This window comes from Marmota flaviventris, chromosome 7 (assembly GCF_047511675.1).
Source record: "Marmota flaviventris isolate mMarFla1 chromosome 7, mMarFla1.hap1, whole genome shotgun sequence".
In the NCBI taxonomy this organism is placed as follows: Eukaryota; Metazoa; Chordata; class Mammalia; order Rodentia; family Sciuridae; genus Marmota; species Marmota flaviventris.
The window spans coordinates 1,854,395-1,976,290 of NC_092504.1; the positions used below are offsets into that span (position 1 = coordinate 1,854,395).

Here is a 121,896-nt window from a genome sequence, read left to right on the forward strand (position 1 = left end):
TGGCCCTGAGACACCAGTACCAGGGGGAACCACCTCTGGAAGCCTGGGAAGGCGTCAGGAAGGATCTGGAGAAAGTAACATCTCAGATAACATCTACCACAGGGAGGAGAGAGAAACTCAGCTTGGTCCAAGGGAAAACACCCTGTGGAGAGTTGGCTTCCCAAATCTGGGATTCTGCTAGCTTGGGCAGCTTCTTCAAGTAGAAGTCTTGGGGGGAGGTTGTCGTGGCACGCGCCTGTAATCCCAGCAGCTCAGGAGGCTGAGGCAGGAGGATCCCAAGTTCAAAGCCAGTCTCAGCAAAAAGCAAGGTGCTAAGCAACTTAGTGAGACCCTGTGCCTAAATAAAAAATACAAGATAGGGTTGGGGATGTGGCTCAGGGGTTGAGTGCCCCTGAGTTCAATCTCCAGTACCAAATAAATAAATAGAAGCAGCCCTGGGGCCTGGGGTTATGGCTCAGTGGTAGAGTGCTTGCCTAGCATGTGTGAGGTACTGGGTTTGATTCTCAGTACTGCATATAAATGAAAAATAAATAAAGGCCCATTAACAATATATATATATATATATATATATATAATATATATATATATATATATATATATATATATATATTAAGCAGCAGCTTTGTAGGAGAGATGGGTGCAGCCCCACCCTAGTACTAAACCTTGGTGACAGGTACCTCAGGTCTCTCAGCTGGGACTTGGGTGGGGTGGAGAGAGGACTTCTCAGCCAATTTCAGTCTCAAGTTTCCTCTCTTCTGCCCAGTGGGATCCCTGGCCCAGGAGGGCCTTGCAGAGCTACTCACTGGCTGCTGCAGCTGCCGCACCTGAGGGTGGTTCCAGGAGACCCAGTGGTCTCAGCCCTGGGGAGAGGCATGCTTACAACCTGCAGAATGGAGTGGTCAGGGTTGGGAAGGGGCTGGTAAGAAGGTGGGGCTGGGAGGCCCCTCCAGCCCTTTCTCCTGCAGCTTTCCTGGGTTCTGGGCTTCCCCTCCCCTCTTTGGAGGCAGGGCCACCTGGGGCACTGGAGGAGGGGCAGCCTGAGCTGCTGGTTTCCACTTGGAAGCCCTCTTTATTTGGCCTGGGATGGAGAAAGGCTGGGGTCAGAGTGCATATATCCCCATGGAAACAGCAATGAGCCTGGCCCCTGGGGGACCCCAGCCCTGGAGGATGGAGAGGCCAAGTGGGGGCTCAGGGACTCTTTTAGTTAAGGGGCCTGAGCCTTGCCTTTGGCAGCAGCTCTCACAGGGAGGTGCAGAGAGATGCTAGCCATGAGACTTTGAGGAGCCTGGAGGTCGAGGTGGCTTTCAGTCTGGGCCACATGGAGCAGTAGGAAAGCAGACTGTCCCTCCTGGATTATAGGCACTGGGTAGAAGGGTGCTGAGAGCAGGCAGCTGGAGTTCAGTCTTCAAAGAATAGTCTTGAAGAGACCAAAACTGGGGTCAGCCCAGCTGCTGCTGTCCCTGAGTGCCTTGCCCCACGCAGGGCCTGCCCAGGACTTTAGCTTCTCATTAAGAGCCCTGGCAGGGGCTGGGGATGTGGCTCAAGTGGCAAGTGGTAGCGCGCTCGCCTGGCATGCGTGCGGCCCGGGTTCGATCCTCAGCACCACATACAAAGATGTTGTGTCTGCCAAAAACTAAAAAATAAATATTAAAAAATTCAAAAAAAAAAAAAAAAAAAAAAAAGAGCCCTGGCAGCCTGCCTGGGCCTTGCCCTCCAAGAACAGTTTTCCAGTCAGCCTGCAGGGTTCCCCAGTCCTGGTGCCCAGCCTGCTGCCTACACTCTCAGAACTTCCAGCCTACATGAGTGCCCAAATAGGTGACCTGTGGGACAGAATGATTGTCCCAAAATGGAGGGATCCACCTAGGAGTCTATAGTGTGGGCTCTGCAAGCCCTGAAGATGAGGGCCTCCTTTTCCTAGGACCTCACCCTGGAGTCCTGTGTAGGCCTTTTTCTTCCTGCCCTCCAGTGCTACAATACCCAGACCAGAGGTGGGTGGATTCGGCCTGTCAGATTCACTGAAGGGGGCTCAGGGAGGCTAATGTTTGGCGGGAAAAGACCAGTCTACCCCAAATAACTTTCTTTGAGAAAATCAAACATATACTTGCATGTTTTGAATAAATTTGTATATTGATTGCAGTATAATAAATGCAGACTTTTTTTTTTTTTTTTGAAAAGTGGCCCACATTCCAAATCTGTGGAATCCAAAGAGCTCTGGTGGCATGTGCTATAGGAATGTAAGAGATGCTGGAGAGGTAGGCAGTTTTGGGGCTTGTGTCCCAGTGAGACAGGTGGATCCAGGGCTAGAGAAGTCACCATTCTCCTCCCCACAGCCAGAGGGGTTTGGCCACTGCCCAATTGGGTGCTTCCCAAGGGTTCCTGGTGGTCTGGCAGTGAACATCATGGAGCAGGGCATCTCTTCTGGGCCCTGCGGGATTCTACACCTTCCTTGCACAGGACCCAGTAGGCCTCACATGTGGTGTTTGGATGAAAGGTAATCTATTTGGAAGCCCTGGATCAGTCACTGCTGCTGTGGGAAGCATGATGCTTGTGGCTGATCACAGTGGGGAGTCTGTACCTGCAGACCTTGCTGTCTTGCCTTAGAGGTCCTTCCTGGACCTAGGGCTTTATCCCCTTGCCCATCCTTCATGCTTTTTATTGAGGATGCCTGAACTTGGTAGCCTTTTTCTCACCGGATTCAGACCAGGTGCAATTGACTATGAGTATCCCTGATGTTCTGTGGAGACCTGGAGGCTGTGGAAACAGGACCAGAGCTGGAGCAAGGGGGTCAGCCTGCAGGTGAGTCCTGTGCCACAACACCTTATCTCAACACCAGGGCATGGCTGAGTGCCCGTTTGTATCTGTGTGATGCAGTGGCTCATGTCTAAGGCTTCATGGGAGTTGAGTACTGCAGCCTGCACTTTGGACGTGTGTGTATGGGTTGGGGCTGCACAACCTTGTCCATAGGCCCTGCAAATGGCAGACCAAAGAGCCCACGTCTGTTCTCAGACCCTACAGCTACCCACAGCGGCACCAGGAGTCAGGGCCTGGGCACTAGTGGGCCTGCCAGGAAGAGAACTCAGGCTGAACGCTAGCTGCCACAGGCTCCTTCGGACAGTCCAGTCGGCAGGCAGCAGGACCGGGTAAGGGGGACTTTCTCGGTTCCTTTGCTCTTCAGTGCCAGAAGATGCGCCCTTGTTCCTCTGGAGGGGAGGGTGACCCTCTGGAGCCTTGCAAGAGCGCAGGACTTGCTCCAGCAGCTCCTGGAGATAGGGCCCCATCTTTTTGCAGGAGTGTAGGGACCTAACTTCCAAAGAGCCACGGGTCTCTCTTGGGCCTGCCGCCCTTCCAGTGTCTGTAACTTTTTTCACTTCGACCCCGAAAGCACGCGAGTCGCTCCACACCGCTGGGGTTGCATCCAATGCCCACTGGACGCTCCTGTCGCTGCCCGAGCGTCTGGCTTCGTGGTCTCTCCACTCTCCTTGCTCGCCACACCCCGAAGCGCGGGAGCCCTCGCCAGCACCCTTCCTCGGCTCCTGGCCTGAAACCGGCCCGCACCCCGCGGACGCTCAGGGTCGCCCCGTGACCCGCTCCATGTTGTCGCTCCAAGGGGCCCCCGCGCAGGACCGGCTAGCAGGACTCTGCCCAGGTCCATGACTCGCTCGGAGACCGCTGGGCCAAGTCCCCCCACGCCCGGACGTCCCCCCACGCCCGCGGGCTAGCGCCGCGCGCCCGCCGTCCGCGCCCACGCAGGGCGCCGTGGCCGCGCGCGCGAGGGGCGGCGTGACGTCAGCGCGCCGGACTCGCCGTGGCCGCGGAACAGGCGCCGCCCGCGCGCCGGAGGAGCAGGAGCGGCAGCGGGAGCGGGGCGGGGGCGGGCGCGCGCCCGGCGCCCCACCCGCTCGCGGCCCGTCGTCGGCCCCACCGCGCGCCCCGCCCGCCGCCGCCCGCCGCGCGCGGCCCCGGCGCGGATTTGAAAAGCCCGGTCCGCGGGCGCCGCGAAGCGGCAGCCAATCAGCGGCGCGCACTTTTCCCGCGGCTTCTGGGGGCGGCGGCGGCCCGGCGGCGGCGGCGGCGGGCGGGAGGCGCGGGGGCGGGGTCGGCGCCGCGCGCGAGAGCCTCGGCCTGGCCGCGCTGCGCCCGCCGCCGCCCCCTCGGCCGCCGCTGCCCTCAGCGGCCTTGCCCGCCGGACCGCGCCGCCGGACGCCGCCGAGGATGCGACGCAGCCAGGTCACTGGGCGGCCGCCAACCGCCAGGCGGGCCGGGCGGCGGGTGGGGAGCGAGGCTGGAGGCCTGGGCGGCGGGCGGGCGGGCGGGCGGCCGGGGCCGGCCCGGGCATAGGCCGAGGCCCGGGCGGGCGCAGGCCGCGGGCGCGGCGGCTAACGGGGCGGCGGGCGCGCGGCCATGTTGGGCCCGGCGGCCGTGCACCTGTGCCGGCCGGCGGCCGCCTTTGTTCCGCGGCGCTGCGGGCCCGCCGGCCTTTGTGCGGCGCGGGGCGCCGGCCCGGCGACCGCGGTGGGAGGGGCGCGGCGGCGGGGTCGCGCCGGGCGCTTTGTGCGCGGGAGGTCCGGCGGCGGCCGTTGGTCAGCGCGGCGCGCCCGGGCCGCGGCCGCCGGCCCGGCAGGTGGAGGCGCGGTGCCCGGACCCGCCCGTTCGGCCGGCGACCGCGCCCCGGCCCCGGAGAGCGGCAGCCCCGCGGGCGCAGGCGGCGCGCCGGGCCTCGCGCGGCCGGCGGTTCAGAATCCGGTTCGTGGCGAACGCCACTCAGATTGGGCTGCTGGGGACTGGGCGAGGCGCTGCGCGGACCGGCCACGGCGTCCAGCCTTCTGACATCCCGCCAGAAACAGCCCCGAAAGTGCGTCTGCCGCGACGCCCTGGCCGCTCCGAACGTGCGTCGCCGCGGCCAGCCGGGGCGGTCAGCCGGGGCGCAGCGCGGCCCGAGTGCCGCAGTCGGCCAGCCGCTCCGAGGCCTTGGCTTTTAAAGGAGTTAAATCCCGGGATCGCGCTGCATCGCGTTAGCAGCTCTAAGCTTCTCCGAAGGTTGTCAGCGCTGAGAGCGAGGAGCCATCCCGGTGTGGCGCTGGGACTGGAGCCTCCTGCTTTCCCCCCGGGGCTTCAAGTGTTCTGGTTCCATAGGTAACGCGAGGAGGGCACCGGTACTCAAAACGCAGCCTCCAGGCGAAAGAAGCCAGTCCTGTGGGCGCAGAAGCCCCCATTCCCCAGGACCTGAGAGTTCAAATCTAAACCGCCGACTGGCGATGCGGAGGACTTATGCCTGATGGTGACTTTGAGTCATTTCCTTTTCTCTCCTTCCATTTTCTCGCTGCCCAACAGCCTTCAGTTTGGTGTGATGGTTGGTGGAGTGAGGACCTAATGCTTGCTTGGGAGTTTCTGTGAAGAGCTCCCATCTGTCTATTCAGTGTGAAAATCCTTCCCTCTTGACTTCCAAATAGGCTGGTCTCTGATTGCAGTGGTAAACGTTCCATTTTAACAGCGCCAGATAAAACTTGGTGAATTTCAAAGGATCATGACAATTCTTGTGTGTGAATATGAATATCTGGTGTGTTCCTATGTAACATGCAAACTAACAGACAGCAAAAAATAAGGTAAATGTGACCACTGGGTTTATTTTTATGCAACCAATATATGTAGAGCTATTAAACCAATGCCGGCTGAAATGTGAGGAACCAGATGAATTTTAAGTCAGAATTGCAGAATGAGTCAGGAATTGGAGACCCTGTGGGTTAGTTAGGAGTGAGCTCAGCCCTCCATCATTTGATGTCCTCTCTTTCTAGCAGTAGTCAGACTTGAAAAGATGTACTTACATGGCAGAATGTGAACTAATTAGTTACTTCCCTTTTTTTTTTTTTTAAAAGCAGTTTTGGCGATTCAGTGTAAAACGTGAAAGTAGGTGGAATTAGACTGACTTAGTAAGAAGTGCTGGTGAGAGGACAGAAAACAGTAATAAATGTGTGCCGTGTGAGCTGTGTGGTTCTTTTTACCAAGTAAGAGCACATATAGACTGATGTGCTGAGATGGGGTTCAAGTTCATAATTCAAGCTTATTTTGCCCTGGCCTTTCCAATCCAGTAAAATAACCTAAGTAGTAAATGCATTAAATACTGAGAATTGAAGATGTGAGTCTTCCCTTCTCCCTTTCTCTGTGGTGCTGGTGAAGGAGACGGGGGCCTGGAGCGTCCCTAGCCCTGGAGATAGATGTGTTCATCTGGTGGTTTTTTTTTTTTTTTTTTTTTGAGAACTGGTCAGTCTATAAAAGGTGTACAACTTTGGATAATCATTTTGGTGTCCTCACCTCACTTTCCTCTTTTGCCCCAGATGTGTGGTGTCCTGACTCTAGGCTTTTGTGTGGGCTCTTGCTGGGCATGGACCACTGCTTATCTTCCTTTCTGAGCACAGTACACAGCCTATTAAGAGCCACATGTGACCCTTCTCCCCTTTTGGATGAGCTTTTGGAGGTAGGACTCTGTCATCATCTTGGGCAGCCTGCCTCTGCTGATACCTTCCCATGGCATGCATTCCATAAAAGCTGAGTATTTAAATGGGCATATGACATAGGGTAAAAAAAAAAAATCAATACCAGCATTGGACCTGTTTCTTGCTGTCTTTTGTAAGTCATGTTGGAGCAGAAAAGGAAGAAGCTGAATGTGGAGAGGACAGGGCCGGGCTAAGGTCACTTTGCTTTAACTGGGGAGCAAGATGCATTTGCCAGGCAGGGTGGCTTCCTTTGCTCTTTGTGGCTTACTCAGATGTAAATGGAAATTAGCTATGAAATGTTGCAAGCAGTACCTGCACCAACTTGGAGCAAGCTTTGCTGCTGAACCTCATGCTGTGTTCTCTGTAGCACTGGACAAGGTAAAAAAGAAAGTATAGAAAGTAAAAAATCAAGAGATGATATGGAAGCCCTGGAGGAGGAGGCTCTGAACTTACAAACTGACTTGTTAGTTTTTCTCTTGGGGAATATTTTTTACATTGAGTATAATTGGGGGAGACTTGTCATTGGCCACCCAGAGACACTCAAGCACTTTATATCTGCTGGTTTCAGTATAGCTTTTGAGGCCAATTTATTTATTTTATTTTGGTACCAAAGATTGAACCCAGGGGCACTCAACCCTTAAGCCATATCCCCAGCCCTTTTTACTTTGAGACAGGGTCTTGCAGATTGCTTAGTGCCTTGCTTTTGCTGAGGCTGGCTTTGAACTCATGATCCTCCTGCCTCAGCCTCCTGAGCCACTGGGATTACATGCAAGGCTCACACTCTACCACTGAGCCACAACCCCAGCCCCCACTGATGAGTTTTCAAAGTATCTTAATTGCTGCAATGGTTTCATCAAAAAACATAAGGATAGGAATTATACTAGTGGATATGTTTTAAAAACAAGTGATTTCCCCCTGCTTTCTGGTGAGAGCTGGAACCTCACTTTTTAAGTTGACTTAAGTTGAAAGAGTTGATACAAATAAAGTCTGTCATGCTGTTAGGAGGTCTGTATACTTCAATAAGGATTTCGTGTTTTACACCAGGAAGCATGGTCCTGACCCCTTTTTACTGTCTCAGTCAGTTCCTGACATCCTTCCTTGTCTTCCTAAGACATAGATGTGGTCCTGTGAGTCCCACTTTTCAAGGATCTCTTTGCTCTTTGAGGTCAAGACCTGTCTCTTGCTGGGCTTTTTGGCTTCTGCTGCATTTATTCCACCTTGGCCTGCCTGACCTTTTGCAATGCTTTTCCCCAGGCCTTGCATGATTAGTTTTAGTGTTTTTATCCTATATGCGTACCCCTCCCCACAGTGTATACATGGGCTGGGCTTGCTTTTCCTATTAATCCCTTCAGCCAGGTTTCAGCTTGGGACCCACACTAGAAGGCTGCCCCTGCTTTCCTGCCTCTTTGGCAGGCCTTTGTATGCTGTAGCATTTGGGGCTGCCCCCATCTTTGCCCAGACCCTATTCTTGTCTGTCCCAGGCAGACGTACTGGCCCCAAGCCCTGTCCTGTTCTGTCTCAGACTACTACAATATGCTGGTCTTTCTGCCTGATGCTCCCCAGATGCTTTTGTGACTTGCTTCTCTTCCTCTTGAGGTCTTTGCCCCAAATCCTCTTCAGGCACCATCCTTGACCAGTAGTGTGAATACTTTGCTGCTGCCTGACACTCTGCTCTGCTGGAGTGTCATCTGCAGAGCACTTCTCTTCTGACATTTCACAAATTTCCTGTCTTTCCTGACTACACGGAGATGTCTGTGAGGGTGGGGATGTTCTCCTTTGGCTTTGGCTGTTTTGTACCCCCAGTGCCTAGACTGGTACCTGAATGACTGGCAAGCATTCAGCAACTCTTTGAATGAAGGATCTCTGTCTTCTGTGTGATACTGGGGATGTGAGATGTCTTAGATGTGATAGGAATGAAGCGGTTGGTGTGAGCATGTTTGTCTTGTAGTAAGACTAGAAATGGGAGGGCCATGTGCTGGTGATAAAGTTCAGTGAGGAGGCCTGTGGACCAGTACTAGAATAGAGGACCGTGATTTACCAAGGTACAGGAGGCAGGAATGGGAAGAGGGAGCTGATGCAGCTTTAATGGGACTGGGTCTTGGCAGTATGGAGGGATGAAGAGGAAGAGAGGTGGTCTAGGAAGTCCAATATTTACAGTTTCAAAATTGGGTAGTGTTGGCCTGATTTTTGCCTCAGAGTAAACCAGTGAAAGGGAAGGTGGCCTTAGTTTCTGATCTACTTCTGTTCTTTCCAAAAGGAGGCTCTGATCTCACCTGTCTGCCTAAGATGCATCCTGGTGCTCCACTGTGCCTAGAAGAGGAAGCCCTGGATCTGGAACATGCTGTGTGGTCTCTGCCTGTCTTTCTGGGGTCTTCTCCGGCCAACCCCTGTGGTTGCCCCAAGATCTCACTGTCAGGCTGCCAGGTGCTCTTGGATGAGCTATGCTCTGTCCTGTGAATCTTTGCAAATGTTGTCACTTCTTCCTGAGTGGTCTTGTTTTGTGCTGTGTGTTTTTCTGATGGCTTATCCCTTGTCTCTGGGAAGCCTTTCCGCTAGCGTTGCAGACCCTGGGCCCTTGGCACTGTATGCATTTGTCTTGTGCCCAATTTGTCATGTCATTTTTTAAAATAAATTTATTTTATTTATATATTTATTTGGTGCTGAGGATCGAACCCAGGGCCTTGCACATGCAAAGTGAGCGCTCTACCGCTGAGCCACAACCCCAGCCCCTTGTCATGCCTTTTTGAATGCCCTCTTATATAGGCAGCATGCTACCTAGGGTCCTACCCTACCTTCTTCTCTAGGTCATGAGTTTTTCAGGGGAGGACTTTCTGAATTACCTTCAGTGCTTGGATGTAGAAGGCACACAGTGGACAAGTGGAGACAGCTTTTGGGCATTATTTGTTTTTCTAAGGATTTTTATTTCATAAGATTAGGAATTCTTGGGGCTGTGGCTGTGGCTGGCTCAGTGGTAGCGTACTTGCCTGGCATATGTGAAGCACTAGGTTCAATTCTCAGCACCACATATAAATATATAAATAAAATAAAGGCCTATCAACAACTAAAAAAATAAAAAAAAAAAGAATGGGAATTCTTACATTTAAAAAAAATCAAGATGTTAGAAATATTGTATTGCTTTTCTGTATTACTTTCCCCCAAAGATTATGATGATGGTGACGATTTGGGGATTGAACCCAGGGGTGCTTTACCACTGAGCTATAGCCCCAGCCTTTTTTATTTTGAGATAGGGTCTCACTAAGTTGCTGAGGCTGGCTTTGAACTTGTGACCCTCCTGTCTCAGCCTGCCCAGTTGCTAGGATTATAGGAGTGCGCCGTGGTGCCTGGCTATCCCCCAAAGATTAGAAGTTGGTGCCATCTGTGTAGAACTTTGCTGTATGCAGCTTTGAGCAGTGAATATTCTTTACTCCCTGTCCCTGGATCCTCACAGCAAGAAACTAAATCTCAGAGGTGTTAAGAAACTGACCCAAAGTCACCAGGCACCATGCGATGGAGAGAGGATTTCTGCAGAGCTGACTGCTGGTTCTGTACTCTGGGACTTATCATTTCAACATTGTTGTCTGTCCACAGGTGGAAGGGTGGGTCATTATAGTTTTGTACTTCTTTTATTTATTTATAATTTGTAGGTGCTTTTTTTCTTCCCACATTTTTTATGGGTTCATTACAGTTGTTCATACTGACAGGATTAGTTGTTACTCATTCACACATGCATACAGTGTAACAATATAATTTAGCCAATAGCACTCCTCAACACTTAAGGTTTTGTACTTCCCTGACATTGTTTTACTCACTGAACAGATGGGTGAACATCAACTGTGCAGTGATATAGGACCTGTGTCCTTGGTCCCCCAGAGTTTAGAGACCTGTGAAGGGGGAAACGGGAGAGAGTGGACAAAAATCTTTTAAAAACCTATAAAATAGCCTTGCCAAAACGAAATAACAAAAACAAATCAAGCCTGCATCTGACCACGCTTCCGCATGTAACTAGTGGGACAAAGGAGCATGCTAACCTACACCACTGGGCTGCCCATCAGCAGAACTGTGACCAGCAACCTGTTCGCTTACACAAGGAGGCCGGGCTTGATGAGGGCACCAGCTGATTCAGCATGTCTGGATTAGGTGCATTAGGCCAGTTAGTTAGAGACATGCTGATGATGCTGAGGGTATGTGGGTTCTACCTATTCTGTTCACCTCCATGTGCATTCAGAATTCCCCTTAATATGTCATGAAAGATCTAGGTGCATGTGGTAGGGAGGTTATGCCTGATGGGGTATCAGGAAAGACTTCCTGTAATATTGGCGCTGGGGCAGAGAGGGGACTTGGGTGTTGGCTCAGTAGAGGTTGGGGTGGGTGTTCAGGTGGAGGGAAGAGCCTGTGCAAAAGCTCTGTGATAGGAGAAGAACCAAGTGGGTGTAGCTGGAGCAGAGGGTGAGGCTGCAGAGGTGCCAGATGTTGTGTGGGGGAGGGTGAGGTAAGTTCTTTTAGACTCTGTTTTTCATTCAAAGAGCAATGTGAGGCCTTTGAAAGGGTGACACAAATCCATGTGCTTAGGAGAGCATATTCCTCGCGTTCTCTAGGTGTAGGATTTAGACAGACAGCAGTGGGTTTTATCAGGTTAGGGTCTTTCCATTGTTCTTGCTTTGGGTATACCTGACAGGGCTGAACAGCCCCTGTCCCTTTGAAATCTGGTGTAGCCATATGGTGTAGTTTTGGTTGGTGGAAAGTGATATCATGTCAGAGGGGAAAGTCCAAGAGATGTGCCTCCCCATTCCCTGTTTTCCTGTTTCTAACTGTGGGAACGTGGTGGGTGCCATGAGTAAGAATCGAGTTCTCGGAGATGAGCCAGGCAGCACATAGTTCTGGGCTTGGTACTGTGTCATAGCCTCGTCCTGGGTTTCTCAAGGTCTGGTCTTCAGACTGGCAGTGTGGATCACCTGGAACTTGTTAGAAATGCAGATTCTCTGGTCCTGCCCTAGACTCACTGAGTCACATGCTCTGGAGTGGGTCCAGCAATCTGGGTTCTAGCAAAAGCCCTTGTGGTTCTGACACCCTCAAGTTGAGAGCACTGGTGGAGGACCTCAGTGGTCAGCTAGCATTGGGACTGTGGTATGGCGAGAAGTGGACACGCTTAGCTGAAGTGGATTCTGCAGTGAAATTAATAGTGTGTTGTTTTGGGGGCCTGAGAGATATAGGGGAAGTTGTCAGTGGTGACTTCTGAGCTTCTGTCTGACAGAACCAGAGAGATGGAGATGTCGTTCCCTGTCCAGATAAAGTATCTTTTTTTTTGTAAACGTTTACATCTATTTCAGTTTCTGAGCTCAGAAACAAGAAAGAGCCATTATGAAATGAAAACAATTTGTTAACTTGATTTACTCAAATATAAGTTTCTCAGTAAAGACCACACTGACCCCTTTAAAATTGTACCCCTCTGATTGCCCAGTCTTCTTTGGCTAATTAGACTTTATTGGTGTGGTGATGACCCCATTTGTTTTCCCCCACCGGCCCTTGAGGGAAACTTGCAGGTGGGGCACTTGTCTCTTCAATTCATGTTTGCATCCCCAGGACTGTGCCCTACCTGCAGTCCCATCCCCCACCCCACCCCAAGATGCGTGTGAGCTCAGGAGTTTTGTGACGGATGGATGGTGGCTGGGAGAACCCTCAGGTTCTGGTCTAGGTATGCCCTGGACGTGGCTGAGTGCTGGCTGGTGCCTGGGTGGCATTCCTTCCCCGCTTAGCCCTTGCTTTGTGTATTCAAGTTTACACACATGGTATCCTGGCATGGAGGATGAGCTGGCCTGGTGGCGTGGGAAAGCCTGTTCAGCTCCAGGCAGCTCAGTCTTCCTCATGTGGGGGAGCGAGGGGCATTTCAGAATGGTAGCAGCACCACCCAAAGTGAACACTCAAAAGATGAGGTTTCTGAGAACGGTACAATTGGGTAAATTTGGTTTGCCTCCCTTTTGTTTTATCTGAAATAAATTGTGAATAATTTGTAGAAGATGAGCTGGGATTCTGTGTCACATTCATAGTTTATTGGGTTCTTTTTGGTTGAGTTCTGAAATCTGAAAAGAAAAATTCTCCAAGATGTAGCTTCTTACAGTTCCTTTGAAACAGGAGTGATTCCTGTTCATTCATTGTTTACCTGGGAAGACAATGAAGCTAAACTTGAATGTATTTCTCAAGATATTAGGATGTTCTTGGTTGTTGTGAGAACCTCAGTTAATTAATGTGGAAGGCCATCCTTGCATGTGATTTGAGTTACCTCCCTGGCTGGGTGAGAGGCGCTTAGACACATCTTTGTGTCCAGAGCTTTCCCCACCCTTCTCAGGTCCGAGGGCTTGTCCATGTGGAGGTGTGTCTGGCCACTACTCTGAAGACCCAATCGTTGCACCTGACCTTGGGACACTGCCCCCCCCCCCCCTTAATCTTCATTGGATGGGATTTTCCCCAGAATTTTTTGTTCCCCAATAAAAGTCCACTCCCTGGCGTGTTCTCTCTCTCTCTCTCTCTCTCTCTCTCTCTCTCGCTAGCCTCTTCAGTAAACCTCGCTACCATTAGTAGGTGGCTGGAGGCTGGAGCTAGGAGAAGCCGTCCTGGAGCTGGTTTAAAGGTAATTAGAGCCTGTCTCTTTAATTCAAACTCCCTGAGGGTTTCTCACGTATCTGAACCTTCATTTATGAAGCCTGTGCTGGCCGCGGGCTAAAAATTAGTGGATTGAATCAGTGAGGGGCCAGGTGTCCAGTGCCCTTCTCTCAGGCCTCTGCTGTGGGTCCGTGGAGGGGGGCTGTCTGCTGGTTCAGAAGACATAGCAACAAACAAATTATGGGTCATTATCTTCTCCACTTCCTTTAGGGGCCTGTTCAGAACTTCTGAGGTAGGGAAATCTGTGTCTTGATGGCCCATTACAAGTGAAAATGTATTTTAACAGGGTTTTGTCCTTGCTCTACATTTTGCTTCAGGAGGAGTCCCAGGTGGCTCTGAAGGCAGAGAAGGATGCTGGAGCGTGGAGGCCTGCCCTGCAGTTCAAGTGAGCTGCTGGCTTCTTGAGGCTGGCCCTGTTCTTGCGATTCCTTCCTTATGGGTTGTCCTTGTCTCGCAGTAGTGGCCATTGATATTTCCTCTGGTATCTTGGGAAAGCAGCCTTGTCTTGTGTGCTTCTCTTCCCTCCTATTGCCCAGAGATCTCGGAGGTGCCTCCTCACCTGTGAGCCCTCAGCATAGGATCTAAATTGTGAGTTCTCACCTGGAGCCCATAGAAGTCTTATTTTTAAGAATGTGCAATTTCCAGACATACCATTATGGCAAAATAGAAAGTATAATTATTATTTTTAATATATATAATCAGAAAATAAGTTTTAGGAAAAATTTTTTTTTATGTAGAAAATTAGAGGGGAACTTGGAACTAACCAACCAAAAATCTTTACTCATGTTTCTAATTTATCTTTTTCTTTCTTTCTTTCTTTTTTTTTTTATACCAGGGATTGAACTTGGGGGCACTTAAGTACTGAGCAACATCCCCAGCCCTATTTTGTATTTTATTTAGAGACAGGGTCTTGCTGAGTTGCTTAGAGGTCTCAGTAAGTTGCTGAGTCTGGCTTTGAACCCACAATCCTCCTGTCTCAGCCTCCTGAGCCGCTGGGTTTACAGATGTGTGCCATTGTGCCTGGCTTCTAATTTATCTTTTTCTTTTTTTTTAATATTTATTTTTTAGTTGTAGTTGGACACAATACATTTATTTTATTTATTTTTATGTGGTGCTGAGGATCAAACCCAGGTCCTTGAACGTGCTAGGTGAGCGCTCTACCGCTGAACCACAATCCCAGCCCCTATCTTTTTCTTTATTAAACCAAGACACATACTGAAGAGAAGCTGCTCTGGGAGGTGTATGGTTGAAGGTATGTTCTCTGCCACCTTGATTCACTGCTCTTTTAACTGCTGCTTCTGGTATTTATTTACCAGAAAACCCAAACACACACACACATGAATTTGCTAATTTTGGAACTTTCAAATTGATATATTAAGTTCTTTCTGTAGAAATGAGGCTTTAGCTTTCTTACTCCCCACCCACTTCATTCCATTATTCCCAATATTATGTTATGAACTTAGTGCTAAAAATACAATGAATTTTTTTTTTTTTTTTTTCAGTTTTGTAGTTTGGACGTGGTTTACCAGGATTAATATGTCCTCTGTTCTGTCTGGGTATCAGCTCGCTTCCTTTGTGTGTCTGGCTTCTTGATGCTGGTGGTTGGTTAGGATTGTCTCTTGGCCCTGACTTTGTGCTCTCCAGTATGGGCCATTCTGTGAACCTGCTTGGGCTTCTCATAGCATGGTTACTGGCTCTAGGTAGGAGGAAGTGAAATTTCAATTTATTTTGTTTTTTGCAGTGCTAAGAATGGAACCCAGGGCCTTAAGCATGTAGATAAGCACTCTTCCAGGGACCTAAATACCAGGCCTGCAGTTCTTTTAAGGCAAGGATGAGAACTGTCATGGCTTTACTCTTGCCATACATATTTTATTGGTGAAGGCAGGGACTCAAGGGGGCCTTGCCATACTCAGGGTTTATGTGTAATTCAGCTTTTATTTTTTTTTGTTATGTCCAAAATACCTGACAAGAACAATGTAGAGGAAGAAAAGTTTATTTTTGCTCACAGTTTTAGAGGTTCAGTCCATGGTCAGTCTACTCCATACCTCTGGGCCCAAGATGAGGCAGAACCTCATGGTGCAAGGGTGTGACAGAGGAAAACAGCTCAGGACATGGCAACTGGGAAGCAGAAAGAGCTCAGTTCACCAAGGACAAACTATAAATCTCAAAGGCATAGCTCTAATGGCTTACTTTCTCCATTCACACCTTTTGCCTATAGCTACCACCCAGTTAGTCCATCAGTGAATTTATCCACAGATTAGTTCACACCTCTCATAATCTAATCATTCTGTTCTGAAAATTCTTGAATTGCCTCATGCATGAGCTTTTGGGGGGATACCTCATATCTAAACCATTACATTTCACCCCTGACCCTTAAAGCTCACCCCCATCTCATACTGTGAAATACATTTAGTCTGTCTCCAGTAATCTTAACAGTTCTGGCATTGCCCCAGATCTTAAGTCCAAAAGCTCATCTGAGACTCAAGGCAAAGTCTTTTAACTGTGAGAGTAAAAATCAAAAGCAAGTTATATATATCCAATATAGAAAGGCACAGAGTAAATATTTCTATCCCAGAGGGGAGAAACGGGGGCATAGAAAGAAGGGATGGGATCAAAGCAAGACTGAAATTCAGATAGGTAAATAAGTCCTGTAGCTCTGTGTTCAGCTTCCAGAGCACATGGCATCTAGCACATGGTGGCCCCGCCCCTGTGGTCTTAGTGGTTGCAGCCCACCTGGCCTCTTGGCTTTTTCTCTGCCTGATTCCTGAAGCTTTCCTCAGCAGATGTCTCACAGTATTGGCTTTTTTTTTTTTGTGGTGCTGGGGATTGAACCCAGAGCCTATTCATGTGGGGCAAGTACTCTATCAACTGAGTTATATCCCATCCCACTGGCATTTCTTAATCTTGGGGTTCTCTGTTGTAGCTTTAGCTCCCTTGTCATATTTTCATGCATCACCCTCTCAGAGCAGCCTGCAGGGACTCTTTGAACCTACTACATTTTGCTTGGCCCCTCAGTCCTTCTTTTGAAATCTTTTTTTTTTTTTTTTAAGAGAGAGAGAGAGAGAGAATTTTTTAATATTTATTTTTCAGTTTTCGACGGACACAACATCTTTGTATGTGGTGCTGAGGATTGAACCCGGGCCACACGCATGCCAGGGCGAGCGCGCCACTGCTTGAGCCACATCCCCAGCCCTTCTTTTGAAATCTTGATGGAAGCCTCCATGATTCCCTAACTCCAGGATCCTACATTCTTGCAGAACCAGCACCTTGTGGTTGATACCAAAATTCTGCCACTATCTTAAGCAGTAGCCAAGCTTCTTGGGACCACAGCTGTATCAGCCTCTGAGTGCTAGGGCAGCTGAGCCTAGCAGGGTAAAACAACTTCCTAGGCCACCCTATGCAAGCAGAGTGCCCCCATGGTCTCTTCTCAAAGGAATTTTTACTTTTATACCTTTGAGCCTTGGATGAGTGAGGTCTTGCCACACCTGAGGTGCCCTCAAGCCGTCTTTCCTATTGTTTCTGGGTAAAGTCTTTGGCATCTCGTTAGTGGCTATAACACTAGTCCTCCCTAACAACCACACATTCCTTAGCTCAGTTTTACTTGCCCTTTTCTGGGCAGATGGTCAAGTTTTTCAACTCTTTCAGCCTTGCTTTCTGCTCCTAGTTATCACAGTAAACTTGGCTAAAAGTTGCCAGCATTGTTCATGCCACCACCTGTATGCTGTGCTGCCTTGAAATTTCCTCTGCTAGATTAATTAGTCCATTGCCTTTAAATTCAGCCTCACAGAAAGTCTCAGGACATGGGAAAAATGTAGATAACTTCTTTGCCAAACATAACATGAGTGACCTCTAGTCAATTTCCAGTACAGTCCTCGTGAACCCAGTCTTCACTGTCCATAGTCCTATTGTCATTCCGGTGTTCTGCACTTCCATCAGAATCACCCATGAAGCTCCACTTAAAACACTCTATAAAGTTTTTCCTTTCAATCAAAGTGTGAAATATGATATATCAAGAACTATGTAATGTTTTGAACAACCAACAATAAAAAATAAAATAAAAAATAAAGTTTTTCCAGTTTGCATCACTAAACGTTTCAGAATTCCTCCCCTAGCAACCAGCTCTAAAGGTTTCTGAACCAAATAGTTTGGTCACTCACAGCATTGACCCCACTCTTGTGTACCAACTTCTATTTTAGTCATCTTTGTGTCACTGTGACCAAATGACCTAACAAGAACAATCGGAGGAGGAAAGATTTATTTGCCTCACAGTTTCAGAGGTTCAGTCCATGGTTGGCCAATTCCATTGCTCTGGGCCAGAGTTGAGGCAGAAAGAGTATCATGGAAGGGCATAGTGAAGGCAGCTCAGAACATGGCAACCAGGAAGCAGAGGGACAAAATAGAAACCCCAAGGGTACACCCTGGTGATCTGCCTCCTCCAGCCAACCCTACGTGCCTGCAGTTACCACCCAGTTAATCCATATCAGTGGGTCAATCTGCCTGTTAGGTCATAACTCTCATGATCTAATCATTTACCTCTGAATGTTCTGCATTTGTCTCACACTTGGGCTTTTGGGGGCACATCATATCCAAACTGAAATGGTAAGAAATGGGTTTCCTCTTGTACTGGGTAGAGTGGCAAAGACTTCCAGCCACCTATAATTCACTGCACTTTATTGTGATTTTTGGTTTAAGTGAATGTTTATAAATTGTTGTACAGCCAAACCATATGTTGTGATGTGTAATATTTAGTTATATGACTTTTTGTTTTCCTGGTGGCAATAATTTTGCTGTTTGCTTAGTTTCCATGCATCTATTACTAATACAGCCCCCAATTTTCAAACTCTAATGGTATGGTCAGCTACACTAGGTCTGTCAGTTCCATCCTTTCTCAGCGACTTTTCTCCAGGCCTGAACTGGCCTGTGCACAGCTGTCTGGGTCACCTTCTAGGGCAGAGCCTCTGTTCTTCTGGTGTCTCGTGCCTGGTGTGGTTCACCTTTACATCTTGGTGACATACTATCTGGTAGTTATCTTCAAGTGTGTAGCAGGTGACATTATTAAGACCACATGTGGGGGCTGGGGATGTGGCTCAAGTGGTAGCACGCTTGCCTGGCATGCGTGTGGCCTGGGTTCGATCCTCAGCACCACATACAAATAAAGATGTTGTGTCCGCCAAAAACTAAAAAATAAATATTAAAAAATTAAAAAAAAAGACCTTATGTGCCCCCAAATTAGCTGTTCTGTGCTTATGCTTGATGGATAGCTTGGCTGGGTATGTGATTCCGGTTGGAAGTAATTTTTTTTCTCAAAAACTTGAAGGCATTTTTTCATCATCTTTTAACTCCCCATGTGCATTTCCTCTTTGAATTGACTGCTCTTCGGGTTTCTGGTTTTGCTTGTAGCCTGTTTGAAGCCCCCTGGAAGGCTTGTGGGCTCTTTTACATCCATCTGTTGCCACTCACTGACTCTTTCTGACCTTTTGATTATAGGACCTTTGAATTTATTGCTCTTTTAAATTTTCTGTCTTTTTTTCCTGGAACTACTATGATGTGGCTGGTCCACTGGGATGATCTTTAACATTCTCTTTTCCTCCTGTCTTTCCTTCCTACCTCTTGCCTTCATTTTTCTCCTGGTTCCTCCCAACACTCATTCCTCCTTTCCTTTCTCCCCTCCCTCCTCTCTCTCCTTCCTTTCCGCTTTCTTTGCCTGCTCCTTTCCTATCTCCCTTCTTCCTGCCTTTCTCCTCCTCTTTGGCCAGGATTATAGGAAGCATATATCTGGCTGCCTTTTGTTCCCTTAGCGTTTATGAATGTTACTATATAGAGAGTGTTGTTATTTTTAATTATTTTGGAAATATGTTTATATTTTCACCGTATTTTTTAAAAAATAGAAATAAAAACTTTAATATGTTCATGTGTTGGTGTAAAGTGTGATGTAAAATTCCCTCTGCTGGGCAGGGTATAGCTCAGTGCTAGAGTGTGGGCTTTGCATGTGCTAGCCCTGGGTTCCCCAGTACTGCAAAACAAAAACACAACTCCCCACTGCACTGTTCCTCAGCACCCATTTCACCTCCTGGGAGGCACTGGGATCCAGAGAAGAACTGAAAGAAAGGTTGTCTTAATGACAATGGGAGTGTACTTGCCAGCTCTCTCCCTTTCCCTGTATTGGGTGTTTTCCTACGATCCTAGTTTGCTTTTGCTTTAAAGCTCTTGTCTCTCGTGGTAAGTTCCCCTTAGATGCCTGGCAGCCCTCTGCTGAGGGCCCTTGTGAAGTGGAGGCTGAGCCAGGTGCAGTCTGCGCACCTGTATTCCCAGCTAAGGCTGTGGCAGTTTGAGGCCAGCCTGGGCAACTTAAACCCTGTGGTGGTAGAGCACTTGCCTAGCACATGTGAGGCACTGGGTTCTATCCTCCACACCACTAAAAATAAATAAAATAAAGGTATTAAAAAAATAAGCAAACAAGGTCTGGGGTTGTAGCTTGGTCGAAGAGTGCCTCTGGGTTCAGTCCCCAGCATTGCAAACAAAATGAGATGGAGGTCAGGAGCTCATGGGGGATCTCTGCTGGGCAGGACTCCTCTGTCAGTACCAAAAGACTTTTTGCCTGGTCCTAACAGTGTGTTTTGGCTGCTGCCTGGAAGGAGCTGAGGCAAGGCTCTGTACTTTCTGGTGTTCTTGCTATTTCCAGGGCCCCTCCCTCATGAGTTGTAGGCTCTTCCCTGTGTCCCCTGTCCCTGTACTGAACTGGTCTTGTCTTGGGACAGGATAGGCTGCCAGGCAGTGAGCAGCAGGGAAGTATGTGGTTGACCAGTTCCTAGAATTCTGTTTGTGCAGCAGGTATCCTGCTGTGTTCAGTATGCATTAGAGAGAAAATACCAGTTTTTACAGAAACACGAGTGATGAGATTTAATGTCTTAATACCATTCTTGTTCAACTGCAGGTTTAACTTTTTTGATTGATATAAAATTCACAAAACATATTCACAAACTATTTTATGGTGTGCAGTTTAATGGTTTTCAGTATATTCAGTGAGCATCTGTTACCACTGCCTAATCTTAAATTTTTTTTTTTTTAATATTTATTTTTTAGTTATCGGCGGATACAACATCTTTGTTTTGTATGTGGTGCTGAGGATCGAACCCGGGCCGCAGGCATGCCAGGCGAGTGCGCTACCACTTGAGCCACATCCCCAGCCCCTCTTAAATGTTTTCATCATCCCAGAAAAAGACTTATGCCTTTGAGCAGCCTCAGCCCCTCCTCCTGGACCCTCAGCTCTTGGCTACCATTCTACTTCTGTGGATTTGCCCCTCTCAGGCATTTTAGATGCATGGAATCCCTTCTTGTGCCTTTTGTGTCTGGCCTTTTTCACTTAGCTGAATGCTTTCAAGTAATTTATTCTCTTTATGCTGAATACTGTCCATTGTATGGATGGGTAGATCCCACTTTATCCATTTATTAGGTGAGAACTTTGGGGTTGTTTTTTGCTGTTAGGAATAATGCTGCTGTGAACCTTCCTGTGCAACTTTGTTTATGAAAGTGTTTTTGGCATCTCAAATAGATACTTAGGAGTAGAATTTCTGGGTCACATGGAAATTCTATTTAACTTTTCAAATTTTAAATCAAAAATAAAATTTTTATTATACTACTGAAGTTTGAATCCATAACCTGACACATGCTAGACAAGTTCCCTATTACTGAGCTACAACCTCAATCCTTTTTAAAAATTTTATTTGGAAACACTCTAAGGGTCTTGCTAATTTGCTGAGGCTGACCTTGAACTTTTATCTTCTTGCTTCAGCCTCCTGAGTCTTTGGGATCACAGGTATGCACCACTTCAACCCAGGTGGGTTTAGCTCTTTTGAGGAACCAGTAGACCATTTTCCATAGCAGCTGTGGCATTTTACATTCCTGTCAGCAGTGAACAAGGAGTACGAGGACTTGACCTGTCGCATTAACAATGTGTGAAACAGAGGAGAAGCACTGGTTGGGACTAGGGAGCGCTCTAGCCTTGTGCCCCAAGTCAAGGTTGGGTCCGAAGCAGGGAAGAAGGGCTTGTGTGAGCCTCCCTGTGGCTCCAGGCTTCTCTGCTGCTGAATCAGAGTGGGAACCAGGTCAGAGTCCTTACTGTCCTGGGACATTTCTGCAGGAGAAGCAGAGGTAGCTGTGATAAATCCTGACCAATAGAGATGATTGCAGGAGGGAGCTTCTGAGCAGCAGTGTGGCACAGGGACCTGGTTCTGTGGCAGGCCTGTGCAGAACCATGTACCCCGATGAAGATGTGTCTGAAGAACGAGGCTCTGCCCTCAGTCACAGAGGGACCCAAATACACTCCAGGTGGGCCAAAGTGAAGTGGCAGTGAATGAGCAGTCCAGGTCCTGCTCACGGCCTGGCTCTGAGAGTGTCTCAGGCCTCAACTGCTCTCTGTGTTGAGACCTCCCCAATTGGACTCTGCTTAGTTAGGTTCACGAAACCATCAGAGTGGGCTGTGGCTGACACCCTTGGCAGGGGGAAGATGGGGCACTGAAGTCCCAAGGAAAGGATGGTTTTCTTGCCGCCTTCCTACCCTCCACCCCATCATGCTCTTTACTTGATGTGTCATATCTCCTGTATTTCTTTTTTTTTTTTTTATAGTGCCCAGGGCCTCATACATGCTGAGCAGGCGCTCTACCATGAACTACACACACATTGCCTTTCTTATATGTCTTCATTTCTGTCTCTCCTGTCTAGGACACCAACTGCACAAAACAAGGAATGTATCTTGTTTATTGTTGGGGCTGTTTTTAATGGCAACCAACTGCTGTTGCCTGGGCTCCTTTCCTTGAGGCAGTGCCTCCAGTGTTGTAGACCCTCTCTAGTCCACGTGTCTCTGTGGGATGCCCAGCTGCCTGTTCCTTAGTATGCTGAGCCACACTGTATGAATTCTGTGAATCTAAGTGGTTGGTTGTGTGATTCCTGAGCACTTACGTGAAGAGCAGCAGCTATGTGCGGCTCTTCCCACTATCTTCCCTGTACCTGTGACTGCTCATTTGTTGTAACTCCACATTTTCTTCATCAGTATTCCCTTCTCTTTTTGCAATGATCATTTTTCATATTTATACTTTTAATTATTTAAGAGAATAAAATATTTATGAACAAGAGAAATCTTAATTATTCCCCTTGCCCTGTAAAAGCATATCTTTAACCTAACTTAAGTGAATTGAAATCAGTGTCTCCTCCCTTGGATACCTCTTTTCTCTTTCAAATTCCTTTATTCCTTTATTATCATTAAAGTTGGGATTTGTAGAAGGAATGTGGAGAGGAATCCTCTCGTTCTTTTTAAGTATAAAGGTTATTTTAGAATATCCAGCCTCCTTACTTTTTGTAGCCTGCCCAGGTGCCTCCCAGCATTTCTTGGCAGGAGGGCTGTGTCTTTACTTCCTTGGCTTCCTGTTTGAGACATGTCAGCTGGCATACAGCTCTAGGTGGCCAGTTACTTTCTCTTCCTCATCTCCTCATCTACTTCTCCTACCTTTTGAGGCTGGACAGAGATCTGAGCCACGCCCCAGCCCCTGTGAGTAAGCTTCTTGAAGATGGAGTTGGGTTTTTTTCGTTATAGTAACATATACATGATTATGAAAGTTACATTTGGCCTATTTTAAAGTGTATGTGTGGGTCTGGGGGTGTGGCCCAGGGGTGTGAGACCCAGGGTTCTGTCCTGGGACATTTCTGAGTGTGTGAGACCCAGGGTTCATCTCCACTACCGCAGCAAACAAACAAACAAACATCCAAACACAGGCAAGGAAGAGCAGTGACTGCGGCGACATCGCGCACATTGTGTTGTGCTACCACTGCCCCTCTTCCTGGCAGCCTGGCCTGCACCCTGTGCTCTGGGGGCAGGCTGCTCCAGGCCCTCCTGTGATGGATCTGCAGCGTCTGCCCTTAGGAGCTGGCTTCCCTCAGTGCCACCTGCTCTTTAGGACAGGTGCAAGCAAATCCTAGAGTAGCCCACGTCCTGCTGTGCCACTCCGCTGCTGGGAGCGTGGATGCACAGATCCACTGTGAGGCTTCCGTTTTCTGGGTGGTATAATGTGTTTGCCATTTTGTTCAGTGCTGTAACCCAGTGTAGTGCCTGGCACACTGTGGGCACTCCAGATGTTTGGAAGAGTGAACCATGGACACTATTTCTCAAAATTCCTTTCAATATTTTTCATCTCTTTTTCAGCTTTCTTCCTTGGTGATTTATTTATATTTATCTTAAGTTATACTTCAGCCCCTTCCCTGAAGTTGTGGGTTTTCCTGAGTTTTTTTCCTGAGGTTTTCCTGGGAACTCCCTGCTGGCAAGGTTGGTACACTGTGGCCTGATTCCTTCCGTCTCCTGTGAGTCTCTTGGATGCCCTTCTAGGGTGCCCTGTTGATGCTTGTTCTAGGCCTGTTTGGTATAAGTGTCTTGTCTTGGGCTTTAGGATATCACAGTCTTCTGAGGAAGAGGGTTTGGGTTCAGATGCACTAGGGTGGTCCCACTTCCCAGTTGCTTTTGGTGGGTATTTACTGAGGGCCAGCCCTGGGCTCAGGTGATGTGGCACTGACAGGACACTGCCCAGGGATCAGTGGGACCTCTGCCTCATGTCACTTCTCTTGTTTCTAAGAATTCTATGAGGTTGGCCCTCTATTCCCAGGATGTGTAGTGAAGGTGAGAGGAGGTCACTTGCTCAGGGTGCCTCAGCTTAGTGAGTGTCAGTGCCTGGAGGCCCAGGCTGTGGCCTCTATATTCTGCACCCCAACTATGCCTCTGAGGTGCTACTGACCTGTGTATTTTGTGCAGGTGCCCAGTAGGCCCTGCCCTCTCCCCAAGCCCCATCCCTTAAAGCCTGGGGTCCCATCATGGGCAGCCTGTGCCCTACGAGGCTCCTTCTAGACTTGGGATTTCCCTCTCTTGATTTGGTCAGTAATAACGTTTTTCTTCAAAACAGCATTTTAGTTACCTTACCAGAAATCCCTCAGTGATCTTTCAGCACAGTGAGAACATTGTTGAACATTTCTGGCATTGGATTGTTCGTTTGCTTCTGGATAAACCCTCTTAGGCTGTATGTCTATTTTTTCCCCGTGGTTGTGGGAATTGAACCAGGGTCTTGCGCATGTTAGGTGATATTGCCCCACTGTGCCACAACCCCAGGCCGTGACACCTTATTCCTTCAGTCACAGAGGGCTGGGTTTGATTTACTTTGCTTTTGCATTGTGTGTACAGTGACTTGACTATAATCTTGAGGTGCATCTTTTTTTCCTGCTTTTGGTGTGAGGATTATGCCAGCCTTGCCTAATGTTTGGGGAATCTTTCCATCATTTCCTGTGTTCTGTTTTTATCATCTATGAAAAACTTAATAGGAATGAAATAGTTATGTGACAAAGAGCACAGCAGTTCAAAAGACTGGGCTGTCTTTGTACACTTGCACATTGCAGAGCAGATGTGTTATGTGGTGGCAGTTTTAGACATGGAGACTGCATGTGACACTTGTGTTAGTGGATGCACACTCTGGGCACACTGGATTGGGAAGGAATGTGTAAGTTCATGCTGGAGATGGGCATGGGGTAATTAGGTGGATCTTGTCCTTGGGGAGCAGGTTGGACTTCATCCCTGTCCGCATCATTCTTTCTCTCCTCACCACTGACCTGGAGTGGGGCCTTAGCTTCCCAGCTGCATCCCCTGGGGCCAGAGTCTGCTTGGAGTCTGAGGGTGCTGGCTGCTGCTCTCTTCTGTCCTCAGTCTCAGTTCTGACAGGGCCTTGATACAAGAACACTGCAGACTAGACCTGGAGCATGTGTATGTAGTTGTTATTCTCTTAGTTTTTCTTTCCTGTAAAAATGACCTGAAGCACATGTGGCAAAATGTCAAAAATGGTCTTTCAGGATGGTCAGGATGTTGTTTGTCTTGTCATTCTCTGCTCTTTCCTACATTTAAAAGCTTACCCTCACCTGGTCTTCCTTCTTGTGAAAAAGAGTGCTTCTGGGGCTGGTGAGACTGGCCAGTGAGAGTCCCTGGACTTGGCCCTTTGTCTGCTCTTCTTCTTTAGTTAGTGGGTATTCAACTTTTGACCTCCTGTGTTAGTTTTTTTTTTTAATATCTATTTTAGTTGTAGATGGACACAATACATTTATCTATCTACCTATCTACCTGTCTACCTACCTGTCTACCTATCTTTCTATCTTTTTTATGGGATGCCAAGGATCCAACCCAGTGGCTCACTCATGCTAGGCAAGTGCTGTACCACTGAGCCACAACCCCAGGCCCATCCTGTGTCCGTTTTGATCAGGTTTTGTATTTTTCTTGACATGCTAGAAAGAGTAGATTGTCATTTAACTTATTGGCATACTTTGAGTATAAAATAAAACTTTCAGAAAAGTACTTTCAGTGGTCAGTGACAAGCAGTGCTGTGAAGGAAGCAAAGGTGGATCTTCTGGTGGCCACAGGCAAAATGGGAAGTGAGCAGCCCACAGTGGGTTTGGAGGAAGAAGGACAGAGCACAAAGAAGGTCAGCACAAGCAAGAGGACGAGTAGCGAGTAGAAGTAGACCTACAGAGGGCCCGGTCTTCACGGCGGTCGTGTTTAGTGGTCAGCCTTGAAAAGTAGCTTGCACCCGGGCTGTGCCTGATGGGCCTGAGTCCTGGCCCCATGACTTCTTGGTGGTGTGACCTATGCACATTCTGCAAGAAGTCAGAAATTAGTTTTTGTATAGAACATCTCCGAATGTGAACTTTTGTTGACTAATGATGGTCACTTTTGGCTGCAGCTGGATGTGTAGTCTGCTCCTTAGCTCACTGCTGGCCCCTTAGTGCTCACGTGGCAGTGCCCCCTGCTGCATTGTCGCGGACACCACACCTGGTGGTGCCCTCAGTGCACTCACTTGACTGGAGGCGTGAGCATCCAGAGGCAGTGACAGGAAAGTCTCTTATGTCAGCTCACGTTTTGCCAGTCTAGTTCCCATGATTCCTTTTCTAATTGCCTGAGTTTCAGCCTGGTCTCTTTTCCCTTCAATTTGAAGAACTTCCTGTAGCCTTGCTTTGTAATGCAGGTGCTGGTGACAGTTTCTTGGTTTGTACTTATCTCAAAATACATTTAGTTTTCATTCTGGGAGGATCTTTTTTCTGGATACAAAAATACTGATAATTTTCTCTTTCAGAACTTAAATACTATTCCATTGTTTCTGGCCTCTGTTTCTGATAGTTAAATGATCATGCATATCATCGTTCTGTATTTGTATTTAATGGGTCTTTTTATTTTTGGACTTTAGAAATTTTTCTGTGTGTGTGTGTGTGTGTGTGTGTGTGTATTGGGATTGAAACCAGGGGGCAGCTCTTTTATTTTTTATTCATTTATTTTCTTTTGAGACAGGATCTAAGTTCCTCCTGAGTTGCTGGGATTACAAGGCATGTACCAGCTGAATTTCTAGAATCTATAAATTCGTGTTACCAAATTGAGGAAATTTTTTGGGTCTTTTTTTCTCAAAATATTTTTTTCTGCTTTGTTCTTTGTCTCTCCTTCTTGATAGACTCCAGACCTTTGATTTTGTTGCACAGAATGGTGAGATATTCTGTTCCTTTTTAATCCGTAGTGATTTTTTTGTTTTTTAGTCTAGATAGTTTTTATTGTTCTGTTTTCAAATTTCCTGACTTGTCATCTCCAGTGTGCTGTTAAGTCCATCCATTGACTTTTTTTTAAAAAAAATTTTATTGTAGATGAACACAATAACTTTATTTTGTTTATCTTTTTATGTGGTGTTGAGGAGCGAACCCAGTACCTCACACGTGCAAGGCAAGTGCTCTACCACTGCGCCACAACCCAGCCCCATCAGTATTTTGATTTTAGATACAGAATTTCTCATTTATAGAATTTCCATTTGGTATTTTTTCATAGTTTCTCTGCTGCAATTTTAATATTTTCATAACTGTATTTTTTCATTATGTCTCTGAGTTATAATGCTTTGAAATCCTTATCTATTACATTTCAAAAATACTGAATACTCCAAATAGGACCATTTTATGTTAGTTTTTGTTGTTTCCCTGTTTGTTCATATGTTTGGTAATTTTGGAGTGTATCCTGGATATTATGAATGATATACTATGGAAATTTTGGATTCTGCCATATTTCTCTTAAAAGTGCTTTTTGCTTTTTTTTTTTTTTTCCTAGCAGCTAGAATCCCCTTTCAGTTATTTCACGGACCTGACTGCTTGGAACCTGTCCCACACTAGTGTTGGCCTGGAGCTTGGGCAGAACTTGAGGTTTCCCTCTTTTATTTATAGTAGTCAGAACTGCTTCAAGCTCTTCTCAGACACAAAAGTAAAAGTTGGGAGGTTCTCCCCATCCTGTTTACTTTCTTTCAAGATTTGACCTGCATCCTTTTTCTTCCAGCTCTGGTGGTTTTTAGGGATGCAGAGTGGCTTTTACTTTCTGCCCAAGGCTTGTCCCTGCAGGACAGTTGGCCTGAGGCTCGAGCAGTTGACCCAGAACCTGGGTGTTACAACTTGGTACTTTCCTTCCCTTGTCCTTTGCCTCATTCTGTGGAGACAGCAGCAGTGATTGCTGCACATCAGGCTTTCTCTACCTTGGCACCATTGACATTTTGGGCCAGTTGATTTTGTTTGGGTTCTATCCTTTGCCTTATAGGATGTCTAGCAGCACCCTTGACCTCTGCCCAGTGACGGTCAGTAGCAGGCCTCAGTGGTGATAATCCAGAATGTTCCCCCGCAGGACTAAATGTCCCTGGGGAGTGCGGCCATCCCTACTGATAAACCTTGCTCTTCATACATGGACTAATGCCCACATCCCACACGGGTAATGGAATCCAGATCACTCTGCATGGTTTGTTCTGGTGATGAAAAGATCACATGGACACAGAAGTACTTTTTTTCACAAAATGGGGGTCTGGGACTGCTCTTCGACCTTGGGGGCCCTTCCACACTGGAAAGCAAGAGATCAAGACATCGAGTGCTCCCAGAACCCCTATATTTATTAGGGAAAAGACATTTGATAGAATATTCCACCCAATAAGGCAGGGGATAATGTTTCAGAAGTGGGGTTGTCCAGTCCCCTTGGGTAACGTTCAACCCAGAGCTGAAGCACTTCCTTGCCGAGCGAAGGTAAGGGCCACTTGCTTCACACAGTGTGTGGTGTGCGATGCCAGTCCAATACCCCCATTACTCAAGGCTGAGGGGGTGCTTAGCACGTGTGCAGGGCAGCCGCCCCCCCCCCCCCCTTTGGTCTTTGTGTCTTCCAGCTTTCCCCAGTGCCTAATCCTGCTGGTCTTCCTGAGGGGTCTCGTTGGAGTGTGATGGTGTGGTCCTGGTCGGTGTCTTCCCAACTGGGGTGGGGACCTGCTTGTTTCTTATTCTTAGCACTTTTATTGGCTGTTTCTCGGACTGTAGCTTCCTAGTGAAGACCCCAAGTTGATATGTCCAGGAAGCCAGTGTGTTTTCCTAAAACTGCCTCCCTCTGCCTGTTGGTCTCCAGTGGCTGGCCTCCTCCACACGTGGGTTGCCGGGTGGATCCCAGGTGATAGAGTGGAATGTGTGTGCTGTAGTGTTCGTGCTGTCGGCGTTCAGTGGGGCCTGCAGGGGTGGCCCAGAGTCCTGGCTTAGCCCAAACCAGTGCTGACTTGGAGTGTGTGTGTGCTCTTTAGCTCTTTTCCCCTATTTTTTCTTTCATCAATCTGGAGCTAATACTCGACATTAAGCTCTGTTGTTCAGGTTACTGGGGGATGCCTCCAGGTCCTTAACTATGGCAGGAGGAACTGGGAAGAGCTCCGCCTGTAAGTTGTTTTGCTCTCCAGTGCTTCTCTGGTGTCCTGCTTAGGCCCAGAGTCGTCTAACCACCTGTACACAGGGCTGTGTTGAGGGTGTGTGCTGGGGCAGGTGTAAGCTGCACCTGTGTCTTCCCATGCTGGTTGGTGGTCCAGGCAGCCTGTGCTGGACTTCCTTTCAGGGTTCACATTTTGTGATTTTGTGTAATTTTTGTGATATTAAAAAATTGCCTCCTGGGGATGTGGCTCAAGTGGTAGCGTGCTCGTCTAGCATGCATGAGGCACTGGGTTCGATTCTCAGCACCACATAAAAATAAAATAAAGATATTGTGTCCATCTAAAACTAAAAAAAAAGTATTAAAAAAATTGCCTCCTACAACTTAAATTATTATATGATATAAAGTGCCTCAAAAACCCCAGCTCCCACAAAGCTATAGAACTGTTAGCATGCTTGTTCTAGGTTTCGAATGTAATGTTGCTTTTTCTCTTCTTTTTTTAAAAAATATTATAGTAGTCTAAGAACCGAAGCATCCAGGCTGGATGGAATTTAGCATCAAAAAAAGTCCTCTGTCTGTCCAGAAAGCCGTAAAGTGCATAAAGATGAAGCAGGCACCAGAAATCCTTGGCAGCACAAATGGGAAGACCCAGAACTGTGAAGTGAACCGCGACTGTTCTGTGTTCCTCAGCAAAGCTCAGCTTTCTAACAGCCTACAGGAGGGAGTCATGCCGAAATTTAATGGCCATGATGCGCTTCCCTTCATTCCTACTGAGAAGTTGAAAGATCTTACTTCCCGTGTGTTTAATGGAGAACCTGGTGCACATGATGCCAAATTGTGTTTTGAGTCCCAGGAAGTAAAAGGAATGGGGACGCCGCCCAACACTACCCCTGTCAAAAATGGTTCTCCTGAAATTAAGCTGAAAATCACTAAGACATACATGAATGGGAAGCCTCTCTTTGAATCTTCCATTTGTGGTGACAGCACTGCTGAGGTGTCCCAGTCAGAAGAAAATGGACAAAAATCTGAGAACAAGGCAAGGAGGAACAGGAAAAGGAGCATAAAATATGACTCCTTGCTGGAGCAGGGCCTTGTGGAAGCAGCTCTGGTGTCCAAGATCTCAAGTCCTACAGATAAAAAGGTATTTGAGAGGGATTCCATTGGGGCATGTGACTGAGTGTTGAGCACAGGATGTGTGTGGTGGCAGGCGGAGGCGATGGGGAATGTCCTGGTGTGGCAGTTGCTGTCTGTCTTCTCACCCTGGCCACACACAGCTGATGGCACCGCATTGCCACTGGAGGTGTGTCGCCACCTGCTGTGCCAGTGGAGAGGCCTGGAGAACTTAGGTGCTCAGGGGCAGCGTGGCTGAGGAGGCCAGTTCTGAGCCACATCTGCTAGTGCTAGGTGCTCTAGTCCAGCTGCTTAGTGGAGGGGTGGACCCTAGTCTGCACCATCTGAAGAGTGGGAGCAGCACTGGACCAGGCCGGGGCGCTCCCATTAGCCTTCCCACATGCCCCGCCCTCCATGTGTGGGTCTCAACCAGGGCCCAGCAGGTGGAGGGGGCTGTTCTTTGTTCTTGGTGCCCACCCCATAGCACTCTGGACACAAGTGAGCAGGGGTTGTGCCACTCACCAGAGGTTGAGAGGAGAGCCTGACTTTAGGTGGGAGGATACGTGGCTCTGTTGTATTCTGCCAGGTGGTGTGTCACCATATCTAAAAGTGACATACAGGGTGGCCTGGACACTTCAGTGAGGATGGGCCATGTAAATCAGCTAAGGGCAGTGGCCTTGGCAGAGGGATTAGATGCCAGGCAGCCTGCTCTCTGTCCAGGGCTGGTGGCCTAGAGGACCCAGGAGTCTGTGGGCCTTCAGGTGCAGCTCCAGGTCCACCATGGACTGGTGTGACCTGGTGTCGTCACCAAGCCTGGGGTGTTTTGTTTAGAATTTCCCCAGATAGGAGGAGGAATGGTTGAAGTTTCCTTGGAATTATTAAACTCATGAAGACCTTTTAGGGTGTAAACACAGTGTTTTTTGAGTGCTCAGGAACAGATTTGGCTTTGGCTAATGTAATTTCAAAGGCAGGTTTTTATCCGCTCCCCGCCCCCCAGCAGCACTGGGGATCTGACTTTGAATTTCACACGTTAGTGAAGCGCTCTGTCACTGAGCCACATCCCTAACCCCAAAGACAACTTTTAGAGAGCTCCTTTTGTAACTGATGAGTTTTGGAAGTGCTCAGGGTTGTGGTGGACCTTAGGCTTTCCCAGGGCAGGAAGCCTGTGCTTCTGTCCGGCTTTGCCACTTGGTTCTGTTGAAGCTCAAGGGAATGCCTTGATGTTTGACTCTGTCTGCAGGATGGGGTGAATCTGGTAGCTGGAACCTCTGAGCACTCTCATCTTTTGGGAGTGTATTGTTATGGCAACTCTATGCCATACCTCACTGCTAGGCTCACAAGGTTTCAGAGCTATTGTTTTCCATTCACAGATGAGGAAACTGAAGCTCCAAACCAATCAGCCCTTTGCCTGAGCATGTAGTGATCTTGAGAAGGAATTGGGCTAGCTGTGGGAGGCTGGGTCACCCTGGCTGTGCTTGCTCCCACTGGAGAGCAGAGCCCATGGTGGCTGGGGCAGAGTTGCCTTGAGGAGGACATCCTGTTGAACCTCAGGACTCAACCACATGCCAGATGCAGTGGTGCATGCCTATGATCCCAGCGACTCAGGCAGGAGATTGCAAGTTAGAGGCCAGTCTCTGCAACTTAGTGAGACACTGCCTTAAGTATTCTGTTGTATTCTGCCAGGTGGTGTGTCACCATATCTAAAAACGACATACAGGGTGGCCTGGACACTTCACTGAGGATGGGCCATGTAAATCAGCTGTATCTCAGTGGTAAAGCATCCCTGGGCTCAATTCCCAGTACTGCGCAAAACCCAGAAAACAAAAAAACCTTAAAAACCTTGCCTGTGTCCAAGAGATGGGGAAACTGAGACTTGGGGAAGCTCTGAGCACTGAAGCGAGAGTGGTGTGCTGGGGCTTGGGTCTCCATGCTTGGTGCTTTTGAGGACTGACCACCTTCAGGCACATGGTTTTGGAATTATGTGGCTAAAGCCCTACTGAGGACCACCCCCTGGCTAGGGAAATAGATGTTTGTGCTGTTGAGTACCTACTGTGTGCCAGGCACTATACTGCTTTTTAGAGGAAGGGGAGAGGCATATAGTTGCCATGGCCTGAAACAGCAAGGGGAACACGCTCCTTTGGGGGCCGTGTGTGTATGATCTTTATTTTTTGCAGTGTCAGGATAGAACCCAGCCTGCCACATAGTAGGCTGAGCTATGTCCCTGGCCCTCCACATGTGTTTTGAACCTATAGCTGGATTAATCTTGGTCTTCCACAGGTGGAAGGCTGGATTGAGGGTAGTAATTGGTTGTGTTAATGTTTGTCTTTTGTTATTCATCTTCAGATTCCAGTTAAGAAGGAATCCTGTCCAAGCACAGGCAGAGACAAAGATCAGCTATTGAAGTACAACGTTGGCGACTTAGTGTGGTCCAAAGTGTCGGGCTACCCCTGGTGGCCCTGCATGGTTTCTGCTGACCCACTCTTGCACCACTACACCAAGCTCAAAGGTATGGCACCCCTCCTACACCTTTTTCCCGCACCCCCAGGCCTCTTGCTTGCGCTTCCTTCAATAGAACTACCAGAGTTGGCTTTCTCAGCGTTTTCTGAGGTTAGAAATGGATGCAGGTGTGACATATGGCAGCTCTTCAGTGTGCACTTCACCTGGCCAGTTAGTGTCAAAGGAGGAAGGTCTTTGCCTTGAATGACTTTCAGACTTTATGACTAAAAATGTACTGCATGTAATGATTGTTTTTTTCAGCATGATTTTCAAAATGGTATTTTATACTAAATTTGAGTTTTAAAAGCATCCAGATTAATCAGGCCTGTGTGAAGAGGGAAAGACCGGTAGAAATGATCACTTTATCTTGATGAAACTTGAGTGGATAAATTGGTGCCAGGAACAGCTGAGGAACATTTTAGAGTGTAATATGTTACCAATTCACAGCAAGTACCTAAATAATTGGATTGTCCATACATATGTATTGAAGGAAATGTAAACAAAAGGTCAGGTGGTGGTTAGATTCTTCTGGAAAGTTCTACAGGGAAGTTTTAGTTTGGTTTGAAGGAGGTGAGATGTGTTCAGTACAGAGTTGGGCTGAGCTCGCTGGTGTCCTCTGACCTCTGCATCCTTCAAGATGTGGGCAGCCAGACTATGGCTGGGCCAGGCTCACTGGTCAGCTTTGTGTGGAACCTCAGTAGCATATGTGTTCCCCGGTCTCTGCCAGAGGCCTGAGCTCTCCAGGAATGGTGATGTTGCTCCTACTTGGGTCTGGGTCTTCATGCTGGTGCCATTTCCGGCCTGTCAGCTGGCTGTGGCAACAGGTGGCTCTTTGTGGGTGGGGGATGACAGTGCCTCCTGGCAAGGGTATGGTTTCTGCCGTACCAGGAAGGGGTTGGGTTCAGGATGAAGAGGACCTGAGTGTACCACCTGTGCCCTGCTCTGCCTCCTGTCCTGTGGGGCCCCAGTGCAGGTATGCTCCACAGGACATGGCCTCTAACTGGCTTCCATTCCATCTCCCTGGGGGACCTTTGGTATCCTGGCTTTGCCAGAATCGAAGGAGTCCTTCCCAAGAGGCTGCAGGAATTCCAGGGTATACCTCAGGGCACCTGGACCTAAGGTGAGAGAGGACGTGTTGGTCAAGTGGGATCTGAACCTTTGTGCAGTCCTGGTGCAGTTACACGTGCAAGTGTGTGAGGGGTTTCACTTCTGCACTCCCCCAAACTGAGCCTGGGCCCTGCACAACAGATCTTCTGACTTCCATATCGTTTGTCTGCTTGGCACCAGTGTCTGGAGATTTTTACTTGCTTATACAAAGCTGTTTAAATACAGTTTGTCACTAGGACAGTGAATATGCATTTTCTGTGGCTAGATCTGTCAGTGTCTGCATTATCTGCGTTGGGGCTGAACTGGGAAACTGAGGCATGGAGCCCTGGTCTCTTGTCCTTGTGGCTTTTGTGTGCTGTTCTTGTTATTGTTGTAGACACCAGACCTTGTTGGCATCTTCAAGGCTTCTCTTGCTTCCTAGAGCTTCACCTCTGAGGCAGTTTTGTCTCTTTGTGGAGCCCTGAGTGCAGGAATGGCTTCTGTCAATTCCACAGGCTCCACAGAATCTGGAGAGAGAGACTGGTTCAGCCATAGGGCCACCTACAGTTTAATGAGGCGTGACAGGGAGCAAGGGAGCACAGTGCACAGCCTGGCATCAGGACGGTTCAAGGAGACCAGAGAGGGAGTCAGTGGCAGCCATTGTCTTAAGACTGTGATTCGTGGCTATCAGAGGTTGGCAAGCAAGCAAGGAAGGGTTATTAACCTGGGTTGCTGGGACAGCTGGTTAATTTTGGAATAAAATAGGACAATGAGATACTCACCTCTCAACTGGAACCAGAAATGAAATTCAGCTAGGAACTGGGCTGTGGCTCAGAGGTAGAGCACATGCCTAGCACATGCAAGGCCCTGGGTTTGCCTCAGCACCACATAAAATAAATAAAGGTTGTGTCCAACTACAACTAAAAAAAAAAAAATATATATTTTTTTTTAAGAGAGAGAGAGAGAGAATTTTTAAATATTTATTTTTTAGTTTTCGGCAGACACAACATCTTTGTTTGTATGTGGTGCTGAGGATCGAACCCGGGCTGCACGCATGCCAGGCGAGTGCGCTACCGCTTGAGCCACATCCCCAGCCCCGAAAAATATATATATATTTTTAAAAAATTTAAAAAATGAAATTCAGCTAGATTAAAGATACTCATAAAAGAGGAGAAAACTGGGTAATATTATCAAATTTCTAGTTAGGGAAGAACTTAAAAATTATCATTATATAACAGCCACAACATGTATCTCATCTGTCTATATTCATTTTCATTAATAAGAAGTTTTTTTCAACTATTAAGATAATGGAAGAAGTCACAATTTGCTTGATATTCTTGAATTTTAGGCATTTGCAGATTAATTTGCATACTTTGTACAAATCAGATTGTACTGAAAGTGGCAGAATGCTTGCGTAGCATGTTTAAGGCCCTGGGTTTGATCCTTAGCACACACACAAATAAATACACACACACAAATAAATACACACACACAAATAAATACACCCACACAAATAAGCGCACACATACACACACACACCCTAATATAAAAATAACATAAATAAAAACTGAAAGCTGGGTGTGCTGGCGCACACCCGTAATCCTTAGTGGCTTGGGAGGCTAAGGCAGGACGATTGCAAGTTCAAAGCCAGCCTCAGCAATTTAGCGAGAACCTGTCTCAAAATAAAAACATAAAAAGGGCTGGCGATATGGCTTAGTGGTTAAGCTCCCCTGGGTTCAATCCCTCATATCAAAAAACACAGCAAACAAAAACCTAAAAGTTATCCTAAAAATTATGCTCAGATTAATTGTGAAAATTCATCCCCTACTTTTCCCCCTTTCCCCAAAGGTAATTTTTTTTTAACTCATTAAACTCTCTTTTCTTCTGATTTTTTAAAATATTTTGTTTTAGTTATAGTTGGACACAATACCTTTATTTTATTTTTATGTGGTGCTGAGGATCAAACCCAGCTCCCTGTATGTGCTAGGCGAGCGCTCTACTGCTGAGCCACAACCCCAGCCCCTTTCTCTTCTGATTTCAACTGCTAGTTTTTAATCATCTTAGATATTTTCTGCTGACTTTTTATTATGGAAATGAAGATTAATTCTTCACCCTTTTTCTATTTCTTTCTCCTGTTTTCTACATATGATTAAGGTACTTTTAAAATTTCCATTAAACAACTACTTACATAACTTGGATTATATAAATATTATTTGATGAAAAGTTGTGTTCTATAGTTACATTTTCTTTCTTGGACAACCTTTTGTTTTTCCTGGAGTTATTGCTTTCTTAAAAAACTATGTACTCGGGCTGGGATTGTAGCTCAGTGGTAGAGCACTTGCCTCTCACACATAAAGCACTGGGTTTGATCCTCAGCACCACATAAAAATAAATAAATAAAAATAAAGACATTGTGTCCATGTACAAATAGAAAACAAGACAAAACAAAACAAACAAACAAAACAATAAAACAAGAGCAGCAAGAACTGGTGTCTGAGCCCCTCTTTTCTGCCCTTTGGCTTGTCTCTGAACCCTGGGCTGTGACCAGGACTCTATGTGGAGGTGTCCCTGTCTTTCCTCTGTGGGCCTTGGAGCGCCCTTCTTCCCTTGCCTGCTGCGCTCTTGCCCTTTGGCATGGGCACCCTTTGCTGAGTGGCATGTGGTGCTGTGCTCGTCTGTGCTCTTTTGCGGTTGGCCTCTTTGCTCATCTGTCCTGTGGTGCTGGGGTCCAGCCAGGCAAGCGTTCCCACCCACTGAGCTACGCCCCGGTCTCCAGGTATGTTTTGGGTATCCTCCGAGAGTGTGTATAGGAGGTACATTTGAGTCCCTGCCGTTCAGATCAAGCTGGTTTTCTGTCCTCATGCTTCATTATGGTTTAGCTAGGTATGGAGTTTTGCATTAAGAATGATTCCCCTCAGAGAGTTGAAGGTTTTACTCCATTTTTTCCTAGAATACAGAGTTTTGGGCCACCATCCTCCCCATCCCCAGATACTGGGGATTGAATCCAGGGTGCTGTACCACCGAGCTATACCCTGGTCCTTTTTATTTTGAGATAAGGTCTTGCTAAGTTGCTGAGGCTGGCCTCAAACTTTGATCCTCCCACCTCAGCCTCCTGAGTCACTGGGATGACTGGCTTTTGTGGGAGATCTTTGTCTACCCAGCCTTCTTGATGAATTGTATTTTTGTAGTTGGCTATTTCCTTTTCTGTGTCTCATTTTGTAGCATTTTTTAGGTGTTTCTCTGGGTGTCTTTTCTGTCTTGCCCCATGTCTGTGGCCCTGCTGAGGCTGCTCAGGACTTCCTGTGTGTTTGACCTCCTTGAAGTGGAGGTGTCCCTAATCCCGAGTGCTCTGTCTGGGGCCTGTGTCAGAGCACAGTGTGTTGAGCACTGCCTGCAACCGTAAGTGGGAGACTCTGGTTTCTGGCCTGGCAACAGCCACACAGTGGGACGTTTCTAAGACATCATGCAGAGACTTTCCTTGGTGTTTCATTCCCCAGGAACTCTGCTTTGGTTTCCTGTGGCCAACCCAGTGCATAAGGGGACAGTCTTCCCTCCCTCCCTCCCTCCCTCAGCCCAGAGACCTGCCCTCCTGCTGGCTTACCTGTTCCAGCTCTCACTCCACCTCAGCAGCATCTGCCTTGGGTTTGGGGGCCAGTGGTCTCTTTGTTCACCTGGCTCCTGGCTGTGTTGTGGCTTCTTCCTGTACCTGAGAGTGACAGCAGTGGGTGTCTGAGGGCGAAGCTTTGCTGTGGTTGCAGTGTTCTCAGAGGCTGCGTGCCCTCTCTCCAGGCGCAGTGAGCAAGGGATGGCCAGCTGTCAGGACGGGTGGGTCGTGGACCCTGCCCCTGGCCAAGCCCCTTGCTGCTGCTCTGCCCTCTCTGGTTGTCTGGTACCTCGAGGCCTTGAGAGGCAGCAGGTGAAGGAGCACCCGTCCTCCCCTTTCTTCCCAGCAGCCTGTGCTCCCTCTGTTTTTGTCGGAGCATGGTGGGCACAGGAAGCCAGGGCTCCCTCTGTGGCCAGTGGGCTCGCGTGAACAGCTTCAGAGTGACAGTATGCTTTGCCTAGTTTCATCCCAAGTTTTAATATTGATGTTCTAATGTTTTGTCTTAAAATCAGGTCAGAAAAAAAGTGCACGCCAGTATCACGTACAGTTCTTTGGTGATGCCCCAGAGAGAGCTTGGATATTTGAGAAGAGCCTCGTAGCTTTTGAAGGAGAAGGACAGTTTGAAAAATTATGCCAGGAAAGTGCCAAGCTGGCACCCACGAAAGCTGAGAAAACCAAGGTGATAGACATTTTTTTCACATACTTTCAGTCCACGTTTTATCATTTAAGTTGTTTGTTTTGAACTTAATAATTGCTTGAAATTGCTTCTTAAATTGTTGTTCACTCTGACCAAATATACTGTGACATTTGGCAGGTGACAAACTTGCAGACAACTTATTTCTCCTTTACTCATTTGTTAACTCCCATAAATAACTTGTTTTATATTTTTTTATTATCCTTTATGTGTATATAGCTTACATAAGTTAATACAATTGGAATTGATTTCTAGTTTAAAGAAACAATAGTTATTGGCTCAGTTCTGTTTAAAAATCCTCTAAGTTAATTGTTAATCTAAGTTATCATTTCTGATTTCTAAATGTATCTGAACTGTAAGTCTCTTTTAAAGTCAGCTACCTTTTATGTCTCTGCAAAACTCTTTTAATGTCTTTTGCTTCTTTTCAGCTGTTGAAGCCTATTTCAGGGAAACTGAGGGCCCAGTGGGAAATGGGCATTGTTCAGGCAGAGGAAGCCGCAGGCATGTCCGTGGAAGAGCGGAAAGCCAAGTTCACCTTCCTCTATGTGGGGGGCCAGCTGCACCTCAACCCACAGGTGGCTAAGGAGGCTGGCCTTGCTGTGCAGACCTCCGGAGAAATGGCAGCGTCCACAGGGCCCAGTGAGGAAGCTGCCGCAGACCCTGGGCCCATGAGAGAGGAGGGTGTTCCTATGAAGAGAAGGCGGAGAGTCAAACGGTCCAGCTCTGCGGAGCACCAGGAGAGCGACCCTGGCACAGAAAAGAGTTCTCCTCAAAAGATGGTAGAGGCCGACCCCAAAAGAGGAGTGGGTTCTCCTCCTGGGAGGAAAAAGGCCACGCCCTCTACTCCAAGGAGCAGGAAGGGAGATGCAGCTGCCCAGTTTTTGGTCTTCTGTCAAAAGCACAGAGATGAGGTCAGTATTCAGATGGGTTCTGAGGTGTGCTTCATATGCCTGAGTTTCCAAGTTGGGGGGCATTCCTGTGCATGGCTGGCTGCTGCTTGGCTGTTGGGCAGCAGCAGCCATTTTGACCCCTTGGGACCAAGACTGCCTGCCTTTGCCCCTGGGTTGCTGCCCATGTTCCTTTCAGGGGGTGGGCTTCCCTGGGGCACTCTTGGCCTCAGCGTCTAGCTCCAGGTGAGCCTTTGCTGTAGATGGCTGTCCTGAGGCTTCTGGCGTGGCCCTGGTCACCTGTGAAGCTGACGTCTCCACATCGGAATGTTGAGGACGTATCCTACGGTGTTGGCACGGGCTGCAGTAGATAGTGAGTGAAGCACTTACAACCTGCTTGGTGGTTCTGATAAGGCACAGGATCTTTGGTTCCACCATAAGGAATTGAGACTCCCGGTTTGGTGGTGTGGTCACGTGAAGTGAGTGGGTTCTAGTCTAGAACCTGAAGCCTTCTTATTGTAGTGTTCTTTGTGACTTCACTTTCTCAGGAACTTTCTGTTCAGGAGTCCACACCTACATGGTACCTGAGGTTCCAGTGGGAAGCAGAGTCCTCCCCAGGCACTGTCCCTGGGTGTGTGGTCAGTGCCTGCTCCTTGGCAGGCGGCTCAGCACAGAGTGGGGCATGAGGAGCTCTAGGGATATGTAAATGGCGTTTGTGTCCCTGCCCAGGAGTTAGGATCTTCCAGAGAAAACATCTGAGCAGTGCCTCTCCAGAAGGACTGGTAGGGCTCTTCTCAGGAGTGAAAGTCAAAGTTCAGGACAGAAAATCCGTCACTGTGATTCTCTGTGTAGCAGATTAATCGACCGTCTGCACTTATGGAGCAAAGACGTTTGGTGCAAGTCAGCTTTGTGATGAAAAAAGGAGTGGAAGGGAACTCTCTGAGTCCATTGAAGTGTCAGATGTCCTTGCAGGGGTCCTCCGATGGCGGTACCGAAGCCCCACTAACAGCACCAGTGGGACTGCTTGCTTCCTTCCCCATGTACTAGGAGATGCATGCGGCAGTGCGCAAGGCAAGAGGGAGCCGAGAGGCAGGTGGTGAAGGAAGGCGAACGGGGCTGGCTTGCTGAGCTCCCTGTGGGAGATGCAGGAAGTCTTTAAGGTTAGTAGGAGTTCACCAAGGCTGTGGACATGATATCACTGCCTGAGGGCAGCAACAAAGAGGAAATATAGTGTTTAAAAAGAGGAGACAAGATTTGCGTTTCCGAGGAACAGATGTGTGGAATGGTGTGTGGCTTTGGAGAAACCTAGATGTATTCACCGCTGGGCAGGTCAGGATTCTGCAGCTGTTGGCTCCCTCTTATAATCTACAGATTCAGTGCTGACACAGCGAGCCTACCAGTGTGAGCCATACTAATGTGGCCAGAGGGCCGCCTGACTAGACAGGGAGTTCTGTTGTGAAGATGTTGACACTAATGCTGGGGACACATAGGGCGGGGACACCATCCAGAACAGGGCCTAGGAGTAGACTTCCAAGTGGTGGAAGTGCATGGGAAAGAGCTGCAGGCCAACAGGGTGAGATGGCTGCTCTGGACACCACTCTGGGACCCTGGGCAACTTAAGAAACTCAGCAGACCTGGGGAGAAGAGAGCTTTTGAGTAGACCGGCCAGTGCTGACAAGTTGGGGTGTGAACATCAGAGGGTGGCCTCAAGAGTAGCCTGAGGGTGCAGGTGCTGCAGCATTTGCCTCTGGAGTCCAGAAGCAAAAGGAAGCCCTTGAGTCAACGTGACTGGGGATGGGGGACAGGGGACGGGGGCGGCTGTGGGAGGTGTGTGCTTTGGGAGGAACGGCTGTCCTCAGTGGCACAAGTGTGATCTCAATTACCTGTGGCTTAGGAGGCACTTGGTGGTTTCCATGCTCTTGTGGTATGTCGGAAACAGTTTAGTAAAGATGCAGAAGCAGCTGCTGTGCGCTTGCTACCTGTCAGTGCAGACTCGTACCTGGTGCTCAGGATGCTCCACGGTTTACCTCATCCTGTTTTGTGGCTGACTGCACTGAGGCCACAGGTGAAAGCCTCTCCTTTACTAGTGGCATTGCAGGCAGGAAGCAGAATCGGACATGGCCCTGACTGTGCACATGCATGCTTGAGCTCAGAGCCCACAACTGTCGAGCCACAGGAACTCCTGGCTTTATCATGGATCTTGGCCTGATGAACCACCCCAGTTGAAAATTCCATGCGTGGAAGTGCACTGAGTGTGCCTTACCTGCCCAGCAGGCTGCTCTGCCTCGTGATGCACAGTGGTGGCATTGGTTTCTCTCACCAATGAGAGCCAACCGAGCGGCACTCACTGCTGCTGCCCTGCATGGCGAGAAAGGGCTGTACAGAACGTTGCCATCCTGGAACTCATTAGAATTCAAAGTTCACAGCATGATTTCTACTGACACCATGGAAATGGGAAAGATCTTGGTCCCAGTCTGTCCGGATGTGGCCTTGTTAGGTGGATTTGAGTGCGTGGCCCTTGCTTTAGCAGCCCAGGCTTCTGGCGAAGATGCTGTCCATGTTCCCCTGAAGCGTCTAAGCTGGAGAGAGGTGAAGAGCAGAGACAATGAGCACCTGATGTAGGGAGGGTTCTATTGCCATTTGCCTGTGGTTCCTGCCACAGAGCTCTGTGAACACCCCTCACAGTGACCTGGTAGCTGAAACCTGCTGTGGGTGCTGTGGAGCCAGTGGGGAGTGCTGGGAGGAGCATGAGCCTTCTGGGGACTGCCCACTGTGTTGCTTGCAGGAGGTTGGGTGAGAGATGAAAGTGCAAGAGAAGCAGCATGGAGTCTTGCGGGATCTTTGAAGTCCTCGTGGAGTTGTGTCGGGTTCCCAGCGACAAAAACACTCAGGGTCACTCCAGGGGAACTGGGCTGCGCAAAATAACCACACAAGAGACAGAGACACCTTTTTATTTTGGAGGTCCTGTGACGGCTTCTCTGACCTTAAAGGGTCCACAGAAAGAGAGTGCATGCTGACCCTTTTATTGAGGAGAAGCCATTCAAATGAGGCAAGGGGTCAGTTTCAGGGGGCTGAGTCTAGCTTCCTGAGTCTGCTGTCAGCAGGTTAACTGACACCTAGGTAGGCCACACCCAAGGGCACAGTAAGAGAACGGGACACACAAATGGTGTTTCCATGGAACTTTCTGTTCCATACAGGGCAAGGGGTAATATTATAAAGGAACAGGTGAGCATAGCTCCACCCATGGGGCTGCGGGAAGGCATACCTGTGCTTGAAGACACATTTGTTACATTTTTACTGCTCTCAAGATGGGGGCTGCCGTCTACAACCACTTGAAAGTAGCCAGATCAACCTGTACACTTGGAAAAATGAGAATTCATACCCCATTTGATTCAAATGTATGATATGTCAAGATCATTGTATTGTCATGAGCAACTAATTTAAAAAAAAAAAAGAAAGTGACCAGATCACTGGAAGTGACCACATCACTGGAAATGACCACAGTGCCTCAAACCAATCAGGAGAGGAAAATGCTGGTCACATGATGTGGAGGCCTCCCAAAGAGTCATGGGGGCTTAACCCCAGGAGTGGACAGGGCTCTAGCCTCTTTGGCTTGGGAATGTCAAGGAGATAGATGTACAGGATCAAGATCCGGGAGGTTGATTGCTGAAATTCAGATCTGTGCATGTGATGCTCTGGATGGAAGTGGATAAATAAAGAATGTTGAGTGGTGCAGGATGACAAGCAGGAGGAAGGTGGCCTTGGGGGGACTCAGGAGTCTTGTTTAGTGAGGCAGCTGGGAGCACAGCACGATCTGTGCTGAGGACGCTGGGGCAGGTATGGGTGGCCAAGGAGGGCATTGTTGGCCACGTGGTTGTGCCTGCGGAGCTGACGCGCAGCACAGAAGCCTTTGCTGGAGGAAGGTTGAGATCTTGGTGCCTGCTGAGCTGGGAGGGGTGAGCTCATGCAGCAGGTGAGGCTGCAGGCAGACGGACAGAAAGCCATGCCTAGCCAAGGGGAAGACACCCAAGTCAAGTGACAGGATTGGTGTGAGTGGGGCAGGGAATGCCCAGGCACGGGTAGGAAGAGAGAACCCTTGTGGTGCCTTGGAGCCAGAACCAGACTTGAAACTGTAGAAGGTGTCCTTGAGGTGAGAGGTTGCAGGCTGTCAGGCTAGGTGTGTCTGCAAGTTGCTACTCCCCTTCATTTGGAAAGGTGATATGGGGACGTGGTGGGGCTGTCCCTGTCTAGTTAACAGGCTGTAGCAGAGCAGAGGTTGGGAGGGGAGTGGGAGAGTGGATGGAGGAGGGCATGGTTTGTGTTTGGAGGCAGGTACGGGTATTGACTGGGCAAGTGGTAGATCCAGGTGATGATGGCAGCCAGCTAACATTTATGCTCTGAATGCGGACGCTGCTCACATTCTACACCTTCACTTGCCTGTGTTCACAAAAGCCCAGCGCCCAGCATTGGAATCCCATCTGGTCCCAGAAGTGGTGGTAGGGCTCTGCTGGTCAGAAAAGTGTCATCCTGGGGCCCTGCCATCCATGAGGTCTCTGTCCCAATGGTGTTGCAGTGTGAAAACAACCCCAGGCAGAAAGGCAACACCAGCTTGTGACTGAGTTCCCATGAAGCTTTTTTTTTTTTTTAAGAATTTTAACTTCAATTTAATTTATTTATTTTTATGTGGTACTGAGGATGCTGGGGCAGGGGGTGGGTGCTTCACATGTGCTAGGCAAGTGCACCACCACTGAGCCACAACCCCAGCCCCCCCCCCCCCCCATTAAGCTTTGTTTGTGGACACTAATCTTTGAGTTTTCTGTAATTTTTGCATGAAGTGAAATACTCTTCTTTTTTTTAGCCTCTGAAAAAATACAAAAATGAGTCTTAGCTCCTGGTTAGGAGGTCTGGGAGGGGCCTGGGGGTCTGTGTTGCTAGCCAGTCCTAGGGTACTGGTGCTGAGTGGCTGGAGGGGCAGGGAGGCCCTGTCTCTGGGCTGTGCAGTGATGGTCTTGAAGCACTGGGGCAGGAGCAAGGAACCCCTCCTTGCTGGACCGCTTTTACTGTTCCTCTGGGGTGGGCACTGGAAGATGGAGCCTGGGTGCTGGGGCCTGAGAGGAAGCCTGGCTAGGGCCTCACTGTAGGCTTGGGGGAAGCGCTTCTGTGGCCTTGCTTCACTACTGACGTCTTGGGGGTATAGAAAACTGACTTACAAATGGATTTAGTGATTTTGGAAAAGTAATGTTTTTATTTATTTATTTTTAACCATTTATCAGTATTCTCAATGAGTCACAACATTAGTTAAGTGTTATTTTTCTTTTAGTTTTTTCTGAGGAAAAGCTCCATGATGCAGGAATAAAAATGCCACATGCTAAGTTGGAAAGGGCTGTACATTTCATCTGTGCAAAGCAGGAGTGAGTTGGTGATCAGGCCTTCTCTGCTCCCTCTGCTTGATCACAGGTTGTTGCTGAGCACCCTGACGCCTCAGGCGAGGAGATTGAAGAACTGCTGAGCTCCCAGTGGAACATGCTCAATGAAAAACAGAAGGCACGCTATAACACCAAGTTTGCCCTCGTGACCTGCACCCCGGCTGAGGAAGACTCTGGTAATGTGCGGCCTGTGTGTGCGGCTGGCCGCTGAACCCCACCCTTGGGGCGCAGGCAGAATGTTCCTGCCATGACATGGCAGCCTTTGCTGTCTGTGCTTTCTTTCTTGTCCTGGAGCTGTGTCTTCTGGTCCTCTGCTGGCCTGCAGGTCCCTTGCTATTGTTCTTGGGGAGCAGGTGTTCTGGCCATTGTAGTCACGAAAGAGGTTTTTGTGGGAGAGGACAGAAGAAGGAAGGGAGCCAGGCCATTTCTAGGACCCCAGTCTTGGGGGGCAGGTCTGACTTCAGGCCTGTGGCCTGGCATTGGAGCTGCCCAAGCAGCCCGTCCAGTCCTGACTTGTACTCGGCTCCTCTTGGGCCTGCTTTCGAAGGCTAGGACTCGTGAGGCCCAGAGAGGGGCAGTTCTTGGCTTGTTTGCTTGAGACCTTGCAGGTGAGGGGGTGACGGGATTGACCTTGGATTGTGTGTCTTTTGGTTCCTTCTGGGCTTTCAGTTTAAAAAATAGAAAGTGTTACTTGGGGCAGTGACAAGGTAAAGGAGAGAACAATGTAAGACTTGGAAGACATGCAGTAGTGTCAGGTTTGCGGTCTGTGTGTTCCCAGACTCACAAGTTGTGGAAAACTGCCTTTTTAAAATTTTTTTTTTTCCTGTTATGGGGCTGGGGCTGGAACATGGGGCCTGCCACATGCTAAGTATGTGCCCTACCACTGAGCCATGTTCCTAAACCTTTCCATTTTATTTAGAGACAGGGTCTTGCTGAGGTTCTTAGGGCCTCACTAAGTTGCTGAGGCTGGGCTAGAAACTTGGATCCTCCTGTCTCAGCCTCCTGAGCTGCTGGGATTACAGGTGTGCACCACAATGTTTGACTGAAAACTGCCATCTTAATGTAAAAAAAGGCATGATATCTTTGGGTATCAAGAAAAAGTATAGAGAATTTGCATCTGTCAAGGTTCATCATTGAGGAGTTCTGGAGCAACCAGACATAGTGCTGCAAGACTCAGCTGACAGGAGGTGCAGGCCCTGTGAGCTGGGCTGTGCAGGAGTGGCTCCTCTATGCTGGCAGTGATCACACAGGCACAGTGGCACCTCCTTCCCTCACAGATTCTCCACATCAACTGACTGTGTTGGTCTGGCCTTTTGTTCACGCTGCTTGGTGTGTGCTGCAAGGGCTGCAGCTTAGAACCCAAGACACACAGGGTCTGCGTGTTGGCCCTAGAGGTAAGCTGGCTGCCTCTGCAGCAGACACTGCTTGAGAGGAGTGCTTGTGCGCAGGGGTGCCGTATTTAAAAAGGAGCTGGGCTTTCCCAAAGCCAGAGTTGCTCATCCTTAAAGAGTGAGTAAATTTGCCTGTGTGTCACTGTCTGCCACTTGGGCTTTCCCTGAGCACTGGGTAGATAGTAAGGGTGATGGTGGGTTTCCATCACAGTGTCCATCAGGAGCATGCTCTCTTTGGGTGCCCTTGAACTCTGGCTTCCAGGGGAACCTGGTGCCGCCCAGAGCATGGTGTGCCATCGCTGTGTGCCAGTTGTCCCACTGTTTCACTGTGGACTTCACGTGGATGCCATGTTATTCGCTTCCATGAACAGTTGCTGCCGCCTCATCCCAGTGGAGGGGCGGTGCTGACGATGTGCTCGTGGACAGGCCCAGGAGCTTGCCTCCTGGTGGGAAGATAGGTATAGGAAGATGCTGCTGCTTGCATTTGAACGAGGCTCAGTGGCAGACCTGCTAGGGAGGTTCTGGCAAGTGGGGCAGACTGGGCTTCATTGTGCTTGTGCTCAGGCTGTGACTTTAAGACCCTGCTGTCCTCTGCTTTGTAGGCCTGTTCCCATGCAGACTTCATGGCCAGCCCAAGTCTGCTGAGGGACAGAACTGGGCCCTACTGCATAGCCTGCAGCTGGAGGTGGGCAGCTTGTGCACTGGCTGCTCAGCACCCCATCCTGGCTTGCCACTCTGTTGCTGTTTTGGCATGTGGGGCCTCTCTGGTGCCTCCTCCAGAGGCCTGCTTTTCGCTAGGGGGCTGAGTACCCCGTGCTGGTGTTGTGTCCTAACAGTGAGTTTGAGGGTGACAGTGTCCTGAAGAAGTTGATGAGAGTCTGTTAATAAGAAATCCTGAACCTCTAAAAATAAACACTGGCACATTCAAGCTGGTTGTCTCCAGGGTCTGCGCTTGTGTTGTCCACCTGATTTGTTTTTAGGCCAGTCCTGTTTGCACATCTTCTTGGGAATTAGTGATATCCTGAGACATGACTGTGTGGATAGTCAAGCACACACGTAGAAAATGTGTGGCAGGCACAGAGTGCACACCTGTAATCCCACCTGCTCAGGAGGCTGAGGCAGGAGGATAGCAAGTTTAAGACCAGACTCAGCAACCTTGTGAGATGCTGTCTCAACATAAAAAATATTTAAAAAGGGCTGGGTGTGCTGGTCGTGGCACACACCTTTAATCTCAGTGGTTTGGGAGGCTGATTCAGAAGGATGGCAGGTTCAAAGCTAGCCTCAGCAACTTAGCGAAGCCCTGAGCAATTTAGCAAGACCCTGTCTCTAAATAAAAAATAAAGGGCTGAGGCTGTGGCTCAGTGGTAGAGCGCTTGCTTAGTACCTGTGAGGGACTGGGTTCAATCCTAAGCACCACATAAAAATAAATAAATAAATAAAATAAAGATATTGTGTCTATCTACATCTAGAAAAATATTTTTTAAAAAAGAGTTAAAAATAAAAAGGGCTAGGAATATGGCTTAGTGGTTAAGTGCCTGTGGGTTCAATCCCTGGTACTAAAAAGAAGAGAAAGCCTTTGTAGATAAAAATGTAGTGGTGTACTTAGATGTTCTGTAAGAGAATGCATAAGTGGTAGCAGATTGTTCTAAAGTTCACTGGGTATTCTCTCAGTCTTTGAATGTTAGTAAGCAAATACTGGGTTATGTATAAATTTAATACTCCAGTAGGTTAAAATAAAATGATAATAAGTACAAATATGATAAATCTCTAAGGTATATTTTCAGTCCCCAAGTGTTTTGGTATAAGGAGATTCTGTATGTGAAACATAGGACCTGGGGATTTCAGAGTTGCTGGAAACTTCCCCTAGGGTGGCTTGCACGTGCACTGCCCTGGCCAGGGTCCTGTACTTCGGAGAGCAGCACATGGAGTTTCTCACGTGCATTTCCCCATCTCCTATTTCAAGGTAACATTAACGGGAAGAAAAGAACCCACACAAAGAGGACGGAGGACCCTTCAGAAGATATTGACATTGAGGATGTTCCCAGGAAAAGACTCAGGACAGACAAGCACAGTCTCCGGAAGGTAAGTATGTTCCAGGTTTGCCTGGCCCCTGGGAAAGTGTGGTTCTTGGGGCTTGGGAGGCAGGCAGAGGCTCTCTGAGCTCCCTGTGCTGCTCAGCGTCTAAGCCTGCTCTTTTTCCAGAGCCCTGGGAGAAGGCTGCTGAAGAAAGCAGTGCCTACCCTCAGGGTGACAGAGATGCTGCCTCTTGGCTGTGGGAAATAGCACCCAAACCCTGGGAGTTTATAAATTGCTTTTAAATTGGATAAAATGACATGTTAAAAATAACTCTTGAAGGGCTGGTGTTGTGGCTTAATGATAGAGCGCTTATCTACCATGTGTGAGGCCCTGGGTTCGATCCTTAGCACCACATAAAGATAAATAAATAAAGGTATTATGTCCATTTACAACTAAAACATTAAAAAAAAAACAACAACAAAAAAAAACTCTCGGGCTGGGGATAGAGCTCGCTGGTGGTGCACTTGCCTGGCACAGTTGAGGGCCTGGGTTCTATCCCCAGCATCATGTAACTGCAGACTCTTGTCTGTTGGACTTAATGTTCAGTGTTCAGTTGTTCAGTGAGCTGATATGAAAATCCATTAGAGATGTATGTTAAACTTCAGTGAAAACTAAAAGAATCTGACCCAGCGCAGTGGCCATACCTGTTATCCCAGCAATGCAGGAGGCTAAGACAGGAGGATTGCAGGTTCAGGGCCAGGCTCAGCAACTTACTGAGGCCCTAAGCAACTTAGCAAGACCCTGTCTCAAAATAAAAAGGCCTGAGGGTGTCACTCAGTGGTAGAGTACTCCTCAGTTCAACCCCAGTACCAATAAATAAATAAATAAATAAACAAATAAACAAACAAATAAATAAATAAATCAGTTAAAGAATCCGTTCCAGGCATTGAAATCATGTTTCAGGAACCTCTTGAGTCTGTTAGTAATTCATGATACTGTTTACTCAGTGGGGGTCCTAGGCAGTGTGGGCAGTACTGATGCAACCTAAAGGGGGCAGTTGGCCCGCTGGCAGCCCCAGGCCCTGTACCCCCGTGTCCCACATCTGTCAGGGTCAGAGCTTGCCTCAGCCCTGGCAGGGAGCTGAGGAACAGCAGCTTGCTGTGCCTGGGGGCAGACGTGAGTCCTTTTCTAGCAAGGCCTGCCTCGGCCATCTCCAACGTCAGTTGGCTGTTTCTTTAAACTGAGTTTAGACAGACTTTGTACTTTAAATTTTAATTCACATTTACTCAATAATGGTTCTGACAGAGTTGTATATTTATGATTTGGAATACAGCTTGATACTGTATTATGCTGCCCTTTTTGTTTTGTGTTACTTGGAAGAATGGAAAATAATCTTTCCTGTCAGACTGCTGGGCCACGTCGGCGTCTCAATTCTTAAAGTGTGTGTGCAGTTCAAGGGAGCAAGCAGGGGCTGCTTTACTTTCCTGGCCAACACAGTGTTCTCAGTGCCCATCAACAGTTGGGACCAATTAGTGATCAGGTGTCCAGCTTAAGCTGGCTCACATTCTCTGGGCGTCACTGAGGTTATCAGGAAGTGCATACTTAATATCTTCTCTGGACGCCAGCTCTAAAGCAGTTTTTTTTTTTTTTTAAATACCTTTATTCTATTTAATCATTTGTATGTGGTGCTGAGGATCAAACCCAGGGCCTCATATGTGCTAGGCAAGCTCTCTACCACTGAGCTGTAGCCCCAGCCCCTAAAGCGGTCTTTACTGGTGATCATACTGAAATTGGTTGCTTTGAAATATTTGTGTAAATAATATACCTAAAAAAACCTATGGCCCTGAACTTTTGAAATATGAAGGATCACATCAAGTAGCCAGATGGGATGTTTTCTCTGAAACTATAGCTTAGGAAATTGTACACGATATAAAACAAAGTAGTGGTGTGTCCTCTGTCAGATTTTCATGAACCTGAGCACATTCATGTCATTCCTAATATGCATCGATTATGTTTCGTGTGGCAGGCACAGGGCACAGGTGTGGGCCAAGCCTCCTTGAGAGGTGGACCCAGCAGGCAGTCCTTCCTTGGGGTTCAATCCCCAGGACCAAAAAAGAAAATGTGTTTTGTTGATGTTTTTTTTTTTTTTTTTTTTGCTGGAGTTTACTGGGTCTTGGGAATTTATCTCAAAATTGGAGGTCCTCATTGTAGTGTTGTTAGACTAGTCCTCTCGGCACTGATGAGCCAGGTGGGTTGACTTGAGGTGATTGGACCTCTGGGGTGGAAGGCTAGGTTTCTTCAATGGACACCCTGCTTGGGTTCAGTGGGAAGTGCAGACAGCAAGGGTAGGGTACCTCGTGGGAGGCATCTGAAGGGAGCAGCCACAGCAGACCTGGGCAGGGCCCTGCACCTGCCCTGCAGGCAGCTGTCGGAGTTGGGGTGCAGAAAGAGGAAGTCCAGAGAGGAGAAGCCAGAGATGGGGTGGCCATAGGTGGGACACACTTCCCAAGGAAGTGGGGTGTGGGACATACTTCCCAAGGAAGAAGTTTCCATTGTACAAGTTTTCAGCAACCTGTGTTCATTCACATTAGGAGACGTTTTTCTTTCTTTTCCTTTGTTCTCCCTTTTTCTTTCTTTCTTTCTTTTTTCTTTCTAAATGACAGAGAGAGACGACCACTGACAAAATGGCCAGAGCCAGCTCTTACAGGGCCACGGAGGCAGCCTCCTCGCTCAGGAGCCAGGCAGGTAATGTGCTTAGGTCTCTCTGATACCTGGGCAGGTGGGTGAGCAGGGGTCCTCAGTGAGGGGGCCAGAGGAGAGGAGTGCTGGGTGAGAGGAACCCCGGGCAACCTCAGAGGGACCATGGGGCGAGAAGGGAGAGGTACTCATGCTGCTGACCCAAGCCCCTTGACATGTGAGTTTTAAGGCTTAACGCACGGTTAACTAAAGTCACTTTTCTGCTGATTTTTACTTTACTTTATTGTTTGAAATTTTACTGGAGGAGTGATTTAAGCCAGAATTTTTCAGATTTCTTACTTGATGGCACTAGTTGTTGCCAAAAGCCATCCCTCGAGGACCCCGAATCTCTGTTCACCTTAGCTAAGAGTAAAAGTCATTACTGGTTGCTTGTTTGTCACATGTTAAAGAAGTCAGCTTAATGCTGGGTGGGGTGGACACACTTTGTGATCCCAGTCCCTCCAGAGGCTAAGGAAAGAGGGTCGAAAGTGCAAGGCCAGCCCAGGCATCTTGATGAGACCCTGTCTCAAAATTTGAAAAGGGCTGGGATACAGCTCAGTTGGAGAGTGTCCTGGGTTCAATCCCCAGTACCAAAAAATAAAACTGCTTATCAAAACAAATTTTGAAAGGGGTAATCACACCACCTTTACCTTTTTCATTAATTATATTATTGAAATCTGCCTGACAGTTTATCAGAGGTGGCTAACCATCTTCAGCTCCTGGGAGAATAAGCCTGAGGAAGTGAAGACTGGCAAAGCCGCTTTCCCTGAATTGTGTGAGGTGCTTTGCTGGCTTTTGAAAATGAGTTAAATAGCCTGTCTCTTTAAAGAACATGTGCAAACAGCAGAAACTCTCAGTGTGACTAGGGGGCCCTTGGTGATAGAAAGGGGACATTACTTTCAAGTATACTGACGGTGTTGTTGTCTGTTAACTGCTTTAGAGGTTTGCACTGAGGTTTTTGTGGATGAGATGACATGTCTGGAATTTGCTCCAGAATACTCTGTCAAGGGGACATGGCGCAAGGTGTGGATGGAGTTCTCTGGCCTTGGCCTGATGGTTCGGGGGCCTGGTCTTGGGGACCTGGTGTTCACTGTACAGTTTATCTGCTTTTATTTACATTCGGATTTTTCCATGATAAAAAGTTAAGCCCTTAATATGACAAAGGGACCCAGAAGAGTCTCTGTAGAACTTCATTTATTTGAGGGGTAATTTTATAGCAGCAAGAGGCTGAGGGTTTAAGATTTCAAACATTACTTAATAAACAAAACTATTTTTCAGCAACAAAAAATCTGTCTGATGCTTGCAAACCACTGAAGAAGCGAAACCGGGCTTCCGCAGCAGCATCTGCAGCTCTCGGGTTTAGCAAAAGCTCGTCTCCTTCTGCGTCCTTGACCGAGAACGAGGTAAAATGATGATGATGGGACCCTGTATTCCCGGGAAGGCTGTGGTTACAGGTTGAGTGAGAGTGAAGGTCAGGCTCGGCGAGCACATAGCAGTGCTCTCCATGGGGGCGCATTGAGGGCCTAACTCAGAACACGCACAGGAGGGACAGTGGTGCTACCAGCTGAGCACATGCGCAGGTGTGAATGTGTGGATGCCCCGCTCTTGAGGCTGTTTCCTTGTCCTTGCAGTCTGTGTTTACCATGCCGTGTTCTGTAGGCCTCACGCTGTCCCTCCTCACATAGGGGGTCCGTCTTGGCTCTCACAGGGCCACTGTTGGCTGAGCTGCTCTTGGCCATGGTGCACTCTGTGGGAGGGGCGAGGGGCTTTCAGGTGCCTGGGGAAGCCACAAGTCCCTTGGTTTTCATGCGTTCCACATCTGGCACCCAGAGGAGAGTCAGAACTGCCACTGTGCCACTGCCTATTTCCTGGGCTGGCAGAGCAGGACAGCAGAGCAGTAGCTGTTCAAGGCTGTTGCTACTGTCATTGTGGCATGACACCTAGAAGGCACTACCAAGTCTGGGACTTTGCCATTGCCAAAAGCTAGCAAAAAGCAGCATTCACAAATGCAGGCCTAGCATTTGTGCTGCAGAGGTGGGCGTGGCCCAGTCTCCGGTGGTTCCCTTCACAGTGCTTCCTTTCCAGTTTGATTTCTTCCCTTGGTCCCTGTGGTTCTGCTTTTCTCCTTGTGGACATGAGTCCTGTTTTTGTATTTGTGAGGAGGTGGTGACCTTAGCTATTATTGGGAAGAGGGTAGTGAGGCGGGACAGGATGGCTTCTTTCTCCTGTCAGTCAGGGATAGCACTGTGGGCCCCTCTGCGGGGCCAGGCAGAGGCTGTGGCGAGGTGCTCACCTGTTCCTTGCTGTATAGACAAACATTCTTTCCTTCTGGAAACTCGGTTCTTCTCAAAGCTTCTGATTAGGAGCTTGCTAGAACCTGGAAAGGCAGATTTTATATAAATCATTTCCCCTTTTTTTTCTTTCTTGCCCAAGTTCAGGTCAGTATCCTAGAAATTAAATGAAAGGTGGCCTGCAATTCCAAATAAGAATATTAAAAACAGAAAGTTTTAGTTCTGTAGGCCCTTTTACTTAAGTTGGTGGTTTTGTTTATAAAACATTTTTGATGAATTTTTCTTATTCTGGTTGACTTTTTGCTGATGTTGGTGTCAGATATGAGAGAGAGAAAAGCATCGAGGCCACTGGAATCCTTTCTGCGGCTCTTGGATGCCAGTCTTGTGCAGGCCAGGCTGGGGTGGTAAGGGTGGAGGTGAGACGGGAGGGCAGCTGGCCGATGTGGTCTCTGTTCTGAGCTCAGGAGACGGAATCTGTGTGTGACTGTCAAGCTGTAGAGGTTGGTCAATGACAGAGCGTATTTATATCACATGTGGAACCTTCCCACACTTGAGGTGACCCAAACTTATGGTGTGCATCGTGCTCCTTATGTGAGCTCACCTGGACTGTGAGGCCTTCTCCAGGAGGTCTCTTTTGTGTGGCTCACAGAGTCACACTGTTGGTTGGCTGGCCCTGGGTGATCGAGAGGCTTGTCCACTGTGCACTCACTCTGCCGAGCCGTGGCCGGCAGCTGCAGGTGTGCAGTGCTACATACTGCTGGTGCTGTAGGGCTGCCTGGAAGCCTGCTGGGCTGGCTCTGGTGTGGTGGCTATGGCCGGGCACCCCACCAGCCCTCGTGAGGGCCGCCTCCCTCTTGCATGTCTATATTTCCTTCCTTTATATTTCAGTCACACTAGATTGGAAAAAAACAAGGTGTTTTCCTAAGATTGGTATCTCAAGACATTGTAGGTCGTGTTGTGGTTTAAATTCTTGACAAATGTGTATGTGGTAAATAAATTTTTATTGGAATAATTATTACATGATTCTACATCACCCCAACGAAGAGAATATATTAAATTGCACACTTGCATGACAACGGCCTGTGAAGGAATTGATGTGATTTGTTTTGTAACTTCATTTCTTATTCCCTTAGTAGAGCAAATTCTTACTTTTTCGCCTTCACTGGTGACAGCTTTTGTGGGAGCCCACATCAGTCAAGTTGGACTTGAACCAGATGCCCTGTACTGCACTTAGAGTGATGTAATGGCCCGAGATGTCTGCCGCGGGCGTGCGTCATCGGCACACTCAGTGACATGCTTGCTCTCACAGTCATTGTGTGGAAGACATATGGTACTCTGTTTTTATTGGCATTAATAAACACATACAGTGAAGAGAACAGATAACACATTGTAAGACCAAGGTAAGAACCTGATCAAGGCCATTGACTCAGTCACGTCCATCTCATGGTAGAGACACCCATACTCCGAGAGCAACGTAGAGTTCAGTTGGGAGGAGGCCCTCGGAGGGCCGCCCCAGAGCTGCAGCAGTGACACTGCCTCAAGGGTCATTTCCCCCAGGTCATAACTCCCTGCATCTTTGTGAACAAATGTCAGCACCCATTGCTCCAGAGACAAAGAGCAAACAGCACACGGAGGGGTCCTCGTCAGCTGTTTTAATTGCCAGTGAAATGCAGTCAGTGCTGTAGATATGAACCCAGTTTCCAGCACAACAGGCAGGAGGCATTTTGAGTCTGTGCTTTTCTATGAACAGTTTTACTATGACACTAGACACAGTAAGTTTTGGGCCAAGTACCATTCACAGTCCATTGTGAACCATCCACCTCTTGACTTGGTGATGGTCACCCAGGGCGCCATGTTGGGCTACTTCTGCCAGCCACCTCGCCAGTCACCTCTGTGGGGCGTCAGCAGCACATGTGTCATGGTCCTGGTGCCAGCCATGCCATGCCCAGTGTCCGCACATTTGCATGGGGAAGCGGCATGGGCCCCAGCTCCTGCAGCAGCTGCGCTGCTCACAGCCAGAGGAACGGGGCCCAGCTGTTCCTGGCCACTCCTCAGATGTGTCTGGCCTGTAATGAAAGTTCCCAAGGAATGCTTTTGTTCCGAACACTAAGTACTGTAACGCATGTAAGCTCTCGGGGTGCTTGGCACCTTGCAAGGATTCAGTGGCTCGCTGTTGTGACAGTAATGGTTATGACAATAAAAAGATGAAATCACCATCATTCCATTTTTATCCAGAAGCATAACTTTTGCCTTGGCATGAACAGTGATCCTCTCAACTACATTATGCATGTGGGGCAATACCGTGGTCTGACAGAAGCTGGGTCTGTGTGGCACATTGGGTGCTGGACTCGGGCTGAGGGCTGGGGGCTGCTTCATGGATCTGCTCAGAGTAGTGGGAGATGTGACCTCAGATAGCCTAGGTGCAGTCTGAGTTTTGGTACCCTTAGAGAACCCAAGGAGCTTGGGTAGACTTAAGAGTGTCAAAACATTAGCCACTGACTTTTAAAATAAGAGAAACACGATGGAATAAAATGGATCTGGTTCAGATGGCGTCCTGCAGTAAGGATGCTGGCCTCAGAGGCTGGGCCCAATGAGGGAGTGCATTTGAAATTGGAGCACGGTGGGTTTTGTGTGGGAAGCCAAGGAGGGGTGCTGTTCTCTGGAAGGGAGGAGGGTGCTGTCCCAGGGATAGAGCAGTGCTCACAGGGCCATATGCTCCTCAGCTGGGAAGACCTTGTGCCCCAGGGACATTAGGAGTTGGCTGTGTAGGTTTAGGGGTAGGGTAGCAGCATCTGCCCTCTAGAGAACAGTCCTGCATGTGGCAGAAGTACCCTGCTTTGAAGACTAGTATTGGTGTTGTGGCAGAGAAGCAGTTTCCTTGGGGTCAGAGGTGGACTTGTTTGAAAGCTCAGGCTTGGACAAGCTGCCAAGAGTACAAAATTCATTATGCTGCGAATTGAACGTGGAATTCCTTTGTTTACTACAACTGTCAGAACAGCAGTGGTACATGTCTGGCCTGAGGACGTTTGAGCTGCCCTTTGTTGAGACGAGTTCTGCTTGTGATCTCGTCTGACTTGCTTCAGACACCCACAGGTCCATGTTTGCCTGGCCAGGGAGGTGGCTCTCGTGCATAAGACGAGCATTGGGAAGTGGTGTGCCAGTGGAGTGTCAGGAATGGTGCTGTGGAGTGCAAGGGTCTGCCGTCCTGCCTGGCTGGCCTTTCTGCAGAGTGCTAGGACATTAAGGGTGGTCCTGGCACTCATTGTATCCATGTTTCCCCACTGAAAGTGGTAACTTCCTGTGTTTTTAAGAGAATGTTCCTGGAAAGCATCGAGAGACCTAGGCCCAGCTTTATCATGAGGAGGTTTCTCCTGGCAGAGGGGCCAGTGATGCAGGAGGGAGCTGGGCAGCCTGCTTCGAGTGGCCCTTCAGGCCCAGGAAGACCCAAATAGGGTCTTAGAGATTGGAAGCCAGCGAGTGAGGAAAGGCAGGAGGAAGCAGCTGCGCTGTCAGTGATGGTTTGTAGTCCCCCATCTCTCGGCCCAAGGGTGTGGCCAGGCAGTGTGTGTGATGCTGGGACCCTCTAAGGGCCTGTCACAGGAACACGCTGAGAAGAAAATTGAGATTGTAGGTTAGCATCTAGCTGCCCAAACAGAAGAGGTTGCCCATGCACACGTGTCAGTCAGGAGGACTGAAAGTGTGTGACCTGAGAAGGGTGTGGTGGCAACCTGGTGCAGCGCAGGACAGAGCCGGGGCCCTGTGGACCTCCCAGTGCTGGAGTGTCAGCAGTTGGAAGGCTTAGTGAGCTTGCTTCATTTCTGAGTCGCTGATTCTAGTGCAGCCTTCTGAACTGGCTGAGCTGAGCCACTGCACACCCTTCTGTCCAAGCAGACGCATGTGCTGGGCCAGGCCAGCCCTTTGGACTCAGTGTGGAACGTGGAGCATTTTATGTTTTAAAACTCAATATTTTTATTACCTTAGTTTAGGAACTCTAGAGGCAGACACAGCAGCTACTGAGGACCTTGCTGTTGCCTCTCAGGCTGTCCCGTGCACCCCAGGCTTCCCAGCATGCCCAGGCTCTGCTCCTCACGGCATTTCAAGTGTTTTTCTTTTAAAGAAATATGCCTATTCCTGGAATTGGGGTGTGGCTCAGTGGCAGAGTGCTCTGTGGCATGCTTGAGGACCTCGGTTCCATCCCCAATACTGCACACACACAGATGCTGACTACTGGGTGTTCTAGGACTTTGGGTAAATGAAATCTATTTTGATTTCCTTGGGTAATATTTTTATCAGAAATGACCGCTAATTGACCTGCCAGTGATGGAGGTGGACCGTCCCTTAGCCAGCGGGAGAGCCTGTGCACTTGTCCTGGAAGGGTGAGGGCTGGAACTCCCAGTGTCTCTGCTGCCTGGGAGTCCCTCTAGCTACCTGGCAGCCCTGTCCTGGTAGGTGCCATGTACCTATGTAGTCCCGTGCTGGATCCACACTTGTAACTTTTCAGGGTTACATGTGGTCCTTGGGTGTTTTACATGTAGCTCTGGCAATGTTTGAAGCACGCTAACCATCCAGGGATATTGATTGGGGTGGACTGGGGTCCTGGCCTGACTGCAGGGATGTTGCTTGGCTGCATGAGCCAAGGCAGGAGGCAGACTGGAGATGGTCTTGTCTGTTCTCAAACCCTCCAGACAAGGCTCAGCCAGCCAGCCCAGCACGCTCACCAGCCTGCTTCCCAGCAGGGCGCGGCCATTACTGAGGCACAGCTGGGACCATTTTAGAGACTCCCTGTGCTTTGGACAAGGCAGGTCTTGAACTAGGAGCAGCAGCCACATGGCCAGCTATGGCCACAACTCCCCTGGGTCCTTGCTGCCCTTTCTCACAGAAGCTGGCGTAGATTAGAAGCTAACGGAGAAGCATGTGATGGCCCTGTGGACTAGAGATCTTTATGTCCTCAGTGACTCACTCTTGGCCCTTACCCTGTCATTTAGGAACAGCTGGGAAGGTTCCAGTCTGTGTAACCTGGAAGGGTCATTTTAACAAAAATTATTTTGAATTCCAGATTTTAGATGACGACTTATTTTAAAATCATTTTAATTCTGCTCTAATATTTCACTGTGATGTTAACTTGGAAGACCTGTTTTGAGATTAGTCCTTTTGATTTAAAACTCATTAAATCTGCTGAGCACAGGATTCCTATCATTTGTAAATCCAAAACACTCTGTGAAAGTACTTAGTAATCAGTTTCTTTTACAAAAGCGTAACTTAAATACAAAAGTAATGTTGGTTTATAGAAATATTTATTGTTCAAGGTCTGTGATTGTATTTCAAAAATGATGTAGTCTTCAATTTGTGAAGGGATTTGTTTTGTCAAAAAATTAAAAACTCACTGTGTGACAGCACCCGGAAGGGGCGGGGCTGTGGTGAGTGAGCCTTCTGTGGCTGTGCTTGCTGGCAGCTGGCGGAAGGCGGTCACGGTCCTGTCCCTGTCCTGTCCCCTTGGGCGGTGCCACATTGCAGGCCCCATGCTAGATGAAGGAGCCTGTGTTCCCTGCCCTGAAGGATGTATTTCTAAGGAGAACAGGCAGCTTGGTACCATCACTGAGTAGAGAGTGGAGAAAGGGTTTTCAGACTCAAGAAAACTTGGGAAGTCAGGAACTGAGCTGCTGGGAGATGGTTGCTGCCCATCTGGCCTGGATGGGTGAGGAGGCGGCAGGAAGGCTGTCCTTTGGGGCGCTGGCTTTTCCTTTCCAGCACTTCCTGTCGACGTGGGAGGGATGGTGGGGGTTGTAGAAGAGCTCTGGGATTGTGGGGCCCATTCAGGTGACATTCACCTCCACAGCTGGCTGTCACCTGGTGTGGAGGCGGAGCCTGCAGCTGCAGGGAGAGGCGCTGAGAGCCAGGGACCCTTCCTACTGGCTGGCGGGGAGGCGGGGTGAGGGCGGGTCTGCCACCTGCCATGGACTGTGATATTGTAAGGTCTGTATTCTGTATGTGGGATTGGGCCCCAGTCAGGAAATGAGCCTCATGTGTGTCATGAACATTTATAATGCCATTCAAATATGTATTTCCTGTTTATTTCCTCAAAACAGACTTTGTTAATTTAGGAGATATCTCCAAGTGGAAACGTGCTAACTTTCTGTAAATCTTAAATAAAAGGTGCTGTTCCTTCCTCTGACCCAGGACTGGTTTGTGTTTTCTGTCTTTCTCTCCATGTATTTTCTCCTTTTTTAGCTTTTAAATTCATTCCAGCCACACTCAGGGAGGAACCGGGTTGGTGGGCAGAGTGCTGGGCTCTCTTCCCGAGGGCTTGCGTTAAAGGCCTTGTTTTTTGGGCTTCGGTTCCCCCACCAGATGGGTCAGCATCTGGCAGCGGTGGGGCTGCTTCCTGATGTCCTGGGCTCCCCCAACACCCACTCCATTCTCACCTCTGAAGTGCTCAGACCCCCACCTGTGACCTCTGTCTGACGGACATGTTGAATTTGGGGTTTGAACTCAGCATTTCAAGTTGCCTGTTTCTGGATGTTGACGTTAAAGAAGTGGGAGGTGAGCTGATGGGCGAGGGACGGGCAGTGGGCCCTGCACTTCCAGCTAGTCAGCCTTCCGGTGACAACCTTAAGACTCGACGCCCTCTAATCTAGTGTTGGTTCATGCTATTCCCATCTTCCTGCAAAAGGTGAGAAAAATGAGTTTTTTGTTGGACTGTTGTCACGAGATGCATCTTAGTGAGGCTCCAGTAGTGGCGTTCAGGGCCCTGTCACTGCTCCATGAGCCAGTCGGAGCCACGGAGGCCCCTGAAAGCAGCCCACCACCTGCCTGCCAGCCAGCCCGCCCGCCCGCCCGCAGGAGCTCTTCTTTCTTTTCTTCTAACCACTCCTGTAGTTTCAGTGAGATAAATTTGGAAAAAGCTCTTAATAAGGGTGTTGAGTCAGTCAGATACCCTGGTGGAGTTGCAGTTTCATTTTTAATGTGGCCCCATTTTAATACCTAGCTTGGTGCTGAAGGAAAAGCAGCAAGACTGTGATGTCTTTATGGTGATTATTGAGGCGTGCAGGGATGCAGTTTCTATTTTGTTCCAGCTCCAAAATTCAGTTTTCAACATTTATTTACCTACCATCAAATACAAAGTGAAAAGTTTTTAAACACACCTGAAATTGATAGACAAGAAGGTCTTCTGTCTTCTCAAACGCTTATTGCTACGGCTGGTCCAGTGAGGGCAAGGTGCTCTGTGAAGAGCGAGGTTGTTGCTGGTCCTGATGCCCACTGTGGAGTGGAGGACATTTGGGTGGAGGAACACCATCCCCCTGGGCTCCAGGTGTTCTGGGTTTCCAGGACTTTCTGGCCCTGCTTTCAGACTTTGTGTTCCCGAGAAGGCCCTACTGCACCTCCTCCTGGATGGGAGGGCAAGAGACAGCAGCAGTCAGTGGGTGGAGTTGGGATGACCGCTGACCTTGGGACAGCACGTCAGTGTAGGAAGAGTGGGGCCTGCACCCCCACGTGAGCGGGCTGCACTGCCGCCACGTGCAGCCTTGGTTTCCTTTCAAGACCCATTTGGTGATTGGACCTGAGCAGACTGGGTAAGGAAGGGAGGGTTCCTGGTCCCAAAGCCTGTGTTAGCTCGCCTAGAAGAGCAAACTGGGTTTTCGTGCGTTTCTTCATTTCAAGGAACGTGCTTTTGTGTACATGAGTATTCTCAATGCTGAGTGGAGTGTGTCCACCTCTGGACACTGCACAGCTCTGTTGATGGTTGCACCACTGCAGAGGCCAGAGGCTGGAGCGCGTCACTCCGAGATGGGTGGGGGCAGGCCAAGCCTGAAGGGCACAACAGCCACCATTTTCTGTGACTAGTGAACTGTCCTCCGCCTCCTTAATCTTCAGGTCTCGGACAGCCTAGTGGACGAGCCCTCAGAGTCTCCTTATGAGAGTGCAGACGAAACACAGACCGAAGTGTCCATCTCATCTAAAAGGTCGGAACGAGGAATGACGGCCAAAAAGGAGTACGTGTGTCAGGTGAGGGGCCGCAGCACCGATCCCTTGCAGGGTGTCTGATGCAGGCTGGGCAGGCCCCCTTCCTGCAGACCCCCAGCCTGTCCCCACTTAGGTGAGCATCACTAGCTCCCACTCCCCTAGGGCATGCCTCTGTACTGTGCCGGAGGGACGTGGGGCGTGTGATGTGTGAGTTGCCCAGGCCAGCTCTGGGCTGATGTGGCACTGTGCACCAGGCACGCCCGGGTCCCTCGAGTGGTAATGCCTGGTGATGGGGCCTGGCAGTGTCTGGCGTGCTGCTTGCTTGGAGCCTGTCCCCTCTGACAGGATGAAAACATGCCTTGGGGTTTGTTGATTTCCTTGCCCAGCTCAAGTACCTGTGAGTGTGCCTTCAGGGTTTGGGGCCTGTTGTATCATTAGCCTCTGCTGAGGGACTGACCACTGTGTCACCTGGCTCTGATGTGACCCTGAACTCATCATGGTTGCTTCTCTTCATGGCTTCTTTTCAGCCGCAGGGTAAGCAGGACACAGAAGGAGCTCCTGCTCTGTGTGGTTCATGCTGCCTGTTCTGTCCCACAGCTGTGCGAGAAGACGGGCAGCCTCCTGCTGTGTGAAGGGCCCTGCTGTGGGGCTTTTCACCTCACCTGCCTGGGCCTCTCCCGGAGACCGGAAGGGAGGTTCACCTGCAGCGAGTGTGCCTCAGGCAAGTTGTGGCTTCCCCTCCTGCCCAGAGCAGTGCTGCTGCACCGCCTCCTGCTCCCGCCTCCCTGCAGCAGCCAAGCCCAGACATCAGCAGAGAGCATGCCCCTCCCACCTGCAGCCTGCTCCCTGGGTGCCCTCCAGCAGGTGGGAGGCTCAGGGTGTGAGTGCCACCCTAGCACTCTGCATATAGTTTAGGGCACAGTGACTGGTGGAGTCTGATGGTGGCTGGGCCCCTGCATGTCCCCCTGTGGGCCTGAACTCACTCTACCTGTGGACAGCCAGCCTTCTTAGCCAGGTCACCTGGTTGGTCACAGAACACTGTCATTGGTAGGGACGGAATGCATTATTCTGAGCTTCCCTTTCAACAGCAGGTGGATCCAGGCTTGCCCAACTGGTCAGTGCCTTTGTCCTGCTGCCTGTTTGGGGTCACCATGGCAGGACAACTGCACAGCAAGCCTGAGGCGTCCTTGGCTGTTGTCAAAGCAGCCTAGGTGGGAACCCAAGGAACACCTTGCATGGGGTACTGCGGCCTGCGTCTGTGAGCGGCCCTTCACCACGGTCAGGGAGGGGCCCCTGGCGCGTGGTAGGACTTCCCTGTGTTTGAGGGGAAGCTGGAGCTCAGTAGCTGCAGGGTCACTCTTCACAGCTGGCTTTATCCCGATGAGGATAAAGTCAGCAAGGTTGGAGAGAGCCAGGTGCCCCCATGGGCAGGTGGGGCAGAGTGCAGCTGGGCTCTGGCAGCCTGGAACCACAGTTGAATTCTTGGCACCCTCCTCTCTCCCTCCCTGACTGGCTATTAGGGGTCCACTCATGCTTCGTGTGCAAAGAGAGCAAGATGGAGGTGAGGCGCTGCGTTGTGACTCAGTGTGGGAAGTTCTACCATGAGGCTTGTGTGAGGAAGTTCCCTCTGACTGTGTTTGAGAGCCGGGGCTTTCGCTGCCCCCTGCACAGCTGCGTGAGCTGCCATGCCTCCAACCCCTCACATCCAAGGCCGGCGAAAGGTAGGCTGTGCCTGGCTCCCTCCCGCGGGGCATGCTGGGCTTGTTGCCAGAGGTCAGGGGCTTCGCCTCCAGCAGCTTCCCCTCCTCTTGGTACTGGATGCAAAGCTGGTTGCTGGGATTTCTTCACTGCCAGACCTGCCCCCACTTGTACCCTCCTCCCCTTTTTATCCCAAAATTGTCTTGAGGGTTCTTGGTTTTAAGAGACGGGGACCCATAGGGCCCCTGATGGGTTCTGGCTGTCAGGGCACCTCATGAACCCAGGAAACATTCTTGGATGGGATTACATCTGAGCTAGCATTTCAGGGCAGCTGTCTGGGCTGAGGGCACCAGGGCTTCTCCCCTGGGGGTGGCAATGCCTGGGGATGTTTTGGGGACAAGCTCCTGGCTTCTGGCAGGGAGGGTCGGACAGTGTGCGGGACAGCCCTTCCAGTGCCTGCCATGCCCAGACTGAGGGTATGGCATCTGGGAGCTACCCTGCAGTCTGTCCTGAGTACCTTCTGTCACCTGGAGGTGGTGCCTTCACAGGCTCTCTGGGTTTCTGCGGTGTCCTGATTGCCATCAGGTTGGTAGCAGCCACCGGGATCCTCAGGGTGTTCTCGCCCTCAGGGAAGATGATGCGCTGTGTGCGATGCCCTGTTGCCTACCATGGAGGGGACGCCTGTCTGGCAGCAGGGTGCACGGTGATTGCTTCCAACAGCATCATCTGCACGGGCCACTTCACCGCTCGGAAGGGAAAGCGGCACCACACCCATGTCAATGTCAGCTGGTGCTTCGTGTGCTCCAAAGGTGAGGGGCCTCTGCCCTGTGGGCCTGCTCCACTTTGGGCAGTGTGTTGTAATGTACCTAGACTCGCTGCTGGCCTGCTGGCCTGCCCGCCCTCAGGGCTGGGTCTGTGCTGGCAGGGTGCTGCCTGGCCTGGAGCGGCAGGACGGAGCCGAGGCCCAGGGAAGCAGGCTCACCCTGCGCCCACTCTTGCAGGGGGCAGCCTGCTGTGCTGCGAGGCCTGCCCAGCAGCCTTCCACCCCGACTGCCTCAGCATTGAGATGCCCGACGGCAGCTGGTTCTGCAACGACTGTAGGGCAGGCAAGAGGCTGCACTTCCAGGACATCGTCTGGGTCAAACTGGGGAACTACAGGTGTGAGGACAGCCCTGTGCTCTTGTCTTTCTCTGTTCACGTGTGTCTGTTTGACTTTACAGTACTTAAAAGCATTGAAATGATTGCCGCTCTCTCTGAAGAGTCTGTGAACCCTGTTTTTAATATTTATAATAGATGGTGGCCGGCAGAAGTTTGCCATCCCAAAAATGTTCCCCCAAATATTCAGAAAATGAAGCACGAGATTGGAGAATTCCCTGTGTTTTTCTTTGGGTCTAAAGATTATTACTGGACGCATCAGGCGCGAGTGTTCCCGTACATGGAGGGGGACCGGGGCAGCCGCTACCATGGGGTCAGAGGGATCGGAAGAGTCTTCAAAAACGGTACGGAAGTCTCCTGTAGGGAGCAGGACAGCTCTCTGTGTGCCTTTTGCTAATCATCCTTTCTGCTCTTTAGAAACTTGATGTTTGTAGAAAACACTGGACTAAGCATTCTCTGAGTTAGAAGGCAGGCAGTCTGCGGACTGGCGTGCCTGCTGATGCATGGAGTGGGTCACGCTGCTGGGCAGGCGGGGGTGCTCCATGAGCAGTACTGTGTGGAGCAGCGAAGCTGCTCAGCCCACCTTGTCCTCAGTCCTGGCGGACACTTTCCCCAGCTGGCCTCTGCAGAGGCAGATGTGGAGGGGTCTCTGCTTTTTGGACCAGGGGCCCGGAAGCTTAGCAGCCACCCTGCCCTTCAGCAGACCACGCAGAGTCAGGTGGGTGGGGCACTGGTTGTGCAGTCAAGCTGGGAGGCAGTTGGGAGCAGCATTTGGTGAGGCTGCCATGACCCAGGCAGGAGGGAGACAGGGTGGAAAGGCTGTTCCACAGGCGGGACTGGCGCTTAGGCTAGGTCGAGAGTGCTAAGATACAGGGAAAGTCTTGCTGCGGCTCATGCAGGGTCAGCTGGAGCTGCAGGACCTGTGTGTGTGGCAGGAGGGGCCTGGGCCTGTTGAGAGTTTGTGGGTGCGCTGGCCAGCGGCAGCCAATAACTTCTCCTTCAGGACCTCAGCACATGGGGCTCCCAGAGTTCTGAATAAGAACAGGTAGGCATCCAAAGACTCTTGAAGGTCTGGGAGAGAGAGAGAGAAGCTCCTGGGTGTGGTGTGGCCTGGCTGGCGAGCGAGATGCGGCTCCTGGCTGGCGTCCGGCACCCTGCAGAGCCAGTGCCAAGCAGCCTTGGGAGCCGGCGCCGTCTATGCGCCAGCCGGGGCCGCTCTCCACTTGGAGCCCTCTTATTTGAGAGGAGCAGAGGTGTTTTTGTTTGCTGTCTCAGGACAGTAGGCCCAGAGCCCCATGGCTGGTGTGCTTTGTCCTCAGACCTTAGTGCAGGGTGGGGAGCTGGCAGAGCCTCCCGCTGGGCCTCCTGGCGCTGTTCAAGGCTGCCCTGCCCTGCCCTGCCCTGCCCTGCCCTGCCCTGCCCTGCCCTGCCCTGCCCTGCCCTGCCCTCTGGTCACAGATGGTCTTGCAGCGCTCCTCTGTCTTCTGCACTCGTTTGTTTCTGGTACCGTGGGTTGACTGAACCAGGGGTACTTAACTTCTGAGCCCCATCCCCAGCCTTATTTATTTAGTTTTTTAAGACAGGATATTGCTTGGTTTCTGAGGCTGGCTTTGAACTTGAGATCCTCCTGCCTCAACCTCCTAAGCTGCTAGGATCACAGGAGTGCGCTGCTCTTTTGCATTTTTGGCCATGTCTTATAAACCTCCCCTTTCAGAGCTTTCTGTAATCTTTAGATTCATGGAAACCAGAAACTGAATTCACCAGTGAGAGTTTAGAGTAAGCCATTAAAATGTAGAGCTTGAAGGTAGAAGTATTTACCTACTAAGAGATCTTTTTCATATTTTATTGACTCTTTAGCATTGCAAGAAGCTGAAGCTCGTTTTCGTGAAATCAAACTTCAGCGGGAAGCCCGAGAAACGCAGGAAAGCGAGCGCAAGCCCCCACCATATAAGCACATCAAGGTGCGTGCCAGGGCTGCGTGCACCACATTCTCCAAGCAGCTCAGGGTAGGCTCTGAGGCTGCACATCGTCACACCCGGGCTGCAGCTGGTGAGAGGGCTGCTGTGAGCTGTGTCTGGCTGCCCAGAGCCGTAGACAGAGAGACTTAGTTTCTACTGAGCACAGGCCCTGTTTGCCCAGGATGTGTGTGGGGAGGTCCAGGAGGCTGCTTGGGCTCAACCCATAAACAGAGGAGAGGTGGAATGCCAGCCCTGAGGCGGGCCACAGTGGGTGGCCCTTCCAGCTGGGCCATGCTGCCACCAATGCAGCACAGGTGAGAGGTGCCTGTCTGGCCGGTGCTCAGCACCTGTTGGCCCGGGGCCCCCGCTTGAAGAGAGAGAGATAGAGGATGGGCCTGGCTGTGCCGAGCAGATGCCTGCAAGAGGCTGCATGTGGGTGTGGAGACTTGCCCTTCCTCAGTGCCAGGCCCACCTGGACACAAGGGTGATGCCACCTCATAGCTGACTCAAGTGTTCTGTCTTTGCTTCTAAAATCTGGGGTGTAGTCATATCTCTGTGTAAAGAAGTATTCTCTGTACTCATCTGTACTCAGTGCTGCATTTGGGATGATTCCAGAAACAGAACCAGATTCTGGGCACGTTTCCAGGTTGATGGCATCGTTGTCCTTTGCTGCCTGCAGCAACAGCAGGGGTGCCTCTTAACCACTGCATTGAGCTGGAGCCACTGATTCCTGCCCCAGTTCTTGTCATCTCTCTGGGCCTTTACTGTTTGGGCACCTTCTTCATCAGGGGTAGACTCAGGCTGGGGCAGAGACCGTGCCCTCCTGCCGACATTTGCTGGGTGCCCTCTGCCTGGCTACTGTGGTGCTTGGCTGAGGGCGGGTTGGAATCAGATGGGCATAGAGGAGGGAGGCTGCCACCGAGGGCTCTTGCCAAGCACTGGGAGGACCTCTGCTGAGCAGTCTTCCTAAGACCACAGCTGACTGCATAACCAGAGACCACAGCCACTAGGATGGAAATGGGAGGGGTCTGGGTGAGGACTGAAGGAGCATGTCCTGTCCGGAGGCGCCGGCCTGGGTGCAGGGCTCGAGGCTCTGTGTACATGGGGCCAAGACACATCACTTTATCCTGCAGGTGAATAAGCCTTATGGGAAGGTCCAGATTTATACAGCCGATATTTCCGAAATCCCGAAGTGCAACTGCAAGCCCACAGACGAGAACCCCTGTGGCTTTGACTCTGAGTGTCTGAACAGGATGCTGATGTTCGAGTGCCACCCGCAGGTGTGTCCCGCGGGCGAGCACTGCCAGAACCAGTGCTTCACCAAGCGCCAGTACCCCGAGACCAAGATCATCAGGACCGATGGCAAGGGCTGGGGCCTGGTGGCCAAGAGGGACATCAGGAAGGTGTGTGTTGGGCCCTTCTCCCTGCTTCCCAGGAATCAGGGTTCACTGATTACGTAGATTTGCTTATTGTGTGTTGGCACTCATGTGAGAATGAATGATGTTAAAAAAAAATTTTTTTTAAGTTATTAGTGAATTTTGAAAAATGTTGCTTGGAAGATACCTGTCGAAACTGACGCTCGGGCTGTGGCTGTAGATCAGTGGCAGAGGGCTTGCCTGGCATGTGGGAGGCACTGGGTTAGATCCTCAGCAACACATCGAAATAAACAAAGGCATACTGTCCATCCACAACTACCCAAAACCAAAACAGAACAAACAAATACTAACACTCAAACTCCCTTAAAGGGTGCTGCCAGAATTTGTACAGTTGCTGCTCTAAGTGAGCAATTTCTGAGGTGACCTGCAGCCAGCTCTTCAGGGGCATCATCAGCAGGGGGAGGAGATGGGAGTGCTCTTGGGTGGTCCCCGCAGCCTAGGGCAGGGCTGTTAGTATGTGCCAGGGACTGCCTGGCCCGCCTCCCTTCTCAGGCTGAAGGACCAAGTGTATCCAGGATGTGGAAGGGCAGATGGGCTGCTTGTCTTGCTGCTGCCTGGCCCTGGCCTGCTTTAGCATGGCCCAGGCAGGAGATTCCAGACCCCAGGTTCACGCCCAGTACCTCCTGCAACTTCGCTCCTTCTCCTGCCTCACTTGTTGAGGAGCCTGGCAAGTTGAGCCATTTTTCCTTTTGTGGGAATCTGCATATGACAGTGACGTAGATGGACACTGGCCTAACAGAGGTGCTCCTCAGAAGAAAGACACCAAGGAAGGAGGTTCGGAACGCTGCTGCCTCAGAAACACTTGAATAAGTTGGTCATTGACAGTCTTTATTCATAAGATAAGTGTGAGGTCACTTGGACTTATCTGAACTGATAAGCACTCTGTGAGGCCATCCAAGAGCCACCACGCCTATGGCTTCATGTCCACTGATGGTGACATAATGTGTTGAGCCTGACACGGGATGGGCTCAGAGGCTCCTCCTCACCACATCTTTCTGATTTCCAGGGAGAATTCGTTAATGAGTATGTTGGCGAGCTGATTGACGAGGAGGAGTGCATGGCGAGGATCAAGCAGGCACAGGAGAACGACATCACCCACTTCTACATGCTCACCATAGACAAGGTGACCGGGCCCCCGCTGCCAGGTGGAGGGCTTGCCCAGGGCTGGGCCTGCCCAGCTCTGCTCCTCACTGCCTGTGTGCTGGGAGAGGAAGGTTCACAGAGTTTGTGCCTCTTGTTGCCAGTAAGCCCATAGCCTTAGAAAAGTGTGGCTGTTTTTAAAAGACTAGGTTAATAGTAGTCCTTAAAAACCAGATAGAGAATGATCAGAGGCAAAAATTTCTGAATAATTCATAGAAGTCAGAGATGTGGTGATACCTGGAAAAAAGAGGCCACTATGGACATGAGGATGGTTCATGGGGCCCTTTGGGCAGCCCTGGGAAAGGCAGTAGGTGAGTCCTAGGCTCCACGTCATGTGCCACAGGTCATGGCCCTAGGCCTTCAACACGGCCAGTGTCGCCAAGGACAGAAGACTCTGGGTTAAAAGAGACTAAAGGGATACCCAGAGCAGGTGTGTGCTTCGTGATCAGAGCTTTAAGCAGGCAGGGGTTTGAGTGGTGGGGCGGGCGGGGGGCCTGTGTTGGGAGCTATAAATGACATTTTGAAAACAGTCAGGGAGTCTGTTTGGGCAGGAAATTGTTTTCTTTTTGTGTGTGTGTGTGTGTGTAGGGGGGTGGTTCTGGGGTTTGAACCCAGGGCCTTGTGCCCGCAAGGCAAGCACTCTACCAACTGAACCATGTCCCCAGCTCAGGAAACTGTTCTTGATGTTACATCTCAGGTGCAGGAGGTGCCAAGGCCCAGCAAGGGAGCGAGCCTGCAATGGTGCCTGGAGCGCGCGTGTGTGTGTCAGATACACTGGGTGGTGGCCACATACACCTTCAAGGAACCAGGGAGAAAATGGGTGTGCAGCTGGTTGTGGTGCACACACCTGTTACCCAGATGCTCAGGAGGCTGAGGCAGGAGGATCCCAACTTCAAGGTCATCCTGGACAACCTAGTCAGAACTCAAAAATAAAAAGGGCTGCCAGGCACAATGGTGCAGGCCTGTAATCCCAGCAGCTCGGGAGGCTGAGGCAGGAGGATCGTGAGTTCAAAGCCAGTCTTAGCAATGGTGAGGTGCTAAGCAACTCAGACCCTGTTTCTAAGTAAAATACAAAGTAGGGCTGGGGGTGTGACTCACATATTGAGTGCCCCTCAGTTCAATCTCTGTCTGGTACCAAGAAAAAAATAAAAACAGCTGGGGGCGGTTATAGCTCAGTGGTAGAGCACCCTGGGTTCAATTCCCAGTACTGCTCCCTACCTCCCCCAACCAAAAAAAAGCAAGCAAGAAAATTGTGTCAGTCCATAGATGAACACGTATTTATGTCCGTGCACACGTGCAAGAGTTGAGAGAAAGCAAGCAGAGTAAAATGTCGTACTGCGTGTGAGAGTAGGTGCACAGGGGCACTGTGCTATTTCTTTTTTATGTAGGGTTGAAATTTTTAAAACAAAATAATTGGTTGAAAAATCTGTGGGTCCTGGGACTGGAGAGGCGGGTAGCCCTTCCTCCTCCGGGTTCTCAGCACTTGTTGAGACCTCCCCTGGGACCAGCGACAAGGGCCTGCTCAGAGGCCTGGTGGCCACAGTGCTAAGAAAGGGTTCAATAAATTTGTCCCAAAAGGTAGCAGATAGCCTTTTATTTGGTATGTTTTGGGGGAAGATTATTTTGTTAGGAATTAAAACTGTAGGGCTGGGGATGTGGCTACAAGTGGCTCAAGTGGTAGCGCGCTCGCCTAGCATGCATGAGGCATTGGGTTCGGTTCTCAGCACCACATAAAAATAAAAAAAAAGATATTGTGTCCACCTACAACTGAAAAAATAAATATAAAAAAAGAAATTAAGAAATTAAAACTGTAGGCCTGTGCCTTACTAAATTTCAGAGTCTGAATTTCAGTGACAAGAGTGTAGTAGGAAAGGCCAAGTCACACATGGAGAAGAACTGAAATCATTCATGGTGGACTTGACCTGGAAGAATGGGCTGGAGCAAAGATGCAGCCATGATGTGAGATATGCTCTGAATGACCAGGCTGGTGCGTTTCCTCTGAAAACCAGGTGGAAGTGGACACAAGCCCTGCCAACACGTGTGTAGAGGGTGTGACTGTGAGCAGGATCTTCATCGAGGAGCTGCCTGGTGTGGCCACTGTGGACTCTCGAGGGCCTGCAGCTTTCAGGGAAGGGCCTGGGTGGTAAATGGTGTGAATTCTGTGTCAGTATCAGGTCTCAGCAGAGTACCAGCTTTCTAGTGCCCAGCTCCAGCCTGTGGCGGCAGCTGCATGTATCCCTAGAGCAGCCTTAATGACTCATGTTGCTTGGGAGATATCTATTAAAACTGACGCTCGGGCTGTGGCTGTAGATCAGTGGCAGAGGGCTTGCTTGGCATGTGGGAGGCACTGGGTTGGATCCTCAGCAACACATCGAAATAAACAAAGGCATACTGTCCATCCACAACTACCCAAAACCAAAACAGAACAAACAAATACTAACACTCAAACTCCCTTAAAGGGTGCTGCCAGAATTTGTACAGTTGCTGCTCTAAGTGAGCAATTTCTGAGGTGACCTGCAGCCAGCTCTTCAGGGGCATCATCAGCAGGGGGAGGAGATGGGAGTGCTCTTGGGTGGTCCCCGCAGCCTAGGGCAGGGCTGTTAGTATGTGCCAGGGACTGCCTGGCCCGCCTCCCTTCCCAGGCTGAAGGACCTCACCAGGCAACTCCTAAGGTCTTGCTCACGGTCACACCCTCTGCACACGTGTTGGCAGGGCTCGTGTCCACTTCTGCCTGGTTTTCAGAGGAAACGCAACAGCCTGGTCATTCACAGTGTGTCTCACATCATGGCTGCATCTGACTGATTCAGGAGGCCTGTTTGGCAGCAAGGACCCTGTCCTGGACACCTCGAAGAGGAGAGGGTGGCGCCTCCTGCCCTTGCTCTTCTGCTCAGCCCTCCGCCTGCTGCCCTCCCCGCCTTCCTCTTCTCTTTTCCCTTCAGGGAGTCAGATATCAGAGACCAGGACATTCAGAACTAGCAGCACAGAGAGTTCACGCATCCTCCCAGGGATAGGTGCAGGCTCAACAATGACCTGGGAGACCCAGGCCCACCCTTGACACAGACACAGCGCACAACACACTGACTGACAACAAACAGCCACCTAGGGGAACAAGGAGAGTCTGATTTCCAGAGTTGCCGTGTAATGAAGACTGGGATGTACACTTTAGGAAATCACAAGGCCTGCAGAGAACCAGGGAAGTATGGCCCGTTTCAAGGAAAAAAATAAACCAATGGGAACTCTCTTAAAAAAAAAAAAAACCCATTGATGGATCTCTAGACAAGGTTTTTTTTTTTTTTTTAAATATTTTTTAGTTATAGACAGATGCAGTATCTATTTTGTTGATTCATTTTTATGTGGTGCTGAGGATCGAACCTAGTGTCTCACATGTGCGAGGCAAGCGCTCTGCCACTGAGTCACAAGTCCAGCCCCTAGACAAGGCCTTTAGAATGACTGCTTAAAACTGTCTCTAGAGCCAAGTGTGGTGTGCACTCCGTAGTCCCAGCAACTCAGAGGCACGGCAGGAGGGTTGCAAGTCTGACACCAGCCTTAGCAACTTAGTGACTCTGTCTTAAAAAATAAAAGGGGCTGTGTGCCCATAACCCTTTTTATGGACACACCTCTTACTCTGTCTCTCTGTCTCTCTGTCTCTCTCTCTGTCTCTCTCTCACACACACACACACACACACTCACTCTCATGGCTGGGGATGTGACTCAGTGGTTTAGTGCCCTAACAAAAACAAAAACAATAACAACAACAACAAAAAAAGTAGAGAAGTCTATAGATGGAGTGGAGGGGTGGTGTGAGGAGAGGGTTTCAGGAGTCTGGAACATACATCATTTTCCTGATGAAACTTACCAGGAATTGAGCATGGTAAAAAACAAAACAAAACAAGAAAAACCTGCAGGACCTTGGCCAGATGGTACTGTTGCACTCTGTGCATGTACCAGTCTGTAGTGACAGGTCCACCGTTAGGTATAACTGTAGTGCACCGACAGGAAAGTGGGGGAGCAGAAAAGCCTGCAGGATGCCCCAACTGGAGACGGAAACCGAGCATGTGGCAGGCACCACAGACGGGCTCGGTGTGGGCAGCCCGAGGCCCCGAGCACTCGGACAGCTCTTGCCTGGCATTTGGTGGCTTGCTGACCTCCTCACTTCAGACACACAGCTGGCCACAAACAGGACTTAGACCAAGTAATAAAGGAAGAGAGGAGAGTTGGACTTGAGAAGTGGAGTCTGGTGTTCCAGGGAAGTCAGTCCAGCACTGTCAACATGGAGAGCTTAATCGCAGGGTTGAATAGAGACCCCTTTGGTAGTTAGATGTGAAATTCAGCGGCTTATGAAACTCACAGAGTGAGACCTTGCAGAAGCTTCTCGAAACCGCCTCGGTGTTCAGGGATGGGACCCCAGCACCTACTGCCTGGACGCAGTTCAGCCTGGTGCAACTTTAGCATCACATCTGCAGAGAAGTAGGTTGAATGTCAGAAACAGTGCAGGCTGAACCCTTCCTGAAGCAGCCACTGAAGGGTGAGTACCCAGTACCCAGGAGGACAAGGGGCAGTTGCAGCAGCAGGACTGGTGTGAGTGGGCTCTCCTGCTCTGACTGGCTCTGTCCAGGCTTTTCTGCCGGAGCGGCTGGTGGCATCTTGTCTGCAGAGGTATGGCACCAGCCACAGAGCTCCTTGGTCTTAGGACACAGACTGCAGATACCTTAACACCAAAGAAGTCAGGTCTTTGAACATGAGGGAGACCCCAGACCAGTGGATGGGCCTCCAGCTCTTCCAGGACCCATAAAAGGAGGGCAACTCTGGCAGGGCTCCTTATACTGGCAGCCCCCACCTGTAGCACCAGGGACTCCAGGGGAGAGGTTCTGACTTCCTGGAGTCGCTCATCAGGTCCTAGGAAAGTGCTGTCCAGACCCTTTCTCAAGAGCTGCGACTGCTCAAAACCCCACCCCGGACTCTGGGCCTCTGCCCTTGGTGCTGCCTCTTTAAATCCTGCGGCCTCCCTGGCTCGTGGCCTTCGTGTGGCCTGTGTGTCATTGTACAGCATGTGCTGTGTGGTTTGGGAGTATGGAGTTTTGTGATTGAGACTGAAGTGGAATAAAGAGCTTGCAGTTGCCACGGTCACAACTTCCAAGCAGAGTTGGTGGCACTTGGGGAATCGAAGCTGATGAACTGACATAGCTGGTGGATTTACTGTTGTCCAGTGAGTCCTGACGTGGAGAGACCAGGCACACAGGTCTCGAGGTGCTGCCCTCACTGGATCAGGGCTTCCCGGTCAAGGACAGCAGTGCCCCAATCCCTAGTGTCGTCTTGCTTCCTGCAGTAAGGTAACTGAAAACAGTCCAAGAAAATTCCAGAAATGACCCATGTGGGTCGTTGCCAGCCATTCTGTGCAGTGTGCTGAACTCTTAGGCTCTCCCACTCTGACCCATCCCTCTGTCCAGTATGTCTACATGTGGGGCCATGACTGCCCTGGTCATGTGCTCACCTCCTCCAGAGGCAGGCTGTGCAGGAAGACGCCCCCGCTCATGTGGGCTTCAGAGTCGTGGGGGGGGGGGGGGTCCTGCTGTCCTGAAGCTCCAAGCATGCTTTAGAGTGGAGGGGGGGCTTTGGGGGAGTGCTGCTGACGAGAGTGGTGTAGAGCCGGGGAGGGGGTGGGTGGACACCGTCCCTGACCTTGTGGTGGACTGAGGATGCTGATGGGGGAGGGCAGCATAGGCAGTGTGGGGAAGCCAAGCAGAGCCACGGGAGTGGTGTGTGTGGAAGCAGCCTCGGGGTCTCACTGTGGGCCAGGCAGGACGGTGTGATCAGCACGCAGGGTCACAGGGTCTCCACTGTGGGCACTTCATGACCTTGGTGATGGCTTTCCTTTGCCCCGTGCTTGCTGGGCTCACTTCTCCAAGTCGTTCCAACCCACCCTCTGTGAGTGAGAGAATCAGGATTGGTTTGAGGTGTCCCAGACGCAGGACACCACAGCTGCCAGCACAACTGACGCTAGTCCAGCCTCACTTAGGACCGCGAGAGTTCCCGTTAAGAAGGTAACTCTGAGTCCACATGGAAGTCGGCCTTGGACCTTTGCCTTGCAGCTGAAGGCTGGGCGTGTCCTGGGGGGTCTTGGAGCTCTCCACTGCATGACAGCTGGCTGTGGGAGACCAGGCCCTGGCCCAGGGCTGTCCACTCAGCAAGTGCAGGTGCCTCCTCACACTGCACCTGTATGTTTCAGATGCACTGAGGAGCAGGGAAAACTGGGTCAGGGTGCTGGGCAAAGCCTGCACGAGTGCAGCCAGGGGTCCTGGCTGAGATCTGAGAATTTTGTGGAGAGGTGCCCTGTGATGAGGGTCATGCTACTCACTGCGAAAGGTCTGACGTTTTGAATGGACAGCGTCTTCAGATAAGTAAAGCAGGCCGTGCACAGGTGGGAAGGAGGAGACAGTGCTGAGCCCCGCACTGAGCTGTGATGTGCATGGCCAGGTTCTGCCCTCTGCCTGAGGCCCTTCGCCGTCCAGAGCGTGGTGGGGGAGCCTGAGTGCACCAAGCCTGGGTGGTAGGTGAGCCCCAGGGACCTCAGCATCAGCACAGTAGAGAGCCTAATAGTTCACCATGGGCGGGCGGATGGCTCCATGCCTGCCTGTCAAGGAACGTCCTGAACACCTTGCAGCTGTGGGAAGGACCCAGAAACTCAGGCTAGAGTTTTGCTGTACAAGGTTGTTACATCTTGTATAGTGAGCATCTATGTTCTGATCTTATTTCTATTGTTTTTGAGACAGGTCTTGCTAAGTTGCTTAGGGTCTCACTAAGTTGCTGAGGCTGGCCTGGAACTTGAAATCCTCCTGCCTCAGCCTCCTGAGTCACTGGGATTGCAGGTGTGCACCTCTGTGCCTAGCTTTCTGTTTGCAAAGGAACAACTAGTGTGGCTAGATTGTTAGGGGTGAGAGAGCAACAGGGTCCCCTGGAGAGGCACCCAGGGCTGTGCCTCCTCTGCACCGAGCTCTTGGGCCCTCGACGTGGGTCAGTGGGCCTCTGTGGACACCTACTCATCCCCATTTGCACCAGCTCAGAATTGTGCCTCTTAGGTACCTCTCACAGAGCAGGGACCCACCAATTGTGTAGTTGGTCTAGCTGTTGCCACTGTATGCAGCTGGAGCCTGAGCGGCTGTCTGTCCTCCCTGCTTTTGGGCAGAGGTGTCTCTCCAGAGTGGGCCACTACAGGTAGATGCCATTTCCCTCTTGCCACGGGAGCCTGGGTTTCAGTGAGACAATTCCCAGGGCCACAGTGAGCTTGTATTTCTGATTTCCAGGGCTTCTGTGAGAGTGCTTTCTCAAAGCCATCCATGCTGTCCCTCCCTCACTAGCCAGCGTACGGCTCTTGTGGATGCCGTCAGTCCCTGGCCTGCTGCCTCAACAGACGCCTCTTTATCTGCGCAGTCGGCCTGGCTTTGTGTTTGGCCTGTGCTTGGTTGGGCAGTCTGGCTGCTGCCTGGCAGTGACGCTCATGCCCCTGCAGCCTTGTGCATGTCCTTGTGCATGTCCTTGTGCAAGGTGGTGCAGGCGTGGGCTGGCTTCCCTTTGCCCCGTGCTTGCCGGGCACACTCCTCTGAGTCGTTCCAACCCACCCTCTGTGAGAGAGAGATTCAGGACTGGTTTGGGGTGTCCCACAGACGCAGGACACCACAGCTGCCAGCACAACTGGCACTAGTCCAGCCTCACTTAGGACTGCGAGAGTTCCCGTTAAGAAGGTAGCAGTTGCTCAGAGTGGAGCCATCCGCTCAGCTTGTTTTTTTTTTTTTTTAACCCTGTAGGATCGTATAATTGATGCTGGCCCCAAAGGAAACTATTCTCGATTTATGAACCACAGCTGCCAGCCCAACTGTGAGACCCTCAAGTGGACCGTGAATGGTGACACGCGAGTGGGCCTGTTTGCTGTGTGCGACATCCCTGCGGGTACTTGGGGACAGCGTGGACACTCCTGGTTGTTCAGGCAGAAGTGGTAGCTGGGCACAGGCTGTGGCGGGGGTGGGAGGTGGTGAGCTGAAGCCTTGTTTTGATCGTCTGTTTCGTAGACCTCAGTGGTGCAGTGTAGATGTGAGAACGGCCGGAAACCCTGCAGACTGGCTGTGGCCCCTTGCACTGCCGGGGCGGGGCGCTCTGCAGTGTGCTGCGTCTTCTCTCCTCACAGGGACAGAATTGACTTTTAATTACAACCTCGACTGTCTCGGCAACGAGAAAACGGTCTGTCGGTGTGGAGCCTCCAATTGCAGTGGATTCCTTGGGGACAGACCAAAGGTGAGGTCTTTGTGACTTCCTTCCATGAAGCCCAGGTACTTCTTAGCTGCTGGTGGCCTTACCGTCACAGGTATGCCTTCAGGGGACAGCATTCTCTTTGAAGGGGCTTGTGCTGTGGGCTGAGGCTTGTGCTGTGGCTGTTGCAGCCAAACACCCCACTGGTGATGACGGCCAGATGGCTGGGTACAGGGCATGGGCAGGGCCACAGCACCTCAGAGCTCCGTGGGAAGGGCTGTCTCGGGCCTTGCCAGCTCCTGGTGGTGGCCGCAGCCCTCCTTGGCCTGCACAGGAATCAGCCGGCCTCAGCCTCCGCCTCGGCCTCCTCCCCCAGGTGTGGCTGTGTCCAGACCTCCCGCCTTTATTGTGGTGCTGGGCACAGAACCCAGGGCCTGGCCTGGCCCATCACCTTGTCACCAGCCGTGCTCCACGCAGGGCCCCGCTCCAGTGGGACCTCACCCCAGCTACATCTGCAGCAACCCTGCTTCCAGCAAGGCCACTTTCTGAGGCTGCAGAAAGAGGCTGCAGGACACTGGTCGGGGCAGTCACTTCTTCCCAACTGTGCAGAACCTGGCCTGAGCCCAGCTTTTGGATTGCTGCTGCCCTCACCCATTCCCTTCACAGGGGCAGCCTGGGCTCTGGGTTCTCCCTCTTCTCCCGCAGGCGAGCCTGGGGCCCTGTGCCCCATCAGCCAGTCCAGCCAGGGCTGCATGTCATTCCTGGAGGCTGCCAACAGCACTGGGCTTATTCTTGGCCGAGCTCTTGGCGATGGGCCAGAGGGGCCTGCGGGTGGGGGAGCTGTCTGGGTGTGGCCGTCCCCTCTGCAGGAGACCTGATTGTCTTCAGAGTTCCCGGCCCCGCCCCTCGGGGGCTCTTTGATTCACTACTTCCTGTTGGAGTCTGCGCAGTCCTCTGGTTTCTCTCTTCCTGGGTGCTGGGGATGGGCCTGGGGCAAGCGCTCTGCCCCAGGCATGTGGCTCTTCTAAGTGAACTGTACTCCTTTCTGACTCTAGACCTCAGCATCCCTTTCAGCAGAGGAAAAGGGCAAGAAGACCAAGAAGAAAACAAGGCGGCGCAGAGCCAAGGGGGAAGGAAAGAGGCGGTCTGAGGACGAGTGCTTCCGCTGTGGTGACGGTGGCCAACTGGTGCTGTGTGACCGCAAGCTGTGCACCAAGGCCTATCACCTGGGCTGCTTGGGCCTGGGCAAGCGGCCCTTCGGTAGGTGCCCATCCAGGGATGCTGCTCTCACTGGACCTCTTCTCTGCTGAATGGACCTTGTCTGTCCAGTAATTGGTTGGTCATTTGGGTGGTGACTGTCTCGGTCCAGAGGTCCTGCCAGAGCCCCACAGGGAAGTCCTGGAGCCCAACTGGGAGTGGTGCCCTCCCTCGTGTGTGCCAAGAGTCCACTGCAGCAGCCTCAGCTCCTCTGGTCTCCTGAGTTGTATGGCATCCTTGGCCTGGCTGCACCACACCTTAGTCCCTGCCAGGATGTGCGGGGACACTCCCCAGTGACCTGGTGCATCAGGAGGAGCTGCTGGGAGTGCATGGACCACATGGTCATTTGGAGGAAGATGAAGTGGGTCTGTCTCCTGCGACCCCTGCTATTTCAAAGCAAGTGCCAGCATCAGGGTGAAAGTGCTGTGTTTCAGAAGAGATTAAGAGACCCTCTTGCACCTGAGGGACAAAGATAGAGAGAAATATTTGCAGTGGATGTGATAGCTGCCCTTAACCTAAAGTCCTTTTCAGTTTAATGCCAGAAAGGCCAGTGTCCGGGCAGAAGATGCTCTTTGAACAGGCAGCTGCAGAGCAGGGAGGGCGCAGGGTGGGAGACCAGGCAGGGCTCACCGCAGGGAGCCGCCTCCTGGTCCACGCGTGGCCCCCATGCTCCAGGCCCTGGTACGCGTAGTAGCAGCCTTTCTTTGTCAGTTGGACAAAAACAGTGTCCTGTGCTAACTTGCATGCATTTGACTGGACAGTTTTGTTTTTAATATTTTAAGTTTTTGGTGGACCTTTGTTTTATTCGCTTACTTACATGTGGTGCTGAGAATACAACCCAGTGCCTCACACATGTGAGACAAGTGCTTCTCCCACTGAGCCCCAGCCCCAGCCCCTTGACTGGACAGCTTTAGAAATCCTTTCAGCCTGGATTTGAATGGTACACACCTGTGATCCCCACTACTTGAGAGGCGGAGGCGGGAGCTCCCAATTGATTGCGAGTTGGAGGCCATCACGGGCAACTTATTTCTCTTGTAAGAAAAGTAAGGTGGCTCAGTGGTGGAGCACATGCTTGAGCCTCTGGGCTCAGACCCACGCACGTGAGCTCTGAAGACCTGGTTGCGGCTGTCCCTCCTGTTGCTGACGCTGTGCTTTGTTGCAGGGAAGTGGGAGTGCCCCTGGCATCACTGTGACGTGTGTGGCAAGCCTTCTACCTCGTTCTGCCACTTCTGCCCCAATTCTTTCTGTAAGGAGCACCAGGACGGGACAGCCTTCCGCTCCACCCCGGATGGGCGGCCCTACTGCTGTGAGCATGACTTGGGGGCAGAGTCGGGCAGGAGTGCCGAGACTGAGAAACACTTTCCAGAGCCCACCAAGTCCAAGGGGAAGAGGAGGAAAAGGAGGTGTTGGCGGAGGGTCACGGAAGGCAAATAGCGCCAGGTGGCGGCATGGTCTAATCCAGGGGTGGCGTGGGGCAGCCACCCTGCCTGCAGGGAGGGCAAGCATGGCAGCGCCCTGGGACCCAGCTGGCAGCCGCCGCGACAGACGTCCAGGCCTCCTAGGGAGGGAGCGCCTCCCCACTGAGCCACCCGCAGCTGTGCTGTCTGCACTGACAACCTCCCAGCCATGAGCTGGACAGTCGGACAAGCCAGCCTGGCCCAGAGCGCCAGGCCACTGAGGCGCTGCGGACGTCCATGCTCCCTCCCAGGCTCTGTTAGGCTGAAGTTGCTATTGAAGATTAATGGGTGTGTGAAATGTCTTTATCTCACCAGAAGCGTGTAGAGTAGTGTTTTCTGCAGGGTCCCTGCTCCGCCCCACGCCGCTCGGCTTCTGCACAGTGCTGCCACCACTCAGGAGACGGGACTCAGGCCCTGGTTCCCACAGACCATGGTTCTGATCATTTTGCTCTTTGGAAACAGCTTTTTTTTTTTTTTTTTTACTAATGTGAATTTTTCCTTGGAATGCTTCCTTCCTTCCCATCCTGGTGACAGGCTGGCCCACTGGAGCGTGGAAGTGGTGGTGTGTTGCAAGCTCTCCTGCCATCGTCTCTCTGTGGGTTTGAACCCAGTGCTGGTAACATACCTGCCGTGGATGTGCGGGTCACGAGGAGTGGCCTGTGTTCATAGTGGGCCACTTCTCCTTTGGGTCTTTCTGAACACACTAGGTTCTAACCCACATTTGAGGGGAAAACTTTGTATATTTTTTTTCATTTGGATTTTTCTTTTTCTTTTTTAATCTGGCTTTTATTCTCAATGTATTCTTGCTAAACCTGTTTCACAAACCACCACCAAATGAAACGTGTGCTCACTGATGCGACCCTGAGTTCTCTTTCAGAGGCAGTGCACTCAGGGCGTGTGCCAGACTGCTGAGGGCATGGGGCTGCAGCAGGACTCCGTGGCTGGAGTGAGCCTTCCCTTTACTCTGTGGGCTCACTAGCCACGCTCCTCTTGCACGCTCTCCAAGGGCACCACAAGCAGCAGCACATGGTCTCCGGTGGTCAGGCCTGGAGATAAAATTGGCTCTTAATTATTGAAAGACCCACAGAGAGAGCTGAGGAGTACTAAGTTGTCTCTGGAAGACCTGGTCCTTCCTTCCTGGGGGTGCCTCTTGTTTGTCCCGGGGAGCATGGAGCACCATGAGAAAGGGGGAACCTGCAGGCATCCTGCAGGAGGGGGCGTGCACGGGTGGCAGGTACTGCTTTCTGCAGAGGTCTTGCCTGCGGCTGTCCTGCCCTGTGGACCCAGGACTGGCTGCTCTCCAGGGCTATGGCTGCACTCGGGCACCAGGTGTACGGGCCTGTTGGCCCAGCACCGCCCAGTGGGAGGAAGTTTGCTGAGCGGCAGCCATCCCTTTGCTTTTCTCCAATCATGGTCCCCAAAAGTAACCTTATCAAGGACCAAAAGAACAAGCAGCTCTGCAGTGGGCTGTGGCTCCCACATGAGCAGGTCCACCAGCTAGGCCTTGGGAGGTTGTACTTAGGGCCTAACTCCACTCAAACTGTCCTCAGAAAATGCTGGATTTGGTTCACAGATTTTCTGCTCCTTATGCCTTGAATTCAGAAGGCTATTCGGTGACAGGCCAGGTAGCATCCCCATATGCACACGGCCCCAGCCTTTGGAGCACAAGGCCCCAGGCTCCTCAGATGGGTGCCTACCAGTGTTGTCACTTGTCCAAAAGATACCTTCCTACCAGCCGAGCGAACATGAGAAGTGGTTTTGCAATGCACTTTGGGGAACAGATTAACTTATTTTTATATTGGCAGTTAGTAAAGTTTTATGATTTTTAAGTCACTTTGATATCTCCAAATTAAACTCAAGCTTCCTAAAGGAAATGCTGCAAAAATGTTAAATGATTCCCCTTTTCAAAAACAATGAGCAAATAACACTAACTTTGAGAATCTCTATTAGATCAGTTCATAAATCTGAGTAAAACAGGGCCTCGGGATAGTGGCCAGGCATGCAGCCATGACTGGTGCTCCAACCTGCCCAAGTTCGTTCTGAGTCTGGGGGAGGATTTGCTTTTGAGGATTTGATGGCTTCCCAGACATCAGCTTCAGTTCTTTCTTGTTAATGTGAAGTACAACATGGAAATCAGCCGGATGCCCCAGCATTCTTGGCATCAGGAGTCAGCCTCGATCTGCCCTGTGCACACCCCCATGCATAGGCAGCTCACATGTGCAAACCTGGTGCCTGCCCATGCCAGCACTGGCCTGTGAGGACAGGGGTGCCCCACCATTGTGTGGCTTGTGGGGAAGTGTGTCTTGCATGAAAGTAGTGAGGATCCAGCTGTCCATCCTTGGGGACAGCCCTCCTTTCCCCAGTGATGCCTCCCGGGCCTCCCTGGGTCCCGGGGCGCACACAGGTTGGTGCTCTTGAGGCCTCTGAGATGTTTTATCATGACACCTGAGCCATGATGTGCCCGTATTTTAGAACCACCTTATTTTCAAGGATTCAAGAAACGTGTCGTCTTAATTAAAGTACACAAACAGTTGTCAGTTGGAAGTATTTTCATCTGTGAGAGGTGTAGCTGGTGACTTGGTGGAGTAGAGCGCTGTCTGTTGGCGTCATGGTGCCACTGTGGCCTGTCGAGCAGTGAGATGCCGCGTCAGAATGAACCAACCCTCAGTGAAGTGTGCCTGTCGGTGTCTGAGCTTCACGCAGGTGCAGGTTCCTTCTAGGAACACTGGGTGCTATCACCAGGTTTGATAGTTAGACTTTAAAACTTGAAATTTTGGGGGGAATATACTGAAATATAGATCTGAGAATTGCCAGTTGGGGAAAAATAGCATTTAAAGTGAAAAGTTGTGTTTGGAAAATTGTGTATGAGTATTTTTGTATTAAAAAAATTTCAAAGGCCCTCTCCTCACTTATTTGCTGTGGCACTGTGTTGACTTTCCATCTCCCGCTGCTCTGGGTTCCCAGTCCCGCCCAGGGAGGCTCCTACCTCAGGAGTCGATTCGCCTCTGCCTGGCGGGGGAGGAAGCGGTTGGAACCCTGGGAAATAGGGAATGCCGGACGTCAGAGAGGGAATTGTGATTTTGGGGGAGGAAAAAAAAAAAAAGTTTCCTTCCTTCAAAAATAATTTGGTCCCAAGTCCCAGTCAAGGTGAAAAGGTCTGAGGCAGTCTGCTCCTCTCCCGGCCGGCCCTGCAGCCGGGCAGTCCCAGGGCCCTCTGCTTTCCCAGTAGGGCCTGTGACCACAGCCCTTGCCATTGGTGTGACCCTCATGCCGACACCCACCCTCCTGCCTGGAGGAGCGGCCCCGGGGCAGGGAGATCAGGCCTGAAACAGAGCTCTGCGGGCCTCCTTTAGAAAAGCTGGACTTTAATCACTCAAAGTCTTACAATGAAAATAGGGACCCAAAGGCTTGTCCTAAGTATCCACAGCTATACAAAAGACATACAAAACTCCTGGGCAGACGCTGATGGGAGGCGAGGCGAGGCGAGGCCCACTGCCTCCTCTGGCATTGCCCGGGCAGTGTCGCCACCCTGCAGCATCGCCAGGTACCACCTTTGGTCCCTCAACCTTGCGGAACAGGGTGCACTAGCAGGGAAAAGCTCTCACACTCAGTCGGTAGAATTTAAGAAAAAATAAAAAAGGTAAAAGTCTAACAGGCACTAAAATTGGGAAGTTATAACGTTTTTGGTTAACTAGAACATTCAAAACTGTAATATTGGATCCAAAAAAGTATCTTAAATCACACAAAAAAAGTAACCCATATTAAAATATAAAAAATAAGCCCCAAACACCGGAGAAAAGACCTAAAACTTGAGTAAGCTGGGGGCTCCACAGCACTGTGGGCAGCCGGGCACAGGCAGGGCCTCAGCCTGCCAGCATCAACCCTGGCTGCTCTGCCAAGCCCTTGTCCCTCAGAGCTCTACGTAGCCAGGGCCAGCAGCAGAGGCAGGTGATCCTCAGGATACGTTGGTCATGGGCTTGTACTTCTTGAAGCGTGTCCACTGGCCTGTGGCGTAGTTCATCTCGAACACAGTGTCCACCAGCATGGTGGTGCTGCCCTGGCCATCGGCCTTGGGCAGGTCCTCTGTGTGCTCGCTCAGCTTGATCTGGATCACGTCCCCTTGCTCCTGGCACGGGTTCTCTGTGGAGGGCAGGGGCTGCTGGGCAGGGGCCTGGGGCTAAGGAGCCCATCCCCACCCAGTCAGGGGACCACCCAGGCCCAGCCCCATACACACCTCTGGAACCAGCCATGAAGCCCAGGATGAGGGCTTTCTCGGGCCGTGTGACCTTGTTGGCTGTCTTGAACATTTCCTGGGCGGCAAACATCTGCTCTCTCTGTGGGCAAGAGGAGGATTTGGGTGCCCAGGCCCCCCCTGGGTCATCTCCCACCCCAGGTGCAGATGGGCAAGACTACACCAACTACCTGGCAGCCCACAGGCCCTGCCAGGACCCACCTACCGTGAGGGACAACTTCTTAGGCTGTTGCTGGGCAGGGGGCTGGGTCTGGGGGACCACCATTGCCACTGGGGGCGTCTGAGCGGCTGGGGCAACAGCTGGGGGTGTGGTGGGCGTCAGGGGTGATGTGGGTGCTGCAGGTGCAGGTGCAGGTGCAGCAGGGCTGAGGCTGCTGTTGTACATGGGTGCCCTCTGCTTAAACTGTGCCGGCAGTGTGGGGTTCGGGGTGCTGGGCTCCTCAGGTGGCCGGCTGGCCTGCAGACTGGTTTCCCGGGAAGATGGTGCTAGGGTAAAGTACGACCTGGTGAGGGAGGCTGGGACTAGGCCCCCCACCTCCCCCTCCGCACCGGACCTGTGCCCAGCCCCCATTCTCCAAGCCACCTGCCCTAGACCCCACCCTCCATTTCCCAAGCCCTGACCAGCTGGCACCCCAAACCCACCTGCTCTGTCCTCCTCCTGCAGGATAAGCAGCCCTCCCTGGCATAAACCCTGCATGCCCCACCAAAAGGGGCAGAACCTGCAGTCCCAAGCACTTTCAGATCCTCACAAGTGGCCTGGGGTCATGAGGTGCTGGCAACAAGACACAGGCTGCCAGGCCTGAGGCCTTTGTGCATCGCAGCACAACCAAAGCCTAAGTCAGGTGAATGGTCCAGCTCCAGCTTCCCACAGATCTCCAGAAACTTGGGGGCTGAGGGTCTGTCCCCGGGCCCTCAGCCCCTCCTGCCCCTGGAGCACAGCCAGGGGACAGCAGACGGTGGCTACCTGTCTGCAGGGGGTTTATTTCTTGGCAAGGAGGGGCTCCCCCACCCCCACCCAGCAGAAGCTAAAGGACACAGAATGGATGTCAACAGCACGGTGGGCCCCTGCAGCACCATGTGGGCAAGGCCACCTTCCAGGTGGCACGCTGGCTCCAGGTGGCAGGAGGAGCCCTTACAGCCCCAGGAGCAGCACACTGCAGCCACTCACCTTGGGGCGCCTCGGAGCTGGGGACGTAGGAGGAGGCTGGGACCACACTGGGTGTGGAGGGCAGGTAACTTGTGGAGGGCAGTGCAGGTTCGCTGTTCAGAGACCCAAGTTTCTGGAAGACAGTGATGGTCCCTCAGCACAGGCCTGGGTTTCAGAGCAGCCCTCTCTGGCTTGGCCTGGACTGGCACTGCACATCACCCGACCTGCTGAACAGGTGTCACAAGCCTCAGGGCAGAGCTGCTCCAGGCTGGCCCAAACCTCAGCCCCGCCACCCTCCCTGGTCCCTGGAACCCCTTCCGCAGAGGAGGAGCTCCCACTTGGGAGGCCACGAACCACCATCTCTGGAGAGTAGCAACAACTGCCCGCAGTGCGTGGGCACTGTAGGGAAATGCGCCAGCCTCAGCTGACCCACAGCCTGGACAGCAGGAAAAGGCCCTCTTCCCAGGATGACCACACCCCAGCCTCCCCCGCCCTGCACCTCTTAGGTCACACCACTCCAGACTCAGGGTGATATGCCCCACTCACCCCTGGCAGGACCCTTACTGAGGCACAGCAGTGAGGACGTCCCCAGGCAGCAGTGTCTCCGGGAGTGTGTGGCAGGTGCTCATTCCAAACTTGAGCTGATGGCTAGATTAGGGTCCCAGCCCAGGCCACCCCTCGTGTGCGTGCGCACACACACATATACACACACGCGCGCACGTGTGCACACACACGCTCGGTCACTTTCTCCAACCTTGAGAACGAGAGCGCCCTGCGGGCTGTGTCTGGGTGGGGCAGCAGAGCCCTACCTGTGTGGACACCAGGCCGGCTGCGTAGTCAGGGGTGGCGTTCTCCACCACCGTCTCCTCCTTGGCCGGCTTTTCCACCACCTCTGTGTCTGTGGAGAAGCCAGAGGTGCTGTGAGGTGCTCTGAGGCCTCAGCTGGCTCAGAGGGGCAGGCGCACTGGTGCCGGAGGGGACAGCGAGAGCTGAGGGCAGGTCCGGGCCTCCCTCCCAGTCTCGGGGGAAGCCCGTACACACCCAGGGTCTTCCTTCTCCTCTTCGCCTCTCGGCCAGCACCGACCATGTCCAGCTCAGAAATGTCGAGGAGCTGCCAAGACAAACAGCTCCAGGCTCGCCCACGGCCTGTGGGAGGGGGCTGCCTGGGGCGCTGGGGAGTGGAAGCAGGCCTACCTTCACACCCCTCTCTTTCCGTAGTGGGGTCCTGGAAGGTGGGATGGGGGTCCGGTTTCCGGCAGGGCTGAAGACACTGGGCGTGGTGGGGCTTCTGAAGGGTGCCTGCTTCGGGATGCCTTTGAGTGGGGCTGGGGAGAAGACCGTGTCTGTCAGTGGCCAGCAGGGATGTCCACAGGAGCCCCGGCATTCTCTGCCCACAAGAGAAGGCCGGGCCAGAGCTGCCTCGGGAGGACCTCGGGGAGGACCTCGTCCCTGCCACTCTCCGTGTGTTCTGCCGAGGCTGTTCTTGCCAGTATCGCTGTGGGGAGCAGGTGTTCAGCTCAGACCCCACTGGCCCAGTGTCTTGTCGTGTGCTCCTGCTGTGAGCCCAGGAGGGCTGGAATGAGGGGAGAGGACAGCTGGCCAGGTCAGTTGGGACCCCAGTTCTGCAAAGCAAGGGCTGCCTGGGGACATTAAGCTACCCCAGAAAAACAGCAATGCCTCGACCTCTGCCAGGTCACCAACCCTCCTGTCTTCGAGGTGGAATGCTGGCCTCCGCTTCCTTCTTGTGCCCTTTAGTGAACAGGGTCACAGTCCACGAGAACCGAGTCCTCCCACACCTGACCAGACTCTGCACTGCTGAGCCCTGGCAGCTGTCCACCTTTCCTGTTTAGGGTGCCCACCAGGGCTTATTCCGGGCTTGGGGCTGAGAAGTGCCCACTGAGTTGTGCGGTCAGAACACTGGGTCAAGGGTGGATATGACTGATGGACAGCCACGCTCTCCCACCCCAGCAAAACAGGTACAGCCCTGCTCTGGGGGGCTTTGCTAAGGAGACTGGAAGATGGGATTTGCTCAGCAGGGTGGAGCTGCAGCCATGAGAAGGCCAGGCCAGGCCAGGGCCACACTTCTACAGGGAGGGGCCGCCCCTGCAGCGAGGGAGGCCAGCCGTCACCAAGGCTCCTGTGATCATGGACACGTGGTGGGACAAGATGCAGAGGACAGCCGAGGCCCCTCCCTACAGCTCCCTAGTGCGCAGCAGCCCTCCTGCCCTCCGGTCCTGCAGCCTCCACTGGAGGTGTGCCAGCCCCTGGAGCTCCAGGGGCAACCCTGGGTTCCTGTCACCAGTACTCCCTCTGTCACATCCACACCAATCTGTGTGAGTGGGCACACAGATCAGCCTGGGCACAGACGCAGGGCTCCAGCGCCAGCAGGGCTGCCCCATGCTATCGAGCACACCCATACCGCAGTCTGTGGCCCTGTCATGCCACTACGGGGAACCTAGAGCAGGACAGTGCTGGCCAGCAGCAACGCTGCACTGGACACCACCCCAGAGCATCTCAGGGACGAGGGAGTCTGCCCTCTCCTGTCCTGTGCTTCTGCAGGGCCAATGGCACAGTGACTTGTCCCAAAAGGAAGGTCATCGCATCTGGCAAGTAACAGGGCTGACGGGCGGGCGTCTGGCTTACTTGTGGTGTCCATCTTGCGGAGCAGCCCCCGGCCCTTGGCATGGAATGGCACCCCCGCACTCCTCTTCAGCTGCTGTGCTGTCTCGGTGGCTATGCAGAGAAGGTCACCCATCAGTCCTCACAACGACAGGGCCTCTTGCCCACCAAAAGCACACCTCAGAAAACACGAGCCGTGAGAAGGCCGCAGCCCAGTGCAAATACCACAGCCAGGCCTTCTGCCTAGAACTCCCAGGTGAGTGCCCACAGGCCAGGAGGGCCCCCAGAGCACACTCCCCTGGACTCTCCTCAGTGCCTAACAGGACAAAGAACAGGGACTTCCCTGGCTCAGCTAATAATGCTGTAGGGTGACAGGCAGAGTGCCTCGGCTGCCCCTGGCCAGAGCCAAGTTCTGCCACTGACTCCTGGAGGTGGAACCTGAGGGACAAGCAGACCTCTAAGAGTTGCCCACTGGCCAGAGACTCTGCAAGCCCCCAGAACTGGGCTGGCCCTGGGATGCTGCTTCCTCCAAGCAAGTGTCACAGCAGGAGGCAGTGGGAGAACAGAGCATTTAGGTCTGTCACTAAATGTGGTAGTGAGGCCTCACTGGGATCTGTGGTCGTGGTTGTTTTTTGTACTGGGGATTGAATCCAGGGGTGCTCCTAATCCTCAGTCCTTTCTTAAATCTGTATTTTGAGACAGGGTCTAAGTTGCTTAGGGCCTAAGTTGCTGAGGCTGGCCTCGGACCTGCGCTCCTCCTACCCCAGGCTCCTGAGAGCTGATGTAGGTGTGTGCCCAACACTGGCTGTGGTTTGGTTTTCCAGGTTGTTCTGCTCTTTTTCTGAGACAGCATCAGGCTGTTGTTCGGGGGGCCTTCTGCCTCAGTCTCCCAGGTGTGTGGACTACCACACGGGGCCTATGCCTGGCGTGAAACCCATGCTTTGCTACTTAACTGGCGCCGTCACTCCTCACTGGACCCAGCAAGCACCTTCCACACAACTTCTACAAGGTGAGACAGCAGACATCTTCAAGGGAACCCGGGAGCACCGAAAGCTGAGGGACAGGCAGCCCACCTGCACTGCTATGTGCGGGAGGCCTGGGCACCCATCACAGATCAGACACCATGACCTGAAAATCCTCAAGTTTCTGACCCGTGCTTTCAGAAGTCTCTGAATAGACAGCTGGGCCCTCGCAGGCAGTGGGGCCTGAAAGCCAGGGCCCATGGAAGCACTCACACTTCTGCAGCAGCTCCGCCCGCAGCGTGGCACTCTTGGGCTTCCGCTTTAATTGGAAATGCTTCACAGGTGGGGTGAGGGGCCCGGCGAGCGTGGTCAGGGCGTTCTTGTTCAGGTACTGGCACTCCAGCGGCAGCATGGCGGACGCCTCGCACTCGCCCACTGTGGAGAGCCCCAGCGGGTTAGAGGCCCTTTCCCAGGGCACTATGGCAGCCTCTGCTCTGCTTTCAATCCCCCCAGGGCCCAGGAGACTGGCTTCCCCTGGATCCAACTCCACCACCCAGAACTAAGGTCGTCAAAGTGGGCCAGGCCCCCCAACCAAGGCAGAACCTCAGGGAAACACTGCAGAAACAGAATCCCGTGGGAGAGAGGAAAGGGAATGCTGGCTGCTCTGCTGCAAACCCGGGGGCCCCTGGTCACACAGCCACACCTAGAGGGGCTGCACCCCTTGACCTTGGATTCTGGCCACACATGCCGTGCAGTAAGAGGAGTAGCTGTGTAGCTTCTCCAGACTCTCCAGGAGCCCCAGGTCAGTGGCCTCTTGGACACTGCTGAATCCCAGACTTACAAAACTGCCCACACTCATTGCCCGAGTCTACGTGGTCACTGAGGGGTCCAAACTCCAGGAAAAAACCCTTCATGGTAGGGAGACAGGAGTACCTGCTGCCACCGTTGGTTACATAACCACCCTGAGAAAAGCATGGTCAGTTCCTGGAATTGGCTGCCCTAGGCTCTTCCAGCTCACAGGAGGACAGCTCCCTCCACCCGCTCAGCGCACCCCCGCAGGACGCATGTGCACCTGAGCGGCCCGTGCGCTCACAGGGTCTGTGTGGTGTGTGTGCAATTACAAGTCCAGTAGACACCTGAGGTGCCAGAAGCACCAGCACAGCTGGCTGCACAAGTGGCCCCTGCACAGCTGGCCTGGGCAGCATAACAGGCCACCTGTGTCCCCAGCCGCAGTGCTGCCTGCCGGCACAGTCTGCTTCTCAGGGGCGGCCAGTTCCCATTTTTCAGAGGAGGAAGAATTCCGAAGGGACAGATGCCCCCTTCACCCATGTTCCTTATAACCACCTGCAAACACTCTGCCTTTCTCCTTTTGGTACTGGGGATTGAACCCAAGGACGATCTATCACTGAGCTACACCCCCCCAAACCTTCTTATGTTTTATTCTGAGACAGGGTCTCTCTACGTTGTCCAGGCTGGCCTGGAATTTGGAACCCTTCGGCCTTAGCTCCCAAGTCACTGGGATCACAGGCATGCACCTCTGCATCTGGCTTCTGCAAAGACTTTCCAAATAGTTTTCAGTTCACATTCTAACAACAGAATGGTTGGCATATTTGTAAAAAGCACACTTTTAAACAGCCAAAACCCAGTGCAGAGACCTACAGGCTGTGGTCAGCTGCCAGAGGGACTAGCACAAGGCCAGGCAGCAGCACGTGGGCATGAGGCACATGCAGGTAGAATTCTGGACACACGTAGCACACAACTGCCTAACAATCCAGTTTCTTCCAGAAAACATTTCTCTCTTCCCAACAGAACACAAGGCCACACTTCATACCCTTTTCTCTAAGTTCTCCTAAAATATCTTGAACATTCGGGTTCTGCTCCTCAAGGTCAAGGTTAAGAGACCCTGTGTCAGGAAAGGACTTCAGAATGTCAGCAACCATGAGGACCCAGGGGTCGGAGTCCAAGGTGGCGAGCTGGATGATCTCCATCAAGGCTTCCTTCATCTGCAGAGGAGAGAAGACAGAGAAGCACAACCGGCTGAGCCCAGCACGCTGTGCACAGGGAGGTGTCTGCACCCCGCCCACTCCACACTCCACTGTGGCCTCTGGGTGAGCACAGGGTAGCCCACCTAGACAGCAATCACCTCGCAGCCCATACGTCTTCCTGGGGCTCCCTTGCTCTAGTCCCCTAACCCAACCCAGGGCCACCCCTCTTCCCTGCACGGCCACAGCTTTTACTAGGTGGCAGTGGCCTAGCCTGCAGCGCCTCCCCACAGTCTCCCTGACAGCTCTTGGCAGCACCAATTCCCTGGGCCTGTCTCCCCTCTTAGGGCCACCTCCACTGCCACTTAGGAAGTCTGCACGGAGCATCTCAGGTACTGAGAGCTGAACCCAGGCCAGCAACAGGTGCTGAGGCGGGTGGACAGCCACACCACTCCTTGGGCACAAGGAGGGCCTGGCCTGAACAACTGGCTGGCACCTGCTATCCCCGACCACAGCGCCACCCAGCTCGCCAAATAGTTTTCAGTTCACATTCTAACAACAGAATGGTTGTTAGAGGAGTGGACATGCAGACACAGGGAAAGATGGCCACATGGCTCAAGTAGCTGGTGCATATGTAGGCCAAAGACCTCCACAGCTGTCAGGAGAGAGAGGACGGCCTGTGGCCTACAGCAATGTGGCCGGCCACCCACTGCTGAACTGCTGTGGTCCTGAGCCACATTTTTACAGCAGCCTCAGGAAGCCAACATCTACCAAGAGAGAAAACTGGACAATGTTTTATAAAAATGGGGGGGGTGTGTGTGTGTGCAGAAAAAAGGAGATTAAAACCAAAAGGCCACTACTCCAGACTGAATTCCGCACCCTCCACACTCCTGGTAAAGTCTGCCTTACAAGATGGCCTGAGAACAGCAGTGTTCCCCCCATTCTGGAGCCAGAGCCCCACACCCAGGCACCAGATGACTTAGGATCTGCCAAAGATCACTTCCTGGTTCGGTGGTCCCTTCCCACTGTGCCCTCATGTGGTGAGGGGTGAACACTCCCTCAGTCTATCTCCAAAGGGAAATCAATGAGGGCTCCACCCCAACACCCTGCCTTGGGGTAGGATGTGGAAGACACGACCCGTGGACAACCGCAAATCTACCGCTGAGGGAACCTGGAAATGGGGCCTCTGTGGGGAGGCAGGTCAGAAGGGGGGCTCTGGCTTGCCTGCTGGGGTCTCTCTCCCACTTCCCACAAGGTGAGGGTGCCATCAGACCGAGCCACCTGCAAGCAGGCACCCAGAGCTTGGACTCCCAGCCTCCGGAAGTGAGAGAAATCTATGTCTGTTGATAGCCTCTGAGTCTGCGGCAGAGTTGGCTCTCCTTCCCCTCAGGCTCCACATCCACGGATTCAGCCGACCACAGATGGAAACATTCTTGAAAATAAAAGTGTGTACTACACATATATGGACTTTCTTCTTGTCGTTACTCCCTAATCAACAAGATCAGGGAGCCACCACATCCTGCGATGTGCTCGAAGTCTCCTAGAGACTTGGCACACACAGGAGGAGGGCAATCCTAGATGCAAGTACTGCTCCACTTCACAGAAGGGATTGGAGCCCCTGCCTACGCTCTCTGCAGGGGCTTGTGTCCTGTCCCAGCTACCAAGGGACAACTGCCTTGTCTGGCAGTGACACTAACACAGCCACCTTCAGAATGAACACCGCCATCAACAGACCCTGCCTCAGCCACGCTCTCCCTGTGCTTAACCACATCCATGCGCTTCCTAAGTATGTGCACCCTACACCAGGGGCTCCAGGACTAGTGGTGAGGGGTGGACTGCATCACGAATAGGAAGGATTTCTGGCCCTTGCCAGGAAGGCACTGTGGCGTGCTGCTGGAACACTCCATGGGTGATGTGCAGGCAGGTACACACACACCGTAAGGAAAGTTCACACCAAATTTGTGGCTGGGGACCCTGAATTCAGGACACAGAGAAAAACAGACACCCAGACTAACAGCACAGAAAAGGGTGGAAGGGTAGACTGACACACCAGAGACCACCTACCAACAGAGCTCCAGGGGATGGAAGAAAAGAGCACATAGGAAGGACAAGTCACAGGGCCAAGGGCACAGCTCAGCGACACAGCAGGGAGGGAGGGGAGCACCCCGATCAGCAGAGCGCCTGGCAGCCCTCCCAGAGAGGTGCTTGCCCACCACAGGAGCAGACCACCCTCACCCCAGTGTCCACTGGAGACACGAGCAGAGGCGCAGCCAGCAGAGGGCCACCCAGCAATGAAGCCTCCTGGACTTGGCACACGCGACTCAGCACAGTGACATGAGAACTGATGTGGGCCACAGACGGTTCCAGGAAGGGAGACCCATTTGGTAGTGTGCTGTTCAGAGAGGCCCTCTGAGAAGAGGCAATACCACAGCCTTGCTGACCAGCTTCTCAGTGGACGAGTGCCAACCGGCGTGTGCTTCCAGGGACGCTGCTGCCTGTGCAGCTGCAACACACTAGCTCCTGTGCGACTGCAGGAACAGCTGCACCTGCCACAGACTCTGGTGAGCTGGGCAGGCCATTCTACGTACTGAACACCCCCGCGGTCACCAGTGCTCCTTCCAAACCAGCTCTGGGGCCACGCTGAAGGTTGGAGGGACCGCTGGTCTTACCGGTAGCAGCCCCTATTTCCTCAAAGCCCTTTCAAACACAGCCTGAACTTCATCCAGGCAGTGCCTGGTCATCTGCAGAAACCCCCCACCTCCCTTGGCAAGAGGGGTTCCACCCCAGCACACAACAAAGGGCCCCACGTTGCTGCTGTGCCCCTTGCTGAACGAGCTCCCTCTACTGGCTGAAAGTGGCTGCTCACTAGCTTTTAAGACTAGGGATGGGGAACAGCTCAGTGGCAGAGTACTTGCCTACCATGCGTGAGGCACCGGGTTCGATCCTCAGCGCCACATAAATAATAAAATAAAGATATTGTGTCCACCTCTAACTAAAAAATAGATGTTTAAAAAAGTAAAAGTTCTATTACAGTATTTCTTAAAAAAAGAAAAAAGCAGAACAAAACGAAACAAAAAAAACCCACAGATACATCACAAAATAAGTGAACTGGTTCCAAGATTTCACTCAGAAACAGGTTATAGTAGATCCTGTGTATATATTTTTTCTTCTGTAGTCCTGAGGAGCAAATTCAAGGACACTTTACCACTGAGCTACACCCCCAACACTTTTTATTTTGAGACAGGGATTCACTAAGATGCTGAGGCTGGCCTCCAGTGTGTGATACTCCTGACTTAGCCTCCCATATCACTAGAATTACACTCATATGCCAGCCAGATATTCAGGTCAAACATTATCTTGGGTGTGTACGTGAGAATGTTTCTGGATGAGATTAACATTTGGAACAGTACACAGCAAAGTGGATTGTCATCCTGAATGTGGACAAACCTCATCCAATCAGCTGAAGACCTGAATAAAAAGTGAGTGGGGGGTGCCAGGTAAAGTGGTAGACACCTGTAGTCGCAGCTACTTGGGAGGCTGCGGCAGGAAGACTGCCTCACTTCAGGAATTCAAAGCTAGACTAGGTGACCAAGAGAAATTCCATCTCAAAAACAGTGGGGAGAACAGAATAAGAAAAAAGCTACGAAAGAGGATGTGCCCTTCTACTGGACTGTATGAGGTGGACTTTCCCAGCCTTCAGACCTGGGCCAGAACACGGGCTCTGCCTGGCTCAAGTCCCTGGTGTGCACCAACACCCTGCATCCTCAGCTTCTCAGAAGAACCCTGACACAATGGGGAACACATCCAGCCAAGTCACTCATCAGCTAGACCTATGGTCCCTTGCAGAAAGGATTCATTTTCAGGGTGATATTCCTAAGGTCCCAAACCCTTATAGGACTGAGAAAAGAAGGATAGGCTAAACAATGGAACGAGGATAATTCAGAAAGATTTTTTAATACCAAAAAAAAAAAAAAAAAAAGGTTTTCAGGAAAATATATTGTTCAGAATGGCTAGTTCTCTCACAATCTAAGTAAATAAGGTCTTCATTATCATTTTTTAAGAATATATTTTAATTGCTGATGTACCTTTATTTTTTATTTATTTATATGTGGTGCTGAGGATCAAACCTAGTGCCTCACACATGCTAGGCAAGTGCTCTCACTGAGCCACAATCCCAGTCCCTCATTTCTTAAACATTGGCGAAATCCAAAAAAGAAGTCTATGTGCATACATACATATATACATACAAAGAAAGCTGATATGCCTGTCCTAATGCTAGACACAACAGATCTCTGCACACAGACCATGGTTCACTTCACCAAGCAACTCAAACGTTTAACTCTAAATTTGCATGCACCTAATAACATAGCCCCAAATTCATAAAGCAGTAGCTGATAAGGAGGAACAAACAAATTCATAATCATCATAATGGGGAGATGAACAGATCGTCTCTGAATTTAAAAAAAAAATTCAGAACAGAGTTGAGCACAATTAAGCAAGTTTGATCTAATGAACATATGTATATTCAGCAAAGGATTTTTTTTTTTTTAATATTCATTTTTTAGTTTTTGGTGGACACAACATCTTGGTTTGTATGTGGTGCTGAGGATCAAACCCGGGCCGCACGCATGCCAGGCGAGCGCGCCACTGCTTGAGCCACAACCCCAGCCCCAGCAAAGGATTTTAAAACTAACAGAATAAACATGCTTCTAAAGCCACCCACAAACATTTACAAAAACTAACCATATATTCTGTCACTAAGCAAATCTCATTTCAGGCAAATGAAATAATTTGGACTATTTTCTGACAAGAGTTCACTATAGCTAGAAATCACTAATAAAAACATAACAAAAATCTGTTGCTCTTGAATGTACGGAAATTGAGAAACATTTCTAATTTACACAGGGGTCAGTGAAGGAATTATCATGTATCAAAACTTCATAGATGCAGCTGGGTGCGGTGGCACACGCCTGTAATCCCAGTGGCTTAGGAGGCTGAAGCAGGAGGATTTCAAGTTCAAAGCCAGCCTCAGTAACTTAGTGAGGCCCTGTCTCTAAATAAAGTATATAAAAGAGCTGGGGATGTGGCTGTGGGGTTCAATCCTCAATACAAAAAAAAAAAAAAAGAGGGGGGGTGCTGGGGTTGTGGCTCAGCGGTAGAACGCTTGCCTGGTACACGAGAAGCCCTGGGTTCAATCCTCAGCACCACATAAAAAAAATAAAGGTTCTGACAACTACAACTAAAATAAATAAATAAATAAATATTTTTTAAAAAGAGGAAAACAGAGGATGCATTAAAATCATTTTATACAGGCAGGAGCATTCATTCCCTCAACACAAAAATCTGACAAAGACCGTCTGGCAAGTTACACTACAGGTGGATTCTACCCATGAGCGTAGATACAAAATTCCTACACGTTAGCAGGACAATGGAACCCAGTAACAGAAAGTAACCAGCTTAGGGGTCAGGAATACAGCTGTGGTTTATAATGAAAGTTATTCTGTTAATGTGGTGGTGCTACTATGGAGGGCAGTGTGGCGATTCCCTAAAACCCGAGACTCACCACAGAAGTGCAGCCCCACTCCCAGGCACAGACCAAGGAGACAAAACCCTACCGGGTGCGCTCACAGCAGCACCACCCACAATAGCTGCCAGTGGGAACAGCCCCCAAGCCCATCTGCTGCGCAGTGGACAGACGTGCGGTCCACTCAGCATTAGAGGAGCACAGCACCAACACCTGCCACAATGGGTACCAACCTAGAAGGCACTCTGTTCAGAGAAAGGAGTCGAGTAAAGACCATGAGCTGCTGCCTTCCCAGCACCGGAGGCCAAGCCAGGAGGATGCACGTTCCAGGTCAGCCTGGGCAACTGACAGAAACCAGAGTAAAACCAAAAGAAGGGAGGCTGAGGCAGGAGCACGGGAGTGCACCTGGGTTCCATCCCCTGTACCACAAAACCAAAAGGGGGGCTATGCGCTGTGTGATTCCATTTATGTGAAATGTACAGAACACGCAGCTCTAGGTTAGGACTAGGAGGGAAAAGGACTGTGGGGAACTGCACCGAGGACAGAATTATTTGGGACGGGGGATAATGGAAATGTTGATTAGGATGATTAACTCTCCGAATCACTAAAAATCACTCCCTCAACATCTTCAATGGTGAACTGCATGGCATGTGAACCGTATCTCAATAAAGTGGTTAAAACAACAACAACAAAAAGCTCAAAGCGGGGTGTGGTGGCACATGCCTGTTAATTCCAGTGGCTTGGGAGGCCAAGGCAGGAGGCTAACAAGTTCAAAGTCAGTCTCAGAAACTTAGTGAGGCACTAAGCAACTCAGTGAGACCCTGTCTCTAAATAATATACAAAATAAAGGGCTGGGGGCTAAGTGCCCTCCCCAAAACAAAAACAAAACCAAAAACCTCATTCAAGCTGGGTGTGATTGTGCATGACTGGGTCCCAGGAGTCAGGAGGCTGAGGCAGAAAGATCACCTGGATGCAGGAACTGAAGACCAGCCTGGGTGACATGGTTTAGATCTGAGGTGTCCTCCAAAGCTCAAGGGTGAGACAATGCAAGGAAGTTTAAAGGTGAAATGAATAGATGCAAAAGCTTTAGCCCACTCAGTGTCTCCACTTGAATAGATTAATTGGGTGTGACTACAGGCAGGTGGGTGTGGGGAGCCACTGTGAATCCGTGGACTGAGTGATGCTGGAGCCATCAGGCAGGAAAGCCTGGCATCAGGAACTCTTCAGTGGGCTGAGAACCCCTGGTTCACACTGCGTCCTACCTAGCTCACTGCTCCAGTCTAGCACAGCCCTGGAGATGGGCGTGGCCTAGGAAGAGCCCAACAGGCTGCTCACCCCACCCGGATCCTGAGGGGGCCCACACTGAAACCTAGAACCTACCCATCCCCTGGGATCTGTCCGCTATAAATAAAGCAAGCAGGCTCTGTCTTTGCTAGAAGCCTACCACTCCAGTCAGCCTAACCCGTTACTGCCCTTGCTCTGAAAAATACATTTCTGGTCTTTCATGTCTATTTGGTGGTTCTACTTTCATGGTTTTTATTTTGCAGCCAGCCCATCCCTCCCATGGGAACCCATCCCCTCATCCTCTGGGAAAGCCATCGAGGTGGGGTGTGGCTGCAGGAGGTAGGTCCCTGGGAGTGTGCCCTTGGGGCTTACATCTAGTCTCTGGTGAGCAGAGCTCTCTTGCTGCTTCAGGGTGCCATGTCCTGAGTGGCTCTCCTCTCCACATCCTTTGAAGTTCTGAGCCATGAGGTTCTGCCTCACCTCAGGTCCAGAATGATGGAGTCTGGACTGAATCTCTGAAACCATGAACCCCAACAGACGTTTCCTCCTCTATGTTGTTCTTGTCAGGTCTTTAGTCACAACAATGAAAAAGTTTACTGTGGGGCTGGGAGGTGGCTCATGTGAGGTCCTGGGTTCGGTTTTCAGCACCACATAAACGTCAAATACAGATACTGTGTCCACCTAAAACTAAAGAAATTAAAAAAAAAAAAAAGTTTACTAATCCACTGAGCAATGGAGCAAGACTCCTTATCAGGAAAAGGAAAAACAAAACAAACATCTCATTCATAATTAAAAGAATTTTTTAAAAACTCCCTAGGAATATAAAAAATCTCCTTGGGCTGGGGATGTACCTCATTTTTAGAGCACTCGCCTAGCATGTGTGAGGCCCTGGGTTTTTACAGGCTCTAGCCCTGCAAAATAAATTCTTGAACAACAAAAAAAGAATTTCCTTGACCAGATAAAGGGCATGTCCATGAGAAAACAGGAACAAAAATCTTATTGTCAAAACATTCAAAGTTCTTATTGTGTGATCAGAATAAGAATGTACAAAAGATTTCTGGTGACCAGAGAAGAAAAGATATCCATGTTAAGCTCACAGAAAAATTAAGATTCTACAGAAAAAGTATTGCAGTTAATGATACTTCCAACATGTATGCGACTCAAACTCATTATCTAAAAGCTGATATCTACAGTTGTATATACCAGTAACAGAAGGTGAAATTGTTATTAGTAGATCCATGAGTTGAGGCACATAATGAAGTGCAAAGGCTGGGAGAAGTCAAAGACATACCTGAGGAACAAAGTAGGAGAGTCTGCCCTGTTGGTTAGCTGCCCAGAGTAGGAACTGACTTAGAACAAGCACAGCAATACACAAATGCTCATGAGCAGAGGCGGGAAAAGACCCACAGCAGAGTGACTGTGAGCGCACAGAAAAGGACAGTCATTGCAATCAGTAGCACTGGACACTCATCTGGACACCTTTGTGGAAATGGAAAAACCACACCCAGCTTCACCAGCTGACAACTCCGTGCAAACCGAAGGCATCAGAAGAAGGACACAGCCACACAGCTCTGCCAAGGGAAAGGGCTGGGCCCTGGCCTCGGTGGGGTGCCCTTCCAAAAGGGCCAGACCAGCACCCAGAGTGGGTGCACACAAGAGCTTCTGCCCAACCACAGATGCAAGCAAGTGGAGCCGCAGCTGGGAGATGCTGGATCCTATGCCGCTGCGTCAGGGACGGCACCCAGCATTTATTAAACCCTCCACCTGCTACAAAGCAATGAAAAAAGACAACCAGGAAAAAGTTTTGAACATTCACAAAAAGAAAAGCAAACAGCAAATAAACTCATGAAAAAACGTTTAACCAAATCAGTGATAACGCAGATACAAATTAAACCACCTAGTAATATGCTCATACCAACACAAGGGACAGGCTTTGGAGAGAAGCACTATTAGATACAATCACTCTAAAAACAACCTGGCATAACCCTAACACCCCCACACCTGCTCCTGAGCACTGTACTGTGAGGAGTCCCCCGACCAGGGTCGATGTGGGCGACTGCACCACTCACAAGAGCACAAGAGCACGGCAGGGCCTCAGTGCCTCCCTGAGGTGGCAGGGGGAGCATGCTGGGTCTTGGGAAGGTGCACCACGCACGAATCCGCCAGCGTGCCACCAGGACACACGCCAAGTGAGCCCCCTGATATCGCGACACTAGGTTCCCACTAGGCACGAGGGAACTTCCCGTTTGGAAAGGGGCGTAGGCAGCCACCGGCCGCGGGAGGAGGAGCTCGGAGGAGGGCGGGGCCCGGCGGCCGACCCTAACCCACAGCCACAGCCGGGCTCGCGGGCCCACAGCTCACGAGGGACCACTTAGGACCTACGACTGCGCACAGGCGACATTGCCTGGAGAGTTCAGACCACCTTGGCGCTTCAGTATTCTGCGCGGAGAGCGACGCAATGACAGCCGCCAGGCAAACCCGCACGCCCACGCCCGACCGGCGACGGCGCGGGCCTCCGCGGGGCGCCCCGCAGCCCGCAGCGGCCCGGCACCTCCGCCAGGGGTCGCCTCCACGACCCCGACCGCAGCGGCGACTCCCACCTCCACCGACGAAGGCGCAGGCGGGAGGGTCTGGGGGGGAGGACGGGGTCCAGCGGGGGAGGACGGGGTCCAGCGGGAGGAAGGAGTGCGGGGAAGGATGCGGTCCATCTGTTGGACGGGGTATGGGGGAGGACGTGCGGGGAAACGGGGAGAGGACGGGGTGCGGGGGGACGGGGGAGCTGGCGGAGGGAGGGTCGAGGAAGACGACGGGGTGCGGGCGGCGGCCCCCGGGGGCGAGAGGGCGGGCAGGAGCGGCGCGGGCCGGGCGAGCGCGGCCGGCCGCCTCACCTCGTCCACCGTGCGGCGCGGGAGGTGCAGTGTGCCGAGCAGCAACTTGAGCTTCACGGCCGACGAGAGGCGGTGGAAGCAGAGGCGGATGTTGTCGATGACGGCGGCCGTGAGCAGGGACGCGATGCTGGGCGGCGCCCACAGCTCGTCCGTGGCGCCCAGCTTGTTGTGCAGCCACAGGCCCGTGTCGCTCTCCCGCATGGACGCCATCTTGGGGGCCGCCGCGCGCCCGGGCCGGCATCTTATGAGGACGCCTACGCGCCCCCGGCGAGGACCCCCAACATGGCGGCGCCCGCGGGCGCGGGGCGGGGCCTCGGGCGGGCAAGCGAGCGCAGCTGGTGGCGGCCGCGCCTTCGGGCGGCTTCGGGGCGAAGCCCGAGAGTCGGAGTGACGGAACGACGCGGCGAGGCTCGTCGGCTTCCGTATCGCATCGTGGCGGCGCCGGGAGATGACGTTCTGCTGAGAGGCCGTCGCGCCGCGTGACTGACGGCGCCGGCCGGTGTCCCGCGTTCCGCCTGGCGTGCGCCGAGGGGAGGTTGCGCTGGCCGGCTGAGGCCCAGCTTCTGGTGTCCGCCCAGCCGCCCCGCGGGCTCGCGTGGGGTGTTCAGGAACCCTGCGAGCCTGTCAGCTCAGCGATTTGGGAAGCCGAGGCCGGAGGATGGCAGGTTGGAGGCCAGCCTCATCAGCTTAGCGAGGCCCTGTCTTGAAATGAAAATAGAAGGGCCTGGGGTGCAGCCCGGAGTGGCGCCCCTGGGCTGGGTCCCCAGCGCCTTGTAAACGGCCGGACTGTCTCGCTCCGTCTGCTCTGGGGAGTGGCGTGGCGCCCAGCCCGCGGCCGGCAGGGCCGCCCTGGGCCTTGGGAAGTGTTGGTCCCCGCCCCACGGTCTGCCCGAGCTACCTGAGGCCCGGGCTCGTTTTTTTTTCTTTTCTTTTCTTTTCTTTTAAGTATTTTACTTTATTTTGTGAGGTCAGGCAACGGGCGGCGACCAAAAGAGGCAGGTTTTAAAAAGGCCGCTGAAGGAGGCTTTATGGAGCCCACTCCGGGCGGACCGCGGTCAGACCGTCAGAGTTGACAGGACAAGGGTCTGAGCAGAAACCGTAGGGCCTCCACAGGGCTGGGATTTTATGGGGCCTTCGGCAGGAAGGGAGGGCTTGGGACAGGAAAAGGGATTTTTTAGGGTCCCTTGTCCCACTGGGAACTGGCTGAACTCCAGGATTGGCCACGAGACCCTGCTGATTGACGTGTCAGCCAGGAGATCCGCTGATTGACAGGTCAGCCAGGAGATCCCGCTGATTGACAGGTCAGCCAGGAGATCCCGCTGATCGATAGGCGTTTCCGTGGGCGCCTGCTTGACGTTTCTTCCTTTGTTCCTGAGTCCCCGCTGCCCACCTGACAGATTCTATCCCCATCTTGGTGGCCTCTCTGTCTTTGGTAAGTGGAGGTGGACATACAGATAGATGCGACTGCGCATCTCTACACTGCTCCATTGTCGGTAATGTCCAATTGGAAGTTGGAACTTGGCAATGTGGAAGAACTTACACCTTGGAAATCGGGCAAATGCTACAAAGCCAAGGCTGGAGTGCTATTTTTGTTAATTGTTAGATAAAAGAAAGAAAATGTGTGAGGCACTGGGTTTGATCCTCAGCACAGAAGCACAAAAGGAATGCCGATAAACCAACGAGAAAAAGGCAGGAGATCCAGCAGAGAAAAGGGGAAAAGATGAGGCAGTGCACAGAAGCATGCCAGATGCTGGATTCAGTAATCTGAAGAATCTGAATTAAAACAAGATGTTGGGTTGAGAGGTGGCTCAGTGGTGGAGCACTTACCTAACATACACAAGTCCCTGGGTTCCGTCCACAGCACTGTAAAGAGAGAAAGAAGATGCCCATTATAACCATCAGATTATACAATTAAAAAGTCATCGATCTTAAAAACAAAATACATGAATGTCCAATTGTTCCAATACCATTTGTTGAGAAGACTATCTCCACTGAACTGCTCTTGAACCTTAGCCATCTATTGTCCATGCATGTGTGAGTTCATTTCTGGAGGTTTCTCTCCTGTTACATTCATCTAGCTTTATGCCAATATCACATTGTCTTTTTTTAAAATACTTTTATTTTATTTATTTTCATGTGGTGCTGAGGATTTAACCAAGTGCCTCGCACAGGCTAGACAAGCGCTCTACCCCTGAGCCACAACCCCAATGCCCCCACACTGTCTTGATTATGAAAACTTCAGACTAAGTCTTGAAATCAGGCAGTGGTAGTTCTCCAAATTTGTTCTTCAACAAAGTTGTTTTGGTATTTTAGGTCCTCTGCATTTCCATATAAACTTAGAAAAAAAAGCTCTTCTGGCATTTTGGCTGGGATTGTGTTAAATCTGTGGATCAACGGGAATGTAGGGAGAATCAACGCGAGTCTTGTGAATGTGGTATATATGTGTATTTTGGTTCCTTTAAAATCTATCAGTACCATTTTGTATTTTCCATTGTATCAGTCTTGCACATCTTTTGTTTCTAAGGATTTCACTTGGATTGCAAAGGGTGTTTTAAAATTCTAGCTTCTGAGTATCTGTTGCTAGTTTACGGAAACATGGTGCATGTTTGTATGTAGGGTTTTGCACCCTGCACCCTTACTAGCCTCACATGTTCTAGTAGTCTTACAGAGTCTGGGCCAGAGGCCTGACCAAGGATCCCACAGATCTGGTCTGGCCACTACCCCAAACCAAGCAGAAAAGGCAGTGGTGACGCACACAAAGGAGCTTTCATCAGAACAGCTACATTTAGGAGACGGGGACCTGTGTCCTTAGCCCTGTTGGTTTGGTTTGGTTTAGCAGTACTGAGGATCAAACCCAGGGTGCTCTGTCTGTGAGCTGCATTTCCAGCCCTTTTTATTTTTTGGGACAGGGCCTTGCAAGTTGCTGATCATCTTGATCAGGTGAGTTCAGTGTGTCTCAGGATTGGTGGTGGTGGTGGGGTCTTGTCTAAGATTAGAAAGTTGCTATTGCCTGGAGGCAGTCTTAACTCATCAGATGTTTTTCAGACCTGGTTCCTGGAATCCCAGGTAGCTCAGAGCAAATGGGATGGATGCAAAATGGAGGTAGAGAGGCCAAGCCCTGTGTGTGTGTGTGTGTGTGTATGAGTGTATGACTCGCTGCAAGGGATCAAATCCAGGGGCATGCTATCACCTAGCCACATCCTCATCAGCCCTTTTTAGATTTTATTTTGAGGCGGGGTCTCATTATGTTGCCCAGGCTGGCCTTGAATCTGCTATCCTGCTGCCTCAGCTACCTGAGTAGCAGGGCTTACAGGTGTAGCCACCCCACCTGGAACAAGGTCTTTAGGCCTGCCTTTAGCCACCCATCAGACATTTGCAGACCTAGATGAAGCATCAGAGCCCTGTCACAGGCTCTTTTTTGGTAGATCCTGTTAGTTTCCTGTGAAGACGGTCATATCACCTGTGAATGTGTTCTTGAGGCCTCAGGTGTGCAGAAGCCAGGACAGTGAGTGGCACCAGGCTTCTGCAAAAAGAAAAGCTCCTTTGGGCAGCTTTATTTTTTAAGCTAAGTCTTGCCCATGTCCCATGCAGGCGGTCGAGTGGGAGTGGGAGTTCTGCGTGGAATGAACTGGCTGTGAAATAAAGCTAAGAAAAGAGGGTGGTGAAGAAACCACACTGCACAAGAGTAATTTTGAAAAGTGAGGGCAGGACGGCTCTATGACCATAGGGGTCCAGCTTCTACACTGGAAATAGACCAAGCGAGCCACTTTTAGGGAACAGAATGTTCTTCACCAAATAAGGCAGGAGGTGGGCTGTCCAAACCCAGTGGGTTACTCCCAATTCCAGAGCTACAGAGCTGTCCCATTGGTAGAGCAGGGAACAGATCTCACGCCTTGGGCAGTCTGCACACGGGAATTCCGGGATCATTCCCAAGGGGAGACCCAAGTTCTCCATGGCTCAGTACTGAGTAAAAGAAACTCAGGTGGCTTCACAGGTCATGTACCACAGCTAAGGACCAAATAAGGGCCAAAAAGCTTTTTTGTTCAATGTTTTAGCTTTAAGGCTTAATGGACTGGTAAGGAGGCCGGGGGCCTCCCTGTTGGATGCTTAGTGAGGAAATTGACAGGAAGTGGGGAAAGTTGGTGCAGTGCTAGCTTCTTTGGGGGAGTTATGTTCTATTCACAGGATTTGGAGCTTGTCACATCTTTGAGTGGATACTGTGTGCATATGGACATGTCCACTCTTGAAAAGTCAGTTCTACACCTCAGATCAGTGAGAGACCTAGAGGCTTGTCTTGAAGTTCATCCAATGATACTAGGGATAAAAGCTATATCCCCAGCCCTGGCATGACAGACTCCTCATGGCAGCCTATGCTTGCTGCCCACATAGCTACCACTCTGCCACTTCACTGCTCCCCTACCCCTTCTCAGCAGGGACAGTGGGCTGGTTGCAGGGCTTGGTGGCCAGGGAGCCATGTCAGTAATGGTGGTGCATAGTCACGTCTTTGTATAGAACGTGGATACCTATACCCGGTGAGTGGTAGGGGGTGGATACCTCTACCTGGTGAGTGGTAGCAGGGTGGACACCTCTATCCGGTGAGTGGTAGGTAGTGGACACCTCCACCTGGTGAGTGGAACATTGTATAGTCTCTCTTTCCCTGTGATCACTAGTATCATTTTTTAATATAGTTTTGTCCCTTTTTATTACTTTAACCCTTTTTTTCTTCTTGGTACTGGGGATTCTACTTAGGGGTACCTCACTGAGTTATATTCCCAATCCTTTAAAACATTTTTAAAAAATTTTAAAACTCGGGCTGGGGATGTGGCTCAAGTGGTAGTGCGCTCGCCTAGCATGTGTGTGGCGCTGGGTTTGATCCTCAGCACCACATACAAATAAAAGATGTTATGTCTGCCAAAAACTAAAAAATAAATATTAAAAAAAATTCTCCCTCAAAAAAAAAAATTTAAAACTGGGTCTGTCTTAAGCTGCCAAGGCTGGCTTCAAACCTGTGGTGCTGCTGCCTCAGTCTCCTGAATCGCTCCACTCACCTGCATGGACCACTGTGCCCAGGTAAATCTTCATGTTTTGAGTTTTTTAAAAAAACGTTCTCTACTTTTATGCCCCAAGGCAAGTGTCTCCTGACCTCACCCTAATCCCTGCCTGCCTGCCTGCCTGCCTGCCTGCCTCTGGCTATCTCTACCCTCCCCCACCCCCATTTCTTTGGGTTTTATACTGGAGATTGAAAACCATGAGTGCTCTACTGCTGAGCTACATCCTTAGTCTTTGTATTTTTATTTGGAGACAGCAACTCAGTACATTGTCCAGGCTGATCTCAAACTTGTGCTCCTCCTGCACCAGCCTTCCACGTAGCTGGGAAATAGGTGTTGAGAGCCACAGCCAAGTCAGGATGACGCCTGGGATTTTGCCAGAGGAGTGGTTGGGAGGTAACACCAGCGAGCCATTGGGATGATGGTAATTAAGTTAAGCTGTGTATAATTATTAAGATAATGACTGATTGCTGTAACTGGATGATGCTAAATTGAAACAAGCTGTGTATTCAGTTGTGTATATAAACCTCTGCTGTCCGGCAATAAGGAGGCTCCTGCTACCTCGGGTGCCTGCAACTGTTGAGTTCTCGCAGAGTTTCCGTGGAGTTCTGGAGAGTTCCCGTTGGGTTCAGGCAATAAAGTAGTTCCTGTTTGAACCTACAAGTGGCTCATGACCTACCGGTTTTGTGCCCAGCCAGACTGTGGCATTTGGTGGCCCGTACGGGGAACTGCTCGCCCCTGAGGGCAGGGCAAGAGGATGGGTGACCATTTTAAGAGACAGTGTATTCTTCTTTTGATTTGTTACGTTTCTGTTTCAAGTTGCCTGCCCTTAGAAATAAATAGGATGCTAGAAAAGTTGTTCAGCCCTGAGGAAGAGATAGAGAGAGACCACAGTTGCATATGTCAAGAAAATAGAAAAACTGATACAACGAATTTTTGTTCCGTTTTGTTTTGTGTTATCTTGTTGGGTTGCGTTATCTTTGTAGCAGAAATATGGTATCAGAAATTAGTAAAAAACAAACCGAAAGAGTTTTAAGTAAATTGCTAGAGGAAAGAGGCACCCCAGTAAAACCAAGAACAGTTAGGGCATACGTTGATATGACACAAAAATTTAGCCCATGGTTTCTTAAGGAGGGGTTGTTAAATATATCACAATGGAACCATCATGGTGAAGATTTAAAAAAGATAGAAAAGGAAAGCCCAGGAACTCTGCCAGTTGGCACATTACCATTATGGACGTTGGTACGATCTTGTTTGCTTAGTCTAGGAGGAGACATCTTAAAAGAGGAAGTCTCCTGAGTTACTCAGGGGAAGAAAGTTTAAAGAAGGAAGGGCTATCAGGGAAGAAGTTACAACGGGAGATTGCTACTAACACCTTTCTATCACTGGAGGGCGTGGGTGTCCAACCAATAGCTCCACCTATGTATACGGAGACAACATATGCTGAGTGGCCCTCAACCCCCGTAGTTGATAGATGGGATCCTGAGACAGGACCTCAAAGATTAGCATGCCCTGTATTTGAGGAGGCAGGAGGGCAGCGAATTCACCATGCTTTAGATTTCAAAACAGTGAAACAGCTGAAAGAGGCTGTAACAACCTATGGTCCTCAAGCATCCTTCACTGTAAGTATGGTCGAATCCATTACCAACTTGAACATGACGCCAGCAGATTGGGCTAGTATGTGCAAAGCTGTGCTAAATGGAGGACAATATCTGTTATGGAAGATTGCCAATCAGGAATTTTGCACGGAGATGGCCAGGTGAAATGCAGCAGCCAGTTATCCTCAGAGAAATCTAGATATGTTGTTAGGAGAGGGACCTTATGAGGGTCAGCTGCACAAATTAGATATGATCCTGCCATATACTCACAAATCGCTTCAGCTGTGGTTAGGGCATGGAAAACATTACAGGGGCATGGAGATTTACAAGGTCAATTATCTAAGGTAATACAAGGAGCTAACGAACCTTACGCTGAATTTGTAGATAGGCTTATACAAACAGCTACCAGAATCTTTGGGGATGTAGAACAAGCAATGCCATTAATAAAACAACTAGCCTACGAACAAGCAAACAGGTGGTGCAGGGAGGCCATTAGACCATGGAAACATGGAGATTTAAACACATATATTAAATTATGCAGAGACATTAATGAACAAGGGCAAGTCTTGGCAGCTGCAGTACAACAGGCTTTAGGTGCCAGGCCAAAAACATGCTACAATTGTGAACAAACAGGACATTTTAAAAGGAGTTGCCCCATAGGAGGAGGGTTTAACAAAACTAGGTATCAAAGGGGTAGAATATTGGGTATTTGCCCACAATGCCATAGAGGGAGACATTGGGCTAATGAATGCCGTTCTCAAACCACTATAGAGGGTATTCCGTTATCAAAAAACGGACAAGGACCAGGTGTTTACCCACGATATCGTGGAGAAAAACACTGGGCTCTATTGCCAAAAAAAGGACAGGGGGGCCCAATGCTCCAGGGCCCACGACTACAAATATACGGGGCATTGGAGGAACCCAGCAACACCATCAGGGTAGTGCCCAGGACACATTGTCCATTAGATCCCTCATTAGACAAACCAGAGGGAGCGCAGGGTTGGACATCTGCGCCTCCGCCAGAGCAGTACTAACTCCAGAGATGGAGTTCAAATCATTCCCACAGGGGTAAAAGGACCTCTTCCCCAAGGATTAGTAGGCTTATTATCAGGATTCAGTTCTTCTACTCTAAAAGGACTTATGATAAGTCCTGGGGTAATTGATCCCGATTATGAAAGTGAAAAAAAAATTATAGCCAGTTCGCCAAGGGGTATATCAGTAATTTCACTAGGAGATAGAATAGCACAGTTATTAATAATACCCAGCCTACATGATAAATTTTCCAGTTGTACTATAGAAAGAGGTTCCAGGGGATTAGGCTCCACAGGTGTAGATTGGGCTATGCTTTCTTTAAATTTAGATTCTCGCCCCATGCTAAAACTAAATATTCAAGGACATGAATTTAATAGGCTACTGGATACAGGTGCAGACCTTAGCATTATCTCTCGTCAAGAATGGCCAAAACATTGGCCGTTACAACAAGCCACTCAAACGCTTCGAGGCCTAGGAGTGGCAACTAATCCCCATAGAAGTGTGATGGTATTAGATTGGAAGGATCCTGAAGGATGTGAAGGAACTATACAGCCATATGTTTTGGATCATCTTCCTATAAATTTATGGGGACGAGATATCCTAGATCAATTAGGACTAACATTAACAAATAACATCAAATGCGCCCACTATTATGGCTAGACAAGGTTTTAGGAAAGGAAAAGGATTAGGAGAAAAAGGACAAAGTATAGTGGCACCATTGCAAATAGATCAAGAAATAGATAGACATGGATTGGGTTTTCAGGAGGGGGTCACTGAGACAATAAAAATTACTTGGAAATCAGAAAGACCAGTATGGGTTCCTCAGTGGCCCCTGACTAAAGAAAAGATACAAGCAACCCATGACCTGGTCAAACAACAATTAGCGGAGGGACATATACAACCTTCTGTATCTCCCTATAGTACTCCCATTTTTGTCATCAAAAAGAAATCTGGTAAATGGAGATTATTGCAAGATTTAAGAGCCATTAATAATGAGATGGTTATTATGGAACCTGCTCAATCGGGGATTCTTCAATTGTTTGCTTTGCCGAAAACCTGGTATGTTTTAGTTATAGGTATTAAATATCGTTTTTTTTTTCAATTCCAATTCATCCTGAGGATAATCCACGTTTTGCATTTACTGTCCCTGCATTGAATCATGAAGGTCCTGATCAGATATGAATGGAAAGTACTCCCTCAAGGGATGGCTAACAGCCCAACTATGTCAAATTTATGTTAACAAAGCAATCCAGCCACTTAGAAATCAAAATCCTGAACTAAAAATATTTCACTATATGGACGATGTATTTATTAGCACACAAAGATAAAAACACATTGCTAAAATGTTTTGCCACACTTACAAACTTATTGAAAATTATAATCTAGAGATAGCAATAGATAAAGTACAATTAAATTTTCCAATTAATTATTTAGGAGTTCTATTATCCTCAACCATGGTCCGTCCACCAAAAATTCAAATACGAGTAGATCAACTCAAATCATTTAACGACTTTCAAAAGTTATTAGGAGACATAAATTGGATAAGGCCTTATCCAGGCATACCAACAGGAGAGTTGGGACCTTTATTTGATATCCTAAAAGGTCCATCAGATCCAGATTCACCCTGCATGTTAACGCCTGAAGCAAGAAAGACATTAAAAATCATTGAAACATATATGGAAAATATGCATTTGGATAGAATTGATATAAGTTTGCCTTTATTATTTATTGTACTACCAACAAAAAATATTCCTACAGGAGTATTTTGGCAAGAAGGTCCATTATTATGGATACATTTATCTTATTCTCCTAACACTATTCTTACTAGGTATCCTTAGGCTGTAGGACAATTAATACTCAAAGGAATAAAAGCAGCAAAGGGAGTGTTTGGAGTTTCTCCCAATAAAATTATTACTCCATATATTATGGATCAAATTGATGAGTTAGCTAATGAGTTAAATACTTGGGCAATAATCATGTGCAAATCTAATGTTTCATTTGATAACCACTTACCAGCTAATCCTTTGTTGTCTTTTTGGTCTTCACATCCTGTAGTTTTCCCAAAAATGACAAGAAAAACACCTATCATGAATGCTCCAAATATATTCACTGATGGGTCAAATAATGGTACAGCAGCAGTAGTTACCCTTGATCAAACTTTTACATTTTTAGTACCCAAACAATCAGCTCAAAAGGTAGAGCTTAATGCAGTATTACAAGCTTTTGTGATGTTTAAAGATTCTGTATTTAATTTATTTTCTGATAGTCAGTATATAGTTAATGCTATAGTATCCCTTGAAGATGCTGGTAGGATTTCCCCTTCCTCTACTGTTTTCTCCTATACAAAGTCCAATCTGGGACAGAAAAGATCCATTCTTTATAGGACATATCAGGGTACATACAGAATTGCCTGGAGCCCTTAGTTTGGGCAATGATTTAGCAGATAAAACTACACATGACATACGTATTTTTTCTATGCTAGAAGAAGCTACAAATTTTCATAAATCCTTCCATGTCAATGCAAATTCTTTAAAAAAGCGTTTTAAAATAACTAAGGAACAAGCTAGACAAATAATAAAACAATGTCAAAATTGTGTGACCTTTTTACCACAAGTTAATCTTGGAATCAATCCTAGAGGACTGATACCTAACCATATTTGGCAGATGGACGTCACACACTTTCAGAATTTGGAAAATTAAAATATTTGCATGTTACAGTTGATACTTCTTCCGGATTTTTGATGGGCTCCCTTCATGCCGGAGAAAAAACTAAAGATATTATAGCTCGTTGCTTACAAAATTTTGCCACTGTGGGCATTCCAAAACAGTTAAAAACAGATAATGGCTCTGGCTATACTTCTACCTCTTTTAAGCAATTTTGCTCATCATTTGGCATTACTCATATAACAGGAATCCCATACAATCCACAGGGACAAGGCATAGTTGAAAGAGCTCATCAAACTATTAAAATGTACTTATTAAAGCAAAAAGAGGTAATTGGGAAGGGGTATATATCCCCCAAAGATAAACTTAAAATAACTCTTTTTACTCTAAACTTTTTATATTTGGATTCATCAGGGCTTAGTGCTGCAGAAAGGCACATGTGTCCAAAAAATGTACATAAGCCCAAGGTACTTTGGAAGGATATTCTAACAGGACAATGGAAAAGTCCTGACCCAGTGATTGTCTGGAGTCGGGGTTCTATTTGTGTGTTTCCACAGGGAGAACAGCAGTTGATTTGGATTCCAGAGAGACTAACTAAAGCAATTTCTACAGATCAAAAAGAAGATGACTTGGCTCAAATCATAACAGCTGATATCCAGAACTTCAGTTTAGCTATCCTTACATCTTCGACAGTGGTTCTCCCACACCTGGAGGCTAATGAATAATGAGCACCATTAAGGCCTATTTCAAATGTAAAAAAACCTTGGGGCTTGCTTGTGGGAATACCTTCAGACCCATATGCAAGTTACAGGAAGAAGGATGGGATATCAAAAGAAGAGTCAAACCCAGGTGGTAACCAGGATGCTTTTTTCAATATCTATTTTATTATTGCCCTCTCCCACATCATGAAGTTCTATTTTATTTTTTGAGCTCACACAGACCTAGGTTAATGTTTTTCTAATCAGTTATATTTTTTGACTGTGGAGTTTTTAAACATTGCAATGGAGATTTCACCTGTGAAAAAATACAAGGCCTTTACTATTATGTTTTGTGTTGCATGTATTGTGTTATGTGTGCACACTTGTGTTTTGTGTTGTATGTCTGTATGTGCGTATGTCCATATATCATATATGAGGAGCGCTCATGAAAAAATGGATCCAAATATTTTTTTTTATTCACGTAATTTAAATGGTTTATTTTAAATTGGGTAAACAGCTGTTGAGGATTGTTTTAAAATGTGAACAAAAAAGGAGGTTAACAGATCTGTTTGTTTACTTTCACCTTTCCTTTTCATTATATCTAATTCTATTCAGGATACTAAATTGTTTAGAAAATTGCTTTTTTTTAGTGTCTGCTGGAATGTTACATAATTTTTTTTTAGCCATCATTGCCAGAATTCCTATCTTCATCCCAGTGCCCGTGAAGACAAAGACTAAAACCAAACTACAGCTTCTGTGATAGCTATCACAACAAACTGTATAAACTGATGCATCAATGAATAATGAACTCAACAAGTGATACTCAATCAAGGAGTTGATTTACTTTGGGAGGAAATGGACATATTAATGGATTCCTCTGCTTTGAACTACTTGCAGAACTTGCCTGGACTATGTATCACTTGTATGCATTGTGAACTATCTGTTGGTGTAGCGAATTGTGGTAGTGCCGGGGTATCTGCTGATGGTGTCATCGGTGGTACAATTTTTCCAAAAGGAGCTGTCAGTGGCTTGATACCGTGGCATTTTGTATCCTCCTCCCTTCTGCTTGCGCCAGGTTGTTTATGGTGTTTGTGTAAAAACCACTATCCACAAGTATGGCTAAATGCTGGGCCAGTAGTCAATGATGGGTAAGATCCAATTGCAATGGTACCAACCTAAGACAGGAGGCTGACGCCTTGAGGTCAGCTCATCTGATGACGGGTAAGGACCATATGTAGTATTGGACAACCTAAGACAGGCACGGTCCCTAAGCCACATACTTGTTTAATTAAACAGAAGTGGGGAGATGTTGAAAGCCACAGCCAAGTTGGGATGGCGCCTGGCATTTTGCCAGAAGGAGTGGTTGGGAGGTGATGCCAGCGAGCCATTGGGATGATGGTAATTAAGTTAAGCTGTGTATAATTATTAAGATAATGACTTGATTGCTGTAACTGGATGATGCTAAATTGAAACAAGCTGTGTACTCAGTTGTGTATATAAACCTCTGCTGTCTGGCAATAAGGTGGCTCCTGCTATCTCGGGTGCCCGCTACTTTTGAGTTCTCGCAGAGTTCCTGTTGAGTTCCCGTTGGTTCTTGTGGAGTTTCCGTGGAGTTCTGGAGAGTTCCCTTTGGGTTCGGGCAATAAAGTAGTTCCTGTTTGAACCTACAAGTGGCTTGTGACCTCCCGGTTTTGTGCCCAGTCAGACTGCAGCAAATAGGCACGTGCACCACACCAGGATGAAGCTCTGTTTTCTTACTGACTTTGGTTTTTTGTTTTTCTTCCTTCCTCCCTTTGTTCCTTTTTTTCTTTTATTGGTGGGCGGGGGGACTAGGCATTTAACCCAGGGGTTCTTAACCACTGAGCCACAACTCCAGAGTTTTTTATGTTTTGTTTTGAGACAGGTCTTGCTTGCTAAGTTGCTTAGGGCCTCACTGAATTGCTAAGGCTGGCCTTGAACTTGTGATCCTCCTGCCTCAGCCTTCAGAGTTCCTGGGATTGCAGGCATTTGCCACCATGCTTGAATTCTTTCTAAATACATGTGGATGCCTTTAAAATTTACACCACTGATTATGAGTGAACTTGCCTATAATTTTGTTTATATGATTTATTATGTTCATTAGCAGTTGAGGTTTACTAACCTCCTAAAATGAGTTGGCAAGATCTCCCTTCACCAATTTTCAGTTACTATGCATAAAGTCTGGTATTAGCCAGCTTACCATTGCTGTGAGGAATGCCTGAGAGCATCAGCTAATGAAGAGGAAAGGTTTATTTGGTTCACAGCTGTGGGGGTTTCCCATCCAAAATTGGTTGCCCTGTTACTTTGGGGCCTGTGGTGAGGTAGAGCATCAGGTGGGAGTGATGGCAAAATCCTTGCCCTCAGGATGCAAGAAAGGGGGAGGGAGTTCCCAGAATCCTCTTCAAGGGCATTCCCCCAGTGACCTAAAGCCCTCCTACTGAGCCCCACCTTCTGAGGTTCCTATTGCTTCCCAGTAATGCCAAGCTGGGGACAAGCCTCTAAACACTGGAGCACTTGGGGACGCCCAGGTGTGAGCTGCAGGGCAGGGTCACCAGTCCTTGGCAGTCTGGCTCATCCATATCTTGGGCCTTTTAGGGCTGGGTAGCCCTTTCCATTTCTTGACTTGGAACCAGTGTCTCTTTCTTTCACTAGTTTATAACATTTTGTATTTTTCATAAATTTATCAGTTTATATAACATCAGATTTATTTCTGGGAGTTTTTGTGATGGCCTCTTTTAAAATTTTCATTTTAATTCTATATTTTTATGATTTGGACTTCTGTTAATTTCAGATTGTAAAAGTTTTGTCTTTTTTCAATTGTTTGAAAAAATGTTTTTCAAGTCTTTCCTCTTTCTGCATGCTTCTGCATCTTACCTTTGTTGTATTCCAGTACATTCTTTCTTTCTTTCTTTTTTAAAATTTCTTTTAGTTGTGATGGACATGGTACCTTTATGTTATTTATTTATGTGGTGCTGAGGATGGAACCCAGTGCCCCAGGTATGTAAGATGAGCACTCTACCACTGAGCCACAGCCCAGTCCTTTTCCACACACTGTGTGTGTCAGGCAGACAGGGTGCTGACACCATTGTCCTTGCAGTCCATGCTAAGGAACCAGGCTTCCGAGCTGGTGCCACTTTGTGATGCTCACTGCTCCTGCAAATCAGTCAAATGGGAAAGATGCCTCAAGGACATGGTATCCCTGTTCCCTCTATCCATGGCCTTGGCTGAGAAGACTAAGAGGCTGAAAGTGACTTGGTCTTAATGGGAGGCTCCTGGTCAGATTCCTTCTGCTCACTGTTGGGCTGCTGGTGGGCAGCAGCTCAGTTGTAGAACGCAGCCTCTCCTGTGAGCCGGCAGAGTCTGCCCTCCCTTTCTGATCCAGAGATAAGCCAGGACAATCTTATGTATAGAATTTGGACTGCTTTTTTGTGACTCTCCTTTCCTTCTCTTCTGGAGATTGTGTTGACTCAGGACCTGCCCCCTCTGGGCCTCTAGTCTAGAGGACATTGAGTTTCAGCTTCAGGCCTCATGCTGGGGTACTTGCCTGTCCTCTGGCTTGCATCTTAAAAATTGCCTCAAAACTCACCAGGCTGGTCTCTTCTTCCAAGTTGTCTCTTCCCTCCCCAATCTGCTTGACTTTGTCCACCCTCTAAAGCTCCCCCTGCCCCTAGGATGGAACCTAGGGCCTCGACCCTTTCAGCAGTTTCTCCATCACTGAGCTGCATACCCAGCTGTAAGGTGTTTGACATTGGGAGGCTTTATGGTTAGGAATGTGGTGTCCCCCAAAAGCTCACGTGTGAGACAAAACAAGAAATTTTGGAGGTGAAATGATGAGATTATGAGATCTTTAATTTGGTCAATGGAATAATACACTGATGTGGATTTTTTGGGTGGTTACTGTAGGCAGGCAGGGTATAGCTGGAGGAGATATGTCACTAGGGGTTAATATATTGTCCCTGGAGTGCAGAGCTCTTTTGGCTTCCTGATTGCCATGTTCTGAGCTACTTTCCTCTGCTATGATTACTATTCAAGATGGTGGCAGACCATGGTGTCAACCACATGGTGCTGGTTCTGCAGGAATGTAGGGTGCTAGAGTTAGGGGATCATGGAGGCTTCTCCCATAATTGAGAGATGCCAGGGCTGGGGTTGTGGCTCAGGGGTTGAAGCACTGGGTTTGATACCTAGCACCACATAAAAAATGAAATAAACAAAGCTTAAAAAAAAATAAAAAGAAATGTCAATACTGTTAGGTGCAGAACAGGCTGAACTGTTATCTGCAGGGCAGGCTGAACAAATGTTAGCTGCAGGATGGCCCACGCACTCAAACCCCCCTCTGTCTGGTCCTTTATCACCTGTTTGCGTCAAAGCTGAACATTCAACCCCCACTCAAGGCTCAACACTCAACCCCCCTTGTGCCAACTAGGCAGCTTGCAGACCCAGAGGCCCCATTAGATTTGGGCTATAAAAACTCCCTCCTGCTGGGCCCCTCTCTCTCTTGCTCTCTTGCTCTGTCTCTCTCTCTTGATCTGTCTCCCTTGCGCGCATGCTCTCCTGTCTCTGTCTCTCTCTCTCTGTCTCTCTCTCTGTCTCTCTCTCTGTCTCTCTCTCTCTCTCTCTCTCTCTCTTTTCTCCTCTCTTGCACTGCTGCAAAAAGATCTCTTGGTCGCTCCGAGTGTTGTGGTCACTTTCCTTTCATTGGTGCCGAAGCCTGGGAGAGGGTTAAAACCCACTTTTAGGTCCCTCTTCCTTCTGAAGTGCCACTCACCGGACGACCTGAACCCATTTTCTCGAAATACTATGGGACATCTGCTGAGGAAAGCTGCAGGCATCAATCTGAGACAAACCAAGAGAGAGGCCATGTGGGCTACAACCAGCAAGGTCTAGGGGCAGAGCTGCACAAGCCCTTTAGAGGGAGTATTATGGTACCATGTGTTCCAGATGCTGGACACAGAACTGTAGGACTTATTTACCAGCTGGATTTCAGTCTTACTTTGATCCCATCCCTTCTTTCTATGCCCCTGTTCCTCCCCTGTGGAATGGAAATGTTTATTCTGTGTCTTTCTATGTTGGATATATGTAACTTGCTTTTGATCTTTATGGGGAAAACATCAATGGGTTTGCCTTGAGTCTCCGATGAGCTGGTAGCTCTTTTGGCCACAGCGGCAAAACACTGCCTGACAGCAGGGCTGGCTGCCAGCTCACTGCACATGCTTCTCACTGTCATGGTGCATGGAGAAGTATGATGTTTATTTATATCTGATCAAGGCACCCTTGATCAGATTAGGGAAGTTCCCTTATATTCCTAATTGCTGAAGATTGTTAAAAATCAGTAAGTAATTTTAAAATCACTAAGTATTTTACCAAACATTCTTTTTTAATATTTATTTTTTAGTTATAGGTGGACACCATATCTTTATTTTATTTTTATGTGGTGCTGAGGGTCGAACCCGGTGCCTCATGCATGCTAGGCATGTGCTGTATTTCTAAGCCACAACCCCAGACCTTATCAAACATTCTTACAAAGTGTTTTGTTCTGCACATATTGATATGATTGCAGGATTTTCACCTTTGTTCTATGAATATGGTGAATGGATAGATTGCTTTTCAAATTAAATAAATCTTATTTTCCTGAAATAAGCCCAATTTGAACATATTATTATTATTATTATTCATGTATTGCCAGGTTATCTAGTTTCTTAAAACTGTTTAGAATATGCCCTGCTTTGTTCATGGGTGGGAGTAACCTTAAAGATGCCTATTGAGTTTAAGGGTCAGAGCCACTCTGGGTGTGCTGGGGGGGTTACATTTTGAAGTAGAGAAACCCTGAAGGTACAGAGAGAAGCTGGAGCGTGCAGATGGCCTTCCTCAAGGAAGGCCCCACGTACCAACTTAGCTCAGTATTGAGAACTAAGATCACCTTTGCCAACCAAACTTAATGTGTTTTTTTTTTTCTCCAGAAACATCTTTCTAGGAAAATATGACTAAACCATTATATAACTTCACTGCTGCAGGAGAATCATGGTAAACAGTTTGCCAGTAAGTCCAGGAACTAGCTCACCTCTCAGAGCCTTCATCTGGATGCATCTGTGACTTTTATCACTGGCTGAGGGCTGGTCCCATCACAGCAAGGTCCTGCACTGGAAGACAGACCATCATCCACCTGAGCCCAGACTGAAGTCCATAAATTCCTCTCAGGCTGCCCACTTGGAGCAGAGGATCCTCTGCCAAGATGTGGTCCTCACTGCTACTGTCAGTTGGTAATCTCATCTGTGCTCATTCCACAAGTTTTTGCTGGGTTATTGGCAGTGAATGATCCTGAAGGTTCTTGAGATCCTTTTGAGCCCCACTCATGCTTCAGAACAAATCTGCCCTCCAGGACCAGTGCCCTCCTCTTGATCCTTACACTTGGCTCCACAGCATGGGCTGCTGTGATGCCGTAGGGAGCCCGTCTGGTGAGCATGTGCTCCCGCATGCCCAGCGGAAACCTCTGTACAAAAGCTCTGATGGTTTGATCAGACCGTGAGTGCTTTCACTCTGGGACCTTGTCTTGCCCGGCAACTACTGCTCTACGCTGGTCCTTGTCTTTTCAGGAAGAGGATGGATGGATGAATAGCATGCAGGAAACCATCACTTGAGTGGCTCCAAGTGCTAATGAGATTAGAGGGTCTCTTAAACCGCCTGTTTTTGTTGTTATTTGTACTGGGGATTGAACCCAGGGGTTCTCTACCACTGAGCCACATCCCCAGCCCTTTTTAGTTTTTATTTCGAGACAGCAACTCACTGAATTGCTGAGGCTGGCCTCCAACTTGGAATCCTCCTTCCTCAGCCTCCTGAGTTGCTGGGATTACAGGTGTGTATTTTTAGTTTGTTTTTCACACAATGAAATTATTTAAACCTTTACCATGAAAAAATATATAGGACAAAAGTTACCAAAATCAGGGCTAGGGATGTAGCTCAGCAAAAGAGAGCTTGCCTAACACTGGGTTCCCTTTCCAGTACTACAAAAACAAACTAAAATGTTACCAAAATCAGGAGAGAGGACACACCATTGCAGAGCCTGCATAGATTAAATGGATGATGACATCATGAGCAGATGCATGCCAGAAGTTCTGACACTGATAATACACAGGAGAATCCTAGCACACACCATGCTTAGGCCCACTTGAGGGGGGAATACCCAGAATAGCTCTGTACCTACTAAATAAATTTCCAGTCAAAACCTTCTCGCAATGGAAATATAAGATCCAGGTGAAATCTACTGAACACTTAAAAAGAAGTAGCAATTCTACAGATTGTTCCAGCAAACAGAAGAGGGGACACTTACCAACTCATCTTGTAGGGTCAGAATCACCCCTGCATAAGAAGCAGATGATGACATGACTACAGGAGAAAACTACAGACCAATATCCTCATGTATCTAGATGTAAAAAGTTCTAAGTGAATCTTAGCAATATAGAAGGATGATAATGCCTCTTGACCAACAGAGCACATCCTGACACTGCAGTGTTGGTTGAACATAGGAAGCCAATCCACACATTTCCTGTTTTAAAGCAAACAAACGTCTCAGAAGATGCAGAAGAGCCTTGACAGACTTCAGTATCCAGTTGTGATGAAAAACTATCAAATCTGAAAAGCCTCTCACAGCATAAGGACAAGGGGGTGGCAGGTACACCGTTTGACACTGGCATTCAGCACACACTCTTCACGACAGCCCAGGAGTGGAACAGCCAGAGCTGTCGGTTAATGAAGGAATGGGCAAAGTTACACCAGGGGTACTACTCATCCACAAGAAAGAACAGAGTACTGATCCCCACAACAGCACCGTTGACTGGAAGGTCTTGTGCTCCCTGAGCGAAGCTAGCAGGGATGTTGTGGGCTGTGTGGTCTGTTTATGTGACACGATGACACATGTCCTGTGTAGGCAAATCCACAGAAACGGGGTAGATTGGTGGTATTGGGATCTGGAGCAGGGAGTGGTGTGACCAGTGGACAAAGGATTTCTGTTGGGGTTGGAAGGTGTTAAGTAAGGTGATGGTTGCACAACTTTGTAGATATCTAAAACCTACTGAGTCAAGACTTTAAAAGGGTGATTCAGAGTATTGATCACACCTCAGTATAGATATCTTAATGCACAAGGAACAGACTCGCAAATGATTTGAAGTGACCAGAGTGGAGATGCTCAGTCTGCCGGGGCACAGTGCCAGAAATGGGCCCAAGATGGAACAGGTATTTCACCAAAGAATATAACAGGCTGATTAAAAAGACGCTTGAGAATTGGTTACTAGAGAAATGAGCTTTAAAGCTACACTGAGGTGCTAACGTACTACAACAGCTCAAATTAAAAAGTCTGACTGCACATGAGCTTGGTAGGATGTCGAGGAGCTGGGACTCTGAAACACTGCTAGGGATATGTGAAGCTATAACCCCTCTGGAAAATCTGTTTCTTCAAACGCGAAACCTGTGCTGACCCTGTGGTCCAGTCCTCCAGTTCCAAGATGGTCACTCAAGGGGAGCCCCAGAAGCACGTGTACACAGAGGCCCCCTCATAGGGAAGGCATGGGGAACTTGTGGCCCAGCACCATAGCATCCTTCTCAACAGAGGAAGGGATGGACTACTGATGCCATGGCCTGGACAGACCTCAAAACAGCCATGCCAACCACAGAGTGACTCAAGAGACCCATTGGCTGCTTCCACTGTCACAGAGGGAGAGCAGGTTGAACAGAGGAATCATAGGTAGATGGGGGTTGTCCAGCGTGAGTCACCAGGAAGGGCCGAGGAAGCCTGCAGGGTGGTTGTGTTCATTGTGGATGGTGGATATGATGTCACATTGGTCAGAAGAAGGCCCATGGCTCAGTGGTAGAGTGCATACTGGTGTGAAGCCCTGGGCTCCATCCCCAGCACTCCATAGAAAAAAAAGACCAGATGGTGCAGTTCCAGTTTGTTGTATGTCAGCCATACCTTAGTAAATGTGTAACAAAGGGAGAAAGGAAATTTAATAATCTAATAATCCCTTTCTACTGATGCTGGACACTGGGAACTTTGACTGCAGAAGGAAAATGAAGACCAGTCTGGAGCACAGACACCAGGTGAAGTCTTTTCTGTGTCTCCTCTGGGGAAGAAAGGCCCAGCTCCTGCAAAAAAGTGTTGGGTGGCTTTCTGGAACAACAGAAAGCGTGAGTTTTATTGGGTGCTTGCAGGCAGGGTGCAGGTACTCTGGCTCCAGCAGGGCACAGGCCCTGTCTGGGGGTGGATGACTGAAGCACAGTCACAGCTGTCGGGCCCTGAGCTGAGGCCCAGCTGGGTGTTTGTCTTCTGACCCTACTGTCTTGTCATCAGAAAAGGCTGTAGGATCATCTGACTCACCCACTTGATTGTAGTTGGCCAGGTCTTTGGAGTGGCGGTTTGAATCATGGTCTCTGATTGTCACACAGCAGGAGCTGTGCCTGTAGTGGGAACTTCCTGTGCAGAGGTGCAGGTCAAGACTGCCCAGTTGCCATGGTGACACCTTGCTTAAAGGAGGTTCTATGCAAGGCACAGGATTACCAGTCTTGACCCTGAGTTCAGACACCAGCTGAGAATTATGAGCTCAAGTTGATAATTATAATTGGTTATGCAGTACTCTGACCTTCAGTTCTGCATGCTTTGAAGAAACTTTCTTACAGACAATCCTTTTGATAATAAAACCTATGTAATGAACATGCTGAGCTAGCTCTGGGTCATTGTTCCTCCATCAGAGGACAGTGTCCCCCATGATCCCAGCTTTCTCTGTATATGTTTGTCCTTTTATCAATTCCCCATCATCCCTCACTGGTTTTCTGAACTAACAGGAGTGCTTTGTTGCATCACACGACTACCTCTGTCAAGGTTACTCCAAGTGAATTTGAGGACTAAATAAAGACCCAGATGCAGAAAGTATCTTTTCTTTGGATTCAGTGACTACTCCTCAGCCACAGTTCCCTCAAAGGGGACAATGCAGGCAAGAAAGAGAGCAAGGAGCACGTGCTGAACCCTTTTATTGGGGAGAAGCCATTCAAATGAGGTAGGGGTCATGTTTCAGGGAGTTGAGTCTAGCTTCATGATGTCTTGCTGTCAACAGGTTGACTGACATCTAGGAAGGCCACGCCCATCTCTTGTGTGGGGATCATAGACAGAGCCAGTAAAAATATGCATATGTTGCCCACCCAAACAGAGGGGCATTGTTGATTCAGTCCACTCTGTGCATTCAATGCTCATAGTTCACACACACACACACACACACACACAGTGCTTTTTTTACTGAAGAATTATAGCCATGTAATTTTTTATAAAACTCTTGTTTTCTTTTGTTTGTTTTGGTACCAAGGATTGAACCCAGAGGTACTAGACCACTGAGCCACATTCCCCAGTTCTCACTGAGTTGCTTAGTACCTTGCTTTTGCTAAGGCTGAACTTCGTGATCATCCTGCCTTAGCCTCCCAAGCTGCTAGGATTACAGGCATGCACCACCGCACCCAGGAAAACTCTTTTTTTTTTTAAATTCTATATTTTTGAGCTTGCTGTGACCTTCATGGACATTAATTCCAGGGAGATAACCAGACTGGATGATGAGGGGATGGAGAAAAGACAGACACATAAATAGAGAAAAATCTGGGGCTTGGTGGTTCAGCCAAACTCTGATGGAGAAAGACTGACTATGACCAGTCTCAACATGTTTATTATTAAGTTTTATTGGAGCAAGGGTGCTTGTAGGAAAGTTTCTTCAAAGCAAGTAGAGCGAAGCTCATAAGTAAGAACAGCCCAGTTATGGTTACCAGTTTGCACCCATAACTTTCTGCCTGCAGAGAGCTGGCATCTGCAACTCCAGGTTAAGAACCAAATAGCCCTGTGGCTGGCACAGAATCTCCTATCGAACAGGGAGGGTGTCAACATAGCAACTGGGATATCTCAATCAGAACTTTCATACCAAGAGCTCTCCAGAGGGGCATTACCTCTGTCACAGGACATTTTCAAAACCCATGATTCAGGGGCTGGGGATATTTCTTAGTTGGTAGAATGCTTGCCTCAAATGCACAAGGCCCTGGGTTCAATTTCCAGTACCGCCAAAAAAAAAAAAAAAAAAAAAAAAAAAAAAAAGATTCAATCTCTGCTCCTAACATGAGCTCATGGTTTTATGGAGAATTCACATTTGATCTTGCACACATATGTGGGAGGCCATTCTCACATGTGATTTGAATTACCTCCCTGGCTAGGT

The 121,896-nt window shown here is 49.8% G+C and overlaps 2 protein-coding genes and 1 long non-coding RNA gene across 10 annotated transcripts; 2 read left to right on the forward strand and 1 right to left on the reverse strand.

Moving 5' to 3' along the window:
- Positions 1-4,149: 4,149 nt before the first annotated feature.
- Nsd2 (nuclear receptor binding SET domain protein 2) lies at positions 4,150-81,861 on the forward strand. 6 transcript variants are annotated; one of them, XM_071614084.1, is made up of 23 exons: positions 4,150-4,227; positions 8,749-8,915; positions 29,424-30,049; positions 32,362-32,524; positions 37,717-37,883; positions 38,327-38,809; positions 44,243-44,387; positions 47,566-47,684; positions 50,282-50,363; positions 51,633-51,757; positions 60,518-60,649; positions 61,205-61,328; positions 62,128-62,328; positions 62,935-63,114; positions 63,307-63,463; positions 63,599-63,804; positions 65,318-65,421; positions 66,552-66,821; positions 67,861-67,977; positions 75,797-75,938; positions 76,174-76,280; positions 77,291-77,495; positions 78,655-81,861. In XM_071614084.1, the coding sequence occupies exons 3-23, from the start codon at positions 29,453-29,455 to the stop codon at positions 78,924-78,926; spliced, it is 4,098 nt and encodes a 1,365-aa protein (XP_071470185.1). In that variant the 5' UTR covers positions 4,150-4,227; positions 8,749-8,915; positions 29,424-29,452; the 3' UTR covers positions 78,927-81,861. The 6 variants fall into 6 exon arrangements, with proteins under 6 accessions (XP_071470185.1, XP_071470189.1, XP_071470187.1 ...); XM_071614085.1 differs by lacking the exon at positions 4,150-4,227 and adding an exon at positions 6,291-6,472; XM_071614088.1 differs by lacking the exon at positions 63,307-63,463 and having other exon boundaries at positions 63,703-63,804.
- A 433-nt stretch (positions 81,862-82,294) lies between these two features.
- Nelfa (negative elongation factor complex member A) lies at positions 82,295-100,033 on the reverse strand. 3 transcript variants are annotated; one of them, XM_027940248.3, is made up of 11 exons: positions 99,608-100,033; positions 89,761-89,932; positions 88,203-88,364; positions 86,992-87,081; positions 85,543-85,673; positions 85,390-85,459; positions 85,158-85,246; positions 84,370-84,481; positions 83,407-83,687; positions 83,184-83,283; positions 82,295-83,105 (listed from the first exon to the last, which is right to left on the reverse strand). In XM_027940248.3, the coding sequence occupies exons 1-11, from the start codon at positions 99,815-99,817 to the stop codon at positions 82,813-82,815; spliced, it is 1,710 nt and encodes a 569-aa protein (XP_027796049.3). In that variant the 5' UTR covers positions 99,818-100,033; the 3' UTR covers positions 82,295-82,812. The 3 variants fall into 3 exon arrangements, with proteins under 3 accessions (XP_027796049.3, XP_071470191.1, XP_027796054.1); XM_071614090.1 differs by lacking the exon at positions 99,608-100,033 and adding an exon at positions 97,092-97,361; XM_027940253.3 differs by having other exon boundaries at positions 82,809-83,089; positions 99,608-100,030.
- Positions 100,034-100,039: 6 nt separating this feature from the next.
- On the forward strand, positions 100,040-120,581 carry LOC139706393 (uncharacterized). The gene is made up of 2 exons (XR_011707936.1): positions 100,040-104,677; positions 116,623-120,581. It is a non-coding gene; the product is annotated as an uncharacterized lncRNA (long non-coding RNA).
- The last annotated feature ends 1,315 nt before the right edge of the window (positions 120,582-121,896 follow it).

Bases quoted from the DNA above. Each gene is read 5' to 3' on its own strand.
- Nelfa (XM_027940248.3), bottom strand. From the start codon at position 99,817: ATGGCGTCCATGCGGGAGAGCGACACGGGCCTGTGGCTGCACAACAAG. The intron at 89,933-99,607 runs GTGAGGCGGCCG...TCTCCTCTGCAG, and splicing joins CGCGCCGCACGGTGGACGAG to ATGAAGGAAGCCTTGATGGA. The intron at 85,247-85,389 runs GTGTGTACGGGC...GCTTCTCCACAG, and splicing joins GAGGAGAAGGAAGACCCTGG to ACACAGAGGTGGTGGAAAAG.
- Nsd2 (XM_071614084.1), top strand. From the start codon at position 29,453: ATGGAATTTAGCATCAAAAAAAGTCCTCTGTCTGTCCAGAAAGCCGTA. The intron at 63,805-65,317 runs GTACGGAAGTCT...TTGACTCTTTAG, and splicing joins CGGAAGAGTCTTCAAAAACG to CATTGCAAGAAGCTGAAGCT. The intron at 76,281-77,290 runs GTGAGGTCTTTG...TTCTGACTCTAG, and splicing joins TCCTTGGGGACAGACCAAAG to ACCTCAGCATCCCTTTCAGC.